The 144,179-nt window shown below is 38.1% G+C and overlaps 2 protein-coding genes across 2 annotated transcripts in view; both read left to right on the forward strand.

Annotated features, from left to right (window-relative positions):
- The first annotated feature begins 14,194 nt into the window (after positions 1-14,194).
- Itgav (integrin, alpha V) lies at positions 14,195-100,949 on the forward strand. The gene is made up of 30 exons (XM_013028956.1): positions 14,195-14,768; positions 27,909-28,036; positions 44,312-44,403; positions 46,694-46,808; positions 52,463-52,524; positions 55,290-55,335; positions 57,058-57,183; positions 58,225-58,269; positions 59,938-59,981; positions 60,071-60,127; positions 61,554-61,606; positions 62,340-62,542; positions 66,785-66,976; positions 69,294-69,339; positions 71,174-71,281; positions 73,030-73,088; positions 74,753-74,907; positions 79,578-79,715; positions 80,783-80,850; positions 81,936-82,083; positions 82,581-82,673; positions 84,270-84,349; positions 84,695-84,775; positions 86,105-86,210; positions 87,975-88,133; positions 89,369-89,482; positions 95,643-95,756; positions 95,861-95,968; positions 96,710-96,832; positions 97,305-100,949. The coding sequence occupies exons 1-30, from the start codon at positions 14,584-14,586 to the stop codon at positions 97,398-97,400; spliced, it is 3,144 nt and encodes a 1,047-aa protein (XP_012884410.1). The 5' UTR covers positions 14,195-14,583; the 3' UTR covers positions 97,401-100,949.
- A 10,686-nt stretch (positions 100,950-111,635) lies between these two features.
- The window catches only part of Fam171b (family with sequence similarity 171, member B), a 64,909-nt gene continuing 32,365 nt past the window's right edge, over positions 111,636-144,179 (forward strand). Inside the window, exon 1 of the mRNA XM_013028968.1 lies at positions 111,636-111,968. Within this exon, the coding sequence (XP_012884422.1) occupies positions 111,743-111,968 (226 nt within the window). The 5' untranslated portion in view covers positions 111,636-111,742. The remainder of the gene's footprint in view (positions 111,969-144,179) is intronic.

Genomic DNA, 144,179 nt, shown 5'->3' on the forward strand with positions numbered 1-144,179 from the left:
AAATCACAAATAGAGAGATGTGATGAAGGACAGAGAAAGGAGTTTTATTATATGACAGCCCTGGGAAGATAGCACTTCAGTACATTTTCAGCCATCTACAGGAGTACAGAGATTGACAAAAGTATGCTTAGTAAAAACAGGCCCATGGTACAGTTTGACCAGGTTGACTGTTAACACAGTCTTTGTCTCTGGAGGAGTTCTAGAGAAGTTTCTACCACTTTACCAAGCTGCTTGGCATGGGATCTGAGTTTTGGACTGTTGACCTGAAGATGATAAGAAGAAAGCATTGCCTGTTTGAGGGAGTAGATTGCCTTCTTCACAACATACTTATTGATGAATCTTCTCTTTTCTGGAGCCCAGGTGGTTGCAAAGTAACTATAGTAGAGAACAGTTCAGATCAGAGGGCATAGATACGGAGGTAGGGAACTTTCATTAATTCACAGGGTCCAGCAGCAGCATTTTGAAGTTGCCTCTCAAAAGAGCTGTGTTAGAAGCCCAGACTGGGGGCTGGGAAGTTGGCTCAGTGGTAGAGCGCTTTCCTCACATGCATGAGGCCCTGGGTTCAATTCCTCAGCACCACATAAGCAGAAAAAAGCCATAAGTAGCGCTGTGCTTTAAGTAGTAGGGCAACAAGCCTTGAACTGAAGCGCTGAGGGACAGTGCCCAGGCCCAGAGTTCAGGCCCCACAACCGACAAAAAAAAGTGCAGACTGTCAGGCTCCATCAAATACTGGTGAATTAGAATCTGAGTTTCCCTGAAGATCCACACGAGGATCTTGCACACAGGCAAGTCTGAGCAGCCCTGATCCAAAGGATTCCTGTCATTGATCATTTGAGTCTTTCTTTGGTGTTAGACAGTAATGATATGGCAAACCAAAGATGAAAGAAAAAAAACAACTTTCATTCTTGAAAATTCAGGAAAACAGACTTTCATCTGTCTGACATTCCATAGCATAATAAATGATGAATAATACTAAAACAAGAATAAAGGATAACTCATATCCAGGGCTAGATATAAAACAGGATACCCAACTAAAAGTGAATGCCAGATAAGTGATCATTTTAGTGTTAAATGAAAAAATGTCCACAATCTTGCCTGGACTGTATGTTTTCTTTCTTAAAAAAATCATTGTTTATCTAAAATCTAAATTTAACCAAACATCCTGTATTCTTGTCTGCTAAATCTAGCAACCTTCTATATATTCCCAGGAGACACTCTGTTCTCTAGGCTCTTCCAATGAAGAAGAGGAAATGATACCATAAATGGCCAAGTGGCCTGCCCCCTAGGCTGTCTAGACTAATTGACTTGTAATGTTGTTTCTTATTCAACCCAGACAGCCAGGACTCCCAACTTCCCCAAGCCAAGGTGGTGACTCATCTCACTGGACAATCAATGGGAAATTTACTTGCTGACTCAGGAACACACACAAATGGGCACTTTTCTTTTAGTCTAAACCAAAAAAATTCCAGAATGAAAAAGAATCCAAAGTAAATGCTAAAATAGATGAAAATATATTTTAACACTTTAACTTGAAGTATAGGCAAATGAATCCCATTTTAGTAGCTTAAGACTACTTTTGCCTATGGCAATTCCATACAAAAATATGTATTTCTGGATTTATGTGACTATTGTACTCAAAAGTTTTTCCTGAAAATCAGTGCTAGTTAAGCACTCTTAGAGTCCTTTAGCAGCAATACATGTTAAGTATGTTTTCTTAATGCCACGGACAGTTTTGCCTGGGTACTGTGGCAGGTGCTTGGAGAGGGATGTGGGTGTGGCTTGGATGGCTGTCTTCCCTCCCTTATTAACTCAAAACCAACCGCAGCACAGGCAAGTCTGGCATCTCAGCCCTACCTCTTGAAATGGCCATTTATTTTCCATTCTACCTGACTTCTCTGCTTGGCTTCAACCTTAAATTCTGCCTGCCCTTTTGTGCTTGATTTAGAACTTTTGTTGTTATCAGAGTCAAGGATAAGTTACTGCAGAAGAGAAAACTCAATTTACATAATTCAACTGTGACTTTTCATATTGAGAAAGTGTTTGATGATGAAAACCTGAAAAATATACAATTTTAGCATATGAATAATTTTTTTATTAAATAAAGTCACAGTTACTGTAAGTGGTGGCACATGACTGTATTGACAGTAATAAGTTTGGGACCTGAAAACAAAGAAACTTTTCCTAGAAAGTTCAAGCAAAAGCTTCTGTGGCCAAGAAAAGCTGACAGATACCCAAATCTGGAAATTTCATAACCATTTCAATCCCTGTGGACATAATGGTGAGCACTCAAGTATTAAGTACTGGGTGTAGAAAAACTTTGCAGTTGACTGTCAAAAAAAAGAAATGGAGGCTAGCTGGGCCCTGAGTGGCTCATGCCTGTAATCCTAGCTACTCAGGAGGCTGAGATCTGAGGATCATGGTTCAAAGCCAGCCCAGGCAGGAAAGTCCGTGAGACTCCTATCTCCAATAAAACACTAGAAAACCGGAAGTGGTGTTGTGGCTCAAGTGGTAGAGCGCTAGCCTTGAGCTGAAGAGCTGAGGGACAGTTCCCAGGCCGAGTTCAAGCCCATGACAGACAAAAAAAATGTATATATATATATATACACACATATATATATACAAATATACATATATATATATATATATACACACATGGAGACTATATAACGCCTATGAAGTTATGGTTTAACAAAATGAATACAAGAAAGCTGGAACCTGTGTTGGGGATGGTGGGGATATTAGGGAGAAAGTCAAGAGGAAGAGCAGATGAATGGAGAGAAGAAGTCTTGATGAAAATACTCATAATGTTCAATGTGAAAATGGAGCCAAGCAAAGTGAGGGAATGGATGAGGTTAGGAGAGTTGCAAGAGATAATAAAAGGAATGACATTAATTAAGATGCGTTATACGCAGAAGCTGACAGAATTGAAATTCCTTTGTACATTCTCAGCTGGTTATAGCGGCTCACACCTAAAATCCTACACAAGAAGCAGAGAGCTGAAGGATCATAACTTGGAAGGCCAGTCTAAGAAAAATGTTAGCAAGACCCCATGTCAACCAATAAACTGGGCATGAAGTTCATACCTGTGGTACTAGCTACTCGGGAGGTAGGGATGGGAAAATCATGGTCTAAGACCAGACTAAACAAAAGCACAAGATCTGAAAAACTAAGAGCAAAAAGTACAAGGGATATGGCGCAAGTGGTAGCATATTTACCTAGGGAATATGGCCCTAAGTTCACTGACTAGTATCGTGCCAAAAAAGGTAGAATTCACTTACCTAGATTATGAGTATGGGGAAAACAGATGAAGGAGCAGATTTAGAAGAAAACAGGAAATAGATGTGCATTTGAATAGATTGTACAAGCTATACATGTTATAATAAAGGGAAATATATAGAATTTTATAATTACTATACATTCTTCATTTATAACTGTGCTCACTTGTAATATAACACATCCATATTAGCCAGGATTGACTTGGAACATGATGACTAATGAGTATTAGCAAGGGAAAATTTTGATGCATAAAGACACAGAAATAGAGATGAACTAACCATTGATTATTGTCTCTATGCCAAGATAAAAATTAAGAGAAACCTTGGAATCCATCAGATTGGGTCCTCTAACCTTTTTTCTTCCGCACTTGTTAATTATTATTGTAAAGGTGATGTACAGAGGGGATACAGCTACGCAAATCATATGGAGTACATTTCTTTTTGAACAATGTCACCCCTTTCCTTGCTCTCTCCCACTTTTCTCTCCATTGTCCACCTACAAGTTGTACAGTTTAATATCAACATAGTGTCTAGTGAGTACCACTGCTGTATTTGTTTACCCTATGTCCCACCATTCCTGTGTCCCCCACCTACCCAAAGACTGATAAATGAACAAACAAGACAAAAGCAAAAGAAAACAGAAATAGCAACAAAGAAAAAAAGCCTCTTGCTTCCATTTCCTGAAGTTAATTCCAATAAATATTATTTCATATAATCAGGTGCACCTAGCTTGAACCTTTGTGGTCCTCTCCTAAGAATATCCTCCTTCGGTTTCACTCTGTGTTAATGGCTAGAGACCTGTATACTGTATCATGTCCCAGTGCGTTTTGTTTTCTCTTTACCACCCAGTGTGTTTATGTGTAGATTTTTTTTTCTGGTCTTAGAGCTTGAACTCTTGGCCTGGGCACTGTCCCTGAGCTGGTTTTGCTCAAGGCTAGCATTCTACCACTTGAGCCACAGTCCCACTTCTGGCTTTTTTGAGTGGTTTACTGGAGACAAGCCAACCTGGACTGTTTTCTTCGAACTGTGATCCCCAGATCTCAGCTTCCTGAGAAGGTAGGATTTTAGGTGTGAGCCACTGGCTCCTAGCATTACTTATAGATTTATAGGCACATTCTAGATACCACAAATGAGGAAAACCATGGTCTGGCTTACTTCATTTAATAAATGTTTTCCAAGTCTTTCCATTGCCTTATGAATGGTACAATTTCATTCTTTCTGATGGATGAATAGAATTCTATAGTATATATATAACACATTTTTTTTCCTTTTTTATTCTCTTTTTCTTTCTTTTTTTTTTTTTTGTTTGTCATGGGGCTTGAACCCAGGGCCTGGTCACTGTCTATCCCTGAGCTATTTTGCGCTCTAGCACTTTGAGCCACAGCACCACTTCCTGTTTTCTGGTAATTAATTGGAGATAAGAGTCTCATGGGCTTTCCAGCTTTGAACCACAGTCCTCCAACCTCAGCTTCCTAAGTAGCTAAGAGTACAGTGAGCTAACAGTACCTGGCTATAGTTTCTTGATCAGTCATCCACAGAGGGGCACCTGGGTTGATTCTATATCTTGGCTATGGTAAAATATGCTACAATGAACATGGTTATGCTGTAGCTTTAGTATGGCCTCGTTTGTGTGCTATCGGAAATGCCCAGGAGTGGAATGGTTGAGTCATGGGAAGCTCCATGTTTAGTCTTTTGAGGAACTTCCATACTGCTTTTCCAGAGCAGTTGAGCAAGTTTACACTCCCACCAACAGTTTAATAAAGTTCCCTTTGGGCCACATCCCTACCAGCATTGGTCATTGTTAATTTTCTTGATAGAACACTCTAACTGGAATCTCAATGTTGTTTTAAGTTGCATTTCTTTTTTTGGCTAGAGACGTTGAACATTTTTCATGTGTCTATTGGCCATTCTTTCTTCTCCTGAGAAGTCTCTTTTTAAATCTTTAGCCCATTTAGTAATTGGGTTGTTGTTTTCTTCAAGATTTATTTTTTGGTGGGGGAGGTGGTAGTTAACTTTTTGGGCTCTAAGTATACTACAGATATTAGGCATTGTTTGATGCATAGCTGGCAAAAATATCCTGCCATTCTGTGGGCTTTCTATTTGTCTTGTTAGCTATTATGTTCTTTGCCTTGCAGAAACTCTTCAGTTGGATGCAATCTCATTTATCCAATCTTTCTTTGATTTGTTGTGATTCTGTATCTTTACAGCTATAGTGTTCAATTTGGGAACTACAAGCCACATGTCACAATGAAAACTGTTCAAAATTGCAACTTAATCAGTCTGTTCTCATTTTCAAGTGTTTGACAATTACTGATGGATAATGCAAGTGTTTGAACACTATAAATATGTTTCTATTACTTCAGAAAATTCTATTTGATGTCACTAATTGATTTCATTTCTATCAAATGATCAGTTTAGCTTCTGTTCCTCCTCCTTCTCCTCCTCCTTTTCTTCCTTCCTTCCTCCCTTCCTTCCTTCCTTCCATCTTTCTTCTTTTTTTTGCAGGGTGGGAGAGGCAGAACTGGGCTTTGGAATGCAAGATTTTGTTAGGCAGGCACATTACCTTTTGAGTCATCCTCTGGCCTTTTGCTTTAGTTCAGATAAGATTTCATGCTTTTGCCTGCCTGCTGGTCTCAAACAACAATCATTCTTTCTACAGCTTCTCAGTGTGTAATCCAAAGTACCCAGGAGGCATAAGTAAGAGATTTTTGGTCTAAGGATCCACCCAGGAGAAAAATTGTGAGACCCTATCTGAAAAATAACTAAAAGTGAGAAGAGGTGGGGTGTGATTTAAGTGACAGGGTGCCTATCTAGCAAGCACAAGGCCTGAAGATCTAACTCCAATACTGGAAAAAAAAATAAACAAGGTTCTTAAAGAATCTTAGTTATGCCTAGACTGTAGATGTAAACATCTCCATCAGAGTAATGAATTCTTTCAAAATTGAAAAGAAAAAAACATCCTAACCTTAGAAACACCTTTATGCTTCACAAAATACTGATATGCACTGAAGCATTGTTCATTGTTTTTTTCTATGAGCTAAACCTAATCCAGTTATGTAATTAACAGCTGTGGCTAACTGGTTAGTTGATGTAATCATTCCCTATTAAATCCAAATATTTCATGAAAAGTCCCATTTCCTTAATAGGTTAAATGTAGAAATTCTTAGCCCTAAAGAGATACAGGAAGTAATAGCAGAGATTTTACAAAACTCCCCAAATGACTAATTTAAAAGGTACAAAACTGGGAAAGCTACGAGACCACTCAAAACTTGGGGTATTGCAGAGTGTGGTGATTTATGCCTATAATCCAAGCATTTCAAAGGTAGAGGAGGGAAAACATTGTGTTTGAGGGTAGACTGGACTGCATAGTGAGTTCAAGGCCAGTCTGGGCTGTATAGCAAGATCTTATCTTGAAAAATAAAACCCAGAAATGCAGCTCGGTCATACAGTGCTTGCAACCCAAGAATTAAAAAAAAATTTTAAAATTAAAAATATTGAGAATTGTTTACATTATGTTAATACCAATAGTGGAGACATATAAAACTCCCAAAGAAACCAAAATGCGACAGGCTCCAGATCCTTGACAAGAAAACTGCCTACCATTAACAGGAAGAGGGATCGGTGTATCTAGAATGATTTCTATAAAAAAAGGCCAGAAAAAGAATGGCACTCAACTTTAATCTCTTATTTAAGGAAATAAGGTGGGTGTATCAGTTAGGATCTGATACTGAAAGTATAACTAGAAACCCAAATAATAGACACGTAAAGTTAGAAGTGTATTTTTCTCTCATGTAATACGGTGTTCAAGCCTACCGTCCAGCACTGGAATGATGGTCTGTGGTTACCAGACCCCCTCCCTTTTTCTTACATTGTAATTTTTGAATCATCACTTCCATTACTAAGCCCTTCTCTGTGTTCACAATAGAGCTGCTACAGCCTCACCCCACCTGTGTTTCAAAGAAATTGTAGAGGAAATTATTCTCAAAGCTAGTGCAGTCTCCCCACAGTAAAAGAACTTTTGAAGTTCTCCCTGGCAACTTCTACTAATGTCTTTGGCCATCTATAAATTGCCAGCTATACATTTTCCCAGCTATATGAATTACTGCTGTCATACAATGTACAGTAGACAGAGTCAATGAATATTGAAGAGGTACTTAACTGGCTTTGTCAGAGTAGGCATGCTACACTGTCTGTGCTGACCACCCACGATTGGACTGGTCATATGTGTTTAATAATTTATATTGAAAACAGAATTGTGTAATAGTAAAGATAGTAGGCTCTAACTGAGTGATCCTACATTTCCGTTTGCTCAAAGAGCTCCAGATTGTAATTGTCATACATTAACAACAACATCCTTGTTGACCCTTAATTATTATTGTCCTATTATTCTCTAAAATGTCTATGCTGGACAATAAATTGTATGATCATCTTAGCCAAACTGGTTAAAGCCTAGATCTATGACTTGGCTAATTATTCATTTCTCTAAACTCATTGTCTTGGTGATCTGAATAACTAATGAATCCCAAAATATATTTACTTAAACTAGTAACCCTTTTATAGTTAGGGCTGTTGAGTAAAGAGGAAGTTCTGGGTGAAGATCTGTGTTGAGGGGGAAGCCCACAGGCTGCCTTTCTGACTGAGAATGTCTGTGAAGATGGGTCCTGCTGTAGCTGCTCAGAGGATGCTCTGTTCTGTACCAGGTGGTTTAGACCATGTGTTTGTACTATGTTGACCTCTCCATAGGCAGCCTGAGGGTTCCCGCAGCATGAGAGCTGGTTAGCTGGGTAGCTTCAGATTGTCTTCAGATTTAGTTAACAAATTCCTTAGTAAAGATTTAATGATTAATGATTCACATGCTTGGAAATAAGGCCATTTAACCAGAGTGGTAGAGTGCCAACCTTGAACACAAAAACTCAGGGACAGCACCCAGGCCCTGAGTTCAAGCTCCAGGATTTGTGCACGTATGTGTGCGTGAGCATGCACGCACGCTCACACACACACACACACACACACACACACAAGCATTTACATTTTCTTCCTGTAAAATTTTGTGTATATAATATATGTAGACAAATACTGTACCTTTTTGAGAAGTGAAAATTATTTTGCTTACCAAATTAATAACTGCTAAGTAATTGTAGAGTTAAAGCATGTAGCAAATGTAAATGATTTCAGAAGCTATATATATGAATAATATGAAATGTGTGTAAATTATAGTTTTAAACTTTTTTAAAGAAACTACAGTTTTAAAAGCACTTCTAGCTATGAGTATCTACATTTATCATGAACCTGAATGAAGCAAATGTTACAATATTTGGTTTAGAATCCTTAGAAACAATGAGGCTATATTTATACAAAATGATTAATAGAAGGAAGGTTTTAACAATCATGCACCAAGTGCTGGAAACTTTTTATATTATCCCACATGACTCTTTCTATGACTCAGGACACAAAAGAATGATTTAAAAACTTCCATTTTCTTTCCTTCCTTCTTCCTTCCTTTTTTTTTTGGGGGGGGCCCGGTCCTGGGGCCTGAACTCTGGGCCTGAGCGCTGTCCCTCAGCTCTGCAGCTCAAGGCTAGCGCTCTACCACTTGAGGCACAGTGCCACTTCCGGCTTTTTTCTTTTTACTTATGTGGTGCTGAGGAATCAAACCCAGGGCCTCAGGCATGCAAGGCAAGCGCTCTACCACTGAGCCACCTTCCCAGCCCCTTCCTTCCCATTTTCTTTCTTTCTTCCTCTCTTTCTTCTTTTTATTTGTTATCATCATTGTTGTTATTAAGTAGTTGTACAAAGGGGTAATTCTGTAAGTCAAGTTACGAGCACAGTGCTTCTTGATTAGTGTCACTACCATCTTTCGTTTTTCAGTGCTATGTTTTGAACTTTGGATCTTGTGCTTGTCAGTTAAGCACTTTGTCTCTTGAGCCAGGACCCCAACCCTGTTCTTGTTTTATCTTGTTTTTGTTTTTGGAGAGAGAGTTTCCCTAAAATGTAGCAGAAGATGGCCTCACATTTCTTCATTAGCCTTGGAAATTCTGGGATTTCAGGAAAGGACACCAAACTTGGATTTCTCTGTTCTTTTGCTGCATTAAAAAACAATTTCTTAGGTGCATAGTAGTACACGTGTGAAATCCTAGAACTTTTGAGACTTCAGCAATAGAATCTCAAATCTGAGGTCAGCCTGAGCTACATAGTGAGACTCCATCTCATAAAGAAAAGTAATTGTGTTAACTCAAGTCTAAAATACCATAAAAGTTATGTTTTCTTTAAGCCACTAATTTTTCAGTAATACAAGAGTGACTTAAATAGCAACATATTCCTCCAGTCTTGGATCTTTCTGTAGACAGTGTTGTAGTGAGAAATTAGATTTATTTAACATCTATCAGAGGGTTCCACATACTACTGAAGTTTTTAAAGCAAATAACATATCCTTAAGCTGCTGTAATACAAACAGATGTTGTAATTATTTTTTATTTCAATATGGTAAGGTACATGAACCTCTTTAGAAATTTTACATGTTAATAATTTAAAGAGAATTTTGAAAACCACCAAGCACATGCTCAAAATTGAGAATGCCTATCTTGAGAGCATATTGTTTCCTCAGTGACAGGCAGAGGTAGTGTATATCACATTTTTGGTATTTTTGATTAATTTTGTCTCTTTTATACCCCATACTCTAATCCTAAATTGCAATGAAGTGTTTAAAACAATAAAACAGCTACAGAATCTAAGATGCACTTTTATCATTGAAACTGAGAGTATTACCACATATCTTCTCTAGCTATATAATGAATCCGCTAGATACTCCTGGGCTTTTTTATTTCTTGAAAAGTACATTTTAGTTACTCTTTATTGAGTACTTATGGAGTACTTATTATTGAAAGTACTTATTGAGTTATTACCTTCATTCCATGTATTCAAGGTATGTGTTGGACTTTAAACAAGGGAACTAATATAATTCTACATAGCCCTGATACTTATCTGAAACTTCTTAAGTTTGAAGCTAATTTTTCAAAATCTATGGATGGAAAGAATGTCTGATTAAGAGACCCCAAGCCCTGAGGAATAGTGTCTTTTACAATTGAGGGTGGTTTGATCTCTGTGTACGGGGGTCCTTTGTAATGAACAGTTTCGAGTAATAAGTGGTGGTTATAAAACAGGCTTTTAAATTGCAACACATTCCCATAATGCACTGTTATAGTTATATTAATGATAAATATAAAGCCTTAATTAGGAGTCACTCTCAAAAGTTTACTCAAGGACAGCAGTATTGCATATGTGCAATCAAGGGGAATTTTATTTTGCTGGGCAAGCATCCTTGTTATTGAGACGTGGCTTGCTTTGTTGTTGGCCTACAGGACGTTTTTTATCAGTACACTTTGATGGGCATGAGGCCAGAGGTTAGAAGAGGTCTCGAGGCACTTTTCAGGCAGGGGCAGATTTGAGGGCTAAAGCAACCAGGGATCCTGTTTTGTCTGCTTGTCTCAACAGTTATTTAGAGCAGGGCTTCCTGGAGGGCAAGAAGGTTATGCGGGTCTTGAAAGAACAGGACCTAGCCAGATTTGTACTTGACAGGAGGATGGGGGCTGTGGGAATGCGGAAGGAGGAAGATTAATGTTTTTCAGAAGGATGGAGTTCCATGAGAAAGACAATATACTAGGGAAATAGTAATGTAATATTGCTAAAGTTCCTCTGTGGGTTGGAATGAATAAGCTCCCCTGGGGATGTTTAGAATGAGAAACAAAATGCAGTGAATGAAGGACAGAGACTCACAGATCTTTGGTACTGAATGGTATAGTGCAGGAAGGAGCCTAGAAAGGAGATGAGTTACCTGCCTGCATTCTTTTCTTTCTCACCGTGGTTCTGCCTATCGATACTTATCGAATAGGAAAATGAAGCATGAGGTAGGGGTAAGAAACAAGAGAGATCAAGTCAATCTCTAGTAAACAGCAGAGGAGAGACTGGAGAAAGTTAGACAAACAAAAACAGCATGAAAACCCTAGGATCATCTGGTTCTGGGGATTGAAGGCTCTAGAGGAATGGAGCTTGTTAGAAGTGGATTTTACTAGTTTTTTTTTCTTTTGAGTTATGGACTGAATTCTCTCCTCTCCTCTATATTCTTCCCCTTCTCTCTCTTCCCCTCTTTGAGATTGAACTCAGGACTTCATGTTTGCAAGGCAAGCACCCTATTCCTCAGCCCATACCCTGGTATCCCCTTCCCTCTCCTTGTACTTTAAGAGAGAAATAATGTAAAATTCCCCTTAAAATATTTTGGCCTGATTGAACTAAGCTCCCTTGTAAACAGAGACAAAGTAAAATTGAACACTGGTTTGATCTTGGTTATCAAGGAACAGTTGGATAAGTAGAACTGGTCAACTGTACTAATTGCCATCCAGATTTACTTTTACTTCTGTGCTACACTAATAGAAGTAAGTATTAATAGCAACAAGTTTTTTTCAGTTCTGTGAGACAAGTACTATTCTTATATCCATTTTGCAGATAAGAAAACAGAGGCACAAGGTAGTTGGGTTGATGTTCCTAGAGTTACTCAACTAGAACTTTGTGAAGGCAGGAATTGAACCTAGACACGTAAATTTGTAGAAACCAAAGTTCAGTGTGTTGACAAAAGGATAGAGGAGTGTAGTGGGTAACATTCAAATTCAAATTTCTTTTGACCAACTATTATTATATTTTCCTTGTGAAACAGGGATTATGCTTAACTTCAATATCTCAGGCAGTTTGCCTTGTAAGTTAGGAAACTGTTATACCTAAAGAGAAGTGCTTGGGGCAAGGAGGGGCACTGCCTTTCTCCACTGGAATAAAACGTGCTTTTTCCCACTCCCAAGTATAAAGCACCCTGCACAATGTGGAGTCTGAGTAAGCACTGGCCAAGTGGATACGCTCTGTAATGCAATTTGCATGGCACTATGGATAGCTGCTCAAGCATGGTCACACAGAGAACTTTGCATTTATATCCCCCAATTCCTTAAGACTCTGGGTTACTCTGCTCCATGATTTCCTAATAGAAATGCATGTGTGTTTGTTTTTTAAAACAAATTCCTTGATTTGCAAGACTGCTCATTGGAAATAAAGACATAAAGGAGAAAGTGCTTTAGTAACAGACTGTGGGCCCATGTTGAGATGTCTTGTTCACTCAGGTTTAGTTGAGCTCAATGTGCTATCGTTCCTTTGGATTCTGCCTTTCCCTGCCCCTTGTATTTCTTTCTTCATTTCCTTGGACCTATTTGACTTCTGTTTCAGGATCAAGAGCTCCAAGAAAGAGGTTCATTGATTGTAGGGATAACCAGTCTTTCTTCCTCCTTCCCCAGATGAACTCCAGTTGGATTGGTTCTCAACATATTGGTTTTCAACATATTAAGTACTTTGGGTACATACGTACCCATGGCCTATTGGGAAAATTCCAAAGCAGTGGCACATTTATATGTAAATATTCACATATGATAATCTGTCTCCCTTGGCAATTTCTTTTCTGAAGATGTTGGATCATGGCTTATAAAACATTCCAGATGGGGCTGGGAAAGTGGCTCAGTAGTAGAGTGCTTGCCTTGCATGCATGAGGCCTTGGGTTTGATTCCTCAGCACCACATAAGAAAAAAAAAATCCAGAAGTGGCGCTGTGGCTCAAGTGGTAGAGCGCTAGCCTTGAGCTGAAGAGCTGAGGGATAGCGCCCAGGCCCAGAGTTCAGGCCCCAAGACCGTCAAAAAAAAAAAAAAATCCAGACAGGTTGCTGCCTATCTTTCAGTATAATTGGAAAACCAAAATGCTATTAAGCATTCTGACTTCTAAGCAGACATTTGATTTCAATTTGTATACGTATTCGTTCACAGCATTATTTAATGTTTTTAGGGAGACAGATGTCTCCCTGTGTTGCCTTAGGCTGGTCTTGAACTGGGCTGAAAAGTCTTACCATCTCAACCTCCCCAATTGCTGGAATTATGGGTGTGTTCCACATCATCATGCCTAGTCTGCGACTGAGATTTTAGTAGCTTTGGGAAAAAAGACCAAAATTTATTTTCCAGTACTTGCAAGTATTGGAATGTGTTTATATTTTATCTTCACCAAATTCTTTAGCATAACATACACAGCATAGGAAAGTCACTTCTGAAAAAAAATTTGACTGATCCACCATTTTACTGATTAATTGTCATCTGCTTGACACTGGAAATACAAAGTAGAGACAGATCAATTTACTGGATGCCTCTCAGTCTGGTGCTGTTAAGAGCAAGTGACCTACAAGAGCCTTATTTCTTCCAGTTCTAACATCAGGACTACACCAACGAATCAGTTTTCCACAGTTAAACAACTCAGACTAAAAACAAAACAAAACAGTACTTTTCTGAGTTGATTTATGAAAGTTTTTATCAATTGTTTTTTACTGAAGGACGTTTGCTTGCTTTTTTTCAACCACCCAAGTTCAATTGTAACCCACCTCATCTGGGAGAGGCTGGCTCGCCTTCTGGAAGTTTATAATTAAGTTCAGGGTTTTGTGTGGGGGATAGGATTGGAGGGGAGGAAGGACAAATAATGATAGAGTTCCGTGGGTGAGCGCCTGCCAGGCTAAGTAGCAGAAACAGGAGCAGCGGATGCAGCTTTCCGCATTCTTAAACAAAAGTACACGGTGTGTTTGCCGGCGGGACCGGGGGGCCTGGGAGCTGCAGCCATTCTCATGAACAAAGGGTGGGTTGCGGCTTCCAATCACTGCTTATCTCGAGTTTGCAAAGTGCAGGTCTGGGACTCAGATCTAGGACTGCTACCCCTGACCCGGGCCCTGAAGCTCTGGGCACCAGAATCCAGCTCGAGCTCCACAGGACAGGCGGCGACCGCGCGCACGGAAGTGCGCTCGGCTTTCTCCAGTCGGAGATCGGCTCGGCCCCCACTTCCTCCTCCTGCACGTCCGCTCAGCTTCTGGGGCGCGGCTCCTCCTCCCGCCCTGCCTCACCCCCCCCCCCCCCCCCCCCCCGGGTCCTGGGCTGCTTTCAGGCCGAGGTGCGGCGCTGGCTCGACTCGCTCGCCCCGGCAGTCCCCGACCGCGGGTCCCAGCGCTCAGTGGCCAGCCGCATCGAGGCGAGAGGCCCGGGGTTGGCCGTCCCCGCCCCGCACGCAACGCGCTCCACGTCCCGGGGCGGCCGCCGAGCAGCTCAGCCCTCCTGACTTCCCAACTCGGGCTCGGGCTCTCGGGGAAGCCAGTGGCCGGCCGGTTCGGGCGCGCAGGCGGCGGGCCGCGGGCACCGGTGCGCCCCGGGAGAGGGCGGTCGCCTAAGGGCTCCGCGTCCCGCGCGCTTCGGCGATGGCTTCCCCGCTGCGGCGCCCGCTGCATGTTCGGGGCGGCTGCCTCCTGCTCCTTCTTCCCGGGCTCCTGCTGCCTCTCGGTGGAGCCTTCAACCTAGACGTGGACAGTCCTGCCGAGTACGCTGGCCCCGAGGGAAGTTACTTCGGCTTCGCGGTGGATTTCTTCGCGCCCAGTGCTTCTAAGTAAGTGACCCCCTCCCCCATCACCGCGTCCCCACCACGCTTCTCTGTCCCGTGAGCTCAGAGTTTGCTTGTCTTCTCCCCCCCCTCCCGCCCCTCTCCCCCACCCCAGGGGTGGCTGGGTCCTGGATGGATGGAATATTTGGGGCAGGGGGCGAGAATGATGATGGACTCTCGGTCTAGGCACTCAACACCCAGTTCTGCCCGTCTCCTTAAAATGCCTGGGGTCGAGGGAGAGACCCAGGTTTTCATCAGACCTTTGCTTAGACTGAGAGTTCAGTCGGGGCTGAGACCCATCGCCGGCCTCTATCTCTGGGAGAACTTGGTTGATTTCTTCTCCAAATGTTTCCTCTCGTACCAGGCAGCCTATTCAGTAGCCACGCTCTGCTTCACGCCCTTAATGTTCATCTCTCCTTCCCGCCCCCCCCCGACCCCCCGCCTCCACCTCCCCAAACAAGCCCTCCCCCCACTCGCCTCCCAGACTGATTTCTGTTTCTTCTCACTGCTTTTCCAGACACCCTGATGACTGAAGTGACCATGTTATTGCCTTGCATTTATTTATTGTGCCTTATCTTTGGGACTGGGAGAACTTTTAAGCTGTTAGATGCGGTGTGTCATCTGCTCTTTTTATAGAGATGCACGATTTAGGTCATTGTTCCCAAAGGAGCCGGGAAGGGTGTTTGCTGAGGTTTCGTTTTCTGCGGGACACTTGAATACTGCGGCGTCTGGATCTTGTACTTTCAGATGGCCAACGACCTGCGTTGCGGGGGTCGTCAGGGTTTGTCACAGTTCCCGTGGTTATTGGATTGAAAGTTGTCTTGGACTTGGCGGAAGGCTGACGTCATTCTCCCGCCTCTCCCCCTCCCCCTCACGCTAGCGTTAGGAATTCTGAGTTAATGGGTGTTCACTGGATGCTTTATGAGTTTCATTCTTGTTTTCAAGAGGGACGACGTTGTTCCTTCAGTCCTAAGTTTTTAAAAAGTTGTGACAAGTTAGGCTTTGTTGCTGAATTTTCTCTGTAAGCTTCCTCTCCTCCCCCCCCCGCCCCCTTTTTTGGGAGGATTGCAGGATACTTTTGATGGTTAGTAATTGCACAGGACCGTTGGTTTCCCCCCTCCCCCCCCACACACCATAAGTGCATAATTTGATGGTGGTCTAAATTTATTTTCAGTGTGTTTCTGAATGTGGCTGAATCATTCATTTGGTAACAAACCTTGCAGCAATATACACAGATGGTGGCCCGCAGTGGAACCTGCCTAGTGCTCTCTGTAGCAAGCTCAGCTTTGTTTGTGACTTCCAGTTACAGTGTTTCCTGTGAGGCCTGGGCACAGAGTTTTCCAAAATGACTTTCAAGATCAGTAACTGTAGGATACGATAGGGAAAAATGGGGGAGATGATGGAAGGGGTGACCTTGATCAAGATGCACTGCACTTATAACCTGACGCCTTTAATTGAAACTGCCTCGTACAATTAGTTAATAAAGCAGTCATTATTAGGCAGCGTTTACTACCTTCACATTCAAATTCAGTTTGGGGATGGGGATGGTGTTTGGGATTGGACCCCACCCTGAGGATTCTGTGTCTTAAGATTGCCCCCAACCACTGAGCCACCCTCCCAGACCTTCTGTTTAATCATTTTCATCAGCCTTGCCACTTAAAAGTTTACTTTCACTGGGAGCTAGTGGCTCATGCCTGTAATCCTAGCTACTCAGGAGGCTGAGATCTGAGGCTTAGGGTTTGAAGCCAGCGTGGGCAGGGAAGTCTGAGACTCTTACATCCAGTGAAGCATCGAAAAAGCCAGAGATGATACTGTAGCTCATGTGAGAGAGTGCTATCCTTGAGCAAAAGGAGCTCAGGGATAGCACGCAGTCCCCAGAGCTCAAGCCCCAGGACCAGCAAAAAAACAAAACAAAACTTTTCAGATACTTTCAAGGATTCAAAGAAAATCTTTACAGCATTGTAGTCACTTCCAAGGGTGCCCTTTTAGATTTAATTTGTACAAAAAATTATCATTGAGAGTACATTGCCTTTAACATGTTTCAAAGTTGATAGTTGTACAACTTTTCTGTTATTTCTGTAGCAAACTTCTGAATTTTGTGGAAAGATGTGTGAAACTTAAGCATATTTTTTAACCAACTAGGAAAAATACAGTTCTGTTGAACATTTGATGATATTTCCTCTTGTTCTCACAAAAGATGTGATTGATCATTGGCCAGTCATTATGATCATTATACTATGATGTCATGCCTGCATATGTGTTTATGTTACATGACTTCACCATGTGTCTGAAATGGTAAGGCAAAGCTTGGCTTTGATTTCCTATAATGCTAAGGGTTTCTACTTATTGACTTCTTCACATTAAACAAATATTAATGCCAAATTATGCTTAATATTGTAAAAATTAAACTATGAAACTTAATTGGAACCCAAGGAACATGGAATGTCATTTAGGATATAAGTTAGATTTCTTGTCATCTTTTGGTGTTATCATAAACTTCTAAAGGAAAAAATATACACAATAAGACAGTGTTTGCTAACTTAAGTTTTTCATTGAGGGAATGAGGATTATTGAGGAGCAGCAATGATGGTTCTGAAGTATAAAGTGTCTAGATAATCTAGGCAAGCTGCAGAACTGCTCTATACCTTGTTTTCTCATTTTTGAAAATTGTTATTGAATTAGCTCCATATTATTGTGGACATTAATAGATGAGCATTTACTAAAGAGAAGGAAAAAATGAAAGACTAAATGAAAGCATTATGGTGGCTACTCAAGATACTGCTCTGGGAATGAATCTTAGATTTGAATTAGAAATTCACAAAATGAGTGATTAAAAATGATTAAAAATAAAAGTTAGCATAGCACTTCTTTTCCTCCCTATAACCATTAGCTTATTTTTAACTGTATTGTTAAACTAATATAAAGATCTTATGAAGGTCAAGAACAAGTCTCCTTTTTCTTGTGGATAACAATTAAAGAAATTAAATAAGTTGACTATTGATTTTTGTCTATGTGTAGATTGTGCTGAGGCCCAAATCCAGGGTTCCACATGTACCATGTAAACTGAGTTACATCTCCAGGTTTTTTTCCCCCAAATATTTATTTTTTGTTTGTTTGAGAAGTTAGATATTTATTGTTCAAAGCGGTTTACATACATACATATATACATATAAGGTATTTTGATTAAATGTATTCCATCTATTACTTTCTTACTCCTTTTCAGATATTTAATTTTTTTGGTGCCAGTCCTCGACTTGAACTCAGGGCATGAACACTGTCCTTTACTTTTTTCACTTAAGGCTAACACTCTACCACTTGAGCCACAGCTATACTCCCAGTTTTTTTTTTTTTGCCAGGGGTTTCAGGGGGAGCTATGTGTGGTTAATCAGAGATTCAAGTCTCACAGACTTTCCTACTTGGGCTGGCTAATTGAACTTCAATCTTTATCTCAGCGTCCCCAGTAGTTAGGATTAAAGGTGTGAACCTCTAGTGCCTAGCAAATATTTAATTTTTAAGGATAGAGTAAGCAATTTGCTTATGTATTCTCCTGCTACCATAGATGATTCTTACCACATATAGATCTATATCTTTATCCACATAATCAATCTTTCTGTGTAGATATACACACATCACTGGTTTAAGAATATTGTCTTCTTCCTCACTCTTTATGCTTGTTATGTGTTCCTGTGACCCTAAAGATAAGTTGCGTGTCTTAGAAACTGAAGGTCCTTCTATCTCCTTTGTGGTTCTCACTGCTAACCTGGCAACACTCAGAAGGGTTTTTTATTGGCTAAAAGCTCTGTCCTGATGTATCTCAGATATAAAAGTGGAGCTCCAACTTGATACTTTAATGGCTTGTGGATGCTTCTGTTCTCTTGACTAAAACTAAGTCCTTTTTCACTCTGTCAGTTACACCTCCGTTTCTATTAATGGCGCCATCATTCTCTCTGTTGCCTTGGAAATGATTTCATATTCCTCCCTCTCACTTTCTATTTTTCTTTGCACTCCTCCAGTATTAGTGCTTAGTCACTTGGCAAAGGTCTTTGAACCTGTTCCATGTTAAGGTTTTTCTGCATCTACCTCTGCTTTTGCTCACTGTGACATCCGAAAGTCAGCCCCAGTCATCATAGTCAGGTCCTCCCTAACAAGCATCTGTGTTTCCAGTACTTTTATGGTTCAAAAATCTCCTCTTTTGATCCTGATACTCTGCTGCTTAAATTCCCTCAACAATGCCTGAAAGTCCAAAGTGCTTCACTTAGAGTGAGGTCCCTTAAGGTCTGCCTGTCTCAATCTGTACTTACTTATTTATGTATTTATTTTGAGGGTTTTAAATTAACATACATTTGTTATGCAATGGGGATTTTATTTGTTTGGGTTTTTTTTTAACTGTATTTTTTTGTCTTTTCTTTTTTTTGGTACTGGGGATCGAACCCAGGACGTTGCGCTTGCTAGGCAAGCGCTTTGCCACTGAGCTACAGCAGCAATGGGGATTTTATTGTGACCTTTTCATACATGTTTACAGTCTACCATATCTACTCACTCCATTATTCCTTTTTCTTACAAATAAACTATTTTGATCATACTGACACTGTTCACCACACACACCCTCTCTGTTGGCCCTCCTACTTCCTCTGATACCTGCCACCCCAACCCAACTTAATCTCCTGTCATTCTTTAGGTTTTTGGCCAGTCCTGGGGCTTGAACTCAGTGACTGGATGCTGTCCCTGATTTTCTTTTGCTCAAGGCTAGCACTCTACACTTGAACCACAGCACCACTTTTGGCTTTTTCTGTTTTTGTGGTACTGAGGAGTCAAACCCAGGGCTTCATGCTTGCTAAGCAAGCATTAGCACTACCACATCCCCAGCCCCTGCCAATCTTCTTTTTGTGTGTGTGTGGTGTATATACCCTCTATGAAATGGTCTCATCATGTTGGCCTCTGCTACTGCTTAAAGCTCTTGTCTTGTTACTCCCTTCACCATTGTTCCAGTACTTTACAAAATGCCTTCAGTGTATTTTCATGAACTTCTGTGTGGCCTAGCTATGTGGGTTAGTTTTTTTCTTCATAAGTAAGGCATATGCAAAACTGTGACTCCAAAGGTCGTATGTTTTTTGGACACTAAGAAGAGAAAGCATAGGATTTGTAGTTACTGCTTCTGTTTTCCATCACATAAATGTTGACTCCAGGGGCTGGGAAGGTGGCTCAGTGGTAGAGCGCTTGCCTTGCATGCATAAGGCCCTGGGTTCAATTCCTCAGCACCACATAAGCAAAAAGAAAAAAGCCGGAAGTGGCACTGTGGCTCAAGCAGTAGAGTGCTAGCCTTGAGCTGAAGAGCTGAGGGACAGCACCCAGGCCCAGAGTTCAGGCCCATGACTGGACTCAAAAAAACAAAAACAACAAAAAAAGTTGGCTTCATAACATTTATTAAATGAAAATAAATCTGGAAATGAATTATAGCTCTGTAGTGACATTCTGTACTATTGTATTATTTCCTATGTGCATGTATGTTTTTTTTTCAGCAGTTTTTTTGGGGGGAGAAAGGCTCATTGGTCACCCCAGAGCCAGCTAAATATATTAAACATGCTTTATCTTGGAAAGGTCAGTGCTGAAAGCAGCCAAATAACTTAGTTCATCTGAAGGGTTTGAGAAATGTACTTGTCATTGCTTGGCAGATTGCCCTTCCTTGGTAGTCAAGGTCACATTCTCTGAAGCAACTCCCCTTTAAGTAGATACTGGATAGGAAATACATCCAGAGGACATGGTTTTTGGGTTGGCTTCTCAGATCCTCATCTGTCTCTCATTTCTTCGGCTTTTCATGTCCTCTCTGTCTTTCTGTTTCCTCCTTCCCATATCTGTGTTCTGTCTCCTTTTTTCCTTTCCTCTATGCTCATCCTTCTCTCTTCCTTCTTTTTCCTCATTCCCCACTTACTTTTATTTCTGTTCTGCCCAGCCCCCTTTCCTCTTATCTCTTCTTGACATTTCATTAACAGCCCACTTGAGAACCGGAAGTAATTAGTGGAAATCAATCTAGGCACCCCCGAAGAATGGTGGGGATGAGAATGATGAGATTCTTGGGCAGGTATTTGGAAAGAGATGGAGTCTGTCAAGCTAAGTTGCTCAGTTTCAGATTGGCTGCTTATCAGGGGTATCTCTTGCCAGCCTCATGGAACCTGGAAGTCATGTCCCACTGAACTATTGTCAGGAGATGCTGTGAGCCATTTCTTTCCTTTGTCTTTTCCTCCTTCACTTGAGTTAATTACTTCACCATTACTGACCCTTTGAAAAAACTGAAGAAAGAAAAGCCCTCCGAGAATCTTTAAGTTTTATATTTCCTACTTTGTTAAGGACTAGTTTATTAATTGTTTTGATTGTTTTTAGTTCCAGTATCATAACTTTGTATTGATGCTTTTGTATTTTCTAAATTTTATATTTTCTAAATTTGCATTCATCTACTATCTAACTTGAAAAACCTCTTTTCAATTCATTACAAGGAACTTTGCTATTTCTGTGCCCAAAATCCAGAACTGGAACTCAGAGATTTCAGTGGCTTTTTTAATTAACCTGTTGACTTGGAGTTTTTGTGCCTTTGAATCCCAAACTCCACTCGATAGTCCTGTACACAGTGAACACTTTTTCCCTCATCTGTCCCTTGACTTACCTGAATTAAGCTGATGTAGACATTTTCTACACATTTTCACATGAATTTTGTTGTTGTTGTTGTTATTGTGGGGCTTGAACTCTGGGCCTGGGCACTGTCTTCGAGCTCTTCAGCTCAAGGCTAGTGCTCTACCACTTGAGCCACAGTTCCACTTCTGGTTTTCTGATGGTTAATTGGAGATAAGAGTCTCATGGACCTTCCTGCCTGGGCTGGCTTTGAACTGTGATCCTTCGATTGCACACTCCTGCGTAGGTAGGATTGCATGCGTGAGCCATTGGCACCCAGCTAAATGAATTTTAAGGAAGCATTTCATAAACAGCCTTTTGATTTTTTTATATTTTATATATATCTTTTTATATTTTATATACTTATATTTTTATATTCCTTCATCTTCTTCCAGATAACATTTTTTTACCACCCTGTATCCTTTAATCAATTTTTTCTTCAACCTGCAACTTTTTCTTAAGATTTTATATCTTAAGTAACTTGTATCAAAAGTTTTTCTCTCTCTCCATTTTTCTGTTAAAAACTTAATTAGGGCTGGGATGTAGCTCAGTGGCAAAGCACTTGCCTAGCAAGTGCAATGTCCTGGGTTTGATCCCTGGTACCAAAAAAGAAAAGACAAAAAAATTACAATTAAAAACTTAATTAAGCTGTGTACTGGTTGCTCACATCTGTAATCCTAGGAACTCAGGAGGCTGTGATCTGAGGAGTGCATTTGGAAGCCAGCCTGTGCAGGAAATTCCCTGAGATTATTAGCTCCAGTTAATCACCAGAAAAGCTGGAAGTGGAGCTGTAGTTCAAGTGGTAAAGCCTTGGGCAAAAAAGGTAAAGGGACACAGTGCTCACTCTTGCATTCAAAGCCCCTATACTTGAGGACGTGTCTGCACGTGCACACACACCCACACACATACACATGGAAAAAGAGAAAACTGGGATATCTTAAAACTAACTTAACTTTCATCGTTGATAATTTAGACAGAGGAATTTTATTCTCTCACTAACCTAGTACTTAGATGCCAACAGTGCTCACACATTCCTTTATTATAGAGTTCTACTAGTTTTACACATTTTTGTCCCTAGTCTGCAGGCTGCATGTTAAGGTGTACTTCAGAAACCCAGCATCTGTCTTATACCTCTAATTACCCTCATTTCATGCCTATTCAGTGCCAATAGTCTGATGAAAAGCAGCAACTTTGATCATGGGCTTATCCCAGGACCTCAAGCTATGTGCTGCCAGCGGAGATCCCTTTCCATTCAGAGAACTTGCCTATTGTGTCCTTTTTCTGTTTCTGTTAAAGTCCAACTTGTCCCTTGGGAACTGCTCGGTTCTGTTTTGTAGTTGCCTAGTAAAGAAAATATCTGAGGTACAAAATTAAATAGAATTGTTATATAAGGAAATTGTTGTAAGGGTAATTTAAATAATTGGAAGACTTTTGCATTCTGGAAAAGTTGGGGCATGTGAAAATGACTTGCTTGTATAAGCCTACCTTTAAAATTAGGGTGTGGCTCAAATGGTGAAGTACTTGCTTACTGAGTTCGATGTCCTGGGTTCAGCCCCCACTACTGAGAAGTGAGGATGTATTGCTATAGAATTTACTTTCTATTCCACTGGCAACTTTTTCCCTCCAACATATCTTTTCATGAGTTCTTCTATATGGCAGGCATAAAGATGAGTTAGAGTTCTCTATATTCATATCCTGATATGGAAAAGTGAGTTTTGATCAACAATTATAAAAGGTTCTGGAAAGTGCTCTCTGATGACAGTCGGGACATGTGTTTGCTTGGTGTCTAGGCACGTTTCCTACTCTGACCTCTGAGAAGTTGCTATGGATGAGCCTGCACTAAAACCATGCGCCTGCCTACCTGGGCTTGCTTCATCATAAGACCCCGAGAGCAGCACTAACCTGAAATGTTCTCTATCTGCAGCATATACTGAAAACATGATTTAATTCATTTGGAGAACAGTTTTATGGATATTTTTGTGCTCATTGTGTGTGTGTGTGTGTGTGTGTGTGCTCCTCAGGATCAAACCCATGGCTTCTCACATGCTAGACAAGCACTGTACCACTGATCTATACCTCTAGCCATGTGGTCAAATTGTTGATCTTTTGAAAGGATAAAACATTATTCATGGAGGTTATATATGTACTTATATTAAAATTTAGATATTGTTATTTAAATATGCATGTTTTCATTTACATAATTTGACTATGCTATCCAGTTCTGTTGTAGAAAAGAATAGAGGGCTCTGATGATAAGCTGCTGTTTTCTGCTTCAATGTAGGTGTCGGATCCTTTACACAACCTTGTTGTTGTTGTTGTTGTTGTGTGTGTGTGTGTGTGTGTGTGTGTGTGTATGTTATGAGGGCTTTAGCTTAGCACCTGGAACTTTCCCTTCACTTTTGCACTCAAGGCTGGCATTCTTCCACTTGAGCAGAGCTCCACTTTCGGCTTATTTTTGGTTAATTGGTGCTATCCCACAAAGTTTCCTGCCTGAGCTGGCTTTGACCTGACCTCTGAGAATCAGAGCTCAGACTCCTGAGTAACTAGGAGTACAACCGTGAGCCACTGGCACCCACCCCTTGTTTTTATTTAATTTTTCTTATGAAAGACTTTTGCTGAATGAACATTAAGTTGCTATCGTACCGAGAATCGTTTTGCTTTGATGAGAGAGAGCCAGGATTGATGATTTACTAATGCCAAGTATGACTGCATAAAGCTTTATTAAATAGGGCGTGTCTTGGTTGCAAGTTTTAATTTTTATTTTGGATTTGTGGGTTTCAAGATATTGTCAGAAAGCAGGATGCTTATTACCTAGCAATTCACATAGCCAGTTTTTGTCTAGTTGAGATGAGATTTGGCAGTTATGACAGAATAAATGGAATAGAAATTGATTTTAAAAGTTAAAATGGATGCATTTCATATTAATGGAATTGTTCATAATAGCAATTGTAAGTGTTTCCTTTGTAAGAAGAATTTAAGGGACAGTGTTTACTGAGATGAAGTGCTCATGACATGGCATTGGTTTCATGCTCTCTTTGTCTCTCTGTGTGCTGTTTTTCCTCATATCTCAATCCATTTCTTACGAGGAAGGCTGTGAGACTCATTTCTCTACACTCTTTTTCTTCTAGATTCCTCAGAGCTCAGTCTTTGGTTCTCTTGTCTCTGATATTCCTCCAGGTATTCTGCATGGACATATCCCTTTGTGCGTGCGTGTGTGCGTGTGTGTGTGTGTTGATACTGTAGCTTTAAACTCAGGGTCTGGCCACTGCCTCTTTGGTTTTTTACCCAAAGCTGGTCTCTTGCCACTTGAATCAGACCTCAACGTCTGGCTTTTTGGTGGTTAATTGGACATAAGAATTGATGGACTTTTCTGCCCAAGTTGGCTTTGAACCATGATCCTCAGATCTCATCCTCCTGAGTAGCCAGGATTACATGTGTGAGCCACCGGCGCCAGGCAAAACCCCAACCTTTCCTCCTGGCTCCAGAAGACCAATTAGGTTTCAGAGGCATCTCAAATGAACCCACTGAGAATTGGATTTATGATATCCAATAAATACTTAATTTGCTTTCAGTTCCCTACTTTCTGGCACCTTCTATCCATGTACTCAAAAACACATCCTGGGCTTCCTTCTTCAACATTTCTCTCATTTGTAAAGCTGTCAGCCTTCTTTGCTCATGTTCCTGACTTTTTTTCAGATCTGCTCATCTTCTTTCTGCATGTCAGGATCACCCCACTGAGCTGCTGCAAGTTTTTTCTTTCTTTCTTTGCTTTACTTCTTTCAGTTTTCTCTCCCTCTTAATGTTTAATGGGTGAAATTTAGTTTCCCTAAGGCTTTTAAAGGGATAGCCAGCTCTGGCTGGCTTTGAATCATGATCCTCAGCCTTCTGAGTAGTTAGGATTACAGGCGTGAGCTGCTGGTGCCCAGCATTTTTTTTTTTCTAATGGGAAATAATGGCATTTAGAATAACCACAGTTTATAGTAACTTATTTAGAATCACTTATTTTGCTTAGGATTCAGAATGGAAGATGCAGATCCAAACACCTAGGTAAGGTCAGGGGTAAGAAGTTAAGAACTTTTGACGCTCTGTCGCACAGTAGGTGGCTATAGCTGTCAAACTGGTAATGTGCTGCATACTTTAGAGAGTGAGGAGAAAGGACTTGGACTGATTCTTTCATCATAAAGAAAGAGTAAATTTTTTTAAGGAGTTAGATATGTTTGTCCTGATTTAAGTAACAGATTAAAGCATACACATATCAAAATTTCACACAATACCCTTTAAATAACATTATAAAAGGCCAACAAAAGCCAGAACCAAACTTCCCTGACTATCTGACTAGCCTGCATATATATTTTGTGTGTGTGTGTGTGTGTGTGTGTGTGTGTGTGTGCATATGCGTGTGTCTGTCCTCTGGTAATAGGGCTTGAATTCAAGGCTTTGTGCTTAACCTTGCTTTTTCACTCATGGCTGAAGTTCTACCACTTGAGTCATACTTCCTGTTCCACTCTGGCATTTTGCTGGGTAATTAGGGATAAGAATCTATTGGATTTTTTTTGGGGGGGTGCCTAGCTTCAAACCTCAATCCTCATATCTCAGCCTCCTGAGTAGCTAGGATTACAGTGTGAGCCACCACTGCCCAGAAACCAGCAAGTATTTTTAATATATAATTTTATTTTTATTATTAAGGTATTGTACCAGAGATATTATCATTTCATAAGTCAGGTAATGCAAACATTTCTTTTTTGGACAATGTCGCCCCTTCCTTTGCTTTTTTCCAATTTCCTCCTCTTGTCCCTGCTCACAGGTTACATAGTTCCTTTTCTATATAGTGTATACTGAATATCATTTGTTCATCCTTCCTCCCTCCCTTTATGCAATCTTCTTTGCTGCCTCCTAAAAAGACAAAACAAAAGCAACAATAAAAGCAAAAACAAACCATCATCACCACCACACCACCAACAGAACTCATGTTTCCATTTCCTGGAATCCATTTTGATAAACAGTATTTTAAATGTTCAGAGGAGTTACACCTTTGGGTTACACCAAGGGAATACTCCTTTAGTCTGACTGTATGTGAATGCCTAGAGTCCTGTAAAAGATATCCTGTCTAGTTGTGTTTGTATCTCACTTCCACATATGAGAGAAACGTGTGGTTTGCCTCTGAGCTTGCCTTACCTCATTTACTATGATTTGTTATAGGTCCATCCATTTCCCAGAAAATGACATAATCTTATTCATTCCAATGGATGAGTAAAATTCCATTGTGTATAAGTACCACATTGTTTTGATCCATTCATCTTTTTTTTTTTTTTTTGGTCAGTCCTGGGGCTTGAACTCTGGGCCTGGGCATTGTCCCTGAGCTCTTTAGCTCAAGGCGAGCACTCTATCACTTGCTAATTGGTTGTTAATTGGAGATAAGGGTCTCATGGACTTTTCTGCCCCAGATGACTTTGAACCGTGATCCTCAGATCTCAACATCCTGAGTAGCTAAGATTATAGGTGTAAGCCATCAGCACCCAGAAATCCACTTATCTTTTATAGGGCATGTAGGCTGTTTCCACAATGTGGCTATTGTGAACATAGATGTACAAGTGTCTTTACTATATCCTGTCTTGTAATGTTCTGGGCAGATGCCCAAGAGTGATATGGATGGGTCATAGGAAATTTCTATGTTTAGTTTTTTGAGGAACCTCCCAACAGCCTTCCAGAGTGGTTGTACTAGTTTACATTCCTACAAACAATACAATTGGGCTCCTTTTCCCTGACATCCCAGCCAGTATTTGCTGTTCAAATTTTTGATGTTGGCCAATCTAACTGGGGTGTGATAGAATCTCCGAATTGTTTTGATTTGCCATTTCTCTATGGCCAGGGATGTTGAGCATTTCCTCATGTGTTTATTTGCCATTCTTTATGTTTTAATTAGTCTGTCTTAAGTGCCTTTGCCCATTTATTGATTGGTTTATTACAGTCATGGGGGATAATATCTTAAACCCCTTGTATATTTTGGATAGTAGGCCTTGGTTGAATGTATCCAGCAATTTTTTTTTTTTGGTCGGTCATGGGGCTTGAACTCTGGGCTTGGGCGCTGTCCCTCAGCTCTTCAGTTCAAGGCTAGCGCTCTACCACTTGAGCCACAGCTCCACTTCCAATTTTCTGGTGTTTTATTGGAGATTTCCTGCCTGGGCTGGCTTTGAACTGTGATGCTCAGATCTCAGCCTCCTGAGTAGCTAGGATTACAGGCGGGAGCCACTGGCACCCGGCTCCAGCAAATATTTTTAAGTGAATGTAACAAACTATTAAAGAATTCCACATAATACATGCATGTGTACATCTGAATGAATTTTGAAAATATGACTTTAGTAGATGGCTTTTAAATGTGTTTGTGGATAATATCAAGACAGTGATTGCTCCTAATAAATCTTAAGATATTGTGTAGCTTTCATCTCATTAAAAATATTGTCTACCACTTATATATTTTGGCAGGATGTTTCTTCTGGTGGGAGCTCCCAAAGCCAACACTACCCAGCCAGGGATTGTAGAAGGAGGCCAAGTGCTCAAATGTGACTGGTCTTATAGCCGCCGCTGTCAGCCCATTGAATTTGATTCAACAGGTAAGTGTTTCAGCTTTGCTTCTGTCTCTTAATTCACATTAATTTGATTAAAAAATTAAGTTCAGGAACCTAATGAATATAATCACCTCTCATCCATCAAGAAAGTTATATAATGGTAAGACAGAGGACAAGGGGGGAACCAATGCAACAGCAATATACAAAAGACAATATCTTGGAAGTGATCTGTACAACTTGGGGGAAGGATGGGGGGAAGGGAAAGTAGGAGAAAAATCAGGGGAAGGGGTAACAAGTTTGACAAGAAATGTACTTGTTACCTTACCTATGTAACTATAACCCCTCTGTACATCACCTTGACAATTAAAAAAGTTATATAAAAGATATTTGAGCTGGTCATTAGCTTATGCCTGAAATTCTAGCTGTTCAAGAGGCTGAGGTCTGAGGATCTTGGTTTAAAGTTATCCCAGATAGAAAAGACTGTGAGACTCCATCTCTAAATAACTAGCAAAATGCTGGGTGGGAGGCGTGACTCATGTGGTAAAGTACCAGGTATGAGTAAACAAACATGCTGAGACAGAGTGCTAGGCTAGTGCTTGTCCCAGAGTTCAAGTCCTGGTGCCAAAAAAGCACACAAAAAGATACTGGTTTATATGACTGTTCCTTCAGCCTTCTGTCATAAGAAAGCATTAAAAATACTTCACATTTCTGTTGCTTTGGACATCTTCCATTTTAAAATGCTAATGTCAGCATGTACAAATCTGGGGAAAATCTGTTAAGATATTTTTGCATTTGTTCTCAGAAGAAGTTAATAGGAACAGCAAAGCTTGTGTTGTTTTTCTGTCAGCTAAATTGAAACATGGCTCACTGACCATTGCAGATCAACTCTATAATCATGAATACCGCTAGGCCTTGGGTTGTACTACAAAAACCAGTTGAAAAAAAAAAAAACAGTTGAGGAATCTTTTGTATTCATATAGGTTTAGAACACTTAACAAAAGCCCTTAATTGAAAATTTATTGGGAAAATTATGTGACATGTTTCTGATAACTAGGTCACTTTTTTCCCAGATATCTATGTATGTTAATGAAAGCAAGATTGTTAGACAAAAATAACTTTTAAGAATGATGAGAAAGAATTTATGTTTTGTATTTATACCAGTGAAATAAAATATGACAATCTTATACATATTCACATTGCTGTATTTATATATCTGTATATATATATTTGTGGAAGTGTAGAGGGTCAGCAAAGAAATAATGTAGTATTTCTTCTAGTATAATAGTTTTGTAAAAAAGAAAAAAAAGATTCTGTTTTGTTGGCTTTCACCGAGTACTTTCAGATAAGCCTGAATAAAAAGAATCCCCTATTCTATGCCATTATTTCCTGTTAGCTGTAAAATGTATTATTTCTGGGAACTGAATAGAAATCATCCAGTGAACTGTTCCATTTGACCTGAGGGGAACGCCATGATGACTCTAGTCCCAGCTGTTAATTAGAACCAGGTCACTGGTTTTAGGCTCCCCCACCCCATTTTAAGCCATCTATATTAGGCTCTATTGGGTTTTTCTCATATATAAGAAATACTTGGAAAATCCCGAGTTTGTATACAGGCTCACTTTTTCCAGAAATGGAGAAATGCCTGCTAATCAGAATGTGATAGGCCATTCAGAATATTATGAGTCAGAGCATTTATCTTTGAACAAAATATCAATAGTAAAATATAAATCATAATAAAATGTAGTTCAGTTTTGACAAATGGAACTGTTCAGATATATATCTGTATTTAATACCATAATTTTTTTTCCATTTTTTAAATTGTGAAAATCCCGTACAGAGGGGTTACAATTACATGGGCAGCATAATAATACTGTAGTTAGTTGAAAGATCATATATTGTTGGTGTTTTAAATTATTTTGGAAATTTGGCTTTAGATAATTCTGTGTTTATTTTACTAGCATGTATCTTCTTTTACATGATTGTAAAAATTTCAGTCATTGTGAAGGGCAGATAGCATCTCTAATATTGATTTGCATTCTTTTTAATAGCAGTTAGAAGGATATTTGGAAGGCATAGATATTCCTTTTGTGGCTTACTTCCCACATGTATTACTATATTTCTGTTTTTTAAAATGAATCTCAAATGAGGGTACAGTAGGCTTTCGTGTTTAGGGCAGAATCCAGAATCACGCTTGATGTGAATCTGTGGGCAAGTGAAAATGTTCTGTTACTTTTTACCTTGCTGCTAACTTGCCCTGTTCCATGCCACATTGTCTCTGTCTGACCTGCGGCCCCAGTTTTCAGAACTGGCCAGGAAGTGAGTGGTGGTGGTGGTGGTGGCATTCTTAGGAATGAGATGGAGCACATACATAGTTTGTTCACTAGGAATAGTGCAGGCAGTCTGTGATCAATTGTGTGTTAGCACTAGTTAAAATTGGCCTCTGGTCCTGAGGTAATTGGTTTATAGGGCCCAGAGGCAGAGGGCTAAGTAGGGAAAGCCATGTGCCAGGTCAGTACCACATAAACAGAAAAAGCCAGAAGTGGCACTGTGGCTCAAGTGGTAGAATGCTAGCCTTGAGCTGAAGAGCTGAGGGACAGCACCTAGGCCCTGAGTTCAAGCCCCACGACCGACAAAAAAGAAAAGAAAAGAAAAAGAAAATTAATTGGAGGACAAGAGAGCTGGTTGCATGGTTCAAACAGTAGAGTCCCTCTCTAGCAAGTGTGGGACCCTAAATTCAATCCCCATATCATCACAAAGAAAAGTATAATGCTCACATACCAGAAACCTGAAACATGTTTTGCCAGAGTGAGGAAGTCAAGTGAGAGAAGGGGACAGATGAATGAAAAGAGAAATGGGGAACTGGGAGGGGGAAAACACAATCATGATATTCAATGTACATCTGTGAGAATATGTTCAGATGTGAAAATAGAACCAGGTAATTTGAGAGGATAGGAAGGTCTGGGAGAGATGGAGGAGAACAATATAGGAGTGACATTGACATACTGCACTCATAAACTGACATGTTGAATTGAAATACTGTAATTCCTTACTGATAGTAAATAAAAAAGAAACAGTGTTACATAATCATAAAACCAAATTGAGGCTTGCTTCCTCAGCCATCAGTGTGTGTTTTAGTGCACATCACAAGCCACCATAAAATGGCTTGCTAATACATTATATATATCAGGCACGGCTTGGTAAATAATAAAATTAGTCCACGAATTATTGATTCGCCTATCAGATAAATGGTGCATTTGTAAAGAATTTTTCTATTACCCTGTTTTCTAACTAGAGTGAAACAAATGCCTTTTTTCTCTTATTCTTTTTCTTCTTTTGAAAGACCTTAAGTTCTTAGTTCCCTGTACAAAAATACTTCATTTTTTTCTTTTTCACAAATCAAGGGCCTACCACTGAGCTACACTACTAGTATCATAGTCTTTTGCTTCTTAGTTGATAAGCAGCTTTCAAAGGAAGGAGGCATATACTCGGCCAGTCAGATACTGCCAAAGAAGCACTGCAAGTCCATTCTGTGAAGGGGCAGAGTGAGTCAGAGGTCATGCTAGTGGTGCTGTTCCTTATTCAGCAACAGCACATTCAGTTTCCACTGCAGGAAAGTCTTCTATGAGCTTCTCTTGGTTCTTGCCACTTTGCCATTTTGTCTGGTGTGTGAGTGTCCGTGCATGCACATGCGCACGTGCATGTCCGTGTGTGTGTGTGTGTGTATGTGTGTGAGTGTGTGAGTCCTGGAACTTGAACTCAGGGTCTGGATGCTGTCCTTGAGCTCTTTTGCTCAAGGCTAGTGTTCTGTCACTTGAGCCACAGTGCCACTTCTGGCTTTTTCTGTTTATGTGGTGCTGAGGGATCGAACCCAGGGCCTCAGGCATGCAAGGCAAGCGCTCTACCACTGAACCACCTTCCCTGCCCTCTCCAATTAATTTTCAGATAGCGTTTTTCTCAGGCTGCCAGTACCATGTTTCTTCAATTTTTGCTTTCTACCACTGCACCCAGCTTTCTTTGGTAAGATGATGTTCACAAACTTTGCTGCCTTGGGACCTTAATCTTGTCACTCCCAGCTCTCAAATGGCTGGAATGATAGGCATGTGCCACTTTGCCACTGACATGGAGGTCTCACAAATATTTTTCTGGACTAGTCTTGATCTAGCATCCTCCCAATCTTTACCTACTAAGTAGATAGGATTGCAAGTATTGAACCACCTGCCTTCTGCAGAAATGAAAACGCCTAGTACCCATTCCATTAATTTTCCTATTATTTTTGTTTCTTTTGACAGTAGTTATGTTTGAACTCAGGGCCTTGCACTTGCTGGGCAGGTGGTATGCCACTTGAGCCAGTCTTTTTGTGTGTGTGTTTATTGTTTTTGCAATACATAGTTTTGCTTTCTGCTCGCAAGACTTTTAATCCTCTTGTATTTCTCTGAATCACTAGGATGGCAGGTACATGTTACCATGCCTAACTGCTGGTTGAGATGGAAACTTATAAACTTTGCTGCAAAGCTGGCCCTGATCTTTGCTTTCCAAGTAGCTAGAATTAGAGCTTGAACTACATGCCTAGCCATTATTTTCCTAGTTATTATTTATACAACTATATAAGCTTCATAAAATAATATAATATATTATATATTATATTACAGACATACCTTCTAAACAATTATGGTAAATATGGGTTTCTGAGATGAAAAGTTTTAATTTCTTAAAGTTCAGTAAATACTACAATAGTGCTCTGTGTGTGTGGGCACGCACGTGTGCACGTGTACTTGAGTGTGTGCATGAACACACACATACATATACCATCACTGGGGCTTGAACTTTGGGCCAGGAAACTTTCTATTAGCTTTTTGCTCTAGACTGGCGCTTTACCACTTGAGAGCCACATCTTCATTTCTCTTTTTGTTGATTAATTGGAGATATAGTCTCATGGACTTTTCTGCTCTGCTGTCTTCAAACTGTGATTCTCAGATCTTAGCTTCCTGAATAACTAGTATTATAAGCATGAGACATTAGTGCTTAACTTGCTTAGTTTTTGAATAAGATTTATGGTTTAATGAACATTAAAAATGGAAACCTCTCAGTTTACAACTAGTTGTCCACTGGATTAGCTTTGAAATATTAATCTCCTTTCAAGCTCTTCCCTCTTGCTTGTCTTCTGTAGTTTTCTGTTTCTCTGATTGTCGTAATGTATTATGTAGCAAAGCCACAATTTAGGGATTTTTACAAAGCCTACTTTCTTATTTTACATGTTTTGCAGTGGTTGCAATACCACAACTTGCTTTTGAAACTTTAGTTATGCTTCTAGAATTTAAAACTCTTTCATCTATGAAACCTCATGATTTGTAATTTTAGCTATGGTCTACCTAATGGCCAAAACTGACTTCCTAAGTTGACAGAATCATAAGAACTTTAAAGCATTGTGGAATGAGTGGGAATGATAAAAGTCACTTTGAGGGTGTGATTCATTTATTTTTAAGAGTAAGATGACTGATAAAAAAGACAGCTCACAGTTTACCCCAATATAGATGTGGAGAAATGGAACTGAAGCAAAAGATTAGTTCATATTTGAGCCTGGTGATTAATAGTCTCTATATTTCCAGAAGTATGAGCTTGTTTATGTGAACAGTAAAACCGTATAGAGGCTATTTCTGTTTATGTAGCAAGGTAGGACATTCTGCCTTCTCTATGTCCTGTTCATGCCTGTATTAGTTTCTGATTGGTGATGTCATAAGCTCTGGGAGTTATAGAAAGCTCTTGTTCTATATTCAGCATGCCTGTAGCATCTTAGAATAACACAAATTAATCACATTCAACTGTAGAGTCAAAGATCCAAAGTGTGTTTCACTGGGCTTTAGACAGTGTCAGCAATGAATGATGTTTCTTCAAGAGGTTGTAGTGTGGAGAAGAATCTGTGCTCTTCCTCATTCTAGCTTCTAGATGTTGTCAGCACCCCTTAGATTGTTGCCCCTTTATCTGTCTTCAAAGTCAGCTATGGCAACCAGAGTTTTTCTCACATTCCCTAGCTCTAACGCAAATTCTTCTGCTTCTTAATTTGATCACTTCCTGAAAAGTCTTTTTTTTTTTTTGCCATGTTGTACCACAAATAGTCATTCCCATGAATATGTTGGAAGCAGGATTTGTATGTCTCAGGGTGGGGAGATTTCTCTATTGCCTACAGTGTCCTTGTATATTAATTTAAATTGATCCTGATCCTGATTATACTAAAAATGGTTCTTAGGCAAGACAGTGCTTCTACAAACAGACATTATTTCTTCTCTTATTCTTTGGCTGTTGGCAGCTGTGTTATTGAGACTGGAAACTAGATGTAGAACATATGTGATTCAGATTCAGGAACTAATACTTTTCTGTGTGACCTTGAGCCCATGACTTAACGTTGCCAGTCTTCATTTTCCTTATTTGGCAAATAAGTGTAACACCTGCCTCTGAGCTGTCATGTAGATGAACAGAAGTCATGTCTGTGAATACACTTTGTTTTTAATGCAGTTTAGTTTTAATTTTTAAAAATTATCTTTAATAGTTATACAATAAGGCTTCAATTCAGCATATCAGTTTATGAGTACAGTGTATCATGTTTAACGTCACCCTATGTAGGCACTTAATAAACAAGCAGCACTGTGCAAGGAAAGCTGGGTAGTTTGTAAAAGGAGGTGAATAATTCTGGGAAAGGAGGGAAAAGATATAATTGTAGAGATTCTTACATGGGACAGTGTCATGGTTTACATTTTAATCTGTTAGTCTAACAGTTGGGAAAATCTTTTCCTCTCCTTTCCTCACCATAAATTCTCCTTTTACAAGGAAGTAGCTGTACTTGACAGACAGATCATTGTCCAGGTTTCTCAGAAATACATTTTTCAAACAGACTGCTCATCTCCACTGATGCATAATACATTTCTGTGCTTGGAAATACTGATTTACCAGAATGCTTGGGAAATATATCCTTTAAAAACAGAAGCACTTGGGGATAGTGGCTCACACCTGTCATTCTAGCTATGCAGGAGGCTGAGACCTGAGGATCACAGTTTGAAGCCAGCCTGAGCAGATGAATCCAAGAGACTCTGATCTCCAGCTAACCAGCAAAAAGCTGGAAGTAGAGCGGTGGCTAAAGTGGCAGAGCACCAACCTCAAGTGAAAAAGCTAGGCAACAATGCCCAGTCCCCGAATTCAAGCTCCAGTACAACATTTAAAAAAGAACACCAACAACAAAACCCCCAAATAGTGTGGATTTGTCTACCCCAAATGTCTCTCTGCAACACTTACGCTTCCTCTGAGAGATCCCACTACAGCTTATAGGCCACCATGGCTGTGGTGCTCCTCTGCTCAAGAAAAAATACTGTATAGTGTTTTCTGCCTTCTACTAGGCTGATACTCTTAGAGAATATAATACTTCCAGAAGATTCCATCTCATTGCTATACAATTAGGCATGCAAACTTAAAGTAACTTTCTGTAAGGAGCACTTCTTTTTTCTACTAAGACAGGTCAGGGTATTTCTCTAATGGCAGCAGTCTTGTAATAAAAGGTTAAAAATAAAAGGGAAAATAGTCTGTCTTCTCTGGTTAGTATAACTTAAATTTATATTAAGAATTTGCGTGTGTGTGTGTGTGTGTGTGTGCGCCAGTACTAGGGCATAAACTTAGGTTCTGGCCACTGTACCTTAAACTTTTGTTCAAAGCTGGTGGTCTACCACTTTTGATATTTTGCTGGTTAGTTGGAGATTGATGCGTCCCTGATTTATCTGTCCAAGCTGATTTCAAACCTCAATTCTCAGATCTTAGCCTCCTGAGTAACTAGGATTGCAGGCATGAGCAACCTATGCCTGGTATGCTAGGGATATTTTCCTCCCTAATATAAGTGTATTATCCTCTGGTTCAGAATTATACAATGGGAAACTTAGTAAGCCCCTTAGAAATTACTTAGCTCAGTACCTTTCTTACTAATTAACAGTCATTGTTGACTTTAGCGTTTGAACATATTTCAGCATCTCCTTTCTTTGCACAGGTTCCTGACTCATGCCTGTTCTTCTAAAACCTAACATTGGATTTTTTTTAAGTCTTCAGTAAAGGGTTTTTGTTTTACAGTGTTGGTGCTTTCAGGACCATTTCCTTCTCATCAGTCAAAGGAACAAGCTAGCATTGATCCGCAGGGCCGTTCTCAGAAGGCCTGTGTTCTTTGTGCTGCTTTCCAGTGGAACGATGGGCTTGCTTTTGGCAAAGTGGGAGGGCTGGGATTCTCTGTTCATGGTGGAGACACTGTGCATTATGCGTGTCAGACCACTCCCAGTGAAATGAGCATGGTCCTGATTTCCCTTAGATGGTCTTTTCTGAAACCTGTTTATTTTTAGAGAATAGTGGTATCTTAATGTAAAAAAAAAAATCTTTCTGGACAGTTCTGTGGAAATGAACACTCAGGTCTATGGGTTATGATTTTTAGAACATATATATCAAATTATATAACATATAATTTAAATGTGTACATAGGACTACAAATAATTTTTATACAAATATAAAATATGTCTTCAGTAACTTGTAACTACAAATGCTTGAATTTAAAGACCTTTGTCTCTTGCCATTTTATTTATTTATTTTAAAAAATATATTTTATTGTTATTGTAAAGGTGATATACAGGGGGTTGCAGTTATGTAAGTTGAGTAATGAGTACATTTCTTTTTGAACTATGTCAATCCTTCCCTCACTCTTTCCCAGTTTTTCCTTCCCATCCAAGCCAACAGTTTTATAGTTGATTTTCTACCTATTGTCTAGTGAATACCATTGCTGCATTTGTTCACCCTTTGTCCCACCTCTTCTTTGCCCCTTCTTATACTCCCAACAATAAAGAAGCTAACCAAAAAGCAAAAGGAAAAGACATACATATCACCCTACCAAGAATCAATTCCAAATGAATCAAAGACCTTGAGGTGAAAGCAGATACCCTGAAACCATTACAGGAAGGATAGGAGAAACTCTGGGGCTCCTTGGTACAGGCATAAATTTTCTTTTTGTTTTTTGTTGGTCATGGGGCTTGAACTCTGGGCCTGGGCTCTGTCCCTGAGCTCTTCAGCTCAAAGCCAGAACTCTACCACTTGAGCCACAGCACCACTTCCGGTTTTCTGTTGGTTTATTGGAGAGATAAGAGTCTCACGGACTTTCCTTCCTGGGCTTGCTTTTAACTGCTATCATCAGAGCTCAGCCTCCTGAGTAGCTAGGATGATAGACATGAGCTACCTGTGCCCAGCCAGAATTTTCTTAGTAAAGACCCAGAAATACAACAAATTAAATAAAGGTTGGACAAATAGGATTACATTAAACTGCAGAAGCTCTGCAGTTTAATGTAGCTAACAAGGTAAGTAGAAAGCCCACATTGGAAGAAAATCTTCACTAGCCATACAACGGACAAGGGTCTCTCATATCTAAAATATACTTTGAGCTAAAAAACTAAACAACCCAAAAACAAATCCTCAAAAAAACAACCGACCCATTAATAAGTGTGCTAAAGACTTAAAGGGAGATTTCTCTGAAGAAGAAATAAGAATGGCCAATAGATACATGAAGAAATGCTCAATATCTCTGGTCATAAAAGAAATGCAAATCAAAAAAACACTGAGATTCCACCTCACCCCAGTTAGAATGGCTATAATCAAGAAATGTAATAACAACAGATGCTGGAGGAGATGTGGCCAAAAGGGAATCCTACTGCACTGTTGGTGGGAGGATAAACTTGTTCAACCACGAACCACTCTGGAAAGCACTATGGAGGTTCCTCAAAAGACTCCAAATAGAGCTCCCCTATGACCCAGAAATCCCACGTTTAGGCATTTACTCAAACTATCCCAAACAAGGCCATACTAAAGCTACCAGCACAACTATGTTTATCGCAGCATTATTTACCATAGCTAAGATATGGAACCAACCCAGATGCCCCTCAGTAGATGAATGGATCAAGAAAATCACACACACACACACACACACACACACACACACACACACACACACACACACACACACACACACACACACACACACACACACACACACTGGAATTCTAGGCTTCCATCAGAAAGAATGACACTGCCCCATTTGTAAGGAAATGGAAGGACTTGAAAAAAATTGTATTCAGAGAAGTAAGTCAGACCCAAAGAAACATAGGTCCCATAGTTTCTCTTACTTGTAATAAATAGTACACATCTAGGATAATCTTAGCAGATGAGTAGAATAGCTCAATAGGTATGTAACCATATAAGATGATGCTAAGTGAAATGAACTTTAGAACATGGAAACAAGCTTTTTCCTTTTTGTTGTTTTTAATGTAGTATGATTTCTTTTTTCTTCTGTTTTTCCTTTCTTTTTTCTATGGTTTATCCCGTGTTTTCACCGGAGTTGATTTTGGTACCCTGGGTATTGTATATACATTTATCTGAATTAGGGAAGGGAAGGGGAACAACAAAATGGTGAGGCAAAGGACAAAGGGTGAACCAATGCAACAGCGATACTCACACGACACTATGTGGAAAATGAAATTTACAATTTGGCGGTGGGGTTGGGAAGGAGGGAAAGTGGGAGAAAAATGAGGGAGGGGGTAACGAATTCAACAAGAAATGTACTCACTACCCTAGGTATGTAACTGTAACCCCTCTGTACATCACCTTCCTCTTTCTCACTTTCGCTTTCTCTCTTTCTTTTCCTCTTCCTCTCTCCCTTCCTGCCTTCCTATCTTCTTCTCTCCCCCTCCCTTCCTTCCTTCCTTCCTTTCTTTGTGCTAATAGTAGGGCTTGAACTCAGACCCTTGTGGTCCTTAGGTTTTTCACTCACATTGGTGCTCTACCACATAGGGAGTATGAGGTCATTGTCATAAGGGTTCTGATTGTTTTTTTGTCTCTTGACCAATGTAGAGCATCAGTTTTTATGTTCACTGGCCATTTTATTTTCTTCGTATTATCTTCTGAAGAATCGCTATTTGATTCTTCTCTTGGATTTTTCAGTGTTTAACCCAAGGTCATGGAGAGTTATTCTTCTCTTTTCTTCTAAGACTTTTGTAGTTTTGGCTCTAACACTTAAGAATGTGAGATCTATTTTGAATTATTTTCTGTGCGGTTTGAAGTTGAGCACCAAATTAATCTTTTTTTGCGTAAAGTTATCTAGTTGACTCAGTACAATTTGTTGGCAAGACTCTACTATTGAATTTTCTTGTCAGTTAGTTGTAATGTTGTCATTGATAATAAAACAGCACTAATTGTACCTATATGTAACCATTGATGATAATATATATTCAGATTTCAGAGCTGTTGACATTCAAATATTAGCAGCTTTGAGTCAATGAGCTACATTGTTTCACAGCACTATTTTATGCTTATAATTATACAATACTACAGCTTGTCTGACTACTACTTCATCATCTTTTCCCAAACTTCTTTTATAGTATTTGTGAGTCTCTGAAAATAATCTCCTTATATATAATTATTTACTGTAGGATCTTGCCTGTCTCTTTTATTGCTGTATTTTCTAGCAGGTAGACAGAGGAGTTACCTACAATTTACTTATGTAGTAAATCATCAACAAGACTTCTTCTCCTAATCTGTCAAGTTGCACATAAATGAATTTTTCTGTGAGAATTTATTCTTACAACCAAATTTTCTTTAAGAAGTACAGTTGAGCTGAACTATTTGAGGAAAAAGCTTCTTAAGGAGTCTGTCCATAAATCCTTTAATTAAGGATTTATATGGAGTGACATCCAACTTTTTTTTAAGCGTTTTTTTCCCCCTAAGGACCTAATAATTTTCCTGTTCATAGAAGCTATAGTAGTGAATGGAAAACAAATGATTAAAGCCACATTTTAATTTCGGAACAAAAGAGATTATCAATGTTGCAGTGCTTTGGTATTGTTCTTCATTTTGCCCTTTGAAAACTGACATAATCTTGTTGCTCCAAAGGATGTTCTTTAGGCAGGAAAAGAAGAAACAAAAGGTGTAGCCTTTGGTAACAAGGCAACTTTGTTTTACATATAAAGATGGCTGTACTTGTCCAGCAGGTTGAATGCTGGTGTTTGACAATGACTTTTGAAATTCTGAGGAAAGGAGAAGCACCGACTGCAAATAGGGCTCTGAGACAGAAGCTGTGACAATCTTCCCTCTTATTTGCCTCTGTCCTCAAACATTGCATCATGGGAATCTGAGAAAATACAAATATAGATTTCAAAAGCTGGCAAAATAGACATTAAAATTCCAAGTTTCCAGCAATTTATTTGTTAATCAATCCATGTTTCTCTAGCAACATTTCCCCCTGTTTTTATGAAAGTGGTCATGTACAATGTTTTGTTAATTTTTGTAGGATAAGGAAATTTCTTCTATCCTTGTGTGAGAAGCCCCCTTTGTAGTTGGGTGTTAAGAGCTTATTTTTGGAGCTGATAGTCTTATGATTAGGGACAAAATTTTTGTAACTCTATTGTTACCAGAAGAATCTTTCTCCCAGCCCTGGAATGTTTCCAGTTTTCCATGTCCTGTTTCCTTTCAACAGTGACAGCACGGTCCAAGCAATCTGGGTAGTTCCGGCATTACCCGAAATGGTGACTTCAGGGTGGTGACTCAAAATATTTACTTCACGCATGTGTCACAGAGTAGCTGCCAGTTCCAGCCAGGTTGTGAATGAGCTTCTTGTCCGCTTGTGTGGAGAGCCAGGCCTTCCTTTCTCCACCCCCTCTATTCACATTGCCTTTGAGGGAAACCTCTGCCTCATGTGGAATCAATTTCTTTAAAACTGGGACTCTGGAAACAACATTCTGATTAGTAAAGAAGGCTTCCTCTAGAGTAAACTTCTTGAAAAGATGAATATTTTGGTTAGAATTCTTGAAAAACTGAATTAGCTAAATCTACTCCTTCTAAGGGCTAAGCTTCTTTGTGTTTGTAGGTCAGTTCCTTTTGGAAATAGTATTATATTGCTATATGTTATATACCATCTCTATATAATTTATAATTACTTAATAGTATAATGCAATTTATAATCATATAAATAAATACTTCATAATCATCCAATAATTGATAGATAATTACAAATTATGTAATTATCAAAGTTATATATCATAGTATATTAATGTATGATAAAAATAATTGTGTTATCAGTATGTGCTAAGGTGGGCTTTAGTAGCAACATGCTGCAATTATAAAGACATCCTCCATCTTAACCACTTAAAACAAAAGATTATTTCTTGTTCTATCGAGTGTAGGTCACTTGGCTGGCTTAATTGTATGTGGCAGGGGCTGTTCGTTATTATTATTAGTAATAGTATTTTATTAAGTAGTGGTACAAGAGGTTCTATTCTATGTCAGGTTATGAGTACAATGCATCTTGATCAATGACGTCGCTCCCATTGTTCTCCCATTGTTATCCTTCCCATCCTTCCCCTCAATTTACAGAGTTCAATTATATAATGTCCATTGAGTGTAATGAGTGAATTTGTTTACTCTTCCTCCCTCCATTTGTGTGTCCCCTTCTGTCCCCTCCCTCAACATATTTATACATCCTGGTATTCATTTTATTAAACAGTTCATTAGTCCACAGTATAGTGTAACAGCCCCATGGGTGGCAGAGAAAACACAGATCCATTAAAGAAAGCACCAGTCCATTAAACCAACTTGAGCTGCCATAGCTGCCCTTACTGCCACAGCAGCCCTTACTGTGCAGGCAAGGTTCCGTGGTCTTCACTGAATTGTTGGAAGATGGCAAGTGTAATTGAGCCTATGCATTGCTTGGTCACTGGTATGTTATATCTCGTTAGGATGATATTGTGAACATTGGCTCCTAAAGCAATCCAAACCCTGTTAGAAGCTTTGGTTTTCATGGCCAAAGAACACACACTAGTGAGTTCCATTTCTCCTTTTCCCCTCCCTCTGCATATAAAGTGGTGCTTTTGTAATGTCTGACCAAAAACTAATGGTTTTTACACTCTAAATAAATGCCTTTGGAGGTTAAAATATTTATTTTTTTCACAGGATCAGAGAATTAAAAGAATGATACAGTACAACTCTTTATTTGGTGGATGATGCTTAATATTAGTAAATTCTCCTATCTTGGAGTTCATTCAGTTAGCATCATCTTATACGGTCAAATGTACATACCTATTGAGCTATTTTGCTCATCTGCTAAGATTATCCTAGATGTTTACTATTTATTACAAGTAAGAGAAACTATGGGACCTATGTTTCTTTGGGTCTGACTTACTTCTATTAATACATTTTTTTTCAAGTCCTTCCATTTCCTTACAAATGGGGCAGTGTCATTCTTTCTGATAGAAGCCTAGAATTCCAGTGTGTCAGTGTGTGAGTGTGTGTGATTTTCTTGATCCATTCATCTACTGAGGGGCATCTGGGTTGGTTCCATATCTTAGCTATGGTAAATAATGCTGCGATAAACATAGTTGTGCTGGTAGCTTTAGTATGGCCTTGTTTGGGATAGTTTGGGTAAATGCCTAAAAGTGGCATTTCTGGGTCATAGAGGAGCTCTATGTGGAGTCTTTTGAGGAATCTCCATAGTGCTTTCCAGAGTGGTTCGTGGTTGAACAAGTTTACCCTCCCACCAACAGTGCAGTAGGGTTCCCTTTTGGCCACATCTCCTCCAGCATCTGTTGTTATTACATTTCTTGATTATTGTCATTCTAACTGGGGTGAGGTGGAATCTCAATGTTGTTTTGATTTGCATTTTTTTTATGGCCAGAGATGTTGAGCATTTCTTCATGTATCTATTGGCCATTCTTATTTCCTCTTCAGAGAAATCTCCCTTTAAGTCTTTAGCCCACTTATTAATGAGGCAGTTGTTTTTTTGAGGATTTGTTTTGGGGGGATTTATAAGAGGTTTTTCTTTGTTGTTGTTGTTTTAATCTATTATGTGATTTCTTTTTTCTTTTGTGTTTTTTTTCCTATGGTTTATCTTCTGTTGTCACTGTATTTTATTTTGGTATCCTGGGCATTGTATATATGTTTATTTGAATTAGGGAAGAGAAAATGAATAACAAAATGGTGAGATAAAGGACAAAGTGTAAACCAATGCAACAGCAATACTCACAAGGCATCCTGTTGTACACCTTGGAGGGTAGGGAAAGTGGGAGAAAAATGATGGAGAGAGTAACAAGTTCAACTAGATATGTTCTCACTACCTTACATATGTAACTGTAACCCCTCTGTACATCACCTTGATAATAAAATTAAATTTAAAAAAAGAGAAGAGAGAGAGAAAATTCTCATTAATTATTTTCAACTCTTTAGACTGAATAATTATAAACACTCCCTGGAATATGGGGTGGTCACAGGCTTGACTGAGCTGAGTCTTTTGATGACATTGATATGATGGCTTCTACTCAGAATTGGAGATGTATCTACTGTTTTTGTCCAATATATTTATTAAAACACATACTTAAAGAATGATTATTATAAACAGATTGTAAGAGAAGCAAATCTGACTTTAAAAATAGTTTTTCCTTCTCAAAGTATTTCACAGATGTATTTCTTTTAACTTTCAACTTGGCTAAATCTACATATTTCTGAGGAAATAGATATTTTTCCACAGTAGCTTGCATTCATGTCTGGTATCAGAAATAAATTTATCAATAGTGGAGGGCTAAAAAATAAATGTTTCAGTGTAGTGTGCCAAATATGTCTTCTGGACTTTACCTTTTGTATTTTAAGATCATTGGTGGTTGTCTTAGCTATGTATCTTAATACCTATAATGTAATAAGATGTTCCTATGCTTTAGTTTTCATAAATATCCTTATACCACAGAAAGAACTTCAAAGAATTTGATGTGTGGAAACAGTATTTATTTAATAGTTAACTATTTAGCAACTTACGAATTAGAAACTTTTATAGTTACTTTTTTTTTGTGGTCATGGGGCTTGAACTCTGGGCTTGGGCGTTGTCCCTCAGCTCTTCAGCTCAAGATGAGCACTCTACCACTTGAGCCACAGTGCCACTTCCAGTTTTCTCATGGTTTATTGGAGATAAGAGTCTCACGGTCTTTCCTGCGTGGGCTGGCTTTGAACCGTGATCCTCAGATCTCAGCCTCCTGAGTAGCTAGGATTACAGAGGTGAGCAATAGTTATATTTTTACATCTACATTATTATAATTGATGTTGTTGATGACAGTGAGATATGTATTCTTTTTACTAATTAGTTGGAAATAACAATATAAATATATGTATATATGCACAATGCAGTACTGGATTAGTCAAAGGTATACTATTTGTAATCTGGTTAGACATAAACTCTCTTATACATTGTATTTGATCCTCACCTTTCACAATGTTTTTCCTCAGGCAACAGAGATTATGCCAAAGATGACCCATTGGAGTTTAAATCCCATCAGTGGTTTGGAGCATCTGTAAGGTCAAAACAAGATAAAATTTTGGTAAGTCTTGGATATTTCCTTGCAAATGATTTTACTTATGCAGAGACATAGAAGTCTTTTTTTCTTTTTTTTTTTGGCTTTTGGTGCCAGTTCTGAGGTTTGAACTTAAGGTCTGGGTACAGTCCCTGAGTTTTTGTGCTCAGGGCTAGTGGTCTACCACTTGAGCCACAGCTCCACTTCTGGCTTTTTGGTGGGTAATTGGAGATGAGAGTCTTATGAACTTCCCTTTCTTTCAAACTATGATCCTCAGAGCTCAGTCTCCTGAGTAGCTAGGATAACTGGCTTCAGACATAGAACTCTTTTGTTTTCAAGCAGATGTTAAACTTCTGTATGATCAAAGTTACCAGATATAATGAAGTAAGAGCTCTCAGAGGCCACCTATAAGAGGGTACCATCTTCTCTTGCCTTTCTACAACTAGGATTCTGTGTCTTTCACTCCCATGCCTACACTGTTCATTTTCCTTATCTACTTGGTAGTTTTCACCAGTTTCTTTCTATGCAGTCAAGTTGAAGAACTCTGTGCCTTTGAGTACCACAGTATTACAGTATTTCTTGTATTGGTACTTGTACAGTATTGGTATTACCGTATTTCTTGCTCCCATTCTCAAGCTGTTTGTTTGTTTGTTTTTTCTGTTGTTGGTGTTGTGCTGGTCCTTGGGCTTGTCCTGGGTGCTGTCCCTGAGCTTTTTTACTTAAGGTTAGAGCTCTACCATTTGAGCCAACAGCTCTACTAGATCCAGCTTTTTGGTGGTTAATAAAACTCTCACAGAGTTTCCTGCCAGCTGACTTCAAACCACAGCCTTCAGATCTCAGTCTTTTTAGTAGCTAGGATTACAGGCATGAGTCACTGGCACCTGACTTCAAGCAGTGAGTAACAAAGGGAATCAGAGCATTTCACCTACCCTCTTGATGAAAACAGTTGAATGTCTTTCTTTTGTCCTTAACTAAATAATAATTCCCAGAATAAATATCATCCTGGCTTATAAATATCTCCAAACTCAGGTTACAGGCTGTTTCTTTGGCAACATTTCACTCCATCTTATGTATTTCAGTTATAGTGGTCTTTTTATTTATCTCTCCTGCCTGCCAGATCATTTCCAATTTGTACCTTAGTGTTGGTCTTTTCAATGGGAGGAAAGTCATACAACAGGTCTTTGTCATTCAGATTTGAACTTTAATTTCATTTCCTCCTAGAGCCCTTCTCTGTTTTAATTGCCTCCTTTGTATTTGATATTGTCCTTTTATTTATGTGGTTAGGGAGAATTTTGTTTGCAAGTGAAGTTTCCACAGGGCTTTTAGATGATTTGTTGAACTTTAGCAGTTGGAGATGAATGATGGGATTTAGAAGGGGTATGCGAGGCAGAGAAACAAGAAACAGAAATAAGCAGTCATCCACATTGGAGCATCAAGGATGTATAGAGCAGTAATGACCCTCCTTTCAGTTTGTCAAAGCAGGTATAAAACCCATTGCTAATGTCTGCAATGTATATGCTTTTTTACCAAAATCATTACAGCAGTCCATTAAATTTTCTATTACACAATTAAGTTCTTACACTTTAGGTAAGTTCTTATGGCACTGACATATATGTTATTTCAACATTCCTATATAGTCTTTAAATTGGAACTCTGAAAATAGAAAGTTCACAGTAGTTAAAATAAGCACTACAAATTCCTTTATTCTCTTATGAAAATATTTGTCACTTAACTTAGGGGTGTATTCTACGTATATAAAAAGGTTATTCAATTCAAAAGTTGATTTAGTCTGTGACTGTCAGCTTAGCATAGAGCATCAAGAAACATGCTAGCCGGAGTAATAATTTTGTTATTTTGAAATTATGTATATGGACTAAAAACATGAGCTTCAGAAGAATGTGAGAAACACACTTACTTTATAAGTCTTTCTTCATGAGAAGTTAGATTTTTATTAATGCTTAAAAAGTTTTTTTTTTCATATCAGGTGCTAGTGGCTCGTGAGTATAATCCTAACTACTTAGAAAGTTGAGTAGGATGTCAAGGTTTGAAGCCAGACCCAGAAGAATACTCCATGAGACTTTTATCTCCAAGTAACTAGCAAAAAGGCAGAGGTGGACATGTGGCTCTAGTGGTAGAATATTAGCCTTGAGAGAAAAAGTCGAGTCAAGTGAGAATGTGAAGTTCTGAGTTCAAGCCCCAGTAACATACACTCACACACATACACACACACACACATATACACACACATGATCATTCTGAGGTCTTATAAATGGTCTAAATGGTGATAACTTGTCATGAATTGAACTTTTGGTTGTAGGCCTGTGCTCCATTGTACCACTGGAGGACTGAGCTGAAGCAGGAGAGAGAACCCGTTGGAACTTGCTTCCTTCAAGATGGCACCAAGACTGTTGAGTATGCTCCGTGCAGGTCAAGTATGTATAGAAAGTTGTACCTGCTGCTCACAAGAGTGGTGGGGAGCCGACTTCATTAAACATGTATGTGTGTGAGTGTGACTCTACATGTGTGATGCAATATGTAGGCTTTGTGCTCTTGGACAGCAGAATGAAAACAGACCTACTAAGGAGAAAAGAATTATACCTACCCAGTAGATAGTATTTGATCGGCAGTTATTCAGTTATTAGTTATTGTTAGCAATTATGAGCTATTGCTAGTAATAGATGATTTGGGGACTTTCTTTTTTAATCACACTTTGTAAAAGATGCTCATTTGATTTGAGCTTCTCCAACAGAGATCTGGATCTTCACATGCAAGATGCTGATGCAGTAGTTTTAGGCTAAGCTGGGAGATCTGTAACAAACTCTACAAAGTAATTTTGATGACACCAAAATTTAAGAACCAATGATTTTTTTTTTTACTATTAATGATGTTAAAGTAAAACATTATTCCTTAGAAAGCCACAGATTATATATGAAGATGATTATTGAGTTTAAGAGTCTTCAGTTGATATTTTCCATTATTATTCACCTTTCTTTTTTGGGTGTTATTTATTTTATTGACTTATTATATTTTATAGTCTTGAAGTAGCTTCTTCTCATTCAGACTTGCTGTGCTTCTTTGCTTCCAAGCTCACTTTTTCTCACCTGTCTTTTGCTATTGATTGATTTTGGTTGAAATGTCAAAGATGACTTCATAAATTTACCATTTTGATTGTGCTTTTTCTGTAAATCTTATTTCCCATTGGAGATTGCAGTTCTTTTTCTCCTGTACTTTTTGATGAATTGGCCACTACTTCAGATCCTCCTCTGCAGCACCAAATTCCCCTTGTCTAGAGGGGTCACTGCAAGGTGTACCCTAAAACTACACATGGTAGTGAATCCTAATCAATACCATGCTTTTGCCAAAGCATACATACTATAATAAAATTTAATTCATAAATTAGGCACACTAAGAGATTAACAATAATAACTACTAGTTAAATGCAACAATTATGATAACATACTATCTATAATAAATGTTACTGCGGGCCTGGTTTTAACAATAATAACTAGTTAAAAGCACCAATTATAATAACATACTATCTATAAGAAATATTACTGTGGGCCATGTGTTCAGTGGCTCATAGTTATAATCCTAGCTACTCAGTAGGCTGGGATCTGAGGATCCTTGGTTCAAAGCCAGCCCGTCAGGAAAGTCCATAAAACTCTTACCTCCAATTAATCACCAAAAAGAGCCAGAAGTGAAGCTGTGGCTCAAGGGTAGAGTGCTAATCTTGATCAAAAAGCTTAGCGACAGTGCCCAGGCCTGAGTTAAAGCCTAAGTACTCCCCCCACCCCATGTCCACAAAAAGAAAAAAGAATTTTTCCTTTAGTATTTTCCATATGTGATTGACAGCTAAGGGATGACCATTGTACAGTATAAGACTACTTTGTAGGCCATTGCATTTTATGTTCCACTGATCGTAAGTAATTGAGCAGAGGATTAGTAACAAAAGTACAACATAGAATACTCTTCTTACTAGAGTTCTTTTCTTCCAAGGTAGGCAACATGTGACACCAGGTCAAAGTAGATGCTTGGTTCTTAAAATTCTAAGTATTTGAACCTCTAGGAAGTTTCAGGTTGTTTCACTGAGCACTTACATTTTTTCATCAAGATCAAGTTTCTCTCATGATCCTTCCTGTTGTAGGTGGTAAGTAAAATCAAAAGAATGATACCTATTCAAATCTGTGGTATGTGAGTAAAGAGTCAGACAGAGTACCCTGCACAGGAGGAAATGGGAGGCTTCATCGTCGGGGTGTGAGGCTGGTGGTATGCCATCATCAGCTTGGAATGTTGCCTGTGCCACTGTCCTCTTTGGAGGGAAAACTTGTATTTTAAATTTCTATATTGAAAAAAAATTCTTCCTACAAAAAGTTATGAAGAAGGCCTGCCCCTTCTGCGTCAGAGTATAGCTTATTCATATGATGTGCATTCATGTACATGTACACACATAGAAACTCTCTCCTACCCTCTACTCCCTCCCCCATTTCCCCACTTTGTCCTTGGGCCTTATTCTCATTTGAAAAGTTTAGAGATAGAGACAGTTGAAACAATTGTTTTTCCTAAAGTTCTTAGTGGTCAAATGAACATTTGAACCCAAGTCTTTTCTAGTTTTCATTTTGGTTCTGGGGATTGAACACGGGGTCTGATGCATGCTAAGCACCTTATACCACTGAGTACCAACTCCTAATTCTAAAGAACTTATTCCCTGCATTACAACAGAAAATGCTTTCCACTGCAATTACTTCTTTTTAAATGTGGCTTTTGTATAAATAATTCTTCTGGCCTTTGTGTGTGTGTGTGAGAGAGAGAGGGGGGGGGATTGAAAGAGAATACACATTTTATTTTATTTTATTATTTAATTTTTATTTTTGGAGAATACACATTTTAGAAATGGTTCTCCCTGTATCTTTTGTATGTTTTGTCTGTTTGATTTAGGCATAGAGATTTTAATGTAATTTAAAGCCATAGTTTCTCATATATTTTGTGTCCAGATCAGGTGAGCAAGTGATAGATTGTGAATCTGTTTTAGTAAGTAAAGTTTTGTTGGGGAATTACCATACCTATTTGTTTATGTCACCTTTGAGAGCTGAATACTTCTGTAGTTGCTACAGAAGTACAGTGCACTGTACTTTCTCTAGTACTCTGTTGGTCCCTAAGCATAGAATATTTACTGTCGTGACCTTTACAGAAAAGTTTATTGAACTTTGATCTAAATAATAAAACCTTAAATCTTAGGAAAAGCTTAAAACACAATCTCATAAACACACAAAAAAGACTGAAAGCCTTTCTTCCTAATAAGTCTGGCTTTTAGCAGCCCTGATTATTGTATGCCTTTGGTTTAATCTACCAAGCTACCTAGAGGTTCAGATTAAGAGAAGAAAACCTCAGGAGCAAAGCTTGAAAATATAGGTTATAATCTCCAATTCTTTAGTGGTGAGTAAACTCACTTAGCAACTCTGGGCCCTATTTCATTATTGGTAAAACATTAATCCCAAAAAAGCACTCCAGAGGTACAATGCTAGTATTTTATATTTGCTTCATGCTGCAGTAAATTATACAACCCAGTAATTGACTTCACATGATGATGCTAGCTTTGTAGAGCTACATGGCTAACTGCTTGATAACCATGCTTGTTTTAGTTATAGTAGTTTCTGGAGGGGGTAGTTTGTTTTTGCTTATTTGGGTTTTGGTTTGGTTGGTTGATTTTGTTTTTAACGTGATCCACATGCTTACCCTAGAAAAGGAACTTCACTGTCTTCTACCAACTTACCTTATTACTGAGTACGATTACTTCTGGCTTTTTTCATAAGTGTATCTGTGATCATTCCTGGAATTGCACAATAAACTAAATGTCCATATGTTATAAAAGTGCCTAAGCCACAAGTCATAGGATGTAAATATCCTTTCAACACCACACACAGACTAAGTCCTTTGTTTCTTCTGTTTCTATTATCTCTGTCACACTTGTTGGTGTTTTCTATTCCCCTCACAGAATGAGAAGTATGTTGATTTGAGTGAGAGGGTGCAACATAGTACTAAAGATATGTCCAGATATGGGCCCATACTCCTAGCTAGCTGGTAGGCCACTGACAATTTACATAGTTTCTCTAAGTCTTATTTTCCTTATCTGCAAAAATGATGAATAATATTAATAGTAATTTTAATAGTAATTAATAGTAATTTTAGGATTACTATGAAGATTTGAAAAGAAAATGCCACGAGAAGTGCTTTAACACAGTACCAAATTGGTAGTAAGGGTGTAATAGATAGTTAATCTTTCTATTGTAATCAGTAATATTTACACTTATTATATCACCAGTCTTAACTAGTGGAAGAGTAACCATCTGTAGAAACAACACCACAGCCTTCACTGAAACAAGTTGTGTTCAACATGAATGTTTTAAAATTATAAATTGTAAGAAATACTCGGCTTAATGTATACCTGTTCATGAAGTCTTAAGGAGTAGTTATGTGTTTCAGCTGGATATTTTGGAAATCCAAATAAAGCAGATAGTTTTACAGTATGGTAATCAAAAAAAGCTGTCTTTATAAATAGCCTACAATAGTTCCCCAGATGTAGCTTAAATAAAGGAAACACACAGCCAACTTGAGGTTAGAGCAGAATTCCTTGTATGATTCACTTGACACTAGAAACCCCAGATCCACATTTTCCCACTCCCTCTTGGCTAGACAATTTACATTGGAGTAGTATTACACTTTTGTGGCCATTTTCTTAAAATAAAATTATATTTTTAGTGTGTAATCTTGTGGGCAATTCCCAGGTTTTAAAAATGGGTTCAACTTTTTTGATGAAATTATTTTGACAAAAAATTTATTTTGGAAGTTCATCCCTATGACTGAAAATAGGTAATTTTGGTCCCTATATTTGGTGATCAATACAGTAGTAACTTTTTGTAAACTTGTAATATTGGCTGCAGGAAATCTTTGATAATGGAAGGATTATGTTCAAAATTAGTTGATTGATTATTTAATTCAGAAGTATCCTTTTTCACAAGAACTACGGTAAAAGTGACAGGGAAAGATTTGCAAAAGAGTGAATCTACGGAATCTCTCATGGTTGAAAAATACTTGAAGTGTCATGCTTACATATGTTTGCTTTAATTCTCCAGTATTGTGTAGTTTGTGAGGGTAGTTGTATATTTTGGTCTTGACAGAGCATTAAATTTTGGGATTTTAGTTTTTTTTAAATGTTACTAGCATGGGAAGTTTATGGAAAACCTGGCAACTCTAGGGTAATAGTGAAAAACATTTCAGATTGGAGTTTGAAGCTTACAGATAACAGTGATTTATGTATAGTGGTCACAACTTGTGTGTGTGTGTGTATGTGTGTGTGAGAGAGAGAGGGAGAGAGAGGGAGAGAGAGAGAGAGAAAGAGAGAGAGAGAGAGAGAGAGAGAGTACGCGCTAGAGAGAGAAGACCCAGACCCAGTACTTGGAACTCAAGGACTGGGTGCTGTACTTGAGCTTTTTTTCTCAAGGCTAGCATTCTACCTCTTCAGGTACAGCTCCACTTCTGGAGGTTAATTGGAGATAAGCATCTCATGGACTTTGTGCCTTTACTGGTTTGCAACCCTGATCCTCAGATCTCATCTCAGTCTTATGAACAATTAGGATTTGAGCCACTGACTGGTATTAAAAAGAAGACATATAATAAAGGAGAAAATGTTACAGTATATTATGTATCAGAACAGTGAAGTTTTGTGTAAGTACATATTTTACACATACACATACATGATATGTATTAGATTGTGATATAAACTATAATACTGCTGTGTGTTGTGGTTAAAAAAAGAAGTTCTAAAACCACTGTTGCAGTCGATCCTTCTGATTTCTGGTGACTTGTCCAGGTACTTCAGTGTGGCTCTCTTTCTAGATCTGAGGAGACGGTGCTGGTAAATGTGTATGCTAACATTCAGAGTATGATAATAACCAAGTGATTGAATGGCCAATCACAGACATGAATATATTATCTTACATTAATAGTGATACCAGGTTTATCTCATGCTTTGTTTTGTGTTATTTTCTTGTTTTGGGGTTTGTATATATTTCCAATCTTTTCATTTTAGAAAATATTGATGCTGATGGACAGGGATTTTGTCAAGGAGGATTCAGCATTGATTTTACTAAAGTAAGTTCTCACTGAGGATCCAATGAGATTCATCTGCCTTCCTGCCTCAATTGTGGTTAAAAATATCTCCTCCTAAATTCTTTCAGCTTCTTATTATATCTGTTATGTGCTAGAATAAAATAGCTAGTAAATAACCCACTCATTTTGACATTCTTTGCTTTGTATTATTCCTTCCCTGGTAAACATGCTTTTTTGAAATAGAAAGTCATCCCAGGGAACATGGAGAAAAGTAGGGAATTTTCTCAGTAACGGGTGGTGATTCCATATTAAGTTTCTGGAAGTGAAAGCATGTCTCAAGGAGTCAGCCATGAGTGAAAAAGCCACATAAGAATGTTAGGTCCTGCGTTCAAATCCCAGGACCAGCACACTCAAAATAAGTCCATTTCCATGGATGTATGAAATAATAAAAAAATTTTAAACTGAGACTGAATTTTCGCAAAAGTTGTCAACAGAAGCTGTGTTCCAGAATTAAACTAAGACACATGCGTTTTTGCTGTCTAGTTTATACCTGTGGGTGCCAAACAACACCAGGGCATGAAAAATCTTCTGCATCAATGCTGTGTACTTTCAGCTAAATTCATATGCTCTTCAGAGTTGGCAGATCTGTTGTTGTTATATATTTTGTACCAGTACTAAAGTTTGAACTCAAGCCTTATACACATGTTTGGCATTTTTGCTTGTAGCTGGCACTCTCCACTGGTGGAGCTGTGCCACAGTCTAGCTTTTTGCTGATTAATTGCAGAGAGAGTTTCATGGATTTTTCTGCCTTGGCTGGCTTCAAACTATGATCCTCAGATCTCAGCCACCTGAGTAGCCAGGATTACAGGCATGACCTACTGTTGCCTAGCCAGAGTTGATAATTTTATGTCACCTAAGGTGAAAATTATTATTGAAAATTTTATTTTCAAAAATAAAATTTCTTAAGTAATTTTTTTTTGCTTTTAATTATATTCCCCTCTGGAAGTACAGTCTTTGTTTTTTTTTTTTTTGCAGTTCTGAAGTTTGAACTCAGAGCCTCATGCTTGCTAGGCAGACATTGTACCATTCTAAGTGACATCTTCAAGCCTTTTCTATACTTTTTGCTTCTTGTCTGGGCATGTGTCTGGACTATGATCCACATATTTTAGGCTCCCATTATTACTGGATGATTGGAGTGCGCCACTATGCCCAGCTGTCAGTTGAGAACATTTTTTTTGGGCGGGGGGGTCTGGTCGTGAGGCCTGAACTCTGGGCCTGGGCACTATCCCTCAACTCTTTAGCTCAAGGCGAGCGCTCTACCACTTGAGCCACAACACCACTTCTGGCTTTTTTTTCTGCTTATGTGGTGCTGAGGAATCGAACCCAGGGCCTCAGGCATGCAAGGCAAGCGCTCTACCACTGAGCCACCTTCCCAGCCCATGTTGAGAACATTTCTGTCTAACCTGGCTTCAAACTTTGATCCTCTTGACCTCAGCCTCCAAAGTAGCTAGAATTACAAGTGTGAGCTACTGCACCTGTCTTACATTTTAATATCAAATTGAGATTAATTTGAAGTTGTAAAAATATATTAATTGATTAAAAGTAGTTTCCTGAGTATGTTATGGTGGTGCATACCTGTAATCCTAGCACTTGGGAGGCTGAAGCAGGAGGACCTCAAGTTTCAGATCAACCTGGCTACACAGTGAAACACTGTGTTTCAAATGTGTATATAGGAAGTTTTCTGAGAAAGTTTATTATGCTTCTCTCAGAAATTGTGGAAAATTAAGAGTGCCTTAAATTTGTAAAAACAAATGAAACTAAAAATCACATGGTAAGGAAGAACTAATAAAACACTTATCTAAAAAATGTGTGTCTTTTATTAAATCTCTCATACAATAGATACTAACAATTATTGCCAGGTAACAGATTTTACTAAATATTTGCTTTTGAATGCACTCAGCTTCATATTACTCATAATTCTGAATCTTAGGAAATCAAAGATAAATAAAAATTATAAGTTTTTATGAGATGTTTTTAAACACACATTATTCACATCTGCAGTTTAGTGTTCTCTGTGCCCATTGCTATGACACTGTTTCCCACAAGTATTCTTAGAGTGTCTCATTGTTAAATGAACAGTTCTTTCCTTAAACCCATTTCTGAAAAATGCTGTTAAGGCTTAACAAGCACGAGATTATTGAAAGTGTGGATGGAGTATGCACACATACACACACACATACATATGTATATATAGGGAATATGTATATATGTTGGGAGGGAAAATCTCTTGTATACAGCAAGAAAAAATTGCTGTAACACTTTGTTTCAAACACAAAATACTTTGAACTGGTCATAGTATGTTATGGATTTAGGAAATGTTAGTATTATATAGATCTTTATCCCATTTTCTACCTGTTTAAATGTGTGAGACATAAAAGGTTTTCCTTTAGAAGAAAGTTTCTCAACGATTATTAGAATCAGTCTTAAAAAGTCACATCTAATATACAAAATTAAAAAGTAATTGTTTCTTATTATATTTCTACTAGTACTTCATTCAAAATGTGACAAACAGCCAAGATCTACAGTAAATTTTTTCACATATTAATGAATGTATTGTAATTTTACTTTTTAAACAACCCACTGAAACTGAGTTAGATGAGTTTGAGGTCTATGATTTTTGTTTTTATATATGCACAATCAATGTAAATACAACATAAATGGCTTTGATTTTAATGTGTTTATTGCGTTTATTTCTGTTCCAAAGCTGTATTGAAGTATGTATTCTTTTGTTCTATGCTTCAATCCAGGCTGACAGAGTACTTCTTGGAGGTCCTGGTAGCTTTTATTGGCAAGGTAGGTTAATATTCTAACTCATTCATTAATGCCTGTGTGTTTCTGAGTGACCAGGATTTTCATGCACCCATGAAAAATTTCAAATTATTATAAAGAAATGTGAAATGTAATTTAAATATGTACTTACTCTTTATACAATGTATTATAAAGAATGTAGAATACACCAAATGTTATGTTATGCATATATTCTACTAGAAAATAAAAAATCCTCAGCTGGTGGTTCATGTCTGTAATCCTAGCTATTCAGGAGGCTGAGATCTGGGGATCCCGGTACGAAGCCAGCCCAGGCAGAAAAGTCTCCATGAGACTTTTTGTTGTTGTTGTTTAAATGACTATTTTTTAATTGTAAAGGTGATGTACAGAGGGGTTACAGTTTTATATATATATATATATACATATATATATATATTATATATGTCAGGTATTGAGTACATTTCATTTTGAACAGTGTCCTCTAAGACTCTTATCTCCGATTAACTACTCAAAACACAGAAGTAGAGTTGTGGCTCAAAGTGGTAGAGTGCTAGCCTTGAGCAAAAGAGCTCAGGGACAGCACTCAGGACCTGAGTTCAAGCCTCACAAGTGACAAGAAAAAAATCCTTATAATAATTTACTAAATAAATATTTATGGTTATTTAAAATAATACCTTGTTGTTGCATGTGGTATATACGTCTGTTTTTCAGACGCTCAAGCATTAGTAAGTGTAAAACCTATCAGTATAGGCAAGACTGTGGCATTCTAAAAACTCAGGGTTAAAAAGTATTTTGAAATTGTTCATGAGAATACCAAAATGATGATTTTCTTTCAATCAAAAGTGCTTTCTTAAATGTTGAAAACTTTTAATAATAAATGATCTCATTAAGTGTTTAAAAATATATCAAACTGGGAAGTGATGTAAAGTAAAACATTATATTTAGTCTCTGGAAGCCTAATTACATTACCATTTGAGCTTGCACTGGTTGGTAATGCCAGTAATCCTAGCTTCTCAGGAAGGCTGAGACCTGAGGATCATGGTTCGAAGCCAGCCCAAGCAGGAAAGTCCATGAGATTCTTATCTCTAATTAACCATCAAAAAAAGGTGAGAACTAGAGTTATGGCCATGTAGTAGAGCACCATCCTTGAGTGATAAAGCTCAAGGACAGCATCCCTGAGTTCAAGCCCCAGTACTGGCACCAAAAAGCAAAAACAAACACCACACCAGTTTGCGCAGAATTTGCTTTTTGTCATAAGTATTTTATTATAATGAATATTTTCGTAGATCTCATAATTGTCTCTAAAAGAATAGAAAATGTTTCTTCAGGTCTGGCTTACTCAATACCATTTTTTCCAAGTCTTTCCATTTCTTTACAAATAGGGCAATGTCATTCTTTTTGATGGAAGCGTATCAATGAGAGTTCAAGCCCCACACTTAACCAAAAAAAAAAAAGAAAGAAAGAAAAGAAAAGATCAAATCTTAGATTTAGCATTAATAACGAGAGAATTATTTAAGACTGAAGGATTAGAAATATCTATCTGGCCAAACTTGAGACAGGTAGATCACAAGTTCAAGACTGGCCTGAGTGACAATGTAGAGGGATTCTGTGTCACAAGCAAAACAAAAGAAAAAAGTAGAAATACTGATACCTAATATGTATGTTTTTGTTCATATAAATATCAGCCATTGTCTGCATGATAAAGTTTCCATTAGAAGGTTATTTATGTGTGTGTGTGTGTTTTTTAAGGTCAGCTTATTTCGGATCAAGTGGCAGAAATTGTATCTAAATATGACCCAAATGTTTACAGCATCAAGTATAATAACCAATTAGCAACTCGGACTGCACAAGCAATTTTTGATGACAGTTATTTGGGTAAGTAGAACCAAAATAGAGACTCATTTATTAGAACTGTGTATTTTTCCTGTAATTTGCATATAGTACTTTAGTATAAAAAGTTATATAATATATTATAACATAGTATATGTAATACTACATTTAGTAGAAAAAGGTTGAAAAGCAAAAAAATAAGGCCAGGAGCTTGTGGCTCATACCTCTAATTGTAGCCACTGAGAAGGCTAATATCTATAGATCTCAGTTCAAACCCAGCCTGAAAAAATTTGTGAGACTTATCTCGTATTAACCAGCTGGCAGTAGAGGTATAGCTTAATTGGTAGAGCAAAAAAGCCAAGCAAGAGCACAAGGCCCTGAGTTCAGGCCCCAGTTTTGGCGCGCACACGCACACACACACACACACACACACACACACACACACACGCACACACACACAAATATGTTCATATATGTGTGTTTATAGCAATAATTAATAGCTAGTCTTTAAGGTGAGCATATTATATTTTGGGTACTTTTCTAAGTATTTTGTTTGCTCATTAATCCTCAAAGCAAGGTTATGAGAAGGGCACTATGATTATTCCTATCTTCTGGGCAGAAACACAGAAACACAGAGAGGCAGTCTCATCCCATGCCTGAAGTCACCTTGCCCAGCCAGTCTGATTCCAGAACTATCCGAGTCTGCTAAATTACAGTTTTGGATTTGAGGATTTATTAAAGTTTGTTCTCATTCTTTAATTTTATTTGTAATCTGTGGTACCAAATCACACTATAGAAGTACTAATTTGCTGCTTGAGAGAATCTGTTATTTGTTAGTACTTTTGGATGAATTGCAAATATACTCTGTTTTTACAGACTTCCTTGTAGAGTGAATTAAAACCATTTGATTCCTATTAGAAACACCCTATTTGAGTATTTAACTGACTTTGATTTTAAAATTTGTTTATGGTAAATATCTACCATTCTCAGAAGACAAAGGGTTACCCAATTAAAGAAGTTACTTGAAAAGTTTGCAGGAAAGAAAACTACTCTACCTCATGATCTCTCTCTTTGTTTCTTGCTCAGGTTACTCAGTGGCTGTTGGAGACTTCAATGGTGATGGTATAGATGGTAAGAAGAACCTGTGATATGCTTAAGTATTTGAAACATGTTGACATTGAATTTTTTCAGCAACTTAAAGCATTGCTACAGAATATTCACAGAAAGGAAGAACAGAGGAGAGTCCAAGCTGTGTCTCTGGCGTCTCCTCCACTGGGGAGGGGCTGAGAACTCACAGAGCTGCTGTGGGCCTTGGTCTTTTTCCCTTCCCAGCCCCCAGCACTGTGAGTTCTCAGCCCCTTTTGCCCGAAATTCTTCACCTTTCCTGCAACCTGCTTGGTTCCTTTATCTAGGTTTGATTTGTAACTGATGCTGTAAGTTTTAGATTTGTTTGTTCTAACCCATTAGTGAATTAAAAGGCAGGAAACTGTTTAAAGTAGACAGGACAATTTTATTTGAAATTGAAAGGAAAGCTGTAGAAAGTAAGGAGACTATGAAGAGAGAGTCCTCTTTGAAGGCAGTTACTATAGGATGGGTTCCTCCCATATCTTCTCCCCTTGTCATTGTGCTGATTGTGTGATGGCTTGTGCATGTACCACCCTGGCTCCTTCGCTGGCTAGACAGACACCCAGAGCATTGTGTGAGTAAGAAGTATTTAAGCAGACACCCAGGGCATTCTGGAAAGAAGCATTTGAGCTGGAACTTGAGTCACAATGGGAATAAGTGTCATGATGGATGGGCCCTATGTTATCTGCCATGTGTTACGTCTGCCATTTTTTATCCCTCTCTACCTAACAGTTACCTTTCTTTCTCTTATAGCTTCAGAGAACCATCTGTAAATATGGCTTTTCATTTTTTGGTTTGTCATCTTTCTCGGCAAGCTTAGATTTTACCTTACCTGGCTCATTTTTCTGTGTCACAGTTACCACCAGCTACCCCATTTCTATTTACTTTGTTTTTTTTTTTTTTACTGTAAATATAGCATTTCTTAGGTAACTTTTTCTTATCTCTTCTTTTTTTTTTGGGGGGGGGGTTCCGGTCATGGGCCTGAACTCTGGGCCTGGGCGCTGTCCCTCAGCTCTTCAGCTCAAGACTAGCATTCTACCACTTGAGCCACAGCGCCACTTCTGGCTTTTTTTCCCCCTGCTTATGTGGTGCTGAGGAATCAAACCCAGGGCCTCATGCATGCAAGGCAAGCGCTCTACCACTGAGCCACCTTCCCAGCCCCCTCATCTCTTCTTATTTAACAAGATTGCATTCAGTGAGTCCCTAGGATTTCTTTTCATTGAGTCCCTAGGAATGTGTCATTTTATAACTTTTGATTTTATAGTTAAAAATGCTAGATTTAGTGGCTCAAACCTGTTATCCTAAGCTACTTAGGAGGTGGAGATCTGAAGATCAAGGCTCAAAGCCAGCTTGAGCAGGAAAGTTTGTAAGATTCGTACCTCTAATTAAGCGACAAAAAATCCCTAAGTGGAGTTGTAGCTCAAGTGGTAGAGGTCTAGCCTTGAGCAACAAAAAAGGACAGTGCTTTTGCCTTGTGCATGTGTGCACATGCGCGAGCAAACACACATACAGGATGCTAGATTTATTATGGAGTACCAATTTTAAAAAATCTCTTGTTCATTTTTTACTGAACAAGCATAACAAATCTTAAAGCTCTCTGGTTGAGCCACCGTCTGCCATTTCCAATGTTGGTCTTTAAGAATGAGTAATTAAGTTTTTGTTTTTACGTTTCAGACTTTGTTTCAGGAGTTCCAAGGGCAGCAAGGACTTTGGGAATGGTAGGAAAGCGCAAAGATTTTTTTAAAAAAAGAATCCATATTATCGTGTGTTTTACTATTTTTCATTTACTTTTGTTTTTCCTACATAGGTTTATATTTATGATGGGAAGAATATGTCCTCCTTATACAATTTTACTGGTGAGCAGGTATGCTTTTAAATGTTACTCCTCCCCTTCATCATAAAAGCTGGTTATTACATAGGAGAAAGTGTTTAAAATAGAGAAAAGTGTGAAAGACATCTCTAATCTAGTTAAACAGATAATCCATTAAACTACCATGTGATAGTATATATACCACAAAATGCTATATATATATTACTTTTATGAGTGTGAGCATCTGTATATAAATAACATTAGCTCAATGTATTTTACATTCTATGTCATGTTTTTTTCCAGTCAGTTGGAGGCATAAAATCTGTTACTTGTTACAATTAACATTCAACACATTTGTGTGTGTGTGTGTGTTCAGGGACAAGATTTTGCTATATTAGTCAGCATTTTCTCATCAGCATTTTCTAACATATTAAAACTTTTTTGGCAGTTATTAAAATGGTTTATGATTCCATAAGACTCAGTGTAGTAGATACAAGATAGGCTTTAGGTATTTTGCCTTTGTTTTCGCCAGAGTAATTTTTTTAACTCAAACCTTGTGTTACTGCATAATAGGGCGAGTAGAGTTTGGTTTGTTTCATTTTAGGAAGTGAAAATCAAATTGCACACAAATAAAACCACAAAAGCTTGATTTTTCTTTGCTATTATCACTAAATTCTCCTTAAGGAATGATTTTTATTAGATGCAAAAAAAAGCACAGCACATAGATGTGTGTTATAGATGAGACGAGCAAAGTTAATTTTTACTACATGAAATAAAGTAGTTCTTTCCAGTGCTAGACATTTTCTGTGAGAATTTTACGATATCTGGATTTATGTCCCTTTCATAATTATTTCCAGCAAGGCTGCTCTGACTGTGATGGTGATAGTCATAATAGCCCATAATAAACTCAGACTCACTTCTGCTATGTCAGCGTCAAAAGCAGAACCATCTAGAGTCATTGATTGAAATGTGAGACAAAAATGAGCTCCATTCAGTATCTTTCTAAACAGTTATTTCCTCTCAGTCTTACTAGTTACACATAGAGACAATTATTATTAATTACTATTAGTTAATAATTGTCATCATCCCAACTGCATCGGTATCCATGTACAACATCTTGGATTCAGTTAAAATGCCTGTTGGTGACTATATGTCTTTCTGTTAGGGTGTCTAACATTTTGAGGGGTAGAGAGGAAATGAGATGATCGCTTAGGCCTTGGAAGGAGAAATAACTAGGATTTTACTGAAGAAGACCTTAGAGTGATGTGCCTAGAATACATTTGACCCATATATCTAGGAAGATAAACAGGTCTTATCGCTTGATTGTATTGGTAGAATAAATGAAAAGACAAAACATTCAGATTGAAATGCTATATTCTGAGAAAAGTAATCCTTTCTGTGAGATACATGTACTACAAATGTGAATTGTCTTATCTACTTGGTCCAGATATAAACATCTTTTTTGCATCTTCTTATTCAGATGGCTGCATATTTTGGATTCTCTGTAGCTGCTACTGACATTAATGGGGATGAGTAAGTTTAACAAATGTTTCCAGAAACTGTTTCTTGTGCTTGTGACTATACTCTCCTAAAACTAAACATTTTTCCTTCACTTTCCCTGTCTCTTGCCTGCTAAAACCTTTCTTTTTAGGGCAACGATTGGAAGCAATGTTAATAATGAATATTAGTAAACAATTGTGTTGGTTATAATTTTTTCAATAGCTTTTATAACTAGAAAAATATTTTTGCTGTACTGGTAGTGTCTTGAAAGACTTGAAGGAAGATTTGGCTTTTGAGACTGTGATTCCTATGTTTTGGTATGATAGTATGAGTTTCTACACCTGTCTCTAGGACTGAGTCTGGGTTCCTGTAGTGAATATTGGATGATCTATGTATCTGCATCACCTATAGCTGCTCAATCATTGCTATGACTGGTTTTGGTATCAATGTAACCATAAGATATCCAAAGAGCAGGTATCCTCAGGGCTTGAACTTAGGACCCTGGTACATTTGTTCAGGTTTTGTGCTCACAGTTGGTGCTCTACCATTTGAGCCACACATCTACTCAGGATTTTTGCTGATTATTCAGAGAAAATAGTCTTAGATTTGTCTGCCTGCACTGGTTCCAAGTGATTCTCAGTTCTCAGCCTTCCGGGTAGCTATGGGTAAGTGCTGAGCCACACCATTGCCTGGCTGGAAACATAGTTTTAATAAGAAGGAAAAGAGATTGCTTTGATTTTGTTCAGTGAGAAAACTATTGTTTCAGTTATGCAGATGTGTTCATTGGAGCACCCCTCTTCATGGATCGAGGATCTGATGGCAAACTCCAAGAGGTGGGGCAGGTCTCGGTGTCTCTGCAGAGACCTTCAGGAGACTTCCAGACTACAAAGCTCAATGGGTTTGAGGTCTTTGCAAGGTTTGGCAGTGCCATTGCTCCCTTGGGAGACTTGGACCAAGATGGCTTCAATGGTAAGGTCAAAGTGTAGCAGTTGGGGGTTCTGATTTTGTCTCCACCTGAAAAATGCCCTAAAATCCTATCAGTAGGCGCTCACTTGAATAAACATCCTTTGTGGAAAGATGGTTGCTTTTTAAATTCTTTATTAAAAATGAGAATAAAATAAAAATGAGAATAAAATAAAAAAATAGTAACTTATGAGTTACTATTCAAGCAGTCTGAAGGCTGAGTGTCAGATGATTCCTTTCTGAAAGGAACTTTCCTTCTCTGTAAATGGCGGTATTTCTCTCTGCATCCTGCTGAGACAGTGCCCTCTACTGTCTATTTGGATATTAATGCCAAATGCTGCCAGGCATCTAGTCAAAGCAGGTTGACTAGTGGCATGCCTACCTCCTAGGTGTGATTTTCCAGTAATGGTTTTAAACCATAAATTTCTTGTGGCTGTGTAAGAATTTGAGTATGTTCATTGGCAGATGTAAGAGGTGTAAGCTCATTTTTAAAAATAATTTTAAGGGCTTGGATGTAGCTCAGTGGCAAAGCACTTGCCTAGCAAGTGCAACGTCCTGAGTTCGATCCCCAGTACCAAAAAAGAAAAGACAAAAAAAACACAGTTAAAAAAAACCCAAACAAAAAAAATTTTTAATAGTTGTAGATACCTAGATATCTTTTTCCCCCCAGTCCTGGGGCTAGAACTCAGGGCCTCGGCACTGTCCCTGAGCTTCCTTTTGCTCAGGGCTAACACTCTACCACTTGAGACACAGTGCCACTTCCGGTGTTTTCTGTTTATGTGGTACTGAGAAATTGAATGGGCTTCTATAGATTATAAACTAGATACATGAAATGTAGATCACAAGATGTGCTGGTAACAAAAGCTACATTTACACCTGATGACATTCAGTGGCATTGGTTCTGTATTATGACTCCTTCCTTTCGAACTACCCCCACCAGAAAAACCTTAGATATCATAATCATAAAGAGGGTTATCAAAATGATCACTATCTATTCTATGAGCCAGGTGTCTGGCTCAGGCCTGTAATCCTAGCTACTCAGGAATTTGAGATCTGAGAATTGAGATTCAAAGCCAAGCCCAGGCAAGGAATGTCCATCTCCAATTAAGCACCATCTCCCCCACCCCCACAAAAGTCAGAAGTGAAGCTATAGCTCAAGTGATAGAGCACTAGTCTACCCATAAAAACACAAACCAGAAAAGAAGAACTAAAATGATCAGAAGAGGGAAGAAGTTGACTGCTTGAAAATATAGCCCTTTTAAGATATAATAGCCAAGGATGAAAATAAAAAGAAAACATGTATAAAAATACTTAAGAGGGCTGGGAAGGTGGCTCAGTGGTAGAGCGCTTGCCTTGCAAGCATGAGGCCCTGGGTTCGATTCTTCAGCACCACATAAGCAAAAAGAAAAAAGCCGGAAGTGGCGCTGTGGCTCAAGTGGTAGAGCACTAGCCTTGAGTTGAAGAGCTGAGGGTCAGCGCCCAGGCCCAGAGTTCAGGCCCCACAACTGGACCCCCCCCCACCAAAAAATACTTAAGAGTTTAAGGCTGGGCACCAGTGGCTCACACCTGTAATCCTAGCTACGAAGGAGGCTGAGATCTGAGGATTATGATTCAAAGCCAGTCTGGTTAAGAAAGTCAGTGAGACTCATCTCTACTTAACCACCAGAAAACTGGAAGTGGTCCTGTGGCTCAAACTGGTAGAATGCTAGCTTTAAGTGCAAAAAGCTGAGGGACAGTGCTTAGGCTCTGAGTTTAATCCTCACAAAAGATTAAAAAATTAAAAAAGGAAGTTTAGAAAAATTACAGTTTATATTAACTGGACACCAGGGGCTTATGTCTATAACCTTAGCTGCTCAGGAGGCTGAGATCTGAAGATCTCAGTTAAATGCCAGCTCAATCAGGAAAGTCCATGAGACTCTTAGCTCCGATAATCTACCACAATAGCTGGAATTGGAGCTGTGACTGAAATAGTAGAGCTTGAGCCTTCAGCAAAAAGAAACTCAGGGACAGTACCTATGCCCTGGATTCAAGCCCCAGTAGTGGTGCACTCACACACATACACAAAAAGTTTATATTAAATCATCCCTCAATAGAGCAATATTTTGTTCAGAATTTATGTTATAGTAAATACTTTCTTAATGTCAGCTTAGAAATTATGCTTACTTTTTATAATTTAACAAAGGAAAAAAGACTATGTAATTTAAATACTTATTTTTAAAGGATAACACATTTTTAGTTGATGCTTGTACAGACCAAACAGTCATTTGTGGGATGAAAATGAGAGTAAGGCTGAGCCCCCAGGTCACAGAAGAACTAGCATTTCAGAAGGGGCAATGTATATGTGAAACATTTGACACTAGCCTGTGATCACCAACGTGTTTGAGATACTTAACACAAAGGAGGAGAGATCAAAGTGTCTTTGATGTCTCAAGGGGTATCATTGAGGAGTCATAAAAATCATGTAGGTACAATAAAGAAACTGGAGCAATTTGGTATGGCTGGTACAGAAGAGCCATTATAGATGAGAGAAACATGTCCTTGATATAAAGTTTATGGGTTTTTTGGTGTTTTTTTGTTTGCTTTTTACTTTTTATTTTTGTGCTGGTCCTGGAGCTTGAACTCAGGGCCTACATGCTACCCTTGAGCTTCTTTTGCTCAAGGCTAGCACTCTTATCACTTGAGCCAGAGCTCTGCCTTTTGGTACTTAATTGGAGATAAGAGTCAGGAACATATCAGCTGAGGCTGTCTGCCAACCTCAGTCCTTGGAACTCAGTCTCCCCAGTAACTAGGATGTTTATAGGTGTGAGCCACTGGTGCCTAGACACACTTGCCAGTTTTGAAGAGAATGGGCGGTGAGATCAGGACTAGAAGTGGGAGCCACTTACTTAAGAGGCTGGTGTGGGGTTCAGGAAAGGCATAGCAATGGCATGGCTGAGGTGGGAACATTAGAGCCAGAGAGATGCAGATAGGTTGTAGTGCTATTTTAGAGTTAGGGAAGGTCATAGTGACCAGGTAGTGTTTGGGATATTGTGTGTGTGTATGTGTGTGTGTGTACACTGGCCCTGGGGCCTGAACTCAGGGCCTGGACCCTATCCTTAAGCCTCTTTTTCCCAAGGCTAGTTCTTTACCACTTGAGCCACAGTGTTACTTCCGGCTTTTGCTTGTTTAAAATTTTATGTTATTGTAAAGATGCTGTGCAGAGGGGATACAGTTACATGAGTAAGTTAATGAGTATATTTCCTGTCAAGAATTGTTACTCCCTCCTTTGTTGTTCTCCCACTATCCCTTCCCTTCCCCCCCACTCCTCTCAATACCCCCTCCCTCCACCTCAAAGTTATAAAGTTCATTTCCAGTATACTGTCTTGTGGGTATCATTGTTGCAAGGACTATATATAATGAAGCATAGCAACACTTAACTCCAGCTTTTGGAAAAAAGAGGCTCTCATTAGACCCTCTATACAGTTCGTTCTTTTTCTCTATTGTTTTTCCCCCTATGGTTTCCTCATTTGCAATAATTAGTATATATCTAGGATAATTTTGTCAGATGAGCAGAAAAGCCCAAAAGCAATGTACTTCCGGCTTTTTCTGAGTCCCATGAACGTACCTGCCTGGGCTGGCTTCAGACAAGGATCCACAGATCTTAACCTCCTGAATAGCTAGGATTACAGGCTTGAGCCACCAGTGCCTGGCTGAGATTATTATTTTTTAAAGCATTGAAAATGTTATATGTTTATGTATTTTTATGAAGTCATAACTTTCAAATATATTTTTGAACCAGATTGACTTCTATTGAGAAAAAACGAAAACTAGGTGTAAATAAATGATGATGGGGGGTAGGATTTTCAGTTACAGAATGAACTTTAGATGAGTTTTTGACCTGTGCTCTTGCCACCTTCTACTCCCAGATTTTAAAGATAAAGCATTTGAAGTCTGAATGGTTTGTCCAAGATCAAACCCAGACTATCTCAATCCAAACTAATGTAATTTGTAAAATGGCATAAATTTACAATTTTTGCTTGAGGTTTCTTAAATTAGATGAGTACTTTTAAATGGAATACTGCATTGCACTTTGAATCATTACTTAACATGGTAAATGGGTTCTAGAAATACTGAAGTCTTCATATAAATAATTGTAAGTACTAAGATGCTTCTCTGTCCTTGTCTACCTTCTGCTTTCTTTGTCTCCTTCACTCCTTTTATTTCTCTTTCCCATCTCTTGCCCCATTTTCCTCTCCTTTCCTCCCACAGATATTGCAATCGCAGCTCCATATGGTGGTGAAGATAAAAAAGGAATTGTTTATATTTTCAATGGAAGATCAACAGGCTTGAATACAGTACCATCTCAAATCCTTGAGGGACAGTGGCCTGGCCAGAGCATGCCACCAAGCTTCGGCTATTCGATGAAGGGAGCTACAGACATAGACAAAAATGGATATCCAGGTACTTTCTCACCAATTCATGTGGCTCTTAGACGCCTCCATTCTGTAGTTAGCAGTTTTAGTTACTCTTTTCTTGATTTAGATTATTAATCTTTTTTTAACTTAAATTTTATGGTTAAGGTAGAGTTACAGTTACACAAGTCAAGTAATGATATAAATCTTTTAAAGTTAATATTTCAAGTGTCGATCAGGCACCTGCTATATTCAAAACATGGTTCTCACTGAAAGGGATAAGAACAAAGTATAAAACAAATATGCTGAATTTACTGTATTACCTTTAAGTCTATTAGAATATCAGAAAAAAAATCTAATCTTGTAGATGCTATAAACAAAAGCCAAATACTTGGTCCAGGTTGTTGTTGTTGTTGTTTTTAATAGCCATTTTGAGCTCTTTTTTCTTTTTGTATGTGTGTGTTACTGGGCTTTGAACTCAGAGCCGCAAGTTCTCACTTGGTTTTCTTGCTCATAGCTGATGCTCTACCACTTGTTCCCTTCTAACAAATCTTATTTTACCTTACTTTTCATCTCCATGCATTTATCTCTGCACAGTTCTACATTGTATACCTCAGGGTAAAAATCCTAAAATTGTGGTGGCAAATTTATGTTGTTTTAAGGTTGTTAATACATATTGGCTCCATTTGTTAGGAAATGGAAAGACTTGGGAAAAATTGTATTAAGTGAAGTAAGCCAGGCCCAAAGAAACATAGGTCTCATGGTTTCCCTTATTTGCAATATCTAGTACATGTGTAGGACAAGCACAAAAGGTCAAAAGCGATGTACATATAACGATACAAGATGATGTTAAGCGAAATGAACCAAGATAGGGACACAAACAGCTTTTTTCTTTCTTGCTATTGTTTCTAACCTATTTATAAGGTACTATGTGATTTTTTTTTGTTGCTTTGTATGTTCCTCCCCCACGGTATAACCCCTGCTTTCACTGTATTTGATGTCGGTGCCCTACATCTTGTATGTACACTTCTCTAATTCGGGAAGGGGAAGGGAAAGGGTAAAAACAAAATGCTTAAATAAAGATACAGGTTGACCCATTGTAACAGTGAGATGTACAAAACACTATGTTGAAATGAACTTACAACTTCGGCCGGAGGTGTAGAAGGGGGTGGCAGTGGTGGGAAACAGGGATGGTAGGGGAAAAACAAAGGAGGAGGCAAATGCTCAATAGGAAATGTACTCATTATCTTGCTCACGTAACCATAACCCCTCTGTACAGTATTTTTACAATAAAAAAGTACAAAAAAACTAAGAGATAAAAAACTTTGTATTAAAAATTACCTAACAAAAAAATTAACGAACTTTTTTTCCTCCCCAAAAAACAAATTTACCAGATGTTTTTTTTTAATCAATAAACAATTGATTGTTTTCCCATAATCATTCCTTTTTTCAAATAATTTGGCTATAAATGGATAATATTACTTTGTCTCAGTTAACAGTTTCAGATTACTGGTGAGCATTTTTAATATATCTTTTTGCAGTTTGGGGGCTTTCTAAAATGTATTTTTGTCTCTTTTTCGATTGAGATGTGGTTGTTCTCCTTTATTCATACATTTTTTTTTATAAACCTTGCTTAATACCTTAAATACTAGAGGTGTTGGCTTCTGAATTTTTCAACATTTCCCAGTTTGTCACATTTGCATCTTAACTATGGAGAAGTTTTAAATTTTTCATGGGATTCAATTCACCTGTCCTGTTTTCTCTTATACTTTTTTTTACTTAGAAAGGGCTTCCTCACATTCAGCTTGTATCTGTATGATGAAGCTCTGATTTCATTTTGTTTTCAAATCATGAGTTGTATCAGTTACATGTAAAAATGGATGCATTTTGTTCTTGCTGATTTGAATGCTCTGTTATCAGATTTAGCATGTCTGTGTATGTGTGTACATGTATATGTGTATACACATGCGTGTGTGCGTGCATGTGTGCTTTTTTGGAGTTTCCCTTTATTTTTGAAACAAAGCAAGAGGAAAAAAAGAAATTTAATAATAACTGTTAATCTGCACAGGCATCCACAAAACTAAACTTTGGAGTATTCATGTATAGGAAATGGGCCCTTCCCTGTTGTTGCAATTCCTACTAAATATTCATTGAAAGAATTCTTGTTTACTTTAAAGATCTAACTGATCTTGTAATGAGTGTTTGTACTGCTGAGCTTTCTTAAAAAACAGTTTTCAGATATTATTTATATCTTTATATGTGTTTTCTTTCAACTTTTACTTTGGGAATATGTTCAATTCTTTTTAATTGCATTAAGTATTTTATAAAGTGACATGCTAATAACATTTTTTTTACTTTCTCTCTAGATTTAATTGTTGGAGCTTTTGGTGTTGACCGAGCAGTCTTGTACAGGTAGGTTCCATATTCTGTAGTATAGAAATATTCAACATGAGGGCTGGGAAGGTGGCTCAGTGGTAGAGTGCTTGCCTTGCATGGATAAGGCCCTGGGTTCAATTCCTCAGTACTACATAAACAGAAAAAGCTGGAAATGGCTCTGTGGCTCAAGTGGTAGAGCGCTAGCCTTGAGCAAGAGCAGCTCAGGGATAGTGAGTGCCAGGCCCTGAGTTCAAGCCCCAGGACTGGCAAATAAAAAGAAAAAGAAATATTCAACATGAAAATATTTGAAAGCTTAAGAGCCAGTGTTTAAATTTGTTTCAGTTCTTGAAGCAATGTTACAGTGTGCTTGTTCTTTCTATGAAATATTTGCAGCAGGGAAAGAATACGTATATAAGGAGGTATTAAATAGAAAACTGTACTTCATTTTCTTTTTTTCTTTTTTTGCCAGTCCTGGGGCTTGAACTCAGGGCTCTGTCCCTGAGCTTCTTTTGCTCAAGGCTAGCACTCTACCACTTGAGCAACAGTGCCACTTCCAGCTCTTTCTGTTTATGTGGTACTGAGGAATCCAACCTAGGGCTTCGTGTAGAACACTTGCTTACTATGCACAAGGCCCTAGCCTTGACCTCTAGCCCTTCAAAAATAAAAATCTAAAGTGTACAAATTGTGTGGTATGTATTTTTCTGAAAGAGGAAGGCTATTTACTTGGTGTTTGTACCCAAGTACTCTGGGATCACAAGTACTCTGAGTACTGAATGAATATTTTTATTAGAGTAATATGTGTAAGTTTGCATATTTATTTCCCAGCTGTGTATATATTCCCAGTTGTTGTCTGTATTTAATCAATTCCTTATGCCTTATGATAGCAGCTGGCATCTCGAGAATATTAAGATGCTTATACTGTGGGCTGAGTTTATCCATGTTAGGAATACCAACATTGGTGCACTGTGTAGGAGTTTGTGATGGCTCAATTTAATGACAGCTACAGGAGAACAATGTGTACTCATGGATTTCAAGGCTTTCTCATTTTGAGACAACTTTATTGACTGGAGCTTATTGTTTTTATGCAAGATTTGAACTTGTGCATATACATGTTAGAAAAATATATTGACAGATTGAATATCTTTTATCTGAAATGCTGGTAACCAGAAGTGTTACAGCTTTTGGAGTTTATTGGATTTTTGAGTATTTGCATGGATTTCACCAGTTGCTCTAAATGAAGCAATAATGCATGTATTTCCTCTTATCTGTTACTAGTATATTAGTATGTGCTATGATAAATATTCTGTGTGTGTGTGTGAGAGAGAGAGAGAGGGAAAGAGCGAGAGCGAGAGATCTACAGGCATTCTTTTTTTTTTTGAGCCATAGCTCCCACTTGCGGCTTTTTCTGTGTATGTGGCGCTGAGGAATCAAACCCAGGGCCTCATGCATATGAGGCAAGCAATCTACCACTGAACTACCTTTCCAACCCTATAGACGTTCTTTCTACATTATCGGATGTTTTTCCTTTCCTGCTACAGTTGTATCTTGGCTATCTCTTAGAGATCAGCAAGGCAGGACTTGAAGCACTCATGCCCCTTAAGGTCCTGTACTGCATTAGTTGTACTCACACAACTATTGGAAATTCTGCTTCAATGGACTGGATTCGGATAGGCTGATCTGTTGTCCCACTTTGCCGAGAACGGAATGGCAGGGCATTCAGTATTAAAATTAGGACAGATTAGCCCTCTGACATTAGATTGTTTCTGTTTGTTTTGCCACTAGACACAAAGTGAATGCTTAAAGGATCGATTTAATATTTTAAATAATGTTTTTCTTTTTGATCTTTTTTTCTTTTCTTTTTTTAATACAGGGCCAGACCAGTTATCACTGTAAATGCTGGTCTTGATGTGTACCCTAGCATTTTAAATCAAGACAATAAAACTTGCTCACTACCTGGGACGGCTCTTAAGGTTTCCTGGTAAGCTTTTTTTTTGTTGTATAATAATAGTTATGATCATTGTGAATGCTTTAGTCATTATAAGTATAATTAAAAATTAATGTGGCAAGCAGTTTTTAGGTATGTGTTCTATTTTCACACTATAGATTGGTAAATGGAAATAGTGCTCTAAAGAAGATGACATAGAAAGCATTATTTATAAAAGTAGCTTTTAAAGAACTATGTTTGGTCATGGTCCTTATGTTTGGTCATTAAAAAGAAGAAAAACTAACAAATCTTATAACTCAAGGCCCTAAACAAGCTCTTGAAACTATGATTGTGTGTGTAGGGGTGTGTGTGTGTGTGTGTGCACGCACGCGTGCATGTGTGTGAACGTGCGTGCGCACGCTCACGCACTGGTTCTGAGGCTTGAACTTAAGGCCTTTAACTCTTGCTTGGTATTTTTGCTCAAGACTGGTGCTCTACCACTTAAGCCATACCTCCACTTGTGGCTTTTTGCTGGCTAATTGTAGGGATAAGAATCTCATGTATTTTCAGCCCAAGCATGCTTCAAACTATGTTCCTCAGCCTCAGCTTCAGCTTCAAACCATGTTTTTCAGACTCCTAAGTAGTTAGGAATACAGGTACAAGCCACCAGTGCCTGGTAAAACTATAAAGTTTTTCAAAGTATATTTTTTTCAGACTTTATATCTGAGAATACCCAAAGTGCAGTATCCATGACCTGTTACAAAATTGTTTACCTCTAGGTACCAGTGGCTCACACCTGTAATCCTAGCTACTCAGGAGGCTGAGATCTGAAGATCCCGGATTAAAGTTAGCCCAGACAAAAAAGTCCACGAGACTCTTTATCTCCAGTTAACCATTCGAAAACTAGAAGTGGCACTGTGGCTCAAGTAGTAGAGAACTCACATTGAGCTAAAGAGCTCAAGGACAGCACCCAGGCCCAGAGTTAAAACTCAATGACCAACCGAAAAAAAGAACAGAAAAGAAAAGAAATGGTTTACCAAGTATGATGATGCGTATCTATAATCATAGTGACTGAGGAGGCCCAGGTCTAACAAGACTCTTAACAAGACCCTATCCACAAACCAAAAGACAAAAGAGCAAAAAGTCTGGAGGCATGGCTGAAGTGGTAGCATGCACAAAACCTTGGAATAAACAAATGTTTAGCTTAGTACTGAAAAAACAAAAATGTGGGAAGCAGTTTTATAAAATGAGACATTATTTTGAATCTTAACTGCCATTTCTCTCATTTAGATTTATTCATTGGTCTATAAACTTGAGAGGAAATTGTCTTTTTTTTCAGTAAGGCACCATGAGATCAAATATGCCAAAGAATGGCATGTACTAGTTTGTGTAGCTTCATATTTTAGGGATAATATTGAGACATGAGACGGACGAATGCTGTCCTGATATAAACTATGCACCATTAGCCTTCTACATTGCATTAGTAGGTTCTGTATTGCAAATTTAGGCAAGGGTGGATTGAATATGCAGAGACAGTTTTCATTATTGCCTAAACAATGTGTTAGAACAATAGCATTTACATTGCATGAGGTTTTATAACTTGTGTAAATTCAACATGACGTGATATGTTTTATAAAGGTCAGGAACATGCACTGGCTTCAGTGGAAATGTAGGGAAACTTCCTATAACCAATTCCCTCCCCCTAGATACATAGGACAACTGTATTAGAATTATGGCATTTGGGTACAATTCAAAACTATATCTAGATTATAAGATTGATTTACATACTTTTTTTCCTGCAGTTTTAATGTCAGGTTCTGTTTAAAGGCAGATGGCAAAGGATCACTTCCCAGGAGACTTAGTAAGTGTCTTATGAAAAACCATGATATTTGATTGACATTGTTTGTACAACACTGCATAGTTATTCAAATTGTTATCATTGTTCTTTTGTAATTTGAAATATGTTTAAAGGTATTTAAGATGGTAGTATAATTACCTGACTTTGCTTGGCAACTCTACAGCTGACTCAGATATAGTACATTTATTACTGGACATTGAGAGCAAAGTAGCAAGTGGAATGGTGAGTGTGCTGTCTTCAGCAGTTATGTACAGTAATGAACTCTGGGAGAAGTGAATATCTTGGTTCACACGTGGATGATCTGCTGAGATGAAATCCCTAGGGTCTTAGGAACGAAGGTGTTTTAGAAAAGATGAGAAGAAGAGAGGTCTGGTCCCTAAGCTTAGGGTACCCAGAAAATTCTACTCCTCTCCTGAAAATGATTGATGTTGTCCCACTTTGGTCAGTATGCTAGATATGACAGGTGCCAGTGAGCCATGACAAAGCAGAGAAGAAGACTGCACTGATGGAGGTGGGAGTGGTGTGAATGTCCATGTAAACTAGCAAGAACATTTTCTGTAGGCACCTGAGAAATGAGGGAGCCATGAGACACAGGGAGGGAGGACCAGTCCACACAGGAATGGCAGTTTCAGGAAGCTTGTGTCTGGAGTATGCTCACTGTGTTTGAGAAAACACATGGAGGGCAGTGTAGCTGAGAAGAACAGAACATGAGACAAACTATCACCTAACTTTAAAATAAAGGTCAGGGCGGTGGTGGGGGTTGGGGGGGCGGGGAGAGGATAGGAAGGGATGGGAAGGGGAAACAAAGGAGGAGGAGGCTACAATGCTTGATAAGAAATGTACTCATTACCTTGCCCATGTAATTGTAACCCCTCTGTACAGTATTTTCACAATAAAAATAAAAAAAATATATATATAAATAAATAAAAATAATATAAAGGTCAGATTTAAAGAAATTTGCAAAGGGACTCGTGGTTTTCGAGTTTTGCATTCTAAGGAACTTCTTAACGAATTGAATCCTAGCAACTGTGTTTTCCATCACTTGACTGCTCATTTATTTTTAGGGCATTTTTGACACATTAAGCTCTAGTTGGTCACTTGCCGTGTGAGGGACATATGTATCTGGCAATTTGATATGGTAGCTTCCTTGAAGCAGAACATTAAAATGCTACCAATTGTTCACTTATCTTAGTGTTTAATAGAATTATATGGGTTTATGCTAATGAATGCTTCTTAATAAGAACTGCTTGAGTCTTGCTATGTGGATTAATGGTAGAAGTCTGTGCTTGTTATTTTATTGGTGCAGGCTGTAGAACCCCCTCATGCATGCTAAGCAGATGCTCTCCTACTGAGAGCATCTAGTGGTGAAAATCTTAATTCTGCTATATTTCATTCCCTGGACTACTTGCAATGTAAATTAAGTGAGAATTTTCATCTGGTACTTGCTTTCACCACCATCATTGTTTGGGATTGTGTATGACGTTACTTTGTAGATAAATGGATAAAATATTGTGACGTATTTTTGGAAGTAATAGGTTATAGTGTCACAGCATGTACTGTCACCTCTGTTTACAAAAACAGTGATATTTACGTTTCTATGAAAGCTCTGTCTAGGCAGATAGCATCCATAAAGAATATGTTGGTTATAAGTCATTTGATTTGTATAGACTTCCAGGTGGAGCTTCTTTTGGATAAACTGAAGCAAAAGGGAGCAATTCGACGAGCACTGTTTCTCCATAACAGGTCCCCGAGTCACTCCAAGAACATGACTATCCCGCGGGGGGGCCTTGCACAGTGTGAGGAGCTCGTAGCATATCTACGGGTAAGGGCGCTCTCTGAGCCATATCTTTTCTATTTTTCACTTACCACTTCCATCTAAATGGGTTTTCACTTTCTATGAATTGGTATCCAACTGTAATGAAACACATAGAAAATTATACTTGGGCTAGGTAGTGTGTGGTTTTGATTGTCACATTTGGCAGTGGAAGTACTAGCGAGACTCAACTCCTGGGCAGCCTGGATGTTTTGAATGGCATTTCCGCTGAATTCTGGGATAATTCTGAATAACCAGTAATATTACTGAAGGGATTGTGATACATGTATTTGTTAACTATTTCTGACCTCTGATGATAGTGAAAAAATCTCCAGGATTAAAAAATTAAGCAATTGACAAAACAAAACACCCCAAAACCCAACCCTAGTGGCAAAGGTTGAATAGTGAGCCTAGCTTGCTGGAAGGGGGTAGAGCCTGGGGTGACGGGGACTGATAATTGCAGAAACCAGCACAGCAATCAGACTCATCTGAGCCTGTGACCTTGTGACCCGTGACGCTCCTTGAGACTCCTGCATGAAGCCTAGAACTTTGAATGATGCTAGAATATTCTTAAGACAGAGCTATACCTTGACTCCAGCAAGATCAAATGCCTAGCATCCTGGAGAACATTCCAGGTTGGGCTTTTGTTCCCTGTGTGCTGAGATTAAGCAACATGAATTCATTAAAAGAGTTAAAAAAAAAAAAAGTATCAAACCAGGATAGCCACTAGAAGAAACGAAATTTTAGTCTAGAAGGATGTAAAATCTTGGACTTAATATTTGTAGAATAGAAACTTATATAAAATGTTCAAAAACAAGGCTGAAAATTATTTTTTAAAAAAGAAGAAAAAAGCATCAATAAAGATTCAGAAGACACAACATAATTGAGCAGCTAGATTTAACAGACCTCTATAGAACTCAGCACTAAAAATTAGAGAATAGAAAAATTGACCATGCATAGACCACAAAGAAAGCTTAAGGTATTTCAGAAAGGGATCTCATAGAAAGCATGTTACCTGGCCAGGATATGGTGCACTCACTCCTGAAACCCTGTTATTCTTGTGACAGAGGCAGGAGGATTGCAAGCTCTGGGTCAGCGTAGGTGAAGTTAGGAAAAAAAACAAATGAGCCAGTCGCTGGTGGCTCACGCCTGTAATCCTAGCTACTCAGGAGGCTGAGATTTGAGGATTGCAGTTCAAAGCCAGCCCGGGCAGGAAAGTCCATGAGACTCTTATCTCCAATTAACTACCAGAAAACTGGAAGTAGTGCTGTGGCTCAAGTGGTAGAGCGCTAGCCTTGAGCTGAAGAACTCAAGAACAGCACCCAGGCACAGAATTCAAGCTGCACAACCGACACAAAAAGAAAGAAAAAAAAAAGAAATGCAAAAATGAATGCGAATGAAAAGAAAAAAAGAGGGACTGAGAGAGTTAGAGTAGAATAAAATCATGGAGTAATTGTTTCCCATCACTGTAACAAATAATACAGATAATCAACATACAAAGAGAAAAATTTATCATAGCTTTAGAAGTTTTCATCCAAGATTGGTTGTCCCTGTTCCTTTTGGGCCTGCAATAAGGTATAGAGACACAGATACCAGGAAAGCAACGAAAGAGGAAAGGGCCAGGCTTCCACAATTGCATGTCCCAAATGATAAAACCTTCTACTAGTTCCCACAACGGGGACCAAGCCTTTATTACTTGGTTGATATTAAATAGCCAAACTTTTGTTTTTCAGAAATTAGAAACAAAAAGATAGGCTGGGAATTTTTTCTTTTGGCTAGGAAATCATAGGAATAGGATTTTTAAATGACCTTCTTGTCAAAAAGAGGTAGAGGCCGGGCGCCAGTGGCTCACGCCTATAATCCTAGCTACTCAGGAAGCTGAGATCTGAGGATTGTGGTTCGAAGCCAGCCTGGGCAGGAAAGTCCGTGAAACTCTTACCTCCAGTAAACCACTCAGAAAAACTAGAAGTGGTGCTGCAGCTCAAACGATAGAGCACTGGCCTTGAGCTGAAGAGCTGAGGGACAGTGCCCAAGCCCCAGAGTTCAAGACCCACGACTGACAAAAAAAAAAAAAGTGGAAATTTATTTAAAACTGAATTATGAAAATCCTACATAACACTGTGTGGCTGTTACACAAGCAGAATATAACAGTGAATGTATACCATGAATGGTATTTAATTTCATTGACTGATAAAGGAAAATGAAGAAAACACAAAAACTCCCACAAAATTTAAAATTGAGAAAGGAAATAACCACAGATAAAGGAGGGAGTAAAATAATAAGATGCTAAGAATAACCATGTGCCAGTAGTCAGGAAAGCTTGGATAACAAGAATATTCCTAGACAGACATAGTACAACTGCCATAAAAGTGGAAAACTGGCACAATTCTATAAGCATTTCATTAAGATTCAGTTAAAAATCTTTATTCAAATTCAGTTTGCAGTGGGTCAGACCTTAATTCCAGCTACTCAGGTGAAGCCAGCCAGGACTAAACGTGACCAGGTCCTATTTCAACAGATAAATCAGACTTGATGGTATATGTCACAAAAAGGAGGATAGAACTCTGAGGTTGGCCCTGAAAGGGAAAAAATAATTCATGTGACCCTGTCACAAAAATAATGAAAGCAAGAAATAAATAGGCTGAGGAGGTAAGTATCAAGTGGTAGAGTACTGTCTAGCAAGTGCAATGCTCTGAGTTCAAACGGCAGTAGCTCTCTGCCAAGTCTTTATTCAAAGTAAGCACAGGGTCAGATGGTTTTATTTGCAATACATTCAAGAATAAGCCGTTTCTAAGCCAGGCATGGATATATAGGCCTGTACTCCCAGATACTTAAGAAAGTTGAGACAGAAGGCTAGCCCAGGCATAGTTAGCAAGTTAGCAACATCTCAAAACAAAACATAGCTCAAGTGGTAGAGTGCTTGTCTACTAAGCACAGAGCCCTTGGTTCAATTCCCAAAATTGTTTCCCCTTCACAAAAAAGGGCACTACGTAATTCTGATAATAAATTCTTCAAGAGATTAGAAAAAAAGCTAAAAAATGATCTTAATTCATTCTAGGAGTAAGTGTAATGAATACTTCACCTGGTGAAGGACAGAATAAGAAAATGGGATTTCACTCCAGTTTTACACAGAGATGTTTTTCAAGTTACTTAGCCAGTATAAAGAAACTAAACTCTAGTAATTTATAGGAAAAGATAAATAGACCAAGTTGGATTAGGGTGTGTTAAGATAAAAAATTTGGAAGTGGAACATGACTCTTTTTACAGAAGAATGAGTGGGCATTTTGTAATAGGAAAGAATACCCCCAAATAAGTCTAATAACTTGTCAGGAGAAGCAACCAATTGTGTTATACAGATAGCACACATATCACTGAATAGCCAAAGTTAATCTTCTCTGTATGCAAGAGCACAGATGAGTCTTAACAAGATTTTGAACAGAAAGCAAATCTCAAATCACTCCATTGGATCCCATTTGAAATAGAGGGAAAAAAGGAGAGCAAACTAGAAGATAGTGTTGTGTCATGATATACGCAAGGTAAAAGCTTGCTGAATAGCCCCATCTTACAACATGGCAGCCAGAAGATGAGTAACTTTATCGTTGTCGAGATTTATTGGTATTGGCAGAATTCTAGTTATTATACTTGGTGTGTTTGGAGGGCTTCTTTCATTTTACTGACACAAAATAACAAGTCCACTTTAAAGAAAGTAAGAAGGTAGTCTTCATCCGTGTGGTCTGAACCAAATATAACTAGCCATTATCTGGGATCCAGACCTCTTCCCGGCTTGAACCCCTGAAGGACATGGTACAGCATGGAAGAGATCACCTGAGCTTCTCCAGTCACAGAACCAAAGACAGCACCTGAGTCATCAAATAGGCAGGCTCTGGGAAAGTGGGCCATCTCTTCAATGGGATTCAGATATGGTCTTTAACATGGCTGCTGGGGTTGGAATTCAGGGCCCCCTCCTATTAGGCAGATGCTTTACCACTTGACCCATACCCCCAGTCCTTTCTTGCTATAGTTATTTTTCTGGAGAGAGTCTCATCTTTTTGCTTGGGTTCAGCCTCGCATCTCATTCCTTCTATGCATGCTTTCCATATAGTGGGGATTACAGGAATATACCACTATAACTGGTAGGAAAAATCTTTTATGATTCAGATCTTTAACGCATTTGTTGCTTTGGGTTGATGGAAGCTAGAGATCTGTCAGGTGTTGCATCCATCACAAAGGTTTTATGTAGTAGTCATAAAAATGTTAAGTCAGATACAGAGATCAGTAGTAAATAATATTGAAAAGATAAAGATAGTTAAAGACAACCTATATTGTGCAATATTCCATTTTCCATCTCTCTCCAGTCATGGTGATCTAGTTCAGTCAGTGCCAAATAATCTGCACACTCATCAATATTCACATGATTCTTGAAGAGAGTGAACCTACTTTACACTTTTGTGTGAAGCAAATATTGCATCATGAAACAAAAACTGCTTATAAGTTTCTCCTGGATAACTCTGAGCTTTTCAGATATACTGTTCTTACTATAATTACCCGAGTTTTTCAGAGTTTAGTAGAACTGAAAATTCAAGGGATGAATAAGCTGGTTTTGTGATAAGTACTTCTGAATTTGTCTAAAGGGTTTAAGTTGATTTGTCATTTTAAATTTGCAGTGTTTCTATTTCTAGGATGAATCTGAATTTAGAGACAAGCTCACTCCTATTACGATCTTCATGGAGTACCGGTTGGATTATAGAACAGCTGCGGATGCAACAGGTTTACAGCCCATTCTCAACCAGTTCACTCCCGCCAATGTTAGCCGACAGGTACTTCGCTTTCTGCTTATTCCTAGTTTTGCTCTTCCATCTTTTCCTAAGATGTTGCAGCTCAGGTTTTTAAAGAGCAGAAGGATTTGCTTTTCATCACATTGATAGATGTTTAATTGAAGAAACATGAGAGAAAATACTCTTAAATTTCCAGATCAGAGATCATTAATTCAGACTAACTAGTCTTATCAAGACAAAGACAAGGTCACATTTCATATTTGGAAAATTGTAAATAACTCCAGGAGATGAATTATTTCAAAGTGCTAATTATTTAACTTTTTAGTAATTTGCTAAACATCTTTGGGGCCTAATAGCTTTAGGTACATTTTAATTGTTTTTTAAAAGCATATATATATATATATATATATTCATGTATGTATGTAATACATTGATAATTCTTTTCATAATGCAGCATAAAATTCCATGCACGTTTATAACTTTAGAAAATTATATGTAAAGAACCTGTATTCAAATATTTTATTTGTTTATCTATTTTTTATCTTAAATTTTATATTCCTTCTTTTACCTCTTACTTAAGCTCTACGTCCTCCCTCTATTTGTTTGGCTTTTTTGTTTGTTAGATTTTTTTTTTTTTTTCTGAGACGGAGTCTCATTCCCTAGTCTGCCTAACCTTGAGCTTACAATTTTTCTCCCTCAGCCTTCCAAATCATACAGCTTAGCTAGCAACAGACTTGAACCCTCATTTCTTGACTCTTGCTTTCTCTTGTACACCAGACCTCACTCTAAAATGTTAACAGCTAATTTATTGTAAAGCAAAATGAATTCAAGTAACTATATTATATCCTATGAATTATGTTTTTCTTTTTCATTCTTGACTAGCTATATTAACCTATGTATAAATCAGTATGATCTCATTTGCCTTGAGGGTGTAATCTGCATCTCTATCTGTCTATTCACCTATCTACTTATCTATCTATATATCCATCTACAAAGAATGAGAATGTGTGTTTATATATCTACATGCATAGATATCTCCACATATTTCTATGTGCTGTATATGCAAACTATATTGATATTTATTCCTGTAAATAAACTTTTTTTTCTAGGCTCATATTCTACTTGATTGTGGTGAAGACAATATCTGCAAACCTAAACTAGAAGTCTCTGTAGATAGGTAAGTTTTACTCCAAGCAGTAAATATTACCCTCAAGAAGTTTAAACAGAAGAGTAGAGCTGGGAAGGTGGCTCAGTGGTAGAGTGCATGCCTTGCATGCCAGAGGCCCTGGGTTCGATTCCTCAGCACCACATAAGCAAAAAGAAAAAAGCCAGAAGTTGCGCTGTGGCTCAAGTGGTAGAGCACTAGCCTTGAGCTGAAGAGCTGAGGGACAGCACCCAGGCCCAGAGTTCAGGCCCCATGACCGGACCCAAAAAATAAAAAAAATAAACAGAAGAGTATTTATCCAGTATTTTACTGAGAATGTTATACTAGAGGTAATTAACAATTTGTTGTTGTTGTTGTTGGTTGCGGGGCTTGAACTCTGGGCCTGGGCACTGTCCTTCAGCTCAAGCCTAGCATTCTACCACTTGAGCCACAGCGCCATTTCCGGTTTTCTGAGTGGCTTATTGGAGATAAGAGTCTCTTGGACTTTTCCTGCTCAGGCTGGCTTTGAACCATGATTCTCAGATCTCAGCCTCCTGAGTAGCTAGGATTACAGGTGTGAGCCATCAGCACCGACTAATTAATAATTTTATATAATCATAAAACTATTAATCTTGAGCTTAAAAAACATCTACTGTGTTTTTACTAGTTGTCTAGCCTGACAAGTAGTACAACTGTTCATCTCCAGATAGAATCATGAAATAGTATCACATCATCTGAAGACACTCATCATTATAGAAAGGCTTTTAACTCAAGGGATATCTTTACATTAGAAAGATTATTTTGTGAAAATCATCACAAAGAAGGAATTCATCTTTTAGAGAAAGATCAGGGAAGTAAAAAGTCCACACAAAGATACAAAATTTCTTCAGCACTAAATATGAAAAATGGAAAAATATGAGTGATATTAGTATTCACTTTTACTGAAGAAGAATTAGATTTGAACGTGTGCTATTTTCTGTTTTCTGCGGTGGGATGATAAAACCTTAAAATCGTTTGAGTTGAACGTGTCAGTGCTGTGTATTTATCTCGCCACTTTGAAGAGTCATGCGCTCCCCATGTAGTCTTTTTTCACAGTCTAGATTTATATTAACTTGCAGTGATCAAAAGAAGGTCTACATTGGGGACGACAACCCTCTGACATTGATTGTGAAGGCTCAGAATCAAGGAGAAGGGGCCTATGAAGCTGAGCTCATCGTTTCGATCCCACCGCAGGCTGACTTCATAGGGGTTGTCCGAAACAGTGAAGTAAGCCAACATGCCTCTTTAGAAATCAAATGCCCTGACAGGCCTTTATTAACATTAATGAGCTAGTCCCCTGTTTAGTGAAGCAAAAACCTAGCTATTCTACTTAAGGCTAAATTGCTAGATAGTCGAGTGCCTAGCTTACATAATTTCCTTTAAGCCTAATACTTTGCATAATGTATTGGCATGCCATTTTTAGAAGTGCCTATGGAGGAGATTGGATAGATTAAAGTACCTAAGCCTGTCCATCAAATTAGAAGCATTGTAGTTACATATCTAAATCCTCTGGATAATCTTTCAAAAACACTGTGACATTTATATTTGGTCACCACAAATCTGGTTTCTCTCTTTCTCCATGTTTGCTCAGGTAGATTTATTTGCTTTTTAAAAAGGGGAACTTTAAATATGTAACTATATATTGTATAGGGATTTTATAGTCTTAGGGTTTCTGTTCTTCTGGCTTAATCTCTCTTTGTATCCTGTTTCTTTGTCCATTGAAGGCCTTAGCAAGGCTTTCCTGTGCCTTTAAGACAGAAAACCAAACCCGCCAGGTGGTATGTGACCTCGGAAACCCAATGAAGGCTGGAACTCAAGTAAGACATTTTGAATTGAATCACTTTTTCCCCTACAAATATAATGCCATATTTTTCTTGGTCTTGTTTGTAGTAATAAAAAATGCCTATACATATTAAAATGCTGTCATCAAACTGATTTTAATTTAGTTTAATGATGAACATTGTTCTGTTTCCTTTTAACTAAGATACTACATGATGGTGATGCTTTATTATCGTTATGTAATAAGCTGCACCACACGGTAATCTATTTGATAAGTAGATGAGATCATGGTTTAAATTAAGACTTGAAATTCTGATTTTCGTATTTTGAAGTAGCTAACACTTGCATTGGTCTTCAGAAGCCAATCTGCTAGATCCCAGAACCGTCATTCTTAGATGAAATCAAGCTAGCTCATTAACTTGAATCCTTGTATAATCAGCCCACACAGAAGATCAAAGAGAAACTTGGCTGGATCAGGGGCAGGGTTACCTGGAGATTGAAAAGAAGCACTGCATGGATGTCTTCCCAGATCCTCTAAAAAGGAACCAGAAATATACCTTGTATCATCCTAGGATCAAAGAAAACATGACAATATATGTTATGTTGCTTTTATAACAAGAGTTATTAATGATACATTGGTACTAATCATATGAAGATCTGTGTCATTGGGAGCCCAAATGTTCCACTGTCTTTTGACGTATTTTTCAATAAAGGTCATTATTTGTAGGTGTGTGGTACCTTAGGAAAGAGAGCTTGAACACATATCCTGAGTTCCAGTTTTTCATGTTTTCAGTCAATCAGAACAGAACATGATTTCTGGTTCTCATTCTCCTTGTCTCCAGTTTTTCAGTGCATAACTCCTTCAGTGTAGGGAATTTCTGGCTACTCTAAGGGACCAGCCCCAGGCTTTGGAAAGGGGTGAATGTGGAAGAGAGGATCAGTCTGCAAGAGGTGTTATTTTTATATGTCATTTGTGTATTTCCCCAAGAATCCTGCTGTCTTGTACCTGGTGGCTCAGATTTCTCTATAAAATAATCTGTGAAGGGCTGGGAAGTTGGCTCAATGGTAGAGCACTTGCCTTGCATGCATAAGGCCCTGGGTTGGATTCCTCAGCACCACATAAGCAAAAAGCAAAAAACCGGAAGTGGCACTGTGGCTCAAGTGATAGAGCACTAGCCTTGAGCTGAAGAGCTGAGGGACAGCGCTCAGGCCCAGAGTTCAGACCCCACGACCGGACCCAAAAAAAAAAAAAATCTGTGAACTTTCTAGCTGCAGGGGTTAGAAGTCCGGTACTTTCTGATGTCTATAGCTTGCTATTATCAAATTATTGTGCAAAATTACTTTACTTGCCTTGGATCACCAAATATTTAATTTTGTAGTTTTAAAATGATCTTTAATATCATAAGAAGGTATAAGTAATAGTTTTTGTTAAATGGATTCCACCATGGATTGACCCAAGTATCTTGAATAAAAGTAAATAAAGGGAAAGTCAGATTTAAAAACTTTAGTTCACTTTTATTGGAAGCTCACAAAAACAGTATTTTAGAATGCTTTTGTATTTGGTCATTGGATTTGAAACTTCTAATTTCAGATAAGACATTGGTTAACATTCTGTTCTTTATCCCTTCTTGCAGCTCTTTGCTGGTCTTCGATTCAGTGTGCATCAGCAGTCCGAGATGGATACATCTGTGATGTTTGATTTACAAATCCAAAGGTATCTCAGTAGATTTGCTTAAATACTTTAAATACTATGGAGTTCCATAGGTTAGTATGTTCATACATGATTGTAGAATTTTTAAATCTATGTTATTTGAATTATTATAATATCAGTTATGAATTTGTAAAGAAACTTAAAAAATTAAAAAGTTAAACTTGATTAACTTCTTGGAATTAAATGCTAAGAAAAAAAATAATTGTTTTGGCTTTTAAGTGTTTCATTCTGTTGCTGTTTTGTTCATTTTTACTTCCGTGAGGTTTTATCTCCGGAAGACTTTTGATGATGATTGTGCTCCATTCAGTCCTAAAAATGTGTGTGTGTGTGTTTTTTTTTTCTTTTCAGCTCGAATCTTTTTGACAAAGTCAGCCCTCTTGTGTCTTACAAAGTTGACCTTGCTGTTTTGGCTGCTGTTGAGATTAGAGGGTCAGTATAATTTTTAAGTTGAAAATCTCCTTGTCACCATTGCTTCGGAAAAGTAACTCTAGGCCCTGGCTTGTTTGGGCAAAAGACACTGTGTTTAATGGTGGTTCATTAGGCAATAAATACTGTAGAAATAAGGCCATAGGTGTATTCCAAGCTCCAAATATTTATTTGCTAGTCTTATGGGAAGAAAATATGGTAACAGTAATCTCAAAATATGTTTATTTGACCTTCTTACACAAATTACCAGTTTACCTGTGGCCTGTAGATTTAAGTGTAGTGATTTTATGTATATGTGATTTCACTAGCTTTATGGCTTTTTATTTGCATGTAGGAGTCATGAAAGGGTGATTTCATTTTGATATTTCCATACGTGTAGACAGTGTACCCCATGAGCCTCACCCCATCTATCCCTCTCCCTTATCTCACTCCACATTCTTAAAACAACTTCAGTTTGTGTCATTTTTCTATTTTTATACATGTATATAAACTACTCTGATCATATTCACCTCACCCTCCCTGCTCCTTCTGATACCCACTCCCCCAACAGAGCCTGTTTTACTTTCGTATCTAGTAGATTTATCTTTTAAGAATTAAAAAATTCCATTTTTATGTATTTATTTAGGAAATACTGGCGAATGAACTCAGAAACTCATACTTGCCAGGCAAGCACTCTAACAACTGAGACATTCCTTAGCTTTTCTTGCTTTAGTTATTTTTAGATAAGGTGTCAGGCTTTACCCAGGCTTTTCTGGACCACTATCGTCCCAGCTGCCTCCTGAGAGGCTGATATATAGGATAGTACCCTACTCAGCTTGTTAATATAGGATCTTATTTTGTATTTAGTCTTGCCTTGAACCACAAACCTCCATCTCAGTCTCCTAAGTAGATAGTAGTGTATTTGTGAGCCATTACACCAGGCCTAAAGTTATTATTTTTATTTGTGTGTGTATGTGTGTGTGTGTGTGTGTGCGCGCGCGTGTGCGTGCATGCGCATGAGTGCACATCCACTGGTATTAGGCTTGAACTCAGGGCCTGAATGTTATCTCTTAGCTTTTGCCACTCAAGTCTAATTCTCTAGAACTTGAGATACACTTCTATTTCTTTTTCTTTTTTTAAGGAGGAAGGGGGTGCTGGTTAATTGAAGATTAACTCAGGTTGCCTTTGAACCTTGAACCTCAGGTCTCAGCCTTCTGAGTACCTAGGATTTACAAGAATCAGCCACCAAGCCCAGTTCCCAAGATTTTTTTTATAGATATGATTTTATCCATTTTAATATAGGGTATTTTTGAAAATGACATTCATGATAGTTTTTCTTTGATTATTGTTTAGGGTCTCAAGTCCTGATCACATCTTTCTTCCAATTCCAAATTGGGAGTACAAGGAGAACCCTGAGACTGAAGAAGATGTTGGGCCTGTTGTTCAGCATATCTATGAGGTCTGTACCTAATGGATTTAATGAAAACCTAGTGAAACAATCAACAAGGCAGCAGCTAATGTAGAAAACAGGCTACCGTTTGGTGTAAACTTTGAATAGCTAAGCACATAACAGATTTCTTCAAAACAGTTTGTATTTGTAAATTTATTTTTATTGGGCAAATAGTTTTAAAGTGTTTATAGAAAACAGTTGCTATAATTTGTCATGACCAATTAGTTCTAGGTGAATAAAAGAAACAGATCGTTGGCTGTGTTGTCAATGGCATTTGTATTTCGGACTAAAAATTTAAAAATACCTATCATAATCAAAATTTTATTTCTATAGGAAGAATTTTTTTTAGTGATTTATAAGTAACTTCAATAATCACCTTTTTTTTGAGGTACTGGTGATTGAACTCAGGGCCTCATGTTTGCAAAGCAGATGTTCTACCACCTGAGCATCTTTTTGTTTTACCACCTCTAACACCTTTTGGCATTGGTTATTTTTGAGGTATGTCTTGTTTTATGCCCATGTCAGCTTAGGCTTCAGTATTCTTGTGTTTCCCCATCTCTGGAGATGACAGGCATATGCCACTGTCTCCAGCTACTGGGCTTTCTCTATAGCAAGGGGAATAGGTGCCAGTTATTAGATAAGAAACTTATGCCTGGACTTACCTTGAACCATGCTCTCCTGACCTCCACCTCCCACACAGAGCTAGGATTGTAGAGCTGAGTCACAATGCCCAATATTTTTTTAAAATTTATTATTGTCAAGGTGATGTACAGAGGGGTTACAGTTACATATATAAGCTAGTGAGTACATTTCTTGTTGAACGTGTTACCTTCTTCCTCATTTTTTTCCACTTTCCTTCCCCCTCATTGCCCCCAAGTTGTACAGTTCATTCCCAACATATTGTCTTGTGAGTATCGCTGTTGCATCGGTTCTCTTTGTCTTTTGTTGCACCGTTTTGTTGTTCTCCTTCTTTTCCCAAATTCAGATAAATATATATATAATACCCAGGGTACCAAAATAAAATCCAGTGATAATTGGGGATAAACCATAGGAAAAAGAAAAAAGAAACAAACACGAAGGAAAAAGGAAATCACATTGTACATTAAAAACAACAACAAAGAAAAACTCCATGTCTTAGAGTTCATAGCATCATCTTATTGGTTATATATATGTAGCTATTGAGCTGTTCTGCTCATCTGTTAGGACTATCCTAGACATATACTAATTATTATCTATGAAGGAAACCATAGGACCTATGTTTCTTTGGGTCTAGCATACTTCACTTAATATGATTTTTTTCCAAGTCTTTTCATTTCTCCAACATTTTTTTTTGTCAGTCATGGGACTTGAACTTGGAGCCTGGGCACTGTCCCTGAGCTCTTTTGCTCAAGGCTAATGTTCTACCACTTTAAGCCACAATGCCACTTCCAGTTTTCTGGAGGTTAATTGGAGATAAGAATCTCAAGGACTTTCTTGCATAAGCTGGCTTTGAACTGAGATTCTTAGATCTCAGCCTCCTAAGTAGCTAGGATTATAGGCACCTGACCAACAATGCCTGACTTTAACTCTTGTTATATTTTCATCCTGATGTTCAAGAGACACATTTCAGTTTGGTTCGTTTTTATACAATGACTACATTTTAATCATTATATAATTTTGAATCTATCAAATTAATTATTGGAGTCCTGTTTTTATATGACTTAAGTTTATAAATGGGAAGGATTATAGAGTAGATTTTTACCCAACTGATTTATGTGTTCTCTTCTTTATTAGCTGAGAAACAATGGTCCGAGTTCATTCAGCAAGGCCATGCTGAATCTCCAGTGGCCATACAAATACAATAATAACACTTTGTTGTATATCCTTCATTACGACATTGATGGGCCGATGAACTGTACTTCAGATATGGAGATCAACCCTTTGAGAATCAAGGTACTGCACTTACTGGCTGCTCTTCAATATGATGACCTTTTATTGCTTTCTTATTAAACTTAGCAATGAAATACCTGAAATGAAACAATTTAAATTCAGACTCTAAAAAAAATTCTAGTGTATAACCAGTAAACTCAGAATTAGATTTATATATTATGGGTAAGAATAAATTCTGTGAAGTCCTGAATATTTATGGAGTATTAATAAACTTGAGGAGATAATTTTTTCAATTTTTATTGTAAAGGTGATATACAGAGGGGTTATAGTTATGAAGTCAGGTAATGAGTATATTTCTTTTTGAGCAGTGTCACCTCCCTCCCTCATTTTTTCCCAATTTTTTTTCTCCCAACTCCCGGCCCTGCCCCCAGGTTCTATCCTTCATTTCTAACAGTGTCTAGTGAGTATCACTGCTGAATTAATTCGCCCTTTGTCCTACCATTTCTGTGCTTTCCCTTCCCCTCCCCAAATCAGAAAAATTTACATGTAAGACAAAGGGTACAGAAATCCAAAACAGCGAAAAAGGGATAAAACAGAAAAGAAGAAAAAAAAAAAGAACTGTAAACAGTACAATAAAAAAAAACCTCTTGTTTCTATTTCCTGGAGTTTATTTTGATAAGCATCATTTCATATGAGCATATGCACATAACTATTGAGACCTTGTCATCCTCTCCTAAGAATATCCTCCTTTGGAATCACTGTGTGAATGTTTAGAGTCTCAGGAGATATTTTAAGACTCAGTTTGTCTTTGATTGCATTGCATCTTGGTCTACCACATGTCTAATCATGTATTAAAGCTGTTATGCTGTTGAGATTGCTGTCTTCAGAATAATAAAAGCTATTTTGTAGAATTACATATACTTCTGAATAAAGACATCTGCATCCTAGAACATACATTTTCATAAGAAGCTATTGAAAAAGGTCTAAGTAAAGAAGACAAAATTAAAAATATACTCATAATTGATACTCATCATGGTTGTATTGTGGGATTTCAGGGTATTTCATGTGTTTACATCAGTTTTTCTTCTAGGAGTGCAATGGGAAAATTAGCTTTGGGAGAGCATATTCAGAACTTTAATCTTTGCTGTCTATTCTAGCCATTCACCAAACATCAAATGATAAATTTGTACATCATATAGTCATATAACATTTGCCAATCATATGTAAGAGTTTATGTCAACCTGTCAATGTAAAATTTTTTCTGTTACTGTTTGCCACCACTTTCCAATGTCATCCAGATCTCCTCTTTGCAAACACCTGAAAAGAATGACTCCATTGCTGGGCAAGGTGACCGGAACCATATCATCACTAAGCGGGATCTCGCCCTTAATGAAGGAGACATTCACACTTTGGTAAGTGCTATTTCAAGTGTGTGATGTATAGACATTTAAAAATATGTGATTACAAGACTGATGCCAAAGGACATTTCAAAAATAACAACAGCAGTGCTGAAAGAACATTGCGTATTTTTATACCACTAAGCCTTCTTTGTTTTCCTTTTTCCTAGTTGAATTAATATACCTTTTAAAGTTATCAATCATTATAAATAAAATATTTTAAGTTCAGATTTAGGTTCTTGACTGACCTTTTAAACAACCTCTTTCTTGATGTCACTGACCTCTGATACTTTCATGACATATTGCAGAAGGCTTAAAATATACAGAAGAATAATTAACATTGTGCTTAACTTTTGTTGAGTCAGATTTCACAGTGACTGTGTTTGAAAGGAGCCTGTCATTTAGCTTTTTGAAAATTAACATCTGTGTTTATGTTCAAAAGCAATCATGATTCTTTTCCATCACCAAATTCTGTGGTCCTTCTTAAACCTTACCCAATGTAATCGCTTGCTGACATTTGGGTCAGTTCATCATCACTGAGATGCCACATTTTCATTTCTCTGCCTTCTACTACTGGCTGCTTCTTAGTCTCTGTTTCCAAGTTTCTACCTCTGGTTATTCCTGGCATCAACTTCAGGTTTCTTTTATGCTTCAAATCAAGTTCATTCATTCTGTGCTATCCAATATTGTCCCTGCCAGCCACCTTGGATGTATTCAGCAGACACAGGAAGCTGGTGGAGCCCTATCAGGCAGGGAGTGTAGACATCACATAGTCATGATTACCATCATTTTAGAAAGTTCTCTTGGACATTCTGTACTCTATGCTATTGTTGAGTCTCATGGCTGTAAATCCAGGCCAGGTACATGTGACATGGTGTGTATTTTTGTTCTGACCCTTTGTACTAGACTCCAAACTCTAATGTGCAACTGCTTAGTAAAACTCCGTTTTCAATGACTAATAGAATATTCAAACTTAATTCTGAGAATATACTTAGTTTTCACAATTTTTCTCTTTCCATAATGATCTACATGTATTAACTCTCAACTCCATTCTCTTTCCTAAACCTGCATCTTCTATCTTTCGCCATCTCTGCCCCCTCCTCCTTTAGTCTTCATCCTACATTTCAGCAAACTTTTATCAAGACCTACTTTCAAAAGTGCCCAGACTGACCCTTCTCCCCAGCTCTAATGCTGTGACAAATTAATGCAGGTTAGCTCTCCTTTGTCAAATCCCTACTCAGTCTTTGAATTTCTGCCTTTGCTGGACATTACAGATTCTTTGACATACAGGCCAGGCCAGGTACCATTCATGTAATTTAAACAAATCCTAGCTCAAAAACTCCCAGCTCCACTGACACAATCTAGGCTCTTCTCATCTCTAAACTTACATCAGGTCTCCACAGTCATTCTACTTCTTCTAAATTCATGCCTTTTTTTTTAATTGTGTCATACATTAATTCTTTTTTTTTTTGCAAATTCTTTATTGTGATTAAGTGATTACATAATCCCCAAATTTCACAGTATTGTGGGATAGCGATGCTTTGTTAAAGTCAGAAACACATTCTGACTTTCATGGGGCAAATTGTCTATCATGGTCTATAACATTTGTGAGTTCTATGAGCTTTGTGATACAGTTATTTCTTCCACATCGAGTGATATGTACATTTCTTTCCTTTTGAATAGCGTCAACTGTTCCCTCTTTCCCACTTGTTCCCCCCCTCCCATTTTGCTGCCATTGAATTACTTAGTTCATTTTGATCACTCTCCAGTGCAGCTGATGGGTCCCACTGTTGTATGTTTTTCCCTGATTCCCTCTAGTTCTGTGTCTTTCTCCTGGTTTCCCTCAGGTGTGCACATATATACCACATATGTGATCAGCAGCATGAGGTTATTTAGTAGTGATTCGACCAGATGAGTAGAGGTCCTTTGTTTCTTAACTCTCAAGTCATATCACCTTACATTTTGGATTTAATATCCACTTATCAGGGAGACCATGTGCCGTTTGTCTCTTTGCTCTTGGCTTAACTCACTCAACATAATTTCTTCTAGTTCCATCCATTTCCCTGCAAATGCCATTATTTTGTCCTTTCTAATGGCTGCATTATATTCTATTGTGTATAGATACCACAATTTTTGGATCCATTCATCTGTGGTGGGACATCTGGGTTGTTTCCATATCCTGGCTATTGTGAACAGTGCTGCAATAAACATGGAGGTGCATGTGTCCTTGTATACTAATTCCTGTTGTTCAGGATAGATGCCTAGAAGTGGTCAATATTTAGCTTCCTGAGGACCCTCCAGACTGCTTTCCAAAGTAGTTGTGTAAGTGTACATTCCCACCAGCAGTGTAATAGGGGTCCTCTTTTTCCGCATCCCCTCCAGCATTTGTTGTTGGCTGACTAGGATGTGGGCCATTCTGACTGGGGTAAGGTGGTATCTCAGGGTTGTCTTTATTTGCATTTCCTTTACAACCAGGGATGGTGAACATTTCCTCATATGTTTCTTTGCCATTTTTATCTCTTCTTCTGAGAAGTTTCTCTTTAGTTCCCTTGCCCACTTAGTAATTGGTTTGTTGGGGTTGGGAGGGATTAGCTTCTTGAGTTCCCTGTATATACAGGATGTTAACCCCTTGTCTGATATATTGCTGGTAAATATTTTTTCCCAATTAGTTGGTTGTCTTTCTAGCTTGGTTGCTATGACTTTAGCTGTGCAGAAGCTTTCTTTTAAGGTATCCCATTTGTCGAGTCTCTCTCCAGTTTGTTGTGACCCTGGGACTCTGTTCAGGAAGTTCCTGCCTGTGCCTATGAGTTCAAATGTCACTCCTACTCTGTCCTGCAATAGTTTCAGAGATTCAGGTTTGATGTTAAGGTGTTTAATCCATTTTGAGTTGATGGTAGTGCATGGTGACAGACTAGGGTCCACTTTTAGTTTTATGCATGTAGCTGCCCAGTTTTCCAAGCACCAGTAGTTGAAGAGGCTGAGCTTCTTCCACTGTATGTCTTTGGCTCCTTTGCAAATATCAGCTGACTGTAGGTCTGTGGTTTTAGTTCTGGATCTTCTATTCTATTCCATTGGTCTTTGGGTCTGTTTTTGTGCCACTACCAAGCTGTCTTTGTTATTATGACTCTATAGTAGAGTTTGAAGTCTGGCAGCGAGATCCCTCCCATGTTGTCTTTTTTGCCTAGAATTGTTTTGGCTACTCTAGGTCTTTTGTTGTTCTATATGAATTTTTGGACTGTTTTCTGTATTTCAGAAATGTACATCATTGGGATTTTGCTAGGAATTGCATTGAATTTGTATATTAATTTTGGCAGTATGACCATTTTCACTATATTAAGTCTGCCTATCCAAGAGCATGGAAGGTCTTTCTATTTCCTGATGTCCTCTGTAATTTCTTTCGTTAAGTTTTTATAGTTTTCATTAAATAGTTCCTTTACATCTTTGGTTATGTTAATTCCTAAATACTTTATTTGGGGGGGGGGTTATTGTGAATGAGGTTGCGTTCTTTATTTCCCTTTCTGCTTGTACATTGTTGGTGTACAGGAAGAAGATTGATTTTTTGTATATAAATTTTAATTTTATTGCCAAGGTGATATACATAGGGGTTACAGTTGTGAGTACATTCCTTTTTTTCTTTTTTTGTTTTTTATTGTGAAAATACTGTACAGAGGGGTTACAATTAGTTATATGAGCAAGGTAATGAGTACATTTCTTATCAAGCATTGTTGCCTTCTCCTTTGTTTTTCCCCTACCATCCTTTCCCTCCCACTTCCACAACTACACTCCTCCCCCCTCCTCCTGCACCTCCCCCCCAAATTGTGAAGTTTATTGTTCAACAGTGGCCTAAATTGTGAAGTTTGTTGTTCAACAGTGTCTTGTACATCTCATTGTTACAATGGGTCAACTTGTATCACTATTTATGGAACCAACCCAGATGTCTCTCAGTAGATGAATGGATTAAGAAAATGTACACTCACACACACACACACACACACACACACACACACACACAATGGAATTCTTTGCCTCCATCAGAAAGAATGGCATCACCCCATTTGTTAGGAAATGGAAAGACTTGGAAAAAATTATATTAAGTAAAGTAAGCCAGGCCCAAAGAAACATAGGTCCTATGGTTTCCCCTATTTGCAATAACTAGTATATGTCTGGGACAAGCAGAAAGGGTCAAAAACTATGTACATATGACCAGATAAATGATGTTAAGTGAAATGAACCCCAAGACAGGGGCACAAGTGGTTTATTTTCTTTCTTGCTAATGTTTTGAACGTATTTATAAGGTACCATGCGATTTCTTTGTTGCTTAGTATGTTCCTCTCTCATGGTATAACCCTTGTTTTCACTGTATTTGATGTCAATATAATTTGGGGAGGGAAAGGAAAAAACAAAATGTTTGAAATAGCAACTGAGTTTTGTATCCTGCTACTTTGCCGAAGTAGTTTATAAGTTCTAAGAGTTTGGGGATGGAGTTTTGGAGATCATGAAGGTATAGTATCATGTCATCTGCAAAAAGGGATAGTTTAAATTCTTCCTTCCCTATGTGAATCCCTTTAATGTCTTTTTCTTGCCTTATTGCTCTAGCTAAGGGTTCCAGGACTGTATTGAAGAGGAGTGGAGACAGTGGGCATCCTTGCCTTGTTCCTGATTTTAGGAGAAATGGTTGTAGTTTTCCCCCATTAAGTATAATATTGGCTATTGGTCTGTTGTATATGGCTTTTATTGTTTTAAGGAATGTTCCTTCTTTTCCTATTTTCTCTAGAGCTTTTAACATGAATGAATGTTGTATCTTATCAAACGCCTTTTCTGTGTCAATGGAGATAATCATGTGGTTCTTGACCTTGGATTTGTTGATGTGTTGGATTACATTTATTGATTTACGTATGTTAAACCATCCTTGGATCTCTGGATGAAGCCTACTTGGTCGTAGTGTATGATTTTTTTGTGTGTGTTTCTGGATTCTGTTAGCTAGAATTTTGTTAAGGATCTTTGCATCTGTGTTCATCAAGGAGATTGGTCTGTAGTTCTCTTTTTTTGTTGGGTTTTTGCCTTGTTTGGGGATGAGTGTGATATTGGCATTGTAGAATTAATTTGGGATAGCTCCCTCTTTTTCTATTTCTCTGAAGAGCTTGAGGAGTATGGATATTAGTTCTTCTTTAAAGGTCTTACAGAATCCCGTTGTGAATCTATCTGGTCCTGGGCTTTTCCCTGTTGGAAGACTTCTGATTATTTCCTGTATCTCGTTGTAAGATATTGCCATGCCTTGTTTATTGAACAAACAGCCACAAGCAATTTTCTGCCACCAGGCTTTGAAAATTGCCCTTCCTTTTGTTGGAATGGTTTAGACCCAAGGCTCTTATTGATTTTGTTCTCAGTCCTTACATGTTGAATTTGGACAGGGACAGCCCTGACCAATCCACGTGAAGTAAAACTTGCCTTGTGCTCCCTCCTGCCTTGTCTCCACCATCCCACTTTTGATCCTGAACTATCTTTTAGAATTCTGTTCTTTAAAAAAAATAGATAAAGGTTACATACAATTCATCATTTTAACCTTTTTGAAGTATATAAGGTAATGTTTTTTAGTATATTCGCAATACTGTACAACTATGACCACTATAATTACAAAGCATTATTATCACTTCCAAAAGAAATGCTATACCCATTAAACAATTATACTTACTCTCCTCAACCACCAGTCTCTGGTCACAGCTAACGTGCTTTCAGTTCAGATTGTCCATGTAGGTCTACCGATTTGCCTACTCTGGACATAATTCATGTGCATAGCATCATACAGTATAAAGCCTGTTGCATCTGACTTCTTTCAGTTAGTGTGTTTTCAATATTCATTCACAAAGGTGCATGGATATTCACCACTCTTTCAGACACATTTTGGGTTTAAGAACACTGAGTTCTAGCCATCAGAATTAATTTTTCACTATTAACAGATTTTATTCTCTCATAATAAATCATACAAAAACCAGTTCTTCTGTAAAGAAAACCTCAGGTTTAACAATGAGCCCATTTTAAGCGCTATTTGTACAAGACAGAAGAAACTAGTCTCTCTATGTCTTTTACATAAAACAAGTGAAATAAAATGCATGACGTTACAACGTTAAAGTTGAGAGAGTGATCCTTTCTTGTGAGTAAATAGTTGCTTTTGCAGGGTTGTGGAATTGCACAGTGTTTGCAGATCATCTGCCAGGTTGGGCGACTGGACCGGGGGAAGAGCGCAATCCTGTATGTCAAGTCTCTCCTGTGGACTGAGACCTTTATGAATGTAAGTGGATGGAGTTACCATTCAGCACATTTATCGATTGGTGTTTCGAAGCAATGCAAACAGCTTGCCATCTGGGATCCCATCTCATTGTTATTTCCATACAGAAGGAAAACCAGAACCATTCATATTCTCTGAAGTCATCTGCTTCATTCAGTGTCATAGAGTTTCCTTATAAGAATCTTCTGATTGAGGATATCTCTAACTCAACATTGGTAAGTGATTGATTTGAAGAAATGGAAAAAAAATGCAGTCAGTACAAATGGTTTTCTTTAGATGTTTTCTATTTGTTTTTTAGAGATGGAAGCTTAACTGTTCTGATGATGTGAAGTGGTGAGGGGAGGGGAGGGATTTTAGGAGAATAGAATAGAGAGGGTGAACTTGTTCAGGGCACACAGTAGACATAAACAGAATTTTCATGATCAGACTCCCTGGTGCTATTAATGTGTGCTAATAAAAAATAGTAAAAGAAAAAGCAATAAGGAATTGGTTGAGAGGATTACATCCTCTTTAACAGTATTACTCTTATTGTAGGATATTAAATCTGGATCTTTTAGCACCTTTTATTTTAGCATCCTATAGAGAAGAGGTTTGTTTTTTTTTAAACTATGTACCACATTATGTGTAAATACTATCTTAGGATATTTTCTCCCCACAAGTTATATAAAACAGAAATTAAGCAACAAGTAAAGGCATATTTGAAAACCTGTAAAGACTTGAAATGGGATCAGCCAACATAAAGTGAATTAGATTATTTAAAAGCCATATTAGACACAATTAGAAATTAACCTGTTGTTGCAAGTTTCTATTGGTTTATCTGTGCTAATGATACCAAAATTGCAACTAGTTAGTTATTCTAATAAAAAAGTAAAATGGAAATACCACTAAAATAGAATTTAGTAGATATTCAAGTACTTGCTGACTATTTTGAAGCTAAAACTCCCTTTCCCTAACAGGTCACCACTAATATTACCTGGGGCATCCAGCCAGCACCCATGCCTGTTCCTGTGTGGGTGATCATTTTAGCAGTTCTAGCAGGATTGTTGTTGCTGGCCATTTTGGTATTTGTAATGTACAGGGTAAGTAATATGCTTGGGGAGAGGGAGAAGGGAATGGACACACAGAAGAAAAGAGGGAAAAAGAGAGGGAACAAGAATGATCACAAAAAATGAGCCAGTCATCCTAACGACTCAGGAGGCTGAGATGTGAAAATCACGGTTTAAAGCCAACCCAGGCAGAAAAGTCCCTATGAGACTCTTACTTCAAATAAACCATCAGAAAAAAACTGTGGCTCAAAGTGGTAGTACGCTAGACTTGATCAAGAGACCTCAGGGGCAGTGATGAGGCCCTGAGTTCAAGCCCCACGACTGACCAAAAAAAAAGGGGGGGGAAAGTGAAGCATTTATAGTGGTATATGATGGATATTAGTTATTGTTAGAGGGAAGAGAAATCTCATACAAAGTACCAGTTGAATTTCATCGGTGTGATGATTATGTACTCATTCAGTCTATGCTCATGTTATAGTAATGTTGGTTTTTCTTCCACTGATAGATGGGCTTTTTTAAACGTGTCCGGCCACCCCAAGAAGAGCAAGAAAGGGAACAACTTCAACCACATGAAAATGGTGAAGGAAACTCAGAAACGTAACTGTGATTTTTAAATGATGCTATATCATGACTCATGGGAGTGACCAACTTGACTATGGATTTGAATTTCCTTCACGAGAAGTGACATCTCAAGACCACTTTGCTGATGGAACCCATTGGCCTCAGTCTGATTACACAACTGAAAGCAATATTTGTCAGTCTTCCTTTTATAAATAAGTTTAGACATACATAATCCCCATGCAGTGACTTGTGTTTTGAGATATTTAAATGATGGATTTTCAACTGATGGTTCTTATTCATGTACATAATACCTTAGTTAACTACTTTTCATAAAAGAGTCCCTCCTACATCTACCACTTCTAATTTAGTATTTTGGGTTTTGCTGTTCATTGTTGTTATTTTAAAGCAATTGTAGTTTTAAAGCAATCCACATTTAGATCTTAACTTCTACAGTTTTGCACAGGTACTTAACTTTCTTACATAGTACACTACAGATGACTTTACAAGCTATTTAAGACTTTGTAACTACATGAACATGGATTTTAATACCATTTATATGATAAGACTTTTTTTAATGCATGATAACATCAAAGTTTGTTTCTAGGGCTTATAGCTCTGTAGTAAAATCATACCTACTACGTTCAGGGTCCTGGGTTCAATCTCCAGCATGGGAAAAATTGTTACCTATAATAAAAACGGTACAATATTGAATATGAAATTCAGGTACATGTTATTAAATTTTTATTTATATTTAATCTATAATCTATTTTATTACACTGTAACTTGTATAGCTTAAGTTGTTCATCAAATTCTTTAAGCCAATCTATACTAAAAATTAATCCAGGATCAAAAATCCCTCTTTTGTATAATGGGTTAATTTCAGCTAATGATATTTAAAGCCATATGGAATTGGAAATTATTTTCAAAGTACATTTATTCTGTTGTTTTCATCTGGCTATTTACAATATGATACAAAGTATTTTAATTGAAGGCTTAGCTTTGTAGTTCTCAGATATATTTGCTTATTAATAGTTCATTCTTAGATTGGAACACAGATTTTAGTTGTTCTTAATTTATTATCCACCTATATACATGTTTTTCCTTATACTTCCAAAATGGAGAGTGGGTCAAGATCGTCTTTATAATGTTCAGGACCCTAGACCCATATTTTCATCCCATGAGAAATACTCCCATGAGTCAAAACTTACAAGGTAGCTCGCTGGTTTGCTTCTAGCAATAGCCTGGTGCTACTCACGAAGAGTACCTCAGTTTAAGCAAGGTAAAGTGCTAAACCAGTCCTTAGTGCCACAAAGTATATAAGCAGTTCTTGTTATTGAAAACTTCGTAAGCTTTCTTAGGTTTGTTAACATAAATTATGTTTCTGGGTTTTTAATTAAAAAACAGCATAGGCAGTGAGTTGTAGTTTTAAATACTTTGGTGGCAAATCTTCTGGGAGAGGATATGTGATTTATTTGCAGTTCTCCACGTCCTAAGGATGATTATCAAGTATACCTATTTTTAATGCAATTATGCCATGCTGTGCTCCAAGGGGTTGAGAGTTTTAATGGCTTGCTAATTGCTGTCCTCATTAGGCAATGATAAATATTTCCCTTAAATAATTGACTATTTTTCTATAATTGGAATTTATCTCACCATATCTTGTGGTATCATTCCGTGCATAAAATGACTGAGCTGATCAGGAAAAGATAGGCATAAACTGGAGTACATTTTAGGTGAGTTATGCAAGTTAGAATGTAGACAAGATCCTGTATTTAGCACTGGTGAACTTTAAATTTTATAGGGTCTTGAAGTTATTAGTGACTTAGAAGTGTTTAACCATATGCAATAAATATTTTTATTACCAATAATTTAAATTCTTTTAAGAAAAAAATTAACATTTGTCCTTGGGTTAAGTGTTTCCTACCACTAGTCACTAATTTTATCTGTAACAACTTTTATCTTACCTGTTTTCCCATGTAATGTCTATCATTCCTGAAAGAGAAATGTGTATATAGTCACTTTCACAGAAGAATTGGCATTGGTTAATTCTAGCCTGTCTCAAGAAATAGTCTTCTATTAGATAGATGTGATGCTGGAATTGAAAATTAACACGGTGTTTTAAATTGACTTTATGATGTTTTATTTTCAGCAATAGTATGGGTTTTCCTTCAAAAGTGAAAATGTGTATTGCAATAAAAAAATTAACTAATTTGATTTTGTTTTACTCTAGAGTAGCATATATTTGACAAAATAACAAAAAATAGTTCTATGAAATCCCTGTAAATCTCTAAATATTTTAAAATACTATTGTATTTGTAATTTGTTGAGAATTAATATTTTTCCTAAAGTATAAAATTCTCTCATAATCCAGTTCAGTTTTTAAAAATTTGAATGAGCTACAGTATATCAGATGCATTTTACAGAGGTGAAAAACATAGATACTGTTGGTTTCTTATATAGATATTTATTTCAGAGTTGAAAATTTGACAGATATTTATATCAGAGTCATAAATTCTGGTAGATTAATTTCTTAAATTCTGTTTAGATTCTGAAAGGTAAAATGGTTAAGTCAAGATATTATCATCCCAATTCTACTTGTACTTGAAACTAGTGATTCATAGTTAATCCTCTTAAATATAGTATTTACACTTGCATAAAGAAAAAGTTCAAGAACTAATAAATAAGACTTTTTTTGGTACTTTCAGAGAGCTGTGAAAGAGTTCTGATAGTGAATTATGATTCACAGATATATGTGAAGAGTCAAATATCACAGAATGTATAAGTTTCTATATTCAGTGTACTGTGGGCCTGATGGAGAAGGGATTGATCCTGGAACTCTGTTGTGTGGACATTGCTTCATTCAGTTTACCTAATGAACCCTTAGCTTGTCTATATAGTAATTTCAATAAGTTAAGAATGAAGAGAGAATTTGCAAATTGAGTATGGGATTCAAAAAGGTAAATGAAATAATACTCAGTGCTTGGGAAAGTGTTTCTTTTAACCTGGTGGTTGGCTTATTTGAACAATGAATCTCCAGCTGTGCAGTGTACAGTGTACACTTGGATTTACTGTAATTTCTTATATGGAATGAATTTCTTGAAAGAGGTACTGAATCTTTTGATTTCTGTTGTCATTGTTTTCAAGTGCAATATAACAATGTAACCAAACCTAGATAATATCAAAGTCATTATTAATTTTGTAAGTCTAATCTAAATAGTGATTTAGTTGTGCTCTTATTACTGGGAAAGAGTGATTCTCTTGTGGTTATGGCGGTAAAATTACTCACCTCAGAATGGTCCATTCTGTATTTTATTTCAGGATGGACATGAACTATTCCTTACAGGTTCTGAAAACTTTGAAAACTTGGAAGCTGTGTATATCAAATTAATTTACTGCCTAAGTAACATAGAAAATGATTGTCTTTGTTTAGCTTCTCTTGTGATTACCCACATTGGGTGAGACATAAAGTATTCTCAACTCTGTCATTTGCTAACTTGGTTTGAGTTAGTGAAAGCCGGTACAGTGTTCTGCCTAGTTTCCAACATGTAACTTTTGACTGTTCAATAAACTTGAGCTATGGTGCCATATTTTCCTGTGGACTTCTCCTTCTTTCAGAGACATGCCAGCAATCATGCATTACTATGACCTCAGTGTGGTGACACATTCTCTAATAATCCAAGCTCCTAAGAGCATTAGTCACTGGATGAAAGGAAACCAAAAAGCAAAGAGGACCTAATGTTAAAATACATCATTGGAAAAATGGGTACAGTGAAGAGCGGTTAATATGATTGAAGCACTTCATATTCATGTATCAAAAGATCATAATGAGATCTCAAAACAATTATTTATGCTAATAAAGATAAGAAAATGCATCCTTGGAAAGGTCAATATGTATTTGGTTGAAATGTAAGAATCCTTTCACCTCTGGGGTTTTTTGTTTATAATTTTTTTCTTTTATAGTTTTGTTGTATTTTTGTGTGCTCGCTGTTTGTTTAATCGTTTGAATCATATTATTGCTATGTAATGAAGGTGACTTCATCATCCTCCAGCTTCCTCCTTTTTAGTGCTAGGGTTATACACATGTATCGCTGTGTCCAACTGAGAATCCTTTCATTTCTAAATAAATTCTAAGTGTCATTACACTGAATTTAACTTATAGATTCTTTCAAAAATACACATTTAGGATGGGAATATAGCTTAGTGGTAGTGTGCCTGCCTAGCATGCATGAAGCCCTGGGTTTGATTCCTCAGTAACATATAAACAGAAAAAGCTGAAATTGGTGCTGTGGCTCAACTGGTAGAGTGCTAGCCTGAGCGAAAGAAGTTTAGGAACAGTGCCCAAGCTCTGACTTCAAGCCCAAGGATTGGCAAAAATATCAAAAAACAAAAACACACTTACTGTGTGTTCATCAGTGGTTTTCATAAAGATTGAACATCCTCTACCAGCAAGTTCAGAACCAAAATTTTCTGGGGATGAGGTCACTGTGAAGGTCAGGATGCTTATCCAGGAAGGGCTGCTGACACTCCAAAATCTGAAAAATTCCGAGATACGAAAATATTCCCGTCCCAAGTTTTTCAGAGAAAGGAAATGCTTTGTGTGGAAGTTCTGTATTGGCTGAGTGTGGCCCCTAATACCTTTATACAAGCTAATCAAGAGGTGGACCTCAGGAGTATTGATGTTGGATACTAGCCCTGGCAAAAGTTTAGAAGAACCATTACAGTTAGTGAAGTATGGTGCAGTGCAATGTGCCTGTCAACCCAGCTATGAGGATAGAATAAATATAAGTGAATTAAGGTCCAAGCAGTCTTGGGCACAAATGCAAGACCCGACTTCAAAAATAAACCAAACAAAAATGGCTCAGGTGATAGAGTGCCTGAATTCAAATTCAAGTACTAAAAAGAAACAAGGAAATGATTTGTCCTGTATGTAAGTTTATCTGATTTGGGGAGGGGAAAGGGAAGCACAGAAATGGTGGGACAAAGGACAAACCAAGTAAGCAGTGAAACCCACTAGATACAGTGTTGGAAGTGAATTTTACAACTTGTGGAGGAGAGGGAAAGGAGTCAAGAGGAGGAAAATGGGAAAGAATGGGGGAGTGGGTGACACTGTTCAAAAGGAAATGTACTCATTCCCTGACTTACGTAACTGTAACCCCTTTGTATATCACCTTTACAGAAAAAAATTAAAAACCTTAAAAAAGAAAGGGAAGAATAAGTTCTATAAATGTTTGAGGAAAGACAAATGTTAAACGTGATTTTAAATACAACACAACATAACTTAGACATGAGCCCAAATATCACAAGGACCTCCATGAATATTTTAAGTTTTATGCTCCAATACTCACAAAATGTTATTAATATAAGGTGGTAATATATGGCTTTTTAAGCATGAAGTCAGAGATAAAATATTTGTTTAAAGAAAGCATTAATAACTGTACCAATAGATTGGTGAATCATTAAGTAATTTCAGCCAAAAGACTGCCTTTTTTTTCAAGATTATTTTTGCTGTGTTTTATCCAAAGTTTTTGTTTGGTATTGTTACTGTTTGATTTTTTTTTTCACGGTTTGGCCTTTTAAAGACAAAATCTCTATATGGTCCAGACTGGCCTCAAGCTCATTATGTAGCCAAGGCTGGCTTGAAATTTGGGATGCAGCCACCTTAGCCCCTCAAGTGCTGAGATTATAGGTATGCACCACCATTGGTTTTTGAAATAAAACATATACAACTAAATGGAGAATTGATTTTACATTGTCAAAAGAAGAAAAATCAGTAAATGCTACCATGGAAGGTAGCTTTAATATAAACATGATGTTGGTTAGTATTTGTTTCCTGAAACCTGTAGCTATTCTTGGTTTTTGAGAGGTTCCTGTTTGCTCCCTGCTTCTGTGCCCTGAAACTATTTTTTAAAAAATGCCAGTCTTTCTTGCTACTTCAAAACAACAACAACTGCGGACATAATCATCATTTTGATAAATTAAGACTTTTAGAACTAAGTGTGATGGTGCATGTCTGTAATCCCAGTACTTAAGAGGCAGAGGTAGGAGGATATCCAGTTTGAGCCACTAGTTAAATTAGTAAGACCCTCTTGGCAGACAAAATTTTATAAAGGGTTAGGATGCAACTCAGTGGCAGAGTGCCTGCTTAGCATGTGAGCATCTCCAGGTTCAATCTCTAGTACTGAAAAGGAAAAAAAAAAGGAAGGGTAGAAAGGAAAAAGAAAGAGAGGAAAGAAAGACAGGTTTTGCCATCATAGAGCCAGCCTGGCAGAGACAAACAAGGTGCTATTTGTTGAACAGATATAGTACTAGATTTTAACTTTTTGTTTGGCTAGTTAGTTCTGTTCATTAACAATGAGAGGAAAATGGAAAAAAAATGAATGTAATGATAAGATTAGAATCATTAAGACAAGTGTGATAAATTTGGGCTTAATTATGTAATAGTTTGGGATCCAGTTTAAATTTGTTGACAGTTTTCACAGTTGAGGAAAGATACTCATTAGAAAAAACTAGTATTAAAAATGAGTAAAATGCTGATAATATAGCTAAAATTTGTCTAAAAAGAAGTGAATGATGAAGTATATAACACTCTCAATAAGGGGAAATCTATAACCTTAAAATACTCAGGAATTGTTTATTTTTATAATTTTATTTTTATAATTGTTTATTTTTGCAATCCTTAAACACAAATGAAGAAGGCAATCACAAAACACATGCTTTCTTGTGGCAAGAAGCTTAACTTGGTTTAAGAGATGACATAAGTCGGAGCACTAACCACACTCAGCTGTCACCAAGGCTTGATAGTGTCTTGCCCGTGTTTTCTAGTCAATCACAGCACAAAGTATGATTTCCATAAGTAGCTGAGGACAATCTTGCGAAGTCGGAAAAAGATGGATGTTATTTCTTGTCTTTGCTAATGCCAGAAGATGATTTGGGAAATACTGCTGATCAAGGGTCTCTTCCTCTGGTCACCTGTGGTAGGTAATCTTCCAGGAACCAGAAACAAAGCAGAGAGCTAGAGCGTTACTGTTACCTAGAAAGTGCTTTGTGCTACTTTACGCCGTACTATGCCAACACTACAGAAGTAACCATGTGCCACGCTCTTTACATCGCCAGCATTAGAACTGACATTTGAGCCAGCAAATGAAAACAGCTGCTTCTATGCTGACTACCATTGATGTCTCAAGCCACCCAGATATGGTAAGAGTACAAGTTCTTATTCTGAACGTGAGGATGATAAAACAGCAGATCCTTTTGTGTCCTGACTGACTTACTAGACACTCTGGGATCAAATGAGGCAATAAACATTAAATCATTTAGAGCACTGCTCAAAGTTCTGTCCTATCACAGGAGTAAGTTCTTACTTTAAAGCCTGTTAGGGTTTTCTAAGAAAACATAATGGTGATGATCAAAGGCACATTTTAAAAAAGGGTTCTTGTCAGATATCAACCAAATTATCCAGCACTTCATTAGTCTAAGAAGAAAACTTACAGGAGCGCATTTCTCTTTTCCTAGGTTAATCTTAAAACATTTTCCAACCTTATGGTGGTGATAAATCATTAATCACGCAGCTGTTAGCCATTTGCAAACAGCCTGAAATAAGACAAATTGAAGCACCTGTAGCCATTTTAGCAAGAAGTAACTACTGCATGCATGTGAGAGACTGCAATCCTTCTAAGTAACTGCGCTGTAATACATGCCTGCTTTGTTTGGCTCTGGCCATATATCTTTTTATTATAAATAATTTACATAACAACAGATGATATAACTACTATTTTGGTCCCCATCATATAGATTTAAAAATGAATTCAGGGTGAATAACTAAGATTAAGATAATGGATATATACCAAGCAGATACTTTCTAATGTCTTTATACAAACAACCTTTCAATCTGTCTGTCTGTCTGTCTGTCTTTTCCCCCCTCCTGCCCCCATGAGGCTTGAACTCCTAGCCTGGGCACTGTTCCTGAGCTTTTTAGCTCAAGTCTAGCACTCTACCACTTAAGGCATAGATCCACTTCCAGCTTTTGGGGTTATTAATTGGAAATAAGAGTGTTACAGTCTTTTCTGGCCTGGATGGCTTCAAACCTCCTGGGCTGGCTTTGAATCTTGGTATTCAGATCTCAGTCTCCTAAGTTGTTAAGATTATAGGCATGAACTACTGCACTGGGCACTTTTTATGCTCTATATGATGGACATCATAACAGTAACCTCATAATGTGAAACTATTTGGGGAAGTTTAGCTGTGTGCAAAAGAATTTCACATATTTGCACAAATTGACACATTAGCATATGTGCAAGACTTAAAACAATGTCTGAGATTATTTTCACATTAATTCCAACAAACAAGGAAAACAATAGAAATAGAAAATAGGACATATATTTAGAACATTATATATATATGTGTGTGTATATATACTCTAAACACATTCCTTACATATGTATTCTGAAGAAATATTCTAAATGTATATTAAATATAATGTAAACATGTATATATTCTAAATATATATTCTAAATATATACAACATATATATGGTTTGTGAATTTAGATTGGAAATAGGGACAAAGGAGCAGAAACTTTGAAAACAGAAGTACAAAGGTGTCAAAAACAGAAAAGTACATTAGGTTTGACTACAGTTTTCCTATTGCCTACATCACAGTCTGAACTTGGTTTCTCTACCTTTTTGATCTTTCAACAATCTCACTGCTCCCCTCCCCAAACCTACCTTTTCCCTTGCTTTTCTTAATTTTGTGAAGTTAAGAGTTTAGGTTTTCAGTCTGGTGTGTTAGCATAGTAACTTACCTTTATGTTATTTAAAAATACTAATTTCTTTAAAAGTAATTAATCCCAAAGTTCTATCACTCCATTTCCAGAGAGTTTAAATGGACTCTTTGGGAAGCACTTTTAAGGTAATCATGTAATGAGAATCTTAATTAGTTTTTATAAAGTTATTCACAAAGGTGCTAATTGATGTGTCTTATTAAGATAACGTTAATTTGCAAAATTGTTTCTTCACCAGAGTAATAAAAATTATTATTCTCTCTTTTTTGTAGCATTGAGGTTTGAATTCAGGACGTTATGCTTGGTCCACAAGTATTCTACCACTTGAGCCTTGCCTCGTGGTCTAAAAATATTATTCTTAATCATAATTCTTGATCATAGGGTACATCATAAATTCCCTATTAAAATTTATGATGAGGGGCTGGGAAGGTGGCTCAGTGGTAGAGCGCTTGCCTTGCATGCCTGAGGCCCTGGGTTCGATTCCTCAGCACCACAGAAGCAAAAAAGCGGGAAGTGGCGCTGTGGCTTAAGTGGTAGAGCACTAGCCTTGAGCTGAAGAGTTGAGGGACAGCGCCCAGGCCCAGAGTTCAGGCCCCACGACCGGACCCCCCCCAAAAAATTATGATGATGGACTGGAGGTGAAACTTAAGTGGTAAAACACAGGAGCAAGGAAGATGAGTTAGAGAGAGGCTCTGAGTTGAAGCCCTTGTACCAGCACCCCCCCCCACACACACTGATGTGTGTATATTTTTCATCTTTGTATAATATAAAGTGTGGAGGAGCTTATCACAGAAATAAACACCTTACAAATTCAGTAGTATTAACAGGTGCCAGTGGCTCATGACTGTAAGCCAACTACACAGGATGTAAAAATTAGGAGAAAGGAAGTTCAAAAGCAGCCTGGGAAAAAAAGTTCATGGGCCCCCATTGCAACCAGTATCTGGGTGGTTGGGCCATGTCTATAATCCCAGCTATGAAGGGAAGCATAAGTAGGAAAAGCAATGTTCATGCTGGCCGAGGAAAAAGCTATACCCTATCTCGATCATGACCAGAGCAAAAATAGCTGGCTGCATAGTTCAAGATACAGAGCACTGACTAGCAAGTGTACAGGTCTGCGTTCAAAACCCAGTACTGCCAAAAAGAAATAAAATTCATCAGCATAGTCTAATTGGCCAATAGGACAATTATTTTGAATTTACAGTATGCTTTAATGAAGAAATAGAAAAGTTTATTTTAAAAACTAAATTTCCTACTTCTTAGTGACATCAATTATGCTAGTTAGATTTTTCATTACTCTGATGAGTGACAGAAGTAATTTAAATGAAGTAAAGCTCACTGTTTCCGAAGCTCAGTGGGAGGTTAGCTGGATCACTGCTTTGTGCTGCAACAAAGCATCGTGCAGCTGGAGGGCATGGTTAGAGCTGGTGGCCAAGCGGCAGCAGAGGATTGCAGAATGAGGCCACGGACAAGCTACACCAGGGAGACACATCCCCTAACTAGGCCTCATCTTTAATAGTTTCACCACTTCTCAGTAGTCGAGTTAAATTTTGAAACCATCAATAGATGGATGAGGGTATGGCTCTCGTGTCCCCACCTCCCGACTGTGCTTGTATCAGAAACACAGCCTTGCATACACAAGTTTTTTTCAGGGACATTTCATCTACAAACTCTAATATTTCAGCTCAAGGATCAAGGTTCATGTGTATCTCATACCAGGAAAACTTGTTCAGTCTATCTTTAATGAACTCCATTAGGCTAAACAGTTCTAGCATCTTTGAAAGTCCAAGTCCAAGGATTTTTTTTGAGACCCAAGGCAAACCCTGAGCTATGTGCTGGGAAAATTTAAAAAGCCAGTTACCTACTTTCACCACAAAATGGCATAAACATTTCCATTCCAAGAATAGGGATTGGGGGCACAGAGAGGAGGAATGTAGTAAGATCAAAACCTAACAAAGAAAACATTTAGGGGCTGGGAAGATGGCTCAGTGGTAGAGTGCTTGCCTTGCAGGCATGAAGCCCTGGGTTCGATTCCTCAGCACCACATAAGCAGAAAAGGCTGGAAGTGGTGCTGTGACTCGAGTAGTAGAGCACTAGCCTTGAGCTGAAGAGCTGAGGGACAGTGCCCAGGCCCAGAGTTCAGGCCCATGACTGACAAAAACCAAAACCAAAACAAACAAACAAAAAACCCAAATTCAATCCAGGAGCTCAATGTCTGGCCTCCATAGCTTGTGGTATGGTGATGTATGGTCCACTGGGTTTGGATAACCCCATCTAATAGCTTTGCCTGTTGGCTCTGTTCATCGTCTAGAGCTGTTCTTACCCCGTTCCTGACCTCTCCAACATCCTGGGATCTACACTGAAGCTTAGTCTTCTTCACCTTCACAGTTTTCTATTGTGCTCTCAGTGGCTGCCTGAAGGGGTCCTGATGCTATGGCTCATTGTCTGCCTTCCCAGGCTTTCCTTTGAAATGTAGGTGGAAGTCTCCATGCCCTCGTTACTCTTGTATTCTGCACGTCTTCAAACCAAGTATCATGTGGATATTGCTGAAGTCCACTACCTGCTGGAGTAGTAGCTTGGTCTCCTGGGACCCTGGGGGCAGTGGTTTCTGAGTGCATGGGCAGCTGAACCTGGGCAAGCACTTCTGTAGGTGAGCACAATGCCCCTCAGCACTCTCCTCTCAAGGGATAGTCTTGAGCCTTGAGCCTGCAATGTGTGGGTTCTAGCCAATTCCTGACATACCTTTTAGTTATCTTTCTCATGGTTCAGATGCATTGTACTTGATTTCTTTTTGTTTTGGTTTCTTTAATATTATTTTTAGTTGTATAAAGAAGTCTCCATTTAAAAAGCAGTCCATGAATAAAATATATCCTGATCAATATCACCCCTTTCAACACTCTCACCCATCCCTCCAATACCCACCTGTTCCCCAACTCTTGTTCATTTTGTAGGCTACACATGGAATTCTTGACTGTATTCTCCCTCTTTTCATCCATCCACCCTTTTCCCCTTGACCCCTTTTAAGTACTTTCTTCCTGGTATTTATTTTGTTGAGCCTTCACTTTTCCTTTCTAAGAAATTATACTATTTGAGTTCTCCCTTGGATGTACCAAATTTCAGTTACTATATTTGTGTGCACTGGATGCATTTACTTTTATTTGTACACTAAATCTTGCTCTCTACATCTCAACAGTTCAAGCTGATCAAATCTTATCATCTGGGGGATCTGAATTAGCTGTAGGTCAAGACCAAGGGTGTGAGCATCCTGGGTAAGAGGTCTTTCTATATGTGGCCTGGTAAAACTAAAGAAACACATTATCAGCTATCAACATACCTGTTGACATTTTGGTTCAAAGAAGGAGAAAGCACAAGGAACAAAAGAAGTCACTAGTCTCAGATAATTTCAAAATCTAGCTGGGCATTCAATGTTTAGCTTTCAGGCCTGTAGATGATTTTCAGGGACTTACTTTATGTTTGTCTCCTCTCTAGCCATAAAATATAGCATGTGTGTGTTTCTGAGTGGTGTCACCAGGATGTTTGGGCAAGTAATATTTTATAAATCTAAAACCATTCTTTCATTTTTATTTTATCATTCCTTTCAGACTAAACTGGCAATGTTTCTGATATCAAAGTAACAAGTCTTTAACTCTGATTTCCTGGATAGGGAACAGGAAATATTTTTCTCTGTTTTCTATTTCTTGCTACTTTAACTATATTATGCTGAAATAAATCCTTGCTTCCGACTAACTAATCTAACAAAAAGTAAGATGAAATAAAATAAACACCAGGTGCCAGTGGCTCACACCTGAGTCCTAGGAACTCAGGAGATTATATCTGAGGATCACGGTTCAAAGCCAACTCTTGAATGAACGTCTGTGAAATTATTATCTCCAATTAGCAAAAAGCTGGCAGTAGAGGTATGGCTGAAGTGGTGGAGTACCAGCCTTAAGCAAAAAACTCAGGGACAGCACCCCACGCCCTGAGTTGAAGCCCCAGTACTGGCATATGCTCACAAAAGGAAATTTTCAAAGAAACAGAAAAAAAATTGCCTACTCTGTGTTTTCTCTAGAAAATTTTCTTGAGAGTGTGCCTCTTAATTTTAGCATCTTGTGTGTGATTTAAACACATTTGAGAATTTGAAAAATCATGTTTCTGCTTTAAAGAAATCTTTTTGAAAGCTAATTCCTATGTTTTTGTAGCTATCTAAATATGTGAATGGCCACCACACTTAGAAATTATTCAATATTTGATATTGCTAATAAAAAAATTCTTTGTTTTTACAAAAATACCACAAAAGCCGTCAGAGAGCAGCAATACTACATATGTTAGGTGTTTGAGCAGTGTCTGTCTCACCTTAAGTACTGTAGAAGTGTTTGTGAGGACCTAGTCAACTCACCTTTTCAATCTGCAACAGTCCTGTTAGGATCAAGGCTCAGGATTAAGGCTCACACTGTCCCAAGTGCCCTGTGCTGCCACATACCTTCAGAACACACACACACACACACACACACACACACACACACACACACACCTCAGAGTTCTGCTTTTTAGACACTCTCGTTGCTCCTATCTCTCTTTGAAACTTTTTCTATCTTCCCCTCCCCAGTGTTTCACAGTACTTCCACCCCCATTCCTTCCAATTTTATGCAACCCCTGAATGGTGTACTGCTTCTCCAGGACCAGCTTCCCCAGTGGCTTGTGTTTTGTCTGTGAATTCCTTCCCACTGCCCTCCTCAATAGCTGTTGGGGTCCCAGAACATAGAGGCTGGATTTTACATTACATGTACGTATACATTATATACATATAATTTATAGACCTATTAAGCACATATATATATATATATATATATATCAGTGTAGGACATAATTATGAAAAAAGTATAATGTTTCATGGAGACGAAAGAAATGCCCAGTCAGGCAAAAAGGAAAGTTTATTTGGCATCCGGAGAGCCACTTTAACTTCTAGCTAAGGGATCAGGCTCCAGGTACAGTAGTGTACTGGCCTGGGGGCCAAAGGGAGGAACAGCGCTGTGGGGGGAGCGGTAGCGGGACCCTGGGCCTTTGGCTCCGCTGAAGCTTCAGGAAGTGATCTGGGAGGTTAATGGATGCTCTACCTTCTTTTCTAATTTGGGGTAGGTGGGAGGAATTTTATTCCAGTTGCTGCAGAATTTCCCTCGGCGGGCATGCGCCGGAGGGGCTGGGAGACGACTAAGCCCCCTACCCAGCCTCTCTTCTTTGTAGACCCAGCACAGCACCCTAGCCTCAGCATCGTGGCGGGTGGCCGAGGGGCCCCCGCGCGCCCCTCCCGGTGTGTCGCGTGCGCCAAGGTGCGCGCAGACCTGGGGCTGGTCCTCTTCCACGGGCCCCCTCCCCTCCGCGCCCGCCCCGTGCCTCTCCGCCCTCCTCCTCCTCCTCTCCCGCGCTCCCCTCCTCCTCCTGTGCTCCTCCCCCTCCCCCGTCCCTCCTCCTCCCGCACCCGCCGAGGGTGTGCGCCGCAGACGGCGCCGGGGGAGCCAGCGAGCGGGCGCGGCCGGGAGCCCGCAGCCCTGGCGCCCGCCGCCGCCCGGAGCCCCGCAATATGCCGCCGCGGCCCTCGGGCTCTCGGCCATGGCGAGGCTCTGCCGGCGCGTCCCTTGCACCCTGCTCCTCGGCCTGGCGGCCGTGCTGCTGAAGGCACGGCTGGTCCCCGCGGCCTCCCGAGCCGAGCTCGGCCGCTCCGACCTCAGCCTCATCCAGCAGCAGCAGCAGCAGCAACAGCAGCAGAGGCAGCGGGAGGAGGCTGAGGAAGAGAGGCCCGAGGTGCCGGGAGCATCCTCTACCTTGACCGTGCCAGGTAGGTTCCAGCGGCCTGTGCTGCCTCTCCATCACCGGCAAGCGCTTTGGCCAGATCGCCTCTCAGCCCATTTGGCTTCCTTCCTGCCCCTCCTGATCTGCGGGACACTGCCCGCCTGCCCAACCGTTCTTTGATCCCGGGTTTTCGGTGGTGTCGGAAATCTGCCCTGTCCGGAGGGGTCGGGGTCGGGGTTCGTGACTGCCTGTATTAATCTTGTTCTCTCCCCCCCCCCACCCTCCTTCTTCCCGATTTTTCCTCTCTGCCCTGAGAATGGCTGCACACACACACACACACACACACACACACACACACACGCACACACGCGGCTCTCAAATCCCTTTAGCATTTTATTCTCTGAGCCCTTCTCCCCTAGAAACCGGGAAATCTCGCCATTTACACCCACACACCCTTTTCACCGCTTCTCTCTGCCTGCTGTATTTAAATTTAGACTTGGAGAAAGAAATCTTGATGTATCTTATTATTTCTCCCTCCTTATTATAAAAGATTACCCACACAATAAGATGAAAGAAAACAAAATGAAAGCAAGAGTTTGTAAATGATGCAAAGGAGGAAAAGGACAGGGAACGGGAGAGGGAGAGAGACTAGCACAGCATTAAGCCCACCCCCAGACCCCTAGAGAGAGTATCTCCTGGCTTGTTAGTAGAACTTAAGAGGCGCATTCCTTTCACATTCAGCGAGGATAAAGAAATGTGAGTGTAGTATTTATGGTGTTAACAGTCCCCCCCCCCCGTCCTGCTTCCCCCTCACCCCTAATTAAAGCTCCACTGGCGAGCAATGAGCTAGATTAACCACCTTAATAGCCTTACCCAGCCCCCAACCCTGTTCCTTTCTGGGCTGTTGAAGCTATCTGCAAAACAAAACAAAACAAAACATCAGTGTTCTGAAATGGGGGCTCAGGTGTTACAAAACAAATATATTTGCAAAAATATATTTGCAAAATGTATTTGCAAAACTAACATTTCTGTTTTAAAAATTCTTCCTAGCAACATTACGCTGGATGCTGAAAATGGGAACGTAGAGTGGGGTGAGCATCTTATTCTGTATTGTTTGCTCATCCGCAAAGAGCAGTAGTCAGGCCTGCCAGCTGTGATTCAGGATACAGCCAGATGATTTAATTTATCTGAGTGCTTTGAGCTTGCGATGAAATCACCAAAGTGTGCAGGAAAGTATGCATTTCTGACACCCTCTTAAACCAATTAATAGCCTTGAAGAATGGCTTACAGTCCTGAAAGGCAGGTGCTGTGCATAAGTGGTCCTATCTGCCAGAGATCACAACATGGTATGGGTGAGGTTGCTGGTAGAACTGGTAAGCTCAAGAATCTTGGAGATAAAAGTGACTGTGTGCCTTCATTACAAGAGGGAGTTCATCAATTACGTAGGAAACAGACGTCTGGGAGAGTGCTGATGGATTTTATGGTTGGAAATGTATTCCTTTTCAACTTTCCTAGGGGATGGGTTTTGACGGTCACAGTATGCCTATGTTGTGATGAAGGTGATGAATAACTCCAGTGTGATGAGACCTTCGTGTCCAAAATGAAAATATTTGCTTTCTGGTATCTGTGAGGCATGTTTTGAAAAGGTGACTGATTGTCCAGACAGCTGGCAGTCTTTGTCTTATTTACTCATTATATTAATCTAGATGAAAGAACCTCTACCAATTAAGTCAAACCAAATCCTGAAAGTAACATGACTCTTGCTTCTTCTTCAAAAACTCAACCCGGAGAGGTGGAGGAGGAAGATGACAGGAGTGACATTGATTGAGATGCATTATTTGAGTGATTGTTATGTTGAATTGAAACCCCATTTGGACAACTACTGAAATATATTAATATTATCATTATTAATAATAATATTCTTAATCCCAAGTTCAGTGCTTAAAAAAAACAAAAACAAAACATTTCAGTTGGCTATAGTTTGACTTATTGGAATAGCGTGCCAAAGAATGAAGCTGCACGAAACAAATGACATTAGAATATTCCCAAGAGACATTGTGATCTGATCACGGAATAGGTCTTCTTGTTCCCCAACTGATTGTCCTCCTCACACAGCTGGTTATCTTTGTGTGTGTGTGTGTGTGGTTGTGGGGCTTGAAATGTAGGGCCTGGGTACTGTCCCTGAGTCTGTTTATGCTCAAGGCTAGCGCTCCACCACTTGAGGCACAGGACTACTTCTGGTTTTTGAGTGGTTAATTGGAAGTAAGAGTCTCAGGGGGGACTTTTCTGACTGGGCTGGCTTCAAACCGCCATCCTCAAATCTCAGCCTCCTGAGTAGCTAGGATTACAAGTGTGAGCCACCAGTGCCTGGGTAGCTGGTCATCTTTGTAAAAACACAATGTAGGATCTTTTTTGCTCATAGTCCACCAGTGGCTCCTATCTGTCTCAGTAAATGCTTAGATCCTAAAAATGGCTGAGAGAGGTCTAGATCCTGCGTATTCCCTCTCTTAACTACCTTCTAATTCCCCTTTCCCTCCCTTGTAGCCACACTGGCTCCATATATATATATATATATATATATATATATATATATTTTTTTTTTTTTTTTTTTTGGTCGGTTGTGGGGCTTGAACTCTGGGCTTGGGCGCTGTCCCTGTGCTCTTCAGCTCAAGACAAGTACTCTAACGCTTGAGCCACAGTGCCACTTCCTCCATATTTCTTGAGTTTTGGAACAAAATTCAGATGCCAGGCCTTTGCACTTGCAAATTTTTTTCTGCCTGACATTCTGAAACTTTATTTTTCTTGGGTTTCCACACATGTCACGTATTACATAGGTGTACCTCCTCAGCCCCTCCCTGGTATGACCCTCTGTGCTCCTCAAAGGTCTCTCATCTTTTCCTATTGGTCTGTCTCTTTGTGTTAGAAGGTAAGCTCTACAAGAGCATGGACACTGTTTTCCTCACTGATGAATTTCAGCACTAGCTATGTGTAGACACTCTACTGTTTGTTGGATGAGCTAATGAATGGATGGATGGACAACATCAAGAAGTACTTACTTTTTTTATTTTTTTTTTATTTTTACTTTTCCAGGTTTCTAAGTAGCATTTTATTTTATTTTATTTGTGAAGATACTGTACAGAGGGGTTACAATTACATGGGCAGGATAATGCGTACATTTCTTACCAAGCATTGCAGCCTCCTCCTTTTGTTTACCCTTCACATCCCTTCCCAGCCTCCCCCCTCCTCCCCAATGCCAATCTTTCTCCTTCCCCCCCCCCCCCGCACCAACGTTGTAAAGCTCATTTTGGACATGACAACTTGTAAAGAAGTACTTACTTTCTCAGAGTCTGTTCACCCAGTGGTGAATTTCTTCCTTGGGATTTAGCGGAGGATGTACAAAAATTAAAATGTTACATGAAAGTATTTTTTTTTTTTGTCGGTAGTGGGGCTTGAACTCTGGGCCTGGGCATTGTCCCTCAGCTCTTCAACTCAAGGCGAGCGCTCTACCACTTGAGCTACAGCGCCACTTGCATGAAAGTATTTTTAAGTAGAGTTACCCAGTAATTTTGGATCTTTAATTTTAGCTAATTTCAACATTTACCTTATGCTGTCTGTAGAGAACTAATTGATAGATACTTGAACCCCTTATTAGGTTCTGTGAAGAAGATGATTTACCTAAGCACACTTAACAATCCTCTTATGACCTAGTAGGCATTAATGTATTATGCCTTTAAATAGCCATGTTTGAGCCTGCTTATATTGTTTACTTCTTGGTTGTTCCTCTCATTCATTGGATATGTCATGTGAAAGCTGTATTTTTTTTTTCTTAGGCAGATTTTAGAAAAATAAGATAGACTCATTGATATGGCTGGCAGGTGACTGAGCATGTGTGTCAGCAGTAGAGAGACAGACCAGTGATCTGGGTTAGTGCCCCAGGATTTATTATTCTAAAAATTGAAGTAAAAAAACTTGAATATGATAATTTTTTTTTAAAAATAAGGATTTTTCCTCATTAACAAAAAATAAAATATTCGAAGAAAAAAAGGCTAAGTTTGGGATCTGTCAAATCAGTTGTATTTTACAGCATATGCAGCAGCTCTGATTTCTCCATCTGTACCAGTTTTTACTAGAAATAAATATCTGAGATACTAGGGAAGAATTAATTTGGGGGCTGGTGGTAGTTGAGAACTGTAGTTGACAACTATGTCTTATGCTCTCTAATGACCCACTAGATGGGAGGCATGCTGGGGTGAGGCTGGAGTGGGTGAAGCTAAAGAAAATAATGAGCTACATTTAAAATTTAAAATTCTCCATATGAAGCACAGGCATGTCATTTTGAGAAGTATATATTTATGCCATAAACATTTTTGATTGTATATTCCCAGTATATAAAGTCTTATTTTGGAAATATCAATAAATAAAAAATAGAATAATGTAATAGACAATTTCAGTCACTTAGCTTTTACAGTGATTAAGATTCTACCAGTATTGTATCACCCACTCATCTACCCATTTCAGCCACAGGACATTTCATTTTATTTCATTTTTGAGGTAAAATCTATCTATATATCATGTAAATTATTAAGTTCATTATTTTGACAAATGGATATACCCATGTAACCATCACTTCTATGAAGATATAAAGTATTTTCCTCCCCTACAAAGTTCCTTCATGTCATCTTCCCAGGGAATCCTCGCCCCTCGCCTCGTGTCATCTTCTGTTCTGCTTGTTCTGTCATAAATTTATTTCACATTTTCTAGAACTTGAAAAAAATGGAATCACACATCATTTACTTGTTTGTCCAGCTTCTTCAGCTTAGAATAATTTCCGTTTATTTATTCATGTTTTAGCACATTTGTTAATTCATTGCTTTTTATTGTTGAGTAGTATTCCAAAGTAACAATTGGCTGAACTTAGTTTCTTGCTCCTTTAATTGTGGCTGTTTTACTTGTATCCAAGTGAGTGAGGCTACTATGGGTTTATGCCAGTCTCTGTGTGAACTATTTTCTTATCTCTTGAAAGACTGCGTATGACTGGGATTATTGGACCAATTGGTTTGCTTTTGAAGTTAATCTCCCCCCTCCCCCATCCCACAATTCTGTGTGGCAGAGACATATTTCATTAAATTAAAACAATCAATTAAAAATAATGAAATACAGAGTTGCCTTCCTCTTCTTTCTCCTCCCTTTCTTCACCCTCCTCCTCCTTCTCCTCTTCCTCCTCCATCTTTTTCTTCTTCTCTTCTTGCAATTTTTGTTCAAGACTAGCACTCTACCATTTGAGCTATAGCACTACTTCTGGCTGTTCTTGAGTAGTTTATTGGATGTAAGAATCTCACAGACTTTCCTCATTAGTCTGGTTTTGTACCACAATCTTCAAATCTCAGCCACCTGAGTAATTGGGTTACAGGTGTGAGTCACTGGTGCACAACTTATTCTTTTTCTTAAATCAGTTTAAACTTATTTATATAAATTACTGCATTATAGTTAAGATGGTGTTTTGATATACATAATGACGTAGTTACGATAGTTAAACAAGTTAATCATCCTCATCATTACACTTTTCTTCTTTCCCAGTTCCCCTGTCTCCCCTTCTTTCCTCCCCTCTTCTGCTTTCACCTTCTCCTTCCCTTCTCTCTCTGACCCTCCTTTGTCCTCCCCTCCCTTCTCTTCTCACCTTTCTTCACTTTCTCTTCTTTTTCCTAGCCCTTCATCTCCTCCCTTCCTTTCCTTTCCTTTCCCCCATTTCTTCTCTCTCCCCCGCCCTCTCTTTTTTCTTTCTTTGAATTAAGAACTTAACTCATATCAAATTTCTACTGTCTAACATGTTCAAAGAATTTAAAAATCAATAGGAAAAGAAGGATTAGAAATGGACTGTTCTATTTCCAAGTACTCATGCTTTAAAGGACATAATCCCAGATGGGTAATTATAATTCTTTCCAGGATTTTAATAACCAAAAGGAGCTATTTCTTGGTGTTGATTGCAGGTTGAAAAACACATGCCATTGTGTTGAATTTCAGTCCAGTTTGTTTTTGTGGTGGTTATACAGTGTTCTCAATTTGACTGAACAGAGATTTCATTAAATATTTTTCTGAAATCAAACTCTTCGCCCCAAATATATAAATATTGAACTTGATTCCTTTTCAAAGTTCTGTCTGACTAGGTTAGCTTCAGTGCAGTCATTTATTGTCTTAGTGTAATATTTCTCAATTTTTATTTGTCTGATACTTTTCCCACTATAATTGATAAAACACATGCATTGAAAAGCTTACCTGGAAGATTCTTAAACTCTGAAAGCTATGTGTTTTGTGATGTAGTGAAATGTAAGTTTGAGAAACCATTTTTTGTTTGCTTTTAAGGTTGTTTTTGGAGATGCCTTTTAGATTGGCCTTTTATATAAGCAAACTCCCCATATCCAATGTGGGTCAGATTTCTGAGCCTTTCAAATTCTTTTTCTCTTACAATTGCCCATATTGTATTATAATTATTAGGTTTTATTTATTTATTTTTACCATTCCAGGGGCTTGAATTCTGGGCTTGGTTGCTATCCCTGAGCTCCTTTGGCTCAAGGTTAGCACTCTACCACTTGAGCCACAGTGCCACTTCTAGCTTTTTCTGTGATGAATTGGAGATAAAAGTCTCATGGACTTGCCTGCCTGGGCTAGCTTCAAACCCTCAGATCTCCCTCAGGCTCCTGTGTAGCTAGGATCATAGGTATAAGCCATCAGCACTGGGCACTAGGTTTTATTTCTAACTGCATATTAATGATGTCTTTAAAAAGAAAACCAGTTCTCTTGGGCTTGGCCAAATGTGTGAGTGATTGTGGGTGCCATATAATGTAGGGCAATGAAGGTCAAGCACATGGTAATCACCTTCCATCATTGCTAAGGTGTCCAACAGGGCACAGTGACTGACCTTGTGAACCAAGACTGTAAAACACTGCAGTAGTGTCTGGTGATTCTTAACACCTGTATTGGTAATGCTTAGTTCACCATATTGAGGTTTTGTGTCTTGCATAGATTTAGAATTAGCTTTTGAGCTATTGTGATCCTCAGCTATTGATGCTAATTGAAATGAACTTTACAACTTGAGGGGGAGGGGAATCATGGGGGAGGAAAACTGGGAAAAAACAAGGGAGGGGTAACAATATTCAACAAGAAATGTACTCATTACCTTACTTATGTAACTCTTACCCCTCTGACATTACCCTTACAATAAAATAAAAATTAAATTAAAAAAGAATTAATTTCACTTATAAGTAAGATTCCAATTTCTAATTAAATGTGCTATTTTTCTCAAGCATGTTTCTATATCACAGCCCTTTAGGGAACAAGGTAAAATTTAAGAAAATATTCATCAGTATCATCAGTCATTGCTCTTAGTTCAACTTTATATATGTCTGGTAAATAAGTATTACTTATGACTGTTATGTTTTTAGCTCACTTGTTAGCTTTACTGAAATTTAGAGCCTTTTACCTGGTTAAGCCAATTATAATTCATACATGTGGTCCTAAATACTAGCTGGACTTTGGTGGCCATTTGACTGACTTCAAGATTGTAGACTTAGAGGAAGACCACAGTTTTCATGTAAGGAGGAAATGTAACCAAGAACAAAATTCATTGTAGAATTCACTTAACTATTCAAGTAAAGTGAAGCCAGTATGGATCAGTGATGAGTGTGTTGTGAAACATGATTATGATCAGCTAATTTATACCTGAAATCAACAAAATCTGTCTAAATGTTTATATTAAAATGAACTAGTGTTTTCAAATCTTTACATCAAAAGGCAAATACCAACAAAGGGTGAACCAATGCAACAGAGATACTCACTAGATACTATGTTAGAAATGAACTTTATACCTTGCGGGGGAGGGAAGTTGGGGGTGGGGAGAGGAAATGAAAGAGGGGGTAAGACTGCTTGAAAATTATTGTACTCATGTCCTTACTTATCTAACTCTAAGCCCTCTGTACATCACCTTTACAATAATAATAATAACTCCCCCAAAAAAACAAATACCAAGAGGGGCACCATTGTTTATGTCTGTAAGTAGGCTGAGATTTAAAGGATTGAGGTTTGAAACTAGCTTGGGCAGGAAAGGCTGTGAGATTCTCCAATTAACCACCCCCGCCCCCAAACAAAAATAAAAGCTAGAAGTGAAGCCATAGGTCAAGAGGTAGAGGACTAGCTTTGAGCAAAAAAGCTCAGATTGCCCAGGCCCTGAATTCAAAGCCCCGGGACTGCCCCCTTCCCCTGACACACACACATAGATGATAGAAGACACTTTCTTTTTCCTAAAATAAGTACTTAAATTTAACAGAAAAGTTATGACTTTTTTCTGTTATTCTTTTTCTTTCTCACTTTTTCTTTCTTTCTTCCTCCATTTCTGTATTCCTCCCTCCCCCCTTTTCCCTCCTTCTTTCCTTCATTCCTTCCTTCCTTGCTTCCTCCCTTCCTCTCATTTTTCTTTCTTCCTCCCTCTTTCTTTCTTTCTTCTTCCATCTCTATTTCATAATAAAAATATTATTTCATGTTTTATCTTATTTTCAATGTCTTATTTAAAATGTCTTTCCCATTGTCATATAGACTTGGATGCAATAAATTTCCTTAAGTATACCAAATTTGTTACATTTAACATGGTATCATTAAGCACCTAAAATTTAGTCAAGGTAACATCTGTTTGTTATTGTTGTTTTTAATGAATGATGACTTTCTTTCTCTTTCTTTCCCTGCCTTCCTTGTTCCCTCCCTCCCTTTCTTTTTTCCTTTCTTCCTTCCTTCTCTTTTTTTCTTTCTTTTTCTCTCCATTCTTTCCTCCATCTCCCTCCCTCTCCCTTCCCCTCCCCTCTCCTCCCCTCTCCTCTCGTCTTTGTCTTTTTTTTCTTTCCTGGAAATTGAACTCAGAACTTTGTCAATGATGCACGAGTGCTCTACTGCTGAACCATACCCCCAGCCACTTTTCTACTTTAAAAAAAATTTGGAAACAGAATTTTGCTAAGTTGCCAAGGCTGGGGTCCTTCTGGTAGTCTTTCTGCCTTAGCCGCTTAAGTAGCTGGAGAAGCCTGGATAGATATGTGTAACGCTGACTGGCCCAGCATTTGTTCATATCAACCAAGATTTAACTCTCATTGAAATTATATCTGAGGAAATATTTTTGTAGCTACGTTTGAATTTATGTTCTAATACTATTTAAGATAAAGCTATGTCCTAATTATAAAATATAGACTAATATTTGATAGTGCTCAGATTATAGTAAATTCTATGCTTTCTAATAACCCATTTTGGAATCACAGATTCTTGGAACTAGAAAGAGGTAGAAATAATTAAGTGCTTTGCTTTGGCAATATTTGCAAATGGCATGACATAAGATGTAACATGTCCGTTAAAGAAATTTTGGTATCACCTGGCAGTTATGAAGTCTGATAGAACTTTTAAGGCTATTTTGATGATTTCTTTCTTAGCCAATATTGCAGAGTGAACATTTTCATAATCTATAATGTTAATTATAATTTGATTCAAGTATAATAGTCTCCAGAAAGAATCAAGAGTGTGTATTTTACTGTACTATACTATACTGCATATACTGTACTATACTATACTGTACTGTACTCTACTGTACTATAGTATTTCAAATAGGGAAGAAGTGACTCAATAAAGGTTGTCAAACATAGGAAGTAAAGGTGTAAGAGAGAAGCTATTGAAGGTCCTAGAGAAGAAAAAAGGAGTGTAGCTCATTGTGACTATGAGAGGGAGTGTGGTAAGTCTACAGACCCTGGACAAGGGAAGTACTCACAAGCAGCAAATCTTCTTTTTCCCTCCTGAGGTGTCTCATATGACTTATAATGTAGAAGCACATGCTAGCAAGCCAATGAAAGGGTTGTCTGTGTGTGTGTGTGTGTGTGTGTGTGTGTGTGTGTGTGTGTGTGTGTTGTGGTGGGGAGTTTCAGGAGAGCCCTGAACTTGATGGAACCTGCACCTATCTAGTGGTCAGTGTCTATGAGGTTTTCAAAGGTATCTCCAATTTCCAAATGTCAAGAAAACCTGCTATGGTTAAGCGAACCTTTCTAAGAAGACGTAATAAGAAGAGAATGAAGGTACCATTCACATTCAAATGGCATTTAGACACAGTATTTTGTGTTTCATTAATCCATGAGCTTTTTTGGGGAGGTACAGAAGTGATAGGTAAAATCAGGAAATTAACCTATCCAGCCTGAAGCTGAGATACAGTGATTTATTAGGATGTGTGGTCTTGTTTAGTTTTTTCAGACTTTGGATTTTTCCATTCTGTTTGTACAGTGACTTCTACTCTATAATATCTTTTGGTAAATCATGTGATAGAATTGTTTCATATCTGTGTTTCATCATATAATAAGTTGGTCCCTGAAAAAGACACTTTGTTAAACATTCTTTGATAGCCCAGAAAGTCTCTATTTTGACTTTGGGCTATCCCACTGATGGACAGGGTCACTGAGATTGGGCTAATAATTTTTAATATGGCCTCTGATGACGTTTCCAGGCATATTATTCTGCCAGGACTGATTATAAACATTAAGAACTTTTAGCAGGTGAGGGCATAACCTGGTCATTAGTTCCCAAAGAAGGCATTCATAAAGTCCAAGCCTTTTCCCACTCACTGAAATGAGTATTAAACTTTGGCCTTTAAACAACTTATGTGTCAAAATAGTAATTTTGCCCTAGAGTAATTTAAGTCTGTAATTTAACTTTCCATTTTCATTACCAACACTGTTCCAGGCTTTGGAATTAATGTCATCATTAAATTATGTGAAGCCCATAGTTTTCTTCCTTTTTCAATTCACACTCCTCATGGTTTCTGAAATAACTAGGTATGTTGGAAGAGCTAGGTGCTATGAAGAATAAAGAACAGAATGAAGGACTTTGTTTTGAGGACTGTGTCTATCTTGCAGAAATTTCCTTCCATGTGAAAATCCAAGCGGGGAAGTTTGTATTTCAGCACTTTGCAACATTTCAAAGAGAAATGTGTAGAGAGTATGAAATCTGTACTATTGGAGAACAGAATATGGCACAGAGATGAAGGTAAAAATGATATAGTTGCTCATGACAAATCCAAACCCTAATGTGGCCATGACACACACTCCTGTATCTATAGATACACATTTGAGTAACCAAATATCTTCTTCAAAATTTAATTGGATTCTCATAAAAATGTATGTATGAAAATTATATAGGAACAATGTAAGACTTCAAGGTGAAATACCTAAAGCATATAAGTTTTAGATCAAGAGGGACACCTTTACCGGAAGAGGAGCTGGTTAGTCAACTTTTTTACATCATGTGCTGGTTTATTCATAGAGTGGTTACAACATACAAGCTTGTTAATGGTGAACTACTTCACTCAGTTATTTAAATTTTTAGAAAATTAATTTTATTTTTGTGATGCTGAGGTCAAGCCCAAAGACTTATTCATGCCACAAAAGCATTCTGCCTCTGAGCTACATCCCCAGCCCTAATTTTTTTCATATTAAACCAAATTCAAAAACATTCTCTGCTATGTACCATATAGTTTGTAGGATACTAACATATGTGCCACTAATTGCACAGAATACTCTGTGGGGATATCACTAAAGTGACAAAAAGGATGTAATGCAATACTGTGGAAACATAAATTTGGGGATCAGTAATTTGACCTGAGTTTCCTGGAAAAAAATTGCACTTAAAATGAGTTTCAAAATTGTGTAGAGAGACTAGAATGTAGCTCAGTCATAGAGCATTTGGTACCATATATGAGCCCTTGAGTTCAATCCTCAATATTGCAAAAATCACATATAAAAAACTCACCAAAATTATGTGGATAGGAAGAGCAAGTAATTTCTTTATTTTTTTCTATTTTTTTGCAATGCTGAGGTTAAAACACAGGGTACTGTACACATTAGACAACCACTGTAATCACTGTACTAATAACCTCCGTCTCAGCCCAAGATTGCAATAGAAATCTATCTTCCTGCCTATCTATCTGCCTGTTTGTCATCTATCTTATCTATCATCTCTCAATCTATTGTTTATTGTACATTCTGATTTAGAATTATTTTTCTACTTTTTTCTGATAAAAATATAATTCCATTAGCTTTCATCTTTCTTTTGCATCCTCTGGAATTTTTATTCCTTTTATGGTTTATTAGTTTATTTTTTTAAAAAATAGTGTGGCTTTTCCCACATTTCTTGAAGAAACTAGACTGATAATGCATTTTCAGTTCTTACATAAAGGGGTTGAATTAAAAATTCAATCATAATTCTCATTTGTAGAAATGGCTTGACATCTGTTGTGAGTCAGTAGTTGGCACTTTTTGCCTTTACAATAATATACAGTCAGAAGCGTTGGCCTAAAGCATCACATTCTGTTATTCTCTAATGTGTCAGACCACTCTTGAGCACAGCATAGATTCTCTGTATCAGTTTCTCCTAAAACTTCCCTCATTTTCTCATCTGTGCTGTGACCACACCCCAGACCATTCCCTATGAACAGTCTGCTTTTCCCTTCATTAAAACCACCTGGGTTTTTGCTAACTGATGAAGTTCCTCAGAACGAATACATATCAGAAATTTCATGTATTCGTGGTTTTTATTTTATTTTCCACATTATCCTACAGGTTTACTTATAGCAAGAGCCCACTGAACTGGAAATTTCCAGTGCCATGGGAAGACCATCACATTTACTTTAAGCTGTTTATACGCATTTTTGTGGATACAATCAAAGTTTGCTTTTACCATTTAAAGCACCATATATGCAGTTTCTATACTTAAATATCTTTTTTTTGTTTTTGATTTTTTTTTCATTTTTTCAAGGCTCCCAGCCTGGAGCAACTGAGACATGAAAAAGATGTTTTAACATGGTAACATATGGGTGGATTGTGGCTGTTGTCCCTTAGGCTCCAGCCCAGTTTTCCCAGGGAACATGTGTAACATGTTGTTTTTTAATGCAAGACTAAGGGGAAGATTATACACATAACCATCATAGAGAGAGAAACCTATATGGATCAGGTACTTTATATATCTATTTAGGGAGAGACCGTCTTATTTTATTTTCATCAGTCCTGGGGCTTGAACTCAGGATGTGGACAGTGTCGTTGAATTTGTTTGCTAAAAGCTAGCACTCTACCACTGGAACCACAGTTTCACTTCTGATATTTCTCGTAGTTAATTGGAGATAAAAGTCTCACAGGTTTTCCTGCCACAATCCTCCAATCTCAGCCTCCAGAGTAGCTACAGGTGTGAGCCAGTGGTGCCTGGTGAAATTGCCTTTTTCCTACAGATCAATTCATCTATGAAATTTCTGTTTCTACTCTATCATCTTCCAGTCTTCTAAGCACCCAGTCAGTGCTTTTTATTTCCTTTTCTGCTGGTTTAACAATGAGTTTCCTATGTTTCCATTCAGTCTGTTTGGAAGACTATTAGGGCTCTCCATGTTTTCTTCCCTCTAATTCCAGTCATCATTAGGCTGTATGCAGTTTCCTGAAACACAACTTTCTTCTCCTAAAAGTATAATTTCTTCTCTTTATCACTTTTGGTGGTACTGGGGTTTGAATTCAGTACCTTGTACTTGCTAGGCAGGAGTTGTACTGCTGAACCAATACTACAGACCTATTTCTCACTGGTTATTTTTGAAATAGGTCTTGCTTCCTGCCTAGGACCTCAATCTGCCTACTTCAGGCTTCCCATCACACCCAGGTTCTTCCACTGAGATGGAGTCTCAGGGACTTTTCTGCCCCTAGCTGGCCAGTGGATGATGTATCTTTGATTTTCTCTTCTATCGTCATGTATTTCATAGTATAGAAGTATAATAAGTACTCCAATTTTTTGAATTAATAGATTTTTGTCTCAGATGATGGTGTTACAATGAATTGAAAGAGGTTGAACTGAATAGTCCTGAGAGATGCTTCTAGAATGAGTACTGTTAATCCATCATGATATAAATTCACCCAAGGCTACTTCTCCAATTTAGAGTCCCAGACTTGGGGTCATTTTCCTTCCCTGTTCTATATTTTTGTTTCTTTCCATTTCTACCTTTGTGTGTTGTTGCTTATTAGCACTTTGTCACTTTGGGCCTGGGATGAGAACCTCATGCCCTCTCACTCAGCTCTCTTTCTCATCTTCAGCTTTCCTTGACTTCACAGTCTCATTTAGATGGCCTTAGGATTCTGTCTGCCAAACAGGAATGGTGTTGTTTTTTTCTCTTTAATTTCCCCTCAGAGTACTGCCCACAAACCTGTGAATTCTAAAAACACATTTTAAAATCTACATTGCAAATATGCTCATTTAACTAATTAGTCCTCAATAATGATTAAAGGTTCTTTTTGTCTTAAAGTATGTGAACAAGTGAGAAAAACGATTAAAACATTTTCTCTGCAAGTTTACAAATCTGGTTGGCTAGCTAAATAGGTTGTGAGGTTGGGCAAGAAAGAAGCAGGTGAATTTGAGTCTTTTAAAAAGCCAGCCAGGCTGCCGTGGGGAGAGTGTGGTAAGAGAGGGCGGCTGGGGTTCTGAAGGGAGGCAGCGTTTTGAAACAAAACCCTGGGCAGAGTCAGGTTTTGTGCTCCTATGGTCTTCTGTGGCTCATAAACTAGCTGAGGGCTTGAGCTAGGGTGATGTGGTTTGGTGGCCAGAATGTGCATTGGTGTTAAGACATCTGTTGTTCAAAATCTGTTCTGACCCTTCTTAGGTGTACCTTTGAGCAAACAATGTCAGCTTCATTGAGTTGGAGATGACATATTCAATACAGAATTGTCACACTAGAGATAATGTATGAAGAACATGTAGACCTCAGTAGATGCTTATTAAAATGTTACTACTCTTATTAAGGATGTTTTTCTATAATGTAAATATTTCATAAGTATGACCTTTTTCTTTATTGATTTGTATTCAATGACATCATGTTAGTAAGATTAAATTAGTAGAATATAAAGGAAACCTACCTGTCCTAGAACTAATTAATAAATGAGACTGACTTTGGTTTTGTGATGTGTATTGCACTTCCTGAAAATTTTTTCTAAAAATACATGTGCGTTTCTTTAATAAGAATTGTTAAAAATATTGTAGAACAAAATTTCTGTTATTCTTTCAAAACAATGTAGAATATTGGCTATAAGCTAACAAAGAAAATATATTGGGACAGCCAAATACTAGTAAGATTCATCTGTGGGCTTCAGTTTTTTCGCTGTTATGTATGTGGATTCCTTTTGTTTTGCTGACCAGATAAATTGGCTATTAAAGTCTTCATCCAGACAGGTTTTTATTACTCTTTTTTTTTGTCTGTGCAGAAAATCTTAACTTAAGCTGGAATGTTTGTAGCATACAAATAAACCAATAAATGCTGGCTTTGGCCCTCTAGAGATCTTTTTATTGAAAAGGTAATGATTTTTCTTTATGGAAAAAAGACAAATGTTTGACAGCTCCCCTCCTTTCTGTTTGCTAGCCTTGGCCTTGTGTTTGGCAGTGCCATGTGTTCACTAAGAAGCTGTGTTTTGGAACACTTTACTGGGAAAGGAATTCTGCTGCAAAATAGACGGAATAATTTTTTGCATATTTACCTTGAAGGGGTAATAAATCATGTTTCTCTCTAGTATTATAGTTGCTGCTGCTCCACAACAGGGAAGGACATTAACATCCTAATGGAGGCAGCTGATTGATTAATGTATTGATTAGCTTTAGAAACTCGTGACTACCACTTGAGCTCTAGGCTGATGGAATTCTCAGGTTGGCATGGCAGATGCACACAAATCATCACAAAATTTCAAACATTAACATTATTCACGAGTGAAACAACATTTTAAGGAATTTTCACTAAAATTAGAAGCTACACATTAAGAGAAAAAATATTCAGAACTCATTTGCTGGTTCGTTCTCTATCCACCATTGTGAAGCAAGAGTCATGAATTATGAAGGCTTTGATGCAGGGTGCATCCACATCAAGGTAATAAGTGAGATGAAGGTTTAGAAATGTGTGTAGGGGGATAGAAATAAATGAGAATATTATTTAGGCAATATTTTTAGTCTATTTTGAATAGAACTAAAATGAAATAATTTACCTGTATTAAACTTATTATCTTTGTTCTGTATTTCTAGAACCCGAAATCAGCATAAAATCTAACCTGGATAAAAGTTAGATTCCTAGCAACACCTTTCTTTTTTGGTGGTTTGAAATCAGGGTCTTGCGTTCTTTTGTCTTTCTTGCTTGCATGGAACTCTACAACTGGAATTATGCCATGAGTCTAGATTTTTGCTGGCTGTTTAGTTTTAGTCTTAAAGACTTTTGTGGCCAGGCACTAGTGGCTCACGCCTGTAGTCCTAGCTACTCAGGAGGCTGAGATCTGAAGACTGCTGTTCAAAGCCAGCCCAGGTAGGAAAGTCCATGAAACTCTTGTCTCCAAGAAACCACCAGAAAACTGGAAGTGGTGCTGTGGCTCAAGTGGTAGAGTGCTCACCTTGAGCTGAAGAGCTCAGGGACAGCGCCCAAGCCCAGAGTTCAAGCCCCATAACCGACAAAAAAAGAAAAAAAGGACTTTTGGCCTTAAATTGTGATCTCTAGGTCTTACTCTCCTGAGGCGCTAGAATTAACAGGTGTGAACCACTGTGGTACCTGCTACAGTAACACTGTTGTGAATTATTAGAACGAGGGATAAACATTTGTTTCATGACTAGTTAGGAAGAATTGATTAGCCAGATGGTGAAAGCTAAAAAGGCAGCTGTTTCTAATCTGATGGTCTGTTAATAAAATATTTGAACTGTAACTCAGTTTTGTGTTATTCTTTCAGCCATTGCCATAAAACTTACTTTAGAAGTATAATTTCTTCAAGTTTGCAATGTTCAATAAATAAAAATCAGACATGATATATTGAACTAATAAGATGGAAGATTATCCAAGTAGCCTGAGAAGTGGGTGCCTAGTACAATTTTGTTGTTATTGTTGTTGTTGGTCCTGGGGCTTGAACTCTGGGCCTGTGCACTGTCCTTTAGCTCTTCAGCTCAAGGCAAGCACTCTATCACTTGAGACACAGTGCCATTTCCAGTTTTCTGGTACTTACTTGGAAATAATACTCTCACAGACTTTCCTGTCCAGGCAGGCTTTGAACCACAATCCTCAGATTTCAGCCCCCTGAATAGCTAGGATTATAGGTGTGAGCCACTGGAGTCTGGCAATACTCAGATTGCACACTGCAAACACAGGAGAGCTTTTACTATGTACAGAATCTTGAGCATTTGAAGGCAGTTTGACCAGATTGTTTTCTCTGAAGATACTTAATATTCAGATGGAGAGGTCATAAGCATGCATAAGGGAAGTTGTAAAATACTCTGTCAGCATTTGGTATAGTAGGAACATGGGAAAGACAAAACTTCAATTATTCCAAACTGTTTACTGCATAATTGCCCTGCTTTGTGAGCACCAAAGTGCAAAAACAAATAAATGGTGGTGAGGACTTCTATTTTTTTCCATGTTTGTCTCTAAATTGAAGGCTTGCTAGTAGAATCTACAATGGAAAATGGAAACTAAGCTTTTATTTATCTTTTTAAAATTAGTATATATTAATTGTTTAAAATAAAGCCTTTTGTTTTGATATATTCATACATATGCATAATACACTTTAATTATGTTTACTCCTTCTCTTCCACTATCCCCACCCCTCTTTATTTAACTTTTTTTTTCTTTTATGAGACAGGGCCTTTTACCATGAAGCCCCCCCCCCAGCTGTGCTCTATCAGTCCTCTGTTTTTTATTTTCTTTTTCTTTTGATTACTATTTTAAAAAAGACGGGGTTCATGAATGCATTTTCATATTAGCCTACACTTTGCTTTGATTGTATTCACACTCTACCTCCCAGTCTTTCTTCCTCTTCCTCACATGGCTTTCTTCCCACATGGTCTCCTTTTATATGAATGTCCTTTTCTTTAAAAGACTAAGGTTCCTCTTATGACAGAAAACATGAGACTTGTTTTTCTGATTTTGTATTTTTTCTTTTTTTGCTGGTCATGGGACCTGAACTCTGAGCCTGGGCACTGTCCCTCAGCTCTTCAGCTCAAGGCCAGCGCCCTACCACTTGAGCCACAGCACCACTTCCAGCTTTGTCTGTTTATGTGGTACTAAGGAATCGAACCCAGGGCCTCATGCATGCAAGGCAAGCACTCTACCACTGAGCCACCTTCCCAGCCCCTGATTTTGTATTATTTTGAGTAATATGATGATTTCCAGTTCCATACATTTTCTTTAAATGATATAAATGTTTTGTTCTTTATGGCTGAATAAATATTCATAACTCACCATAGTAATGAATTCCCTCATTTCTACTTAAAAAATACCTTATGGGCTCCAAGCCTGTGGCTCACACCTGTAATCCTAGCTACTCATGAGGGTGAAATCTGAGGATCACGGTTTAAAGCAGACTGTGCAAGAAAATCTATGAGACCCTTACCTCCAATAAACTACTCAGATAAAGCAGAATTGGTACTGTGGCTCAAGTGGTAGAGCATTGCCTTGAGTACAAAAAGGCTCAGAGATAGTACCCAGACCCTGAGTTCAAGCCCCAGGACCAGCAAAAAACAAAACAAACAGACAAACAACAACAAAATCCTTTGGGATGCCAGTGATATAGTCTGTAATCAAAATTACTCAGGAGGCTGAGATCTGAGGTTCAAAATTTGAAGCCAGCCCAGACATAAAAGTCTGCATGCCTCTATTTCCAGCTAACTAGGAAAAAATGCACTGGAGGCATGGTTCAAGTGGTGGAGTGCCAGTGATGAGCAGGGTGGTTTTAGGAGGGTGATCCTTCAGTCTGTGCTTCCTACTTAGATGGCAGGAACAACCATGCCCAAATTGTTGGTTGAGAAAGACTTTTTCTAACTTTATTTCCTATCTGGCCTAGAGCTAGAGTAGTTGAGGATTACAGTCATAAGGCTCTATGCTTGGTCCTTGTTGGTATTTCTAGTTGGTCTGAATTGGTCTTGGAAGTTGTACAATCTGCAAAATGCAAATCCTGATCTTAGGGTAAATGCCTAGTAATTATTTTTCTCTCACATTTTTCCTCTTCTGTTTTTCTTTTTCATGGATTGTCCTTTTGGACTCATTTTATGCCTATTTTTTTCCTTTTTGGTGTTTTTTTTTCTTTTTATTCTTTTCATAGTTCTTTTAAATAATAATCTTTTGTAGTTTGAATACTTTGTATAGTGCTTTCAAGTGTCATCAGTTTTTTAAGCATTTTTAAAGTCTTTTTGGCAAAGTTTTTTTTTTTTTTGATACTACTGGGATTTGAACTCAGTTCCTGATGCTTGTCTGGTAGGCACTCTACCCCTTGAGCCAGTGAGGGCCCCTTACAATGTTTCATTTATAAACACTCTACTTTCAGTATAATCACTAAACATCATACTTATTTGTGTTAATTCCTTACATAGTCTGATGTATCTTTAACCCATACATTTTAATTTTTTGCTTATTTCTAAAAAAATTTCCTATTCATACTTCCTTCTAAAACATTCCCTGTTCACATTTACCTCTTTAGCCTAGAACTTATTTTTGGGTAAGTTATGTCAGGAGCAAGAAGAAATGCTTTAAAACCTTGAAATTCTTCTTCAAAACTTTTATATGTTACATACATTGTTTTGCTGGGGCTCAAGGAGTTTCAAGAAATTTAAGAAGTTCATGTCCGTTTTTGGTGCTGGACCTGGGGCTTGAACTCAGGGCCTGGACACTGTCTCTGAGCTGTTTTGCTCAAGGCTATGCTCTACTATTTGAGCTATAGCCCCACTTCTGGCTTTTTGGTGGTAAAATGGATTTAAGAATGGTATGGACTTTACTGTCAGGCTGGCTTTGAACTACAGTCCTCAGATCTCAAACTCTTGAGTAGCTAGGATTACAGGCTTGAGCCCCTGGCCCCTGGCAACCCAGGATGGATACATCCTTTTAGTTTGTCAATACTTTGTTACTTGTATTTTGTACACCATCATTTTTCTTTAAATATGCATTGCATTCTTTAAATTATTTATTAAATTCTGTTGCATTAGAATCATTCAAGGTGAATATGGTCTGGAAAGCAAACGATTTCATGTCATACATAGTACTAGTATGAAGGATGTAGTATCAGCCTTAGAAGCATATTAGCCAAATTGTTTCTTAACATAGGAAAAGCTGAATGCACTGTCTGCTAAGGCCCCAAGTAATTTGATTGTGTGTCAGATTCTGAAAGATCCATTTAATACTCCTAAAACAAAACATAACAAAAATACATTTATTAAGTGGTAGCTTTATGGATCTTCTTCAGGGCAACTTGTATTCAGATTTGTGGATAGATTCTAGAACATCTGATGATTTAGAATCTTTCTAAAAGCTGATACCATGTCATTTGATACCTTAGTTTTTCGAAGGCATTTTCTAAGACTGAGGCTTTTAATTGATCAACACACTCTCCAGCAATGAGATGTTGAACATGTTATTTTTCCTCATACTGTTATTTTTCCCTTTGGAATAAAAATACAAGAAGTGTTGTTGAGACTTGAAATGTTTTCCTGTACAAGTTACCAAGAATGATGTGACTTGTTAGAGAAGACTGATGTTATCCATCCTAGTGCTAATGATTTTGTTCAGTAATGCTTACTGAATACATACAATGTCCTTAATTAGCTTTCTTTTTGATTTCTTTTCAGATTGGTTCATTGAACATTTAAATGCATGATTAATATTTGTCTAACACAAGCAATAAAAGCAAATCAATTGCTTTGGTAATTTGCAAATGTGGAACTTCTTCAAAATTTGCTTTTGTAAGGCTTTATAGTAATCATCAATATTCTAGTTCCAAGGTATCATGTAATTTTACTTTTATGCAAAAGTATTTTGGGTGGGTTGCTTAGTTTCATAGAAATAAACAACATTCTTATAATCTTACTTAAACTGAAGAAAACATTTCCAGATGGGCCAAATTGTACACATTAAATTATGTGCTAATTTTTTAGAGGGAAGCCTAGTGAAGTAAGAAAATCCCTTTAAAAATATTTAGGAGGTTTCTGAGTGTGGGGAGATATGCCTGTAATCCCAGCACTGGAGAGTTTGAACCAGGAAAAATGCAAATTTGAGGCCACCTTGGGCTACCTAGTGAATTTCTTCTTGAACAAAAAAAATCCAAGAGATTTTTGTTTGAAATTAAAGAAATATTTACCTGTATAGAATAACCATACCAAGTGCCAGTAATACTCACTGTGAGGCTTAGTGCTCTTCTAAGCACATTGATTACCTCATTTTATGTAACCCTCTGATATTCCTATGAGGCATAAATGTCAGTCAGGTCCTGTCATTTCCCCATCAGACAGAATTCTGTGAGATGTGTTTAGCTCAGCACAATGACCTGAGTACTGAGAAAAGGTCTTAGTTGTTTAGCTTTTCAAGTAGTCATCAGCCATTCTGGGTAAACAACCCAACCTTACCCATGAAATGGAAAACTGTCTTATATTTTTGTGCCAGTACTGGGGCTTGAACTTAAGGCCTGGACACTGTCCCTTAGCATGTTAGCTCAAGACTAGTTCTGTATACTTGAGCCACAGCTCTACTTCTTTTATTCTGCTGGTTAATAAGAGTCTCATGGATTTTATTACTGAGGCTGGCTTTGAGTTACAGTCTTCAGATCTCAGCCTTTTGAGTAGCTTGGATTACAGGCATGAGCCACTGGTACCTGGATCAAAACATTGTGTGTGTGTGTGTGTGTGTGTGTGTGTGTGTGTGTGTTGCCAGACCTGGGGCTTGAATTCAGGGTCTGGGCACTGTCCTTGGGCTTCTTTTGCTTAATGCTAGCACTCTACCATTTGAGTCACAGTACCATTTCTGGCTTTTTCTGTTTATGTGCTACTGAGGAATTGAACCCAGGGCTTCATGCATGCTAGGCAGACACTCTACCACTAAGCCACAATCCCAGCCCTCAAAATATATTTTTGAAATTAGCACTGCCACTTAAAACAATCACTGTTGTCTAAAAAATGGTGAACCACAACATAAGATCATGTCTTTAGTGATATTTAGAACCTTAGTTCATGGGAATATCTGGACCCAGTGAATTGTATGCAGACATTTTCTGTATTTGTGAAAACATGCTTTTAGTTATTTACTTATTTACAGGGTAAGGGTAAGGAGAGAGCTACTGATTAATTAGATTCTCTAAGGAAATAAAGATGAAAGCTTTCCTATTTTGGAATGAAGAAAACATATCTTTTATATGGAGTTACAGAATTACAGAGTTACAGAGCACTCTTTCATGTTTCTGAACATGACAGGGCTTCTGGTCAGGTGTTGCTCTTATCACTTAGATTCTTCTCCATTCCATACCCTAGTCAGGCTTTGCTCTCTGCATTTCCTTAATATTGATTTAGATTTCAATATGTCTGTTCTCTGTGCCTCTAATTCTCTCCTGCCTAGATAGCTCTGGTTAAGTTTAGGACAGACTAATGTCAGCTTTCTCTTTTGTCAAGTCTGTTTTTTTTTTGTCCCTGCTCTGTCTTTTCATTGCATTGGTTTCACTGAAAGTGCTCTGCACTCAGAGAAAATGACCTATTGATTTATCTGGTGATTACCACCGCACTTCCTGGTTCATGGAAGATGGGCTAAGGTTCTTTTGCACTGTTTGGCTGACCATCAGTGCCAACTTGTTACCTTGATGACAATTGTTAGTTGCTCAGTAAATAATTGTTAAGTACTTTTGTTTTCTTACTTGTTAAAGCATAAAAGCTCAACATATGTATATATATAGTTTATATATAGTATATATTATTTATATGTATAGTATGTAGTAAAATATAGCATTGGATGAGTTATTAGTTCCTTTTGCCCTCTGATCCTTCTTTGTGAGTACTTTTGTGTAATTTTGACTTCTCTGCTTGATCCTAAACTATTCCAATTGTTTTCTCCAGTTTCTTACCATTCAGCCTACTTTACAAATTACTCCCAGAAAGGTCTTTTGATATCAAAAAGGCCTTGTTGGGTGCTGTTTGGCCTTCATTACTCTGGCAGTGGCATGAAATTCAGTCATCTCCTGCTGTTCTCAGACTCTGTTTTGGCACTACTGACTCTCAAAAATGTACTTGTTTCCTTTAAAAAAAAACCCTCGATGACCTTCCTCAGGTGACTCCTTCTTCCTTATGTGTCCTTAACTCAACTCTCTATTTTCATATTTATGTACTGTTACACGGTAAGCCTCAACTAATTCCTGCTTGAAAATCCTCCACTTTGTACCACTTAGTATTCCTACTGCCCATTTATGTATTATGTATGCCCGTACTATTTTGTCTATATCATTTTTATATGCCCTTCTTATTAGAGACTGCTCTACTACAGTTGTGAGATTGGATAATATTAACTATAATAGCATACATGCACATTAATTTAGTTTTTGATGGAGAAGGTATTGAATAATTAGATCTGTATGATATCTCTTCCCCCTGGACATGGCATTTTCTAAATACTCAGGCAGGGCTGGGAAGGTGGCTCAGTGGTAGAGCGCTTGCCTTGCATGCATGAGGCCCTGGGTTCGATTCCTCAGCACCACATAAGCAATAAAGAAAAAAAGCCGGAAGTGGCGCTGTGGCTCAAGTGGTAGAGCGCTAGCCTTGAGCTGAAGAGCTGAAGGACAGTGCCCAGGCCTAGAGTTCAGACCCCACGAACGGACCTCCCCCCCCCAAAAAAAAAAAAAACTAAATACTCAGGCAGCAGTCAATGAATGTTTATGCTTGTGAATTTACTTGATTTCTTATTTTATTTTCATGTAAACTGTGCTGCTTTCTTTTCATGTAAAATGTTTACTGCTTATGCATTTTGCCAGATATTCTCTTTTGAGATCTTTTAATGATCCATTTTATTAAAAAATTACTCAATTGGCTGGGTACTGTGGCTTACAGCTGTAATGCTAGCTTCTCAGGAGGCTAAGATCTGAGGATCGAGTTTTGCAGCCAGCCTAGTTAGAAAAGTTTGTGAGACTCTTATCTCCAATAAACTACTCAGAAAAAGCTGGAAGTGGCTCTGTGGCTCAAGTGGTAGAGTGCTAAGCCTTGAGCACAAAGAGGCTCAGGGACAGCACCTAGGCCCTGAGTTCAGTCAAGCCCCAGAACTAGCAAAAAAAAAATGAGTGGGTTTTTTTTTTTGTTGTTTCTTTCTTTTTGCTTAAAACATGCAGAGCTGGTAATATCTACAAATATACAACAGATGATGCTACATTGAAGAAACATTACAGAAATGCCAGGATTTTTTCTGAATCTTACCACTGTCCCAGCAAAGGGGTTTCATCTGGTTCAAGGAAATACTGACAGTAATGTCAGACTTTTCAGAAAGATATTACTGAAACACAGATCTGGCAGATTCTAAATACATTCCATATTCTCTTTGTTGATTTAAATATACTTTGTATGTTTTTAGAACAAGGAGAGAAAGCCTTCTATAAAGGGAAAAATGGATGTTTTATTGAGTCCTTTCTACTTTTACTGTGAGGGAAGTAAGTGAATTCAGCAATGGAATTACAAAAGAATAGCTGTGGACTCTTGTTGCTTTTTGTTTGTGTATTTAATTTTCTTCCTAAATGCTTTCTCAGCTTATCAAGAGGGGGTTGTAAAAAAGACAGCTCACAGTGTAGGGCATGAAAGCTCATGGAGCATAAGCTACAATCACACTGATATATTGACTGTAGCAAAGTAAAATAGGAATACTCCTTTTTTTGAAGAATAAATTGTTTTCTTATTCTGGAAAGAGGAATACATATCAAGATGCTTTGAAGAGTTCTGATCTTTGACCTAATTTTTCTCCTCCTGAAATTTTGATCATTTTAATCTGGAAATAATAGAAAATCCACGTATTGTTAATGTGTTTGCATGTATGTATTTAGAAATGAGTGAACATACTACCATAGAAAAACATATAAACTCATAAAGTTTTATTAAATAATAAATTAATTTTGAAAGGATATTTAATAGCATGTACTCAAATTTACTATAGTCTGAAACACAAGACAAACTGGGCAGTGGTGCTTATGGCTATAATCCCAGCTATTCACCAGGCTGAGATATGATATGATTCCAGTTTTAAGCCAGCAAGGCAGATAAATTCAAGACTCTTCTTTTTACTTAACCAGCAAAAAGTTGGAACTGGATGTGTGGCTTCAGTGATAGAGCTTAAGCCTCGAGAGAAAATGCCAAGCAAGGGCACGAGGCCCAGGGCTCAAGTTTTAGTACCAGAACATGTGCGTGCACACGCACAAAGAAACATAAGATAATAAGATTTGTTACTGGGTAAGATTGAACTCTTCCACCTTCATTTCCTGCTCACAACTCTTTGTAATGCAGTGTTAGCTTTCTATCAGAGCTGTCATTGGAAATACAACTTCACGGAAATGCAGTGTCACCAACTGAGTCTCTTGTGATTTGAAGTTGGATTATAAACTCTTCTGAGATTGTGTGATATCCAAATGGTGGTATCATTGGGCTTTTATGAAAAAGTTAAATTGTCTTCTGACATCTCATGTTGTTTCATATTGAGCAATATTTTGGAAACTGTGGCCTCAAATCTCAGGCTTTTGCTGATATTTTTGTTTTAGCTACTATTCAAGATTTATGTGATCAACTTTTTTTTTCTTTTTTTGCCAATCCTAGGATTTGAACTCAGGGCCTAAGCACTGTCCCAGAGCTTCTTTTGTTGCTCAAGGCTAGCACTCTACCACTTGAGCCACAGCACCAATTCTGGCTTTTTCTGTGTATGTGGTACTGAGGAATTGAACTCACGGCTTCATGCATGCTAGGCAAGCACTCTGCCACTAAGCTGGTCAACTTTTAAGTATTCAATTGCCAGGCTTTTGCATATAGCCCAAGAGAGAAGACTGTTCACACTATTTCTTTTCAGCATTAAGATATGGAATCATTAAAAATAGGTATTTTAGGAAAGAAGCATTTAAGGGATTCAATGCACTGTGCTAATATGATGTTCTTCAAATGTGAGATCAACTTTTTTTTTTTTTTACATTTTAACGTATTTGAAATCTAAACATATTTGAAATATGGAACACTTTTCATCATTGGTAAAGAAAACTTGTGAGGAATAGAGATGAAGACCTTGGGCAGGGCTAGACTGTTATCCTGGCAGGAGGTGAAGGCCCTTGGCCTTCCCAGATGAATCAGCTCCATGTTAAAGCCATTCTGTTGGTGTGTGTCAGCCTGTACTCAGTAATCAGTTCTATCTTACCGTAGGCCTCTTAGCTTAGTGGTGTATAATTGCAAACTAGTAATTATTCCTCACAGCTGCTTGGTATGTAAAGGATATTGCAATTCTTTTTAGAAAGAATAATTTTGAGGAAGTATTTTCAAATTTTAAATGTAAGTAGACCTTTCTGGGTTATTGCAAGGCAAGTGCTCTACCACCGAGCCACCTTCCCAGCCCAAAACTTTTCTTTCTTTTTTTTTTTTTTTTGTCGGTTGTGGGGCTTGAACTCTGGGCTTGGGCGCTGTCCCTCAGCTCTTCAGATCAAGGCTAGCATTCTACTGCTTGAGCCACAGCACCACTTTCTCTTTCTGGGTTATTAATTATATAAATTAGCAATCACTTCCTTCTTCCTTTTGCCTGCAGATGTTATAGTTCTGTCTGATCTTTACTCATTGATGCACTAGATTAAGAATATCGTTCAGTTGCAGTAGGGACTAGAGTTCTATCTTATTGAAGTTATTCACACTTAATTTACTCCCAAGAGGGAATTTTACCTAAGAATCTACCCTAATCTCATTTCCATATATATATATATATATATATATATATATATATATATATAAAATTGTGAAAATACCATACAGAGGGGTTACAATTACACAGGCAAGGTAATGAGTACATTTCTTATTAAGCATTGTTGCCTCCTCTTTTGTTTCCCCTTCCCATCCCTTCCCATGCCCCCATCTCCCGATCCCCCGCCCTGTGACAAAGTTGTAAAATTCATTTTTCGACATAACATCTTGTACATCTCATTGTTGCAATGGGTCCACCTGTATCCCTATTTAAACAATTGTTTATTTCTCTTCCCCTCCACAAATTATACCAACATCAAATACAGTGAAAACAGGGGTTATACCATGGGGGAGGGACATACAAAGCAACAAAGAAATATCTTTTTTTTTTTTTGGTCTGGTCGTGGGGCCTGAACTCTGGGCCTGGGCGCTGTCCCTCAGCTCTTCAGCTCAAGGCTAGCGCTGTACAACTTGAGCCACAGCACCACTTCCGGCTTTTTTCTTTTTGCTTATGTGGTGCTGAGGAATCGAACCCAGGGCCTCGAGCATGCAAGGCAAGCGCTCTACCACTGAGCCACCTTCCCAGCCCCACAAAGAAATATCTTATAAATATGTTAGAAACAATAGCAAGAAAGAAAAAGCATTTGATCCTTATCTTGGGGTTCATTTGTTATATTAATGAGGAGAACTATGCGGTAACTATTGATTCCCCAAGAAGTTTTTGTCTTCTACACATATGTGGTCATAGATATATTTGAAACATCTAAGGACATCAGTGCATTATGGCTACCTTCTTGTTGGATAACTCCTTTTATGAAGCAATTTAAAATAAAATCCAAGTCTGTGTGAAATAGTTTTTCTAATGGCTGTGATCATTTATTTTTTTCTTCTCAAATGGAAATCTCTCTTTCTCACAGCTCTTCTTTTTCATACTTTCTCACATTTCCTGCTAGTTTCAACTTTGGTTTCAGTTTGTTTCCAATTAATTGTTTAAAGTTGTATAGTAGGTAATTAATGAGACTTAATCTTTACATGTATATTTTTCTAAGGAAAAGCAGCAGTGGTTATTGTCCTAATCTAGTTTTTTGTAGTCTTTCCTCAACATGGTAAGGATCAGCCTCTTTGTGGAAGGAGTTATTGAAAGAAGAAATGCTGAAGAATCATAGAATTCATCTTTGGCTTAAAGTTCACAACTTACAAGTGTTCTGTAGACAGAAATGGCTGCTTGGGCTGGGAAAGTGGCTCAGTGGTAGAGCGCTTGCCTTGCATGCATGAGGCCCTGGGTTCGATTCCTCAGCACTACATAAGCAAAAAGAAAAAAAGCCAGAAGTGGAGCTGTGGCTCAAGTGGTAGAGTGCTAGCCTTGAGCTGAAGAGCTGAGGGACAGTGCCCAGGCCCAGAGTTCAGGCCCCACGACCGGACCCAAAAAAAAAAAAAAAAAAAAAGAAATGGCTGCTTACAGATCTTCTTTTTGCTTCACCCTCCATTTAAGCTTATGCATCTGTATTTACAAATTTGCATCTTTCCTTGCAATTAAGTGGTTCTAAATTGATGGTCCTACCTTGTGGTACCAGAAGAAGGAATTCATTTTTCAATTCAATTATTTGTTCATTCAACACATGAATCACTGTTTGAGGTATAGCAGTAAATGAAACAAAAAGTCCATAATCTCATAAAGCTAACACTACATTTGGAGAGGCAGAAAATGAACACTAGTGAATTACTAATGTGTTAAGAGGATATTATGGGAAAGATTATGGAAGAAATAAACTATTACTGTAGTAGGTGTAGTTGCTTAATTTTTGAATGATATACATCCTGAAGCCACAATTACCCTTGCTATTGTTAGAAGTAATTATTGGTGGTCCATTTTCCATGCTAGGTATCTGATATGATCCTGAGTTCTTAATGATAACTCTAAAGTTCATAACCTGCAAGATCCCTAGGCAAATGGGATATTAAAAAGGGATTGACTAGCAGAGGAGAATGAAAAAATAAGTAAAAACTGTGTCCATGTGAGAAAGTATATGCACCAAAAGCCTTCCTACTGAAGAGGACAAAGGGAGATAGAGACAACCAAAGCCTGCTTCTAAAATGCTCTTAGTCCCAAAGTGGTACATGTGGTAAAATTACCCAGTAGAAAATAATGTAATTAATTTAAGTGACATTTGAGAAGATTGTATACCCTAGTATTCAGCCAGTGGGGACTCAAGGGGAGGGACTTTCACATTAACTCTCTGTTATCTCTGACCACCAGACACTCATCATGCAAGACCTCCAATAACCCATGTCTCTCGGTCTACTCTTTGGGTTTGGGCAGGTGATTGTGTCTCACACACTAGGTTCTGGAATGTAGCCCTTGCTATGTTCTGATTTTACAGACTGATGAGGACATTGAATCTGTCTGGAGCAATAAGCCATATTGTTCTATCTTTTCAAGACTTCTCAGGATTGCTTAGCAAGTTGGTGGTCTGTGGCTAGTATTTATGCTGGGATTCCATATTTTTACTACTACGATTCACTATGTAATAGAAATGTGTGCACATGATTAGAGTCTTAAGTCTTAGACTTTAAGGCTTAACTGGTTTTCCTCCACCGAGGCATTTTGCATGTGTCCTAAGTTCGCAGCTAGAGAAAAACAGATGGTCAGTAAATCCTCAGAGAGGAACCACTTCAAATCCTGTGCTGACCTCTATGGACTTTGCCATGCATATGTGTGTGTGTGTGTGGTGTGTGTGTGTGTGTGTGTGTGTGTGTGTGTGTGTGTGTGTGTGTATAATTCTCCTGTTGTTTCATTTCTTTATCCTTGGTTGTAACAAACGTTAGTTTAGGTCTAACCTGCTGTTGAGTCATGTGCATGTTTTGGTAAATCAGTACTTTTCAGGTATACTTAGGGCCTCTGAAACATAGGAATGGGAAAACAGGAGTTACTTCTATTCAAGTGTCATCTTGACAGCCTTCAGGAAGATGAAAGCATAAAACATTTGAAATCTGAGAGGAGAGAATTCTGGGAAGAAGGAGCAGTCTATATGAAGACCCAGATGTGGGAGTTCCTGACATGTTGAAGGAAGTGGCAGGAGACTGCAGAAGGTCCGGATGAGTAAGGACCAAGTAGCAATGAGCCCAGAGTTGCAGTGGGCACAGCAGCACCCAGCACATTCTCGAGGGTAGAGGAGAATGTCAGCACACACTTGCTCTCATCTTTTTTTTTTTTAAATGAGAAATACCCACTTCTTATCTCTATGTGTTGAAGTTTCCTCATATTTTCTTTAGAACGCACAGTTCATTCCTCAGTCTTTAAACATTTTTTACTGATGAACTTCAGAAAAAAGTTTCCCTTAATGTGTTCTGTAGTACCAAACACAAACTTGTTCTTAGTTGAATGTACTATCAGTTTGTTTGTTTGTTTATGTCAGTGTGGGGCTTGAACTCTGGGTTTGGTTATTGTCCCTGTATACTTCAGCTAAAGGCTAGCGCTCTACCACTTGAGCCACAGTGCCAGTTCGGCTTTTCTGGTGGTTAATTGGAGGAAAGAGTCTCAGGGACTTTCCTGAGTAGCTGGGATTACAGGTGGGAGCCACCAGTGCCCAGCAGTACTATCAGCGGAAAGGAAGAGGGAAAACCTCAGCAATTGCTCCCATCTGTAAAAATGTCACGTTCAGTGCTAGTACTATGGCCAAGTATTGGTGATTCACGTCCTAGATTTCAGAGCTAAACTCTTCACTACTGTCTATTACTCCTTCAAAACTCAACTGCAGCTGGGAACCAGTGGTTCACATTTTTAATCCTAGCTACTCAGGTGACTGAGATCTGAGAATCATGGCTCAAAGCAAAGCCAGGCAGGAAAGGCCATAAGACTCTTATCTCCAACCACCAAAAGCCACGAGTAGAGCTGTGGCTGAAGTGGTAGATAGCCAGCCTTGAACAAGAAAGGTTTTGGACATGCCTCAAGCCTTGAGTTCAAAGTTCGTATCAAAACTCAGTTGCGGGGCTGAGAAAGTGGCCCAAGTGGTAGAGTGCTAGCCTTGAGCTAAAGAGCTGAGGAACAGCGCCCAGGCCCAGAGTTCAGGCCCCACAACCGACCAAACAACAACAAAAAACTCCCAAAAAACAAAACCAAAAAATCCCCAACCCCCAAAAAAGCTCAGTTGCATTTTGACTGCTTTCGTGGCCCCCATGACCAGTGCATTTTCAAGCATTTGGATAACCCAAATGACCTTTCCCCCATGAGGCTAAAGGTTACATTATTGCTCTACAACTTGGTTTTCACATAAACTATGCTTAATAAATAGCTTGAGGGCATTCATGATTGGTTGATTTGGTAAGTGATTCTCAGGGAAGATGTCAAAGATTGGGAAGAAAGGAAAATAAATGCCTGTGACATGAGCTTGGACAATGCATTTATTTCCATTGAGGAAAAGAGCCCTCTGAACAGACAAGAAGGATCTCAGTCCATGTACAAATGGGTCAGTGCTTTCATTTGTTCTCTGTTGAATCCCCTATTGTTGCAATTGTTCTTAAATCATAAAGACTCTTTTTATGTTATTCATTTCCTTAGCTTTGGTGAATCAGGCCTATTCACACTTTCAGTTTGAATGAGAAAAGATGTGTATTTTGTTTGATCCAAAACATTTTCCAATGTTGGAGATTATGTCTTTATGCTGAGTAATTCTTAGCTTTAGCACTTTCACTGTAATGAACTTTGGTTTACTGCAATATTAGTTTATGAATGTTTATTTGCTTTTAACATATTTTTTTCTCTTTTAAACTCCATGGCCAATAGCATTTTTGGATCCAATTTGGAGGCTTCAGGAGTGAAAAGAAGCTATTCTATTGTATTGAGGGTTTTTCTTTCCTTTTTAAGAATTCTGTACCATTTGTTTTTTAAAAGAAGGAGGCTTGTGTGTCTCATATTTGAAATGCTATAACGATCAAGCTGTGTAAGTCCCCTCCACTGTGCTTCACAGAATGCATAATTAAATGGTCTTTTCTCCTTAGGAGCTCCTTTGCTGTTCTCTAGCTCCCTTGTCAACTCTCAGCTCTCCTTCCAATTAAATAGGGAAATAGCATTCCTGCCCTGAGAGCAAGACTTGTAAATTTGCTTTGTTAGTGTTGTTTTGTGATAGTAAGAAGAAAATGTTTAATCTTTGCTGTTTTGCTGTTTTGTATTCTCTGGTCAGAGTTTCCAGGCTAAATATTCTTACAATAAAGAATGAAAAATTGTATTAATTTCTAAAAGCAAAGGGATTTTTAACATTTATTTTTATTGTTGTTATTGTAACTATCTTCTAATAGTAACTCTGGGACTAAGCTAGTTTGTATATAATACTGAGGTTCAAAAGCTACTGTAATTTCAGGTGGTCCTTGTGGAATTCCTACAAATATTCTGTTCCCCAGGGACTTAGCCACCTCCAATCTTCCCTTTTTTAACCTTTTGCCTTTTAATAATTCTTTATCCTACTTCTTTCTCTTTTTCCCTATCCATTTTCCATTCACTGATTACATG

Source organism: Dipodomys ordii, unplaced genomic scaffold, assembly GCF_000151885.1.
Source record: "Dipodomys ordii isolate 6190 unplaced genomic scaffold, Dord_2.0 Scaffold5, whole genome shotgun sequence".
NCBI lineage: Eukaryota > Metazoa > Chordata > Mammalia > Rodentia > Heteromyidae > Dipodomys > Dipodomys ordii.

Bases quoted from the DNA above. Each gene is read 5' to 3' on its own strand.
- Itgav (XM_013028956.1), top strand. From the start codon at position 14,584: ATGGCTTCCCCGCTGCGGCGCCCGCTGCATGTTCGGGGCGGCTGCCTC. The intron at 84,776-86,104 runs GTCAGTATAATT...ATTATTGTTTAG, and splicing joins GCTGCTGTTGAGATTAGAGG to GGTCTCAAGTCCTGATCACA. The intron at 89,483-95,642 runs GTAAGTGCTATT...TTGCTTTTGCAG, and splicing joins AAGGAGACATTCACACTTTG to GGTTGTGGAATTGCACAGTG.